This window comes from Eretmochelys imbricata, chromosome 10 (genome assembly GCF_965152235.1).
Source record: "Eretmochelys imbricata isolate rEreImb1 chromosome 10, rEreImb1.hap1, whole genome shotgun sequence".
NCBI lineage: Eukaryota > Metazoa > Chordata > Testudines > Cheloniidae > Eretmochelys > Eretmochelys imbricata.
The window spans coordinates 35,822,609-35,927,049 of record NC_135581.1 but is presented as its reverse complement, the minus strand read 5'-3'; the positions used below and the strand labels follow the sequence as shown (position 1 = coordinate 35,927,049).

The following is a 104,441-nucleotide window of genomic DNA, read 5'->3' as shown; positions in this document are numbered from 1 at the left end:
TTTGCTGTCCTGGGGACCGAGAGCTGGGTGCCAAGCCAATAGCCTCAGTTCTTCCCCTCCACTCCACCACAGCCTGGCCCACAAGAGGAGGGGGTGACAGGGCCAAGCCTTGCACACTCCATGAGAGCACCAGGGCAGGTGAGCAATTGCCTGAGTCTGGGGCCTCTTAAATGAAACGTCTGCTCCTGCCAGGGGCTGCTGGCAGGTGAACACCGCCTCCTGGCAGACGGAACCGTAGGCAGCTGGTGGGGCTCCCAGGATCAGCCCAGCCTCCTGCTGCGCTCAGCTCCTGGGAACAGCTAACCAAGCCAGGGCAGGCTCTAGCACATGCACAGGCTGTGAAAGACGGCCCAGACCTCCCAGCTCACCTCCCCCTGCCCAGCGACACCTTAAAGGCCTGCTTCCTGGAGCAGCTACTCCTGGAATCCACAAGAGAAGAGGCAATTCTTGATTTAGTCCTAAGTGCAGCACAGGATCAAGTCCAAGAGGTGAATAGAGCTGGACCCCTTGGTAATAGTGACCATAATATCATTACATTTAACATCCCTGTGGCAGGGAAAACTCCACAGCAGCCCACCACTCTAGCATTTCATTTAAGTAAGGGGGACTACACAAAAATGAGGTGGTTAGTGAAACAAAAATGAAAAGGTACACAATCAAAAGTAAAATCCCTGCAAACTGCATGGAAACTTTTTAAAGACACCGTAATAGAGGCTCACCTTAAATGTATACCCCAAATTCAAAACCACAGTAAGAGAACCAAAAAAGAGCCATTGTGGATAAACAACAAAGTAAAAGAAGCAGTGAAAGGCAAAAGGGCATCCTTTAAAAAGTGGAAGTTAAATCCTAGTGAGTAAGATAGAAAGGAGCATAAACTCTGGCAAATGAAGTGTAAAAATATAATTAGGAAGGAAGGCCAAAAAAGAATTTGAAGAACAGCTAGCCAAAGACTCAAAAAGTAATAGCAAAAATTTTAAGTACATCAGAAGCAGGAAGCCTGCTAAACAACCAGTGGGGCCACTGGATGGATGATCGAGGTGCTAAAGGAGCACTCAAGGGGGATAAGGCCATTGTGGAGAAACTAAATGAATTCTTTGCATCGGTCTTCATGGTTGAGGATGTGAAGGAGATTCACAAACCTGAGCCATTCTTTTAAGGTGACAAATCTGAGGAACTGTCCCAGAGTGAGGTGTCATGAGAGGAGGATTTGGAACAAATTGATAAACTAAATAGTAATAAGTCATCACGTACAGATGGTATTCACCCAAGAGTTCTGAAGGAACTCAAATGTGAAATTGCAGGACTACTAACTGTAGTCTGTAACCTATCATTTAAATCAGCTTCTGTACCACATGACTGGAGGATAGCTAATGTGACGCCAGTTTTTAAAAAGGGCTCCAGAGGTGACCCCAGCAATTACAGGCCTGACTTCAGTACCTGGCAAAATGGTTCAAACTATAGTAAAGAACAAAATTGTCAAACACATAGATGAACATAAATTGTTGGAGGGGAAGAGTCAACATGTGTTTTGTAAAGGGAAATCATGCCTTGCCAATCTGCCAGAATTCTTTGAGGGGGTCAACAAGCATGTGAACAAGGGGGAATCCAATGGATATAGTGTATTTAGATTTTCAGAAAGCCTTTGACAAGGTCCCTCACCAAAGGCTCTTAAGCAAAGTAAACTGTCATGGGATAAGAGGGAAGGTTCTCTCATGGATTGGTAACTGGTTAAAAGATAAGAAACAAAAGGTAGGAATAAATGGTCAGTTTTCAGAATGGAGAGAGGTGAATAGTGGTGTCCCCCTTGGGTCAGTACTGGGCCCAGTCCTATTTAACATATTCATAAATGATCTGGAAAAAGGGGTAAACAGTGAGGTGGCAAAATTTGCAGATGATACAAAACTACTCTAGTTAAGTCTTAAACAGACTGCAAAGAGCTACAAAAGGATCTCTCAAAACTGGGTGACTGGGAAACAAAATGGCAGATGAAATTCAATGTTGATAAATGCAAAGTAATGCACATTGGACAACATAATCCCAACTATACATGTAAAATGATGGGGTCTAAATTAGCTGTTACAACTCAAGAAAAAGATCTTGAAGTCATTGTGGATAGTTCTCTGAAAACATCCACTCAATGTGCAGCAGCAGTCAAAAAAGCAAACAGAATGCTGGGAATCATTAAGAAAGAGATAGATAATAAGACAGAAAATATCCTATTGCCTCTATATAAATCCATGGTATACCCACATCTTGAATACTGTGTGCGGATGTGGTCGCCCCATCTCAAAAAAGATATATTGGAATTAGAAAAGGTTCAGAAAAGGGCAACAAAAATGATTAGGCGTATGGAACAGCTTCCATGTGAGGAGAGATTAATAAGACTGGGACTTTTCAGCTTGGAAAAGAGACAGCTAAGGGGAGATATGATTGAGGTCTATAAAATCATGACTGGTGTAGAGAAAGTACCTAAGGAAATGTTGTTTACTACTTCTCATAACATAGAACTACGGGTCACCAAATGAAATTAACAGGCAGCAGGTTTAAAACAAATAAAAGGAAGTATTTCTTCATACAATGCACAATCAGCCTGTGGAACTCCTTGCCAGAGGATGTTGTGAAGGCCAAGACCGTAACAGGGTTCAAAAAAGAACTAGATAAATTCATGGAGGATAGGTCCATCAATGGCTATTAGCCAGGATGGGCAGGAATGGTGTCCCTAGCCTCTGTTTGCCAGAAGCTGGGAAAGAACGACAGGGGATGGATCACTTGATGATTACCTGTTCTGTTCATTCCCTCTGGGGCATCTGGCATTGGCCACTGTCGGTAGACAGGATACTGGGCTAGATAGACCTTTGATCTGACTCAGTATGGCTGTTCTTATGAGGGCCAACGGGCTGAGAGGAGCTGGTGACCTGCGCTCCCACAGGCCGGTGTTCAGGCCCCCAGCAGTAGGCTATGTACTGTGCTGCCTCTCAGGCCCCATGCGCAGACTGCAGGCTCAGCTTCTCCTGGTGCGCCTCGGATTGCAGCGAGAGAGCCTCAACCCAAGGTGACATTGGCTGCCATGGAAGCAGAGACGCCCAGCCGCAGACACTCCGCTGTCAGTCTGAGCAGCCAGAGCCTGTGTTCCCAGATTTTCAGCCCTGAGGAGCTGCTCCATGGGCCAGAACTCACAGGTCTGCTAAAACTGTATTTACCAGCCACCAGCACGGCCGTGACACAGGATTTCCCCACTGTGGCCGGCCAGCCTCAAGGCGAGCTGCTCCTCATCAAAATGCCACAGGGCCCCAGGAGAAGGATGTTTAGGAACAAACAGCAACAGCTGAGGGCAAAAGCACCATTTTAGTGATGGTCATCATAGGCCCATGAATGGAGACACAAGATGTCCCATTTCAATCAGCAGAGCACCGTGTAGGACCATAGAACTTGCTAGTCCAGTATCCAGATGCCCACGGTTACCAGAACATTATTCCAGAGGAAGGTACAGGAAAGCCTGCAGTGGACAAGTTATCCAAGAATCTCTATATAGCCTCACAAGTGGATTCCTCCTGACCCCCCAATTAAGAGGTCATCTTGTGCCCTGAAGCATGAAGGTTTATATAGGACAGGCCAGAAACCATGGTACCCAAAGCTGTGTTAACACAGGAAATAACAGTTTGGGAAGAGCCAGACAGTGCTTAGAAACCAGGTCCCTGCTGGTCTCCAATATTTGATTGAACGTGGCCTAACTCCACTGGCCAGCCAATCTGGGTTTAATCTGGAATAATTCTTAGCACCTACACTGGGATTCCAGAGCATTTGACAGAAGGCTGGTAAGTCTCGTTGCTCCTGTTCCCAGATGGTGAAGCAGAGACACAGAGATAGGACATGACATGCTTCAGGTCACAGCGAGTCAGCGGCAGAGCTGGGAACTAGAACCCAGGAATCCTGATGCTCAGTCCCCTGCTCTGGCCACAGGACAATGCTCCTTCCCGAGTTTAAGCAGAGAGGCCCGAGTCCATTTATACTTGGTTTGTGTAACAAGGTTCCCATCCCAGGACAGACAGGGCAAGGCCCAGATAACCTTTCCAGTCCGGCGGGCCACAGACTTTGTTAGCCAGGTTGTGGGCACCTCGGAAAAGGGGCTGCATGGCTCACCGGTCCCCATCCAATCAAGTCTCTGTACTTTTCCCCTCCAAAGCTGCTGCCTCGTCCTCCAGAGAGCTAGGGGGACGAGCTTACAGCAGTTCGATTCAGCCCACCCTCATCCCCAGCAGCAGGGCCAACAAAACATATGGGGGGGGATGGGTCTTTCCAAGAGTTCTGGATGCAGAGGCCAGTGAGTTATTTGTTTCCAGTTCCTCCTGCCTCACCCAGTCTCCATCACCCGCTCCTGAGCTTTCCTCTTGCCCCAGGCTCACTGGGCAGGAGAGCCAGGATCATCTGGTCCCCAGCCCTGATGGCTCTGATGTGGTAAAGACATTGATCAGTCGAATACGCTGGATCACCTAGTGCCCTCTGCATGCAGCTGGGGGTGCTACACAATGACAAGTTACACACTGGAGGGACTCTTTTGCCCACCGCTGAAATGCAGCCGCTTCTAGAATATGGCAGCTGCTCAACAACCATGCAGCAGTTGAGGCCAGGCTAGTGGGAGGAGAACATTACCGGGGGAGGTTGATCCTGAATGCTCACAGAGAGGGGGCTGCATGGGGTGAACACGAGTATCACACAGCGGAAAATGCTCAGGTTTGGGGGGTAGGAAATACCTTGGGGACTTTGGGAAATATCCATGTCTGTTTTGGGTGGCATGTGCATGGCAGGGCACCCCATAGGACCTCTGTAGGAGAAGGCTTGCAAGGGGCAAGTCTTTCTCTAGGGGCAGTGACCCAGTGAGCCAGAGGAGAGAGCAGATGGACTGGCTCCCAGCCTGTCATATCGAACATGTCCCAGAGCTGAGCCTGGCAACCTCCTCCCCATATGTCCTTTGCCTTAGGATCTATCCCCTTCCCTTAGACCTGCAAAAGTGACCCAAGGGGGGGCGCTCAGGGCTCTGTCACACACTGGGGTCTCCCTCCTGTGTCTGATCAAGTAGCCAGGAGATGCAGGGAAATGTCAGATGCACGGGGCTGAGCTGGTTTTGCTTCAATAATCAGCAGCAGCCTCTTGCCATGAGCTACACCTGCCCGAGTCCCGCCAAGCTCCTGGCTTCCCCCCTCTCCTCTCCTGTCCCACAGCATCTCAGCTACACCCTATCCTTGATGTGCTGATGTGCCCAGGGGTGCAACATGGGCAGTGCAGCAAGTGACCAGGGTCTCCCTCCACAGGCAGCCCATGACACACCCAGATCACTGATAGAGCAGCTGCAGCCAAAGAGAAAGAAAGACCTCACCCTGTGTTTATAGAGGCCTGAAGGGGAACCCCAGCAGGAACCAGCAGAAACGCTGTGGCATAGGAATGCTGCCAGCAGCCATGTAACCCAGCTCATTTAACCTGGGAAAGCGTCACAGGTTGTGCTAGGCAGGGCTGGGTAGCTGAGATCCCTGCCCGTAGTCCATAGGGTTGCTCACTTTACTGATACCTTAAGCCCTGTCCCACACTTTAGGTCTGTTGCATCCACCCACTGCATCTTCTTTACCTGATTTGTATCTCAGCAGCGTCTGACCCTGGTTGCTGTCCCACTGTGCTGGGCCCTGCACCAAACACACAGGAGGAGACAGTTCCTGTCCCAGAGGGCTCACAATCTCTATAGACAAGAGGCACAGAGGGGAAAGTGACTTGCCCAAGGTCACAGGTCAGTAGCAGAACAGGGACTAGAACCCAGATCTCCCGGCTCCCAGTCAGATACTGGCATTGCTAGCCCACAGGCTACCTCCGGCCTAGGCTGGACCACTTCTGGCCTGTGAGTGCCATGTCCAGGTGCCACTGCTGGACTAACACCAATCCAGTGTGTGAGGGAGATGTGGCCTTGGCACCTCCATCCACACATCCATAGTAAGGACAGCCAACAAATCCCCCAGTCAGAGCGTGGGGCCGACAGCCCAGGTCTGCAAGCCACTTCTCTTGGGGGGCTGCAGAAGGGTGATAACGATACTTCCCGGGTGGGGGGGGGGGAGCTAAAACCAATTAGCATCTGCAGAGCGCTTTGCAAAGAGAAGCGCTAAGTGCAAAGAGTCCATCCTCAGTGAGGCCACTGCTCTTGCAGAGAGCCACCAAGCACAAGAGGGAGCAGGTGATGGGGCAGCGGGCACCACACTGGGGGCTGCAGCACACAGTCCCGGCTAGAGAGCAGTATAGCCACCTGGAGTACTTCTGAACGGGGAAAAAAGGCATCACCACCTGAGATCAGCTCCCCCATCTCTTGCTCGCTAGTAACAGCAAGGAAAGGAAGCTGGGAGTTTGCTGCAGAGACTGTTTCAGGCACGGGAGCACAGCCGTGGCTCTCAGCAGCGCAACTGGCTACATAGTGCAGCCCCAGCGCCCTGGCCAGGAGAGCCTCCCGAGGCAGCCCTGTTTCACATGCACTCTCAGGTCACAAAGATCAAAAGCAAAGGGAGGATAAAGGGCTGACAAGAACCTTTGTTTCCACATGCATCAGGCAAGCCCAGGAGAGGCCCCCAGACCCAGGAGCGATTTCCTCTCTTGTTTGATCTGAAAGCTCCAGTGACTTCTGGCATGACCTTTTGGTCCAGGAGACGGGAGCAGAGATGCCTGACCTCAGAGACAGAGCAACAAACTAACCCCCAGCCACTGGGAAGAGCAGCAGAGGCTAACACTCCAGGCCAGGGGAACACTTCCTCTGGGCTTGCAGCAGCTCCGACCAAGCCTGCAGCTCAGGGGCTCACATGCAGATTCAGCAAAGCAGATGCTTATGTCGTCAATGGGACTTTAAGGCCTTGATTCAGCAGCACAGTCAAGCACATACTAAACAGCAGAACGTGTGGCTCTACAGAGCCTAGCATGTTGATTTTGGTGGCATGCTGTGCACACCTGTGGCTATGTCACTAGCTCACTCCCTCTTGCTGTTGGTAATGTTACACCACTTACTCGCAGTGGCTGACAAACCAGCCCCCAGTGGGAAGCAGCATGGCTTCAGTGCCGGTCGCTTCCAGCCAGAGGTCAACACCCAAACACTCCCTTGCAAATCCTTAATACAGTGAAATGGGTTTAAAAGCCACACGGGTGAGAGCAGGGCTCTTACACCTTCACTATAGGTTACACCTGGTATTGGCCACACGCATGAGAGCCACAAATCAAAGCACTTAACCAAGGCAAGGACCAATAGAGAAGATGCTTGGAGTTAGGTCTGGGAGCTGTCCTTGAAAACCAAGGTCCTGCCTGCTCTGCATGGGCAATAAAATCCCCTGGCACTGCATGTAAGACCAGGAATTTGCTGATGTCCTTGGCCAAATCCCCTTCCCACTGTTATGCAGGGCGTTGTGCACTTGCTACTTCCCCACCCCAGAGGTGGCTGCATTTCTTTAGTGCTGCATATATAGAGGTTACAGAGCCCTGTGGGATGACTGATGTATCGCACAGCTCTTGACACAGGCACATCAGTATCATTGTCCCCATTTGAAAGATGGGCAGACTAAAGCTGGGGAAAGTGAGGCACTGGGAGAGGCTGTGTGTCTCTGGCAAGTCCCTTCAGTAGGTGGCAGAACGGGGAAGTGAGCCAAGGTCTCATTCCCAGCCTCTTTAAAGAAGGGTAATCTCTTAACTAACGTATCTCGGCTTTGTACTGGAGTCACTAGCAAGATAATTTGATTCCCATGTCAGGCTTATTGAACCTTCCATGCCCAAGTGCTTTGGAATGCAGGTAGAAGCTAGCATCTAGCTACTCCAGTGCTGGGCATGATAGGAAACCCTCAGCTACAGAGACAGGATTCCTAAGGGACCTGCCAAGCAAAAAATTGTGAGTTCTTTTTGCATTTTATAGTGTAGAGAGGAGGCCTGAAAAGTTCAACACTTACAAAATCCACGCTCCTAAAATACACGGGAGAAAAAAAAAATCACCATCTGTTTTCCTCCACGGAGGGAGGAGAAAACATGTACTCCCACTCTCTAGTTCTCTGAGGAGACCTCCAGAAACTCCCCTCCCGCCAAAAGTCAAGTCTGGGCTTTTCTGACATTTCTTCTGCAAAATAATCCTTAAAACAGGCCACCCACCCTACCCAATAGAACTTCAAAAATAAATTTTCAAGCCTTTGTACATCATAAAGAGCAAAGGCTGTTTTGTTTTTTAAAACATACACTTTTCCAAGTCACCAGTACAGAGCCTTCTCTTCACCACTGCACCATGAATTCTAAGACTCCCAGGAGTGTCAGAGCCTCTGGCTCTCTGTAACATGTCTGTGCACCTCTGGCCTGTGTAACCAAAAAAGCTGTTCTTGCTGTACCTGCTTAGAAATCACAGCTGACTTTGTGCCCTTATGACCTCATTTTCATAAGACGATTGGCTTACTCAGTAGGATCTTTTGCAGGGAGGGGGTGCTCAGCACCTTTAAAGAGCTGTTTATTAGTCACCTGACTTTCACAGGTCATGGAAGCTATTCTGCAGTTCTACCCCAGAGCTGGCTGCATCTCAGCAGTGATGAAAGCAGTAGTGCCAACCCACAGCATTCAAAACCCAGAGGAGCCGGGCACCCCCAGATTATGAGAGTTAAAGAAAACAACACAAAAACACAACTTCTTTTTTAGCCCAAGTAATATATTTTGGATTTTTTAAAAATTTTCTGGTTCTGAGCCTTTCAGCTGTACTCAGGTGTCATTGGCAAGCTTCTCTCTGCAACCACAAGGATAAGTTTGTTTAAATGAAAACCATTTCTTACCTAGTGACATGACTCCAGAAGCTGGGGCTTTCAGAAAACCACCAGCTATCACAAGAGTTGGGAAACTAGTAAAGTGATCCCAATGCAACGTGCTCCTTCTGCCTACTTCTCCGCGGCGAGTGAGGCTCAAGGAGCTGTTTGTGAGAGTCATTCGAACTCTGGCAGAAAGAAGCTAGTGGGGCACAGTGTTAATCAATTTGTCCTGGGCGGTTTTCTTGCCTTGTTCTTTCCGAACAAGGCCATCTGCATGAAAACAGAACCTGCTGCTGGAGAGTCACTGACTCCTGCTGATCCTTCCGCACCTGAAATCACACAAGTCCTTTGTTTAGGCTCCTGGGGTGAGACAGCACAGGGCACTCCGAGAACCCGCCTGAAAAACATGAGGCACGTTTGCTCACTCCTCCCTGACCAGGCTTTTACCCCATGATGGGGTTTTCCACGCTCAAGCCGATCTGATTTCCCTCCCCAAGCAAGCTCTAAACTGCTAAAACAAGCCTGACCAACCAGGTTCAGAATGGAGATATAATCCTACAGAAGTTGGGGAGAAGGAGAAGAGGCAGGTCTAAGGGAGGGCCAGTATCCCCCGCTCCCTTAGGGGATGAATGAGAAGAGGATTAGGCCAAGAGAAGCTGTCCCTCTCCCAAAAAGTGACTGCTTCTCTGGGATCTAAGATCCTCATCCCCAGTGATGACCATACAGGCCATTCTTCTAGCTGGGGGCCTTGGCATGCTCGGTGACCCCATCTCTCTGATTGCCCCTGTTCACTCTGGAGTGTAGTCACTGCAATATTTGCCATCGTTACACAAAAACAGAAAGTGAGGCAAACTATGAAGTCACAAGACAGCGCCTCCCCTTTGTCTATAGCTTGCTTTCAAAATTCACTTTGAAGCCATCTTTATACCAATTTCATTAGCAGCTTACTCCAATTTGGATAGTATAGGTCAAACCCTGCTCTCCGTTACAGCTGTCAGAGGAGTTACCCCAGATGTAACAAAGCAGAAGTAGGTCCCTACCTGGGACTGAAGCTCTGGTGGCTAGCAACTGATGTAGCTGCACAGGGTGAGTTTTACCCCACTTGTAACACGAGTCAGAGCTTATATGGGCTTGACGTGGAGTTTACACACCTGCGTTGCGAACGGTTGTGATTTTCTCACAAGTCTCAGGAGAGTCAATGTTTTTCTTTAAGCACTAGCTCCTGAAGTCACGTGATTATGGGAGAATTTCTGCTTCCATTAAAACCAACAAGTTTTGGAGACTAGACATTTGAAAAATGACCCTAAAGGTTCAAAACACCAAAAGACAAAGAATAGAACCAAATGTAAATTGAAATGTCATAATTTGTAAGCCAAATCTTGTGATTTTTTGAATGGCTGGGAAGGGCAATCCTGGGAACACTGGTATAAAGGCCCCCCCTTTGGCAAGTTCCAAATCAATCACCATGAGCCCTGCCACATCCCACCCCCACCCTTGAGCAACCCCAGAAAAACCCGCTTAAAGACCTGCTAAAACTGCAGCCCCACTTGAAACTGACATGATTACCAGGCAGGATGTGGACAGTTTAAAACAAAAGACTTTAATTTATATAAAACAAAACATGTATATCAATTGAACAACATTGACTGTACAAAGGAATAAAAGAGAGAATCCAAAATAACATTGGAATGGTCTGAGTGTCAGACAGCAGCTAAAGACTAGTGTTGATATCAGATGCCAGAACGGCTTTCTTTTCAAATGAAGAAAACAAGATGAGTTCAGTTTTGATCAGCAGACATTCCAAATCAAGGAATCTTTCCTTTGGACAGGATTTGCTGAGATTGTACAGGGGAAAATGTACAGTGGAGAAGAGACGGGAGAGGGTTTATTTGTAGGGCATAAACCATCCACAGGTAGTTGGAAGAGTTTCTAGACATGCATCCATCTCCTCCACATCCCAGCTGCGTTACCAGATATTAGATACGGAAGAGGCAACATAGGTGAGTTACAGGCTGCTGAGGCGCTCCAACAACTAACTGTTTAACGGAAACCAAATTCAAAGAGGGTTTTACACTGACGGATAGGGGTGTGTTCTGCCTGCCGTCACCTGTTAGCCATATATCCCTAGGCTGCCTGGCTGCTTCTGTTCCCTGTTAAGTGACATGGAGCAGTGGGTGTAATACTGCTGACAGGTTCTAGAAATTCCCTGGCTTCCCCATGACGGCACTGAACTTGACTACAGCTTTAGTTTTTAGTCTGAATCACAGCCACAAAAGACACCCCCAGCCCTCGGTTTATTTTCTCCTTCTCCCTCATTTGAGCTTCGTTGGTGGCCCGGTTTATTGCCTAGCAGCTGGGCTATCTGTGAAATCTGTCCTCCGGGGTTTGAGAGAGTGCAGAGACTCCTTCGTCTCCAGGCCCTGTCAGGGAAGGAAGGGAAAAGCACAGCAGGGAGTGTTGCTGTGGGAAGGGGCTGTGCCATTTCCCTGCCACCCGTCTTTTAGTTGCTGCTTGAACAGAGTGGGTGGTCAGCTGTGCAGGAAACGCAACAGCTTCATCCTGCCCATGTAACAAGCTGCTTTAGGGTGACAGACTAAGCCTGGCCTTGGGGAACTGCTACTAATGGGAGACAGGCTGTAACAGTAGAGCACCAGCATCCTACAGCAGACACGTGCCCGGTTTAGTTTCCTAATGAAGAGAGAGGTATAATGGAGGCAGAACAGAGCAACCAAAAGCAGTTCATACATTGAAAAACTACACGTCCTGATGGCCTACAAGAACCTACTACCATATCTTTGTCTCGCTCAGCTATGACTGAACCTCACACCGAACTGTAATCAGCCTCTCTAGCTTAACAAGGACTGGGCACTACTTCTGCTGGAAGCCCTAGTGGAAAGTTAGAAGTCCTATTGCTATGGGACTAAGTAAGTGAAGCTGCTGCTATTGTCCTAGATGGGATTTCTCTAACATCACATGCCTATCCCAAGCAAATTGCTAGTTAGAGAGATTGCTTGCTCTAGAAGCTGTGAAAACCTAGGTGATAATAAAAACAAGCCAATGCATTTGCCTTCACATTTTCCTGCCACTGAACAGCAATCATGGCTGTCTGAGGGTACAGCAAGATAGCTTTGCTTGGTCATCCAATGCAGGCAAACTCCAGACTAGCAAGGCTGCATTTTAACACCACTTAGAATGGTTACTAGTGTTCCAGTCTTGATCAGTTCTAATATGCCACACTCCAGTGTGAAGTGTGTTCTCCCTTCTCCTGCCCCCATCTAGAAGAGGAGCCATGGGCAATGCTTGAAGATTAGATGTTCCTTGGAAAGGTGAAGTGTGTATTTACAGGTGCAGGAAGGACTCTGGATTCAGGGCCTGCTCAAAGTCCTCATGCCTATGAGGGGGTTGACCTCATTGCCCAGAAGAGTAGGAGGGATAAATAGCAGTATTGGGGAAGATGGGGGAAGGAACAGTGACCCCAGAAGGGTAGCTTGTGATCAAGCTTTCTGTTTCTCTCCACGCAGGCCCAGCAGAAGTGTTTTACTTCTATGCCTGCAGCTCCTCAAGGCCAGCAATGATCAACAACCCTCACGTGAGAAGATGCTGCCTGTCATGGGAAAATAAACCTGGTACCAGCTGACTTTTGGTCTCTAATATTTGGTCTGACCAAATCTTTGTCTTCAGGCTCCTGCAGGCCATGGCAGCCTCACAGCTGCAACTCTATTTGGGTTTTGATTTAAGTGAGAGTACAATCAGCCTCCTCCTAGGCCCTCACCCTTGTTTCCAGGAATGTTCAGAAAAGGAAGGATCCGGCATGTAGCATACAAATCGCTCTCTCCTTTCACATAGATTGTATTTGAAACAAACAAACCCAGAGCAATCCTGTGAGGCTATTTGTACAATCCCCCAAAGTGTTTGTAGATATTCACCTCAAAAACCCCCTCTCCCTTTCTCCCCTTTAGCTGGTGCACTGCGAACAGAGGTCCCATGCTTCTATTTACATGGCTGTATAAACTTTCCCTGACTGCTTCTTTAAAAAAAAAAAAGTTAGAAAAAGTGAGAGCTCTCTATATAATTTTGATATAAATAAGTGAAAACAGCAAGCAGGACTGCTTCCTTCAGATTCCCAATCGGCCAACTCTTGCCTCTTTTTTGGCAATGGCAGGTTAAAGTCCAGGTAGAATTTGCCTTCATCTATTCCCTGTTTATTCTTAGAAGTCCACTGTTCGCTATCGCACCAGCAATCCATCTGTGAGTTCAAGAGTTACAGTTGCAGCACAGACTCTCCCTTGACCACCCCCTAAGCCTCTTGATCTTCCGCTAAATCCCTTCCTCTGCCAAGACTGGACGAGCTTGTCCCTCCCCCATGCCAGCAGCTGCCGAGTTTTCCACCCAGGCTGAGGAAAATCCCAAAGCATTCCTGAACGTTCACTTGGCACCGTCCCCTTTACCAGCGATGTGGGATCCAGTCGATATGATGGTCTGAACGTTAAGCTGAACTCGTTTCCCAAAGCTATGCTCGTCATCAAAAAAGTGACCCAGGAACGTTCAAAAGGATCCTATTGAAAAGGGTTACGTGTGCAAACATCTGTACATTGGTGGGTGGGTGTGTTTGGAGCTCACAGTGTTACAGTCTTGCTAAGAGATCTTGCAGTTGTTGCGTGAGCAGTTCTGTGGGGGGCTCTGCGGCGGGCGGATCGATTTGGATCTCTTCAAGCTGTTACCTTTGCTGCTGCTCCCGCCCCCACTGCTAGCCAAGGAGTATGACCGGCCGTGCATCATCACCGCGTTCATTCCATTGGCCATGGAGAAGGATTTCAAGTGGCTCTTGATGGTGACAGGCAGTGGCAGCTTGTCGATGAGGTGGACTGGTGTGCAGGAGACTATTGCACGGCAGCAGAGGTCCTGTAAGCTGAACACTGTCAGAACAGAAAGAATCAAGTACAGTCAGAGAGGCAAGTGACACCCAGGTTGTACCTCCAAGGGGAGAGCTTGCCCTGATGCACATCTCGCCTGCATTGTACATCACCAATTTCTTAGGGAGGGAGAAACTAGGGGTGGCAATACGGTGCCTCAGAAACTGTGGATCTGATGGTGAAAACAAGGAACTAGGAGACAGGACTCCCAAGTTCTCTGAGCTCTGCCTCCAGTCCTCGGTTTAACCATCAGCACAATAATTAATCCTTCCCCCATATATAGTGCTGGGAGGCCTCATTTACTCAGTATTTGCAAAGTGTTTGGCAGTTCAGTTGCACAGCCCCCTTCTCCCCACTCCAAGATACAAAGAGCAGACGTGGTCTGGAGGACGGCAACAGCCTTGCTGGAGCGAGGCAGAGCACATTCCTATTTGGGACCTGTACAAGTCTAGTGGCAGGATCTTCTGAACTCTGACCCCATCATCCAGCAGACCTGCCAGCCCTATACAGCTAGAGCAAGACTCAGCCTCTCCCTGAGAGGACCCTTACTGCCATGAATTCAGTGTAAAAACATGTGACACAGCTTTGTGAATGCCCCAGCTCATGCGGGATTTCCTTACAGCTGGCCACACGGGGGCACACTCCTATCTTCAGTCTACTCAAGGACTGAGCCTGCAAAGCCACGAAGCAGTGCTATGAATAGGACACAAGAAGCTGGCAAAGATTGTAGACCCTGCCCATGGAAGGCGTTTAGGATAGATTTGCAGCGCACAGAAGACTTCAGCTTTAAATCCTCACTGTTTTGCAGGACAACAGAGCGACCAGAATGGCTTGAACTTTAAATCAAGCCAGCTGTGTATGCTGGCTCTCAAAGCAGGGAAAGCTTTCACTGCAGACCAAGGTATCCCCCTGCAGAAACCGCAGCAGCATTGCCTTCCGCCTCAAGCAAGATTTGGGTTTGAATCCCCTCTAGTATCTCACTGACCCTCCATATGTATCAAACAGCAGTGTGCCAACAGGCCCAGCTGCAGGGAACTTGACCATTGCCTTGGAAGAGAGGGACACTCTCATCCCTTCTGGCTGAAGCAGCAGTGCTTCAGTGATGGCTAGTCGGTGCCCAGGACAGAGTGGGGAGGGTCTCAGATAATGGGACCTGGCCCACACTTGGATACCCAGGTTCATTCACCACCCCCCCATCTGCAGGAGGAAACGTGCCACCATTAAAGGGGAAGACAGCCTATTTCTTCCTCCCCAGGGCACTGTGTACCAACAATCCCTGCCACCTCCACTGCAGCCCCACTGCACTGCAGCTACGTGGGGAAGAGGGCGGAATGAGCCTTACCTGGAGTAGAGCCAGCAGCCAAGTGCTGCTTCTCCCCCAGTCTATCAAAGGTCTGAGCTCATGCACCACAGACCAACTGAGGTGCTGCTTCTTTTAAGCTCACCACACAGAGTATGTATATGGAGCAAAAGGCCTGTAGCGCTGGAAATTCAGGGGTGGATTACTCAAGCCTTCTCTGGCTTGAACTGGCACTATTAGGCTACCGCATCAGACAAAGTACGTTCAGCTAGTGAATCACCGCAGCTCGGAGCAGTCACACAGGTGTGCTCAAATACAGCAGCAGCATGGCCTAGTGGTTAGAGCTGGGGGGACTGAGTCCAGTCTCGTGGGTTCTAGTCCCAGCTTTGATAGCAACTGATTCTGTGACTGTGGACATACTACTTACCTTGTGTGCCTCAGTTTCCCTGCGTGAAGGAGGGCTACAGTGTTTACCAAGCTCACAGAGGTGTGTGGGGACTGAGGCACTTTGTGTTTGTGAAGCGCTTGGAGGTCCAGATGGTTATTAAATACTGCCTCCTCCGAGCAGGAAGGCAAACACCCACCCCTTCCACGTGGGCAGTTTCTTCTGCCCTCAGAGCACCTCATCAGCACAGCGAGAGCAGGTCTCCACTCACCTCTGTTAGGTCTCCAGATCTTCTCCATGCCATGCCTCATTAGCACAATGCGCGACAGCTCCGTAAAGGACTCGGTCACGTTGAAGTTGCACAGCGGGCTGACCTCAAAGAACGTCATGCAGTTCTTCTCAGCGTAGGAACGGGCCTGCTCCGTGGGCACCTGCCGCTTGAAAGCTAAGTGAAGCCTGTTTCCAACCAAAATCCGGGGGACACCTGGAGCATGCTTTAAAAGAACATAGTCCATCTTTAGAACAGAGCATCAAAAACTCACTGACACCAGTGAACACGGACCATACCTAGTGGGTTGCTCAGCTTACAGTATTGAAGCAACTGTAAGGAAGGGAAATTGCCTCTGCTAGGACTGGCTACTGTGATATAAACGCTGGTGTCTAAGCAGGGACTCCTCATACAGATTACTCCATTTCAGATGCTTCCACTCATGATTTTACAGAGCGTTGCCCGGAATGCCTTGGTTAACAGGCTCACAACTCAGCTGTATGGATATCCTGCTCCCCATTGCCTGCACAGTTTTAGCCTGGTAGAAATGGATAGCAAGATAGAGGCTTTTCTTTTCTTCTCCAACTAGGGAATTGCAAGTACTTCCTCTGCACAGGGTAGTCCTTCTTTCCCCCCAAAGGTCTCCTGGACACAGCAGAGATTTTGACTCCTCTGCATCAGACCTTGGTTTTGTGGCTCATTACAACACAGTTTGTAACACACCCTACTGCCTGCTAACCCTCAATTGCCCACTTCATTTTAAGTGGCCTCCTACAGCATACATGAACCCTTTATGCTGAACGTCTGCCCCAACCTGTAGTTAGCCCAGGCCTGGTCTATCCTAGGAAATTAGGTCACTAGAACTACAGTGCTCAGGGGTGCGAAAAATCCACACCCCTGAGCAATACAGTTAAACCGACCTAACCCCCAGTGTAGACAGCATTAGGTCGATGGGAGAATTCTCACGTCGACCTAGCTACCGCTTCTTGGAATCCAAGGCTGGATTACCTACGCCAAAGCCAGAACCCCTCCCATCTGTATAGGTACCATCTTTACTGAAGCACTGCAGCGTTTTCAGTGTAGACAAGCCCACAGATACTCTGGTTGCCTTTCCTGGAACCGAAGAAGAGCTTTGTGAAGCTTGAAAGCTTGTCCCTTCCACCAACAGAAGTTGGTCCAACCTCACCTACCTTGTCTCTTTTGATTATATTTTTAATCTCTGCTTTCCAACAAGTGCCATCTGTGGGGCTCAGTAAAATCAGAGGTGTCAGCATCAACAGGCTATTCAGCATCCAAGGAGACCTGCCACTTTTACGGCACAATGATATTTCTGTGCTGGCACCAGAAGCTGCAGTGTTTATATTACTGTAGTCACACCAGGTCCTATTGTGATAGACGCTACACGAACACATTCTAAACCAGCTGTAGTGTCACACTTACCTCGTCTATTTCTTTTATCCAGCGGTCTATCCCATCGAAGGACCAGCGGTTAGTGATGTCATACACCAAGAGAATTCCCTGTACGGAAATGAATGTGAACCTGGTGAATTTCATGCTATGCAAACTGAAAGGGAGATGCAGCTGGAAAGACCCCTCTCCCCTGAATTTTTCAACTGAAAGAAACTGACACTCAGCACGAGACGCTAAAGACTGTTTACCTTGGTCCTCTGAGTTTAAAGTATGGGGATACTGTAAATTGCCCTGGGGAAGACAGCCAGTGCTATTCTGACTTCCGACATGAGCAAGGATGAGCACAGTGGGACTGACACACCAGTCCAGAAGGCACGTTTACAAGACTAGTAGTTTGCGGTGGGGGTGGGGGGAGGAGTTGCCAAGTAGCATGTTTAAATGGAATATCTGAAGCAGAAACCAAGTCATTTTTGCACAGAACAACTTCACTTGAAGATATGTTGGTGACAAAGTTAAACCAGTACAGCACATCTAGTGCACTACCTGCACTTATTTTGCCAAAAATGGTTTCACACTTTGTCCAGCCTTTCTTTTGGTGGAGAAAACTTTACATTTGAGCGAATTCACCAATTAGAAAAGCAAGGGACTAGACTAAACAAGACATGGTACCATGGAAGCTCCCAAACAACTGTCACTTGTGCATGGTGTGCAGGACAGATCACTATTCTGAATGCATCCACGTGGGACAAATCAGGCATCGGACATTCCCTAGGTCACTCTTTCGAGTTTTATGAATGGGCTCCCTGTCTTGATCTTTTGGTTGCTGATGGCACTTAGCTACAATGATAACGAGGGTACTATAAATGCCCATGACAGACAGGCCTGGCTTTGTAAGACTTTGCTGTACTAGAGAGCATTAAATAAGTCATGCTACGTAAGTTAATACAAGTTCAGAGAATGCTCTTTATACTGTGCTAGTGTCTTAGCTTTGGCCCTGGGGCTGGTGCATACACTATCTTCTCTAGAAATGTTTTACAGCTCAGTTTCATTTTTGATAGTTCACAATAAAACTTCCTCAGTCCTGCAGTCAGAGAGAGCAGCCTTCATTTAGTGGACCTTTGGTGTCCAACAGAAAGACAATTTTTAAGCTCATGCCTTCTTCCTGAGGCTGTGACAAAAGAAAGCAAATAAGGTGGTAGATATAAATGTGACTGCGTGTGATGGGAGAGGAGGTGACTTTGTTGACAATCCCTTTGGATATTTACACTGAGTAAGCTCTAGCTATTTCTGAAGATTCAAAGGACCAGGCCACACATCTGGGCCGAAGGGAGTACACTTTGCAGGACATCCTGTTTAGGTTTAGGTTGCGATAAGCCGTCTTGATGTTGGGAGACAGCAATTGTGAAAAGAAGCCAGCCTTGGAAGATGCATCATCAAAAGGTAAAAGCATTAGAGTCAAAACAGAGAATATAAAGCTTACGAGGAAGACTAAAGGTGGCCCAGAGGGAAGAATCTCAGGTTAACCGCAGGTACCGTAGCATTTAAAAGCATCCCAGTCACCAGCTGATGAGAACATACATCCCAAAGAAATCTATCCCCTCTTTCAAAAATAAAAATAAAAGCATGAACTATTTAATCAGAGGAAAGGGCAGAATTACTGTTTTCATGTACTGCAACAGCCTGCTGCTTGCAATGGATTGGCAAGACAGCTACACAATGCTGCTTTTAGCTCCAGGTAGTCCACTGAAGTTACAACTATCACTGTCAAAAAGCTGCCAGTTGCTAACAGTTACTACCTAGTAGGTAAAATATCACATTTCCCTCCCTGTACTTTCATCTGGAAGCAATAATGGTTGCTATGTGGTATCTGTTGGGAAAATCTTGCCTTTTTAATGGCAGCTACTACAGGAGGAGTCCATAGCAATACAGTGGAACATATCAGAGAAAACTCAGATTAGCATTTCTTACTGAATTAGTCCAGTTCCAGGCTTTCCTGTACTCCCAGCACCAGGTGATGTGTGTCTAACCCTACAAGCACACATTTTACCACCTCTGGTTTCAAAGCATTTACCAGAAAGTGAGCAGACATGTAAATGATGCAGAGATTCTTCTTAAAGGGCAGCTAAGGCCTGACTAGCGCTTTCAAACGTGTCTACTTTATTTGTTCTCTCTCTCCCCCCTTTCACACCAAGGGTATTTGAATGAAAACAGGAAGTTCAAGATAATCTACTCCTACAGCTCCACTGCTACTGTTATTGTAACTGGGTTGCATAGGAAGAGTCACAGTGGAAGATACTGATTGGAACTAGAGTAGGAACAGATGAACCAACATTATTATGACACAGAGGCTCAGCTGGAAATAACTACATCATAAGGAAAAAAACCCAGCACTGATACAAATGGTCAGAGGCCAATGTAAGTGCAAAACAAATAGGTCCAGGCTACAAAATCCAGGTCTTGCAGCAGGCACAGTGTATATAGCCAGGCTTCTAAGCAAATGCAGCCTGATGTCCCCAAAGGACAGTCAGCTCTGGGGTTAGAGTTAAAGGGTGTGCCCCAAATCAAAACAACTCGACCCTTAGTGAGAAAAGAGAGTCTTGCCTCACCCTCCACCCAGCATCTGTAAGCAGTGCAGTGAAGTTTTGAAGACTGCACTGACATTTCAGTGTAGGGGCATTGCCAGCAGATCGAGGGATGTGATCGTTCCCCTCTATTTGACATTGGTGAGGCCTCATCTGGAGTACTGTGTCCAGTTTTGGGCCCCACACTACAAGAAGGATGTGAAAAAATTGGAAAGCATCCAGCAGAGGGCAACAAAAATGATTAGGGGACTGGAACACATGACTTATGAGGAGAGGCTGAAGGAACTGGGATTGTTTAGTCTGCAGAAGAGAAGAATGAGGGGGGATTTGATAGCGGCTTTCAACTACCTGAAAGGGGGTTCCAAAGAGGATGGCTCTAGACTGTTCTCAGTGGTAGCAGATGACAGAACAAGGAGTAATGGTCTCAAGTTGCAGTGGGGGGAGGTTTAGGTTGGATATTAGGAAAAAACTTTTTCACTAGGGGGGTGGTGAAATACTGGAATGCATTACCTAGGGAGGTGGTGGAATCTCCTTTCTTAGAGGTTTTTAAGGTTGACAAAGCCCTGGCTGGGATGATTTAGTTGGGGATTGGTCCTGCAGGGGGTTGGACTAGATGACCTCCTGAGGTCCCTTCCAGCGCTGAGATTCGGTGATTGTACGTACCAACTGGTAGAAGTCAACTAATCTACAGGATATTCCAACATACCAGGGGGGTTACTGGTGCTACTGCACAAAATCACTGCTTCATTCAGTTAGAAGCACAGGATTTATTGTACCAGATCATACCGCTACTCCACCTAGTCTTCCAGTATTTTTGTTCTGTGTCCAATACTTTAAACAAAATCCCACAATGCACCAGGTCAACTGTACAAAGCTATATAGGGAGGGGGGTGGGACTTTCCTTCCTGTTCTCCCAGGGCAGGAGCAGAGTGTGTGGTTTGGATTACACTGGAGTGATGCCTGCTGGGACATTTTAGCTATGTCAGTACTTGTAACATGTACCACTGTTATTGTCTAGTTTAGTCAAAATTTGCCAGCCGTTTTATTAAGCAGTTACAATATTTACCTCCCTTCTGTAGTAATGGATAGCACAAGGCAAACATATGCTGGGTGCAGCAGAACACATGTTTTCACAATGGACTTCCCTTTAAATAGGTGTCTCCTTGATTATGGAGAGAGTTTTGGAGGTGGGGTTGGGGAAGGGCCAGGGCCTGGCCAGTTTTTACTATATTCTTCAAAGCAACTCTAAATTCCTCTTTCTATACAGTCCAATAGCCCTGATCCATAGTATCTTTTGTCCTCTACAAAGTCTGCCTACTCCTCATCATTAGTCTCCACTATTGGGGAATTTCTGTTGCCTGCAGAACATCTATCCAAGGCCCAGTGTGCCAAAGGTTAAGGTCATGAGAAAGTTGTTAAAAATCACCACCATCTGCATTATTTACATCACCTGAATGGGAAAAAGTTAACATTTTAAAAATCGAAAGTTTTGCCTAAGGCACCTGATTGATAATTGTTTTCACAGTTATATATAGTAGGCAATGAGATCAAGAAAGTGTATGTATGTAGGGGGAGAGGGAGGAGGGGGTAGAAAAGAAAATGCAAAAGTTCCTTTGCAAAGTTCCTACCAAGTAAGGATTAAAAAAAAATTAAAATTTAAAAAATCACTCCAGTTCTGTGGCCTTCTATGGAGTCATCCACTAAAACAGAGAAGACAAAAATTAAGGTGCTCCCAAAGTAAACATGCAGGGTTTGGGGTTGTTTATTTAGGGATGGGAGGGAAATGGGGGAAATAAATCAAAGCAGCCAAAAGAGAAAACAACTTTTCCTTTATGAAGCAGAAAGTGGGATTTCTTTTTCAAAAAAAGATTAAACTGCAAACCAATTAGATAGAAGACATTATGCAGCGGTCTTGTTTACTTGTGGACAAAATTGCCTTAGCCAGTAGAAACAATCATGAGGCCTAATTTGTCAAGAGAGCGTTTCTGCTGGACACATGCTGTAGGATAGCATATTTAAGCACTCTAAGGAGATCTTGGACCACAGCTCCCAAAGAGGAATATCAATGCAATACATCACCAGGAAGATGGTGCCCAACTATCTGTGGTTGAGTGAAAGATCAAGGCTATACTTGCTTTGACTTCAAGAAAGTAAGTAAGTATTCCTCCACTGTCAACATAGATACTTTATAATTCCATGCACAAGTGGACTGAGTTTAGGTTGCCAAGTGAAACACACACAGAGAATCATAGAATATCAGGGTTGGAAGGGACCTCAGGAGGTCATCTAGTCCAACCCCCTGCTCAAAGCTGGACCGATCCCTGACTAAATCATACCAGCCAGGGCTTTGTCAAGCCTGACCTTAAAAACTTCTAGTGAAGGAGATTCCACCACTTCCCTAGGTAAAGCATTCCAGTGTTTCCCCACCCTCCTAGTGAAAAAGTTTTTCCTAATATCCAACCTAAATCTCCCACACTGCAACTTGAGACCATTACTCCTCGTTCTGTCATCTGCTACCACTGAAAACAGTCTAGAGCCATCCTCTTTGGAACCCCCTTTCAGGTAGTTGAAAGCAGCTATCAAATCCCCCCTCATTCTTCTCTTCTGAAGACTAAATATCCCCAGTTCCCTCAGCCTCTCCTCATAAGTCATGTGTTCCAGTCCCCTAATCATTTTTGTTGTCCTCCGCTGGACGTTTTCCAATTTTTCCACATCCTTCTTGTAGTGTGGGGCCCCAAACTGGACACAGTACTCCTGATGAGGCCTCACCAATGTTGAATAGAGAGGAATGATCACGTCCCTCGATCTGCTGGCAATGCCCCTACTTATACATCCCAAAATGACATTGGCCTTCTTGGCAACAAGGGCACACTGTTGACTCATATCCAACTTCTCGTCCACTGTAACCCCTAGGTCCTTTTCTGCAGAACTGCTGCCGAGCCATTCGGTCCCTAGTCTGTAGCAGTGCATTGGATTCTTCCGTCCTAACTGCAGGACTCTGCACTTGTCCTTGTTGAACCTCATCAGATTTCTTTTGGCCCAATCCTCCAATTTGTCTAGGTCCCTCTGTATCCTATCCCTACCCTCCAGCGTATCTACCACTCCTCCCAGTTTAGTGTCATCTGCAAAACTTGCTGAGGGTGCAATCCACACCATCCTCCAGATCATTTATGAAGATATTGAACAAAACCGGCCCCAGGACCGACCCCCGTGGCACTCCACTTGATACCGGCTGCCAACTAGACATGGAGCCATTGATCACTACCCGTTGAGCCCGACAATCTAGCCAGCTTTCTATCCACCTTATAGTCCATTCATCCAGCCCATATTTCTTTAACTTGCTGGCAAGAATACTGTGGGAGACCGTGTCAAAAGCTTTCCTAAAGTCAAGGAACAACACGTCCACTGCTTTCCCTTCATCCACAGAGCCAGTTATGTCGTCATAGAAGGCAATTAGATTAGTCAGGCATGACTTGCCCTTGGTGAATCCATGCTGACTGTCCCTGATCACTTTCCTCTCCTCTAAGTGCTTCAGAATTGATTCCTTGAGGACCTGCTCCATGATTTTTCCAGGGACTGAAGTGAGGCTGACTGGCCTGTAGTTCCCAGAATCCTCCTCCTTCCCTTTTTTAAAGATGGGCACTACATTAGCCTTTTTCCAGTCATCTGGGACCTCCCCCGATCGCCATGACTTTTGAAAGATAATGGCCAATGGCTCTGCAATCACATCCGCCAACTCCTTTAGCACTCTCGGATGCAACGCATCCGGCCCCATGGACTTGTGCTCATCTAGCTTTTCTAAATAGTCCCGAACCACTTCTTTCTCCAGAGGGCTGGTCACCTCCTCCCCATGCTGTGCTGTCCAGTGCAGTAGTCTGGGAGCTGACCTTGTTCGTGAAGACAGAGGCAAAAAAAGCATTGAGTACCTTAGCTTTTTCCACATCCTCTGTCACGAGGTTGCCTCCCTCATTCAGTAAGGGGCCCACACTTTCCTTGACTTTCTTCTTGTTGTTAACATACCTGAAGAAACCCTTCTTGTTACTCTTAACATCTCTTGCTAGCTGCAACTCCAGGTGTGATTTGGCCTTCCTGATTTCACTCCTGCAAGCCCGAGCAATATTTTTATACTCATCCCTGGTCATTTGCCCAATCTTCCACTTCCTGTAAGCTTCTTTTTTGTATTTAAGAGCAGCAAGGATTTCACTGTTAAGCCAAGCTGGTCACCATATTTACTATTCTTTCTACACATCGGGATGGTTTGTCCCTGTAACCTCAATAAGGATTCTTTAAAATACAGCCAGCTCTCCTGGACTCCTTTCCCCCTCATGTTATTCTCCCAGGGGATCTTGCCCATCAGTTCCCTGAGGGAGTCAAAGTCTGCTTTTCTGAAGTCCAGGGTCTGTATTCTGCTGCTCTCCTTCCTTGAGAAATCAAGAAATACCAAAGTTAAGGTTGTCTGTGACCCTTAACTCTGCCACCACTCCCCCAACATGTGCATTAGGATAGAATAAGCACATACTCTTTTTTTCCTGCACAGGATGGATGGTACTGTCTGCATGAGGCACCTGTTTCCTTTTGAAAAATCCTGTCTTTTGTCCTGCCCGACACCTGACACCCTACAGACCATGCAATGAGTTTGGCAGGCGTGCTTTGGAAATGAGCTTTGTTTATTACACAATCCTGCTTCACTCACTGTTAATTTGGAACAAAAAGTAGTGACAGAGCCATATTATTATGCACACACATGCAAACGGAGCCTGGGATAGAGCCACACAGGCAACCCTAACTTAGACATTGCTTCACTGATTGCCTCTCTTTTCCAATTTACAACCGCACTAAATAATGTTCTGTATGGCATTTCTTAGGTTACTGTAAAGAACAGAAGAATGCCATAATGTGCAACTATTTGTACAGTCTGTCACTCTAGGTACTTATACAGTTATCATCATACACCTCACAGGGAGGAGATAGAGAGAAAAAAAAAAGGGTATGTAACCTCATAGTGCTCCTGAGAGGTAAAAGATTGTTATTAACCCCATTTTGCAGATGAGCAAATTGAGGCACAGGGAGATTAAGTGACTTGTCCAAGGTCACACAGGAAGTGGTAGGAACTGAATCCTGATCTCCTCACTCCCAAGGCAATACATTAGCCACTGGATCATCCTTCCTACCTGTCCTGCACAATCCATTCACTCACCTTCATCTCAGATGAAAGGAGGCTGATGCATTCCTAAGCCTGCCTCATTCCACATTTTCTGATGCATTTTGAAAACGAAGTTCTGCTCGGCTTTTTGGCATGTGTACGTAACACCAATACAGCACAGAGAAAGAGTGAATGTGTGCTTGTCTCCGCCCCTCTCTATTAAGTGGAAGTGTCCATGTCATGTATATGTGCACACACATGCAATGAAAAAGGAATGGTCATTTGTTATTGTATAAGAAAGCAGTGTGCTTACACATTTATTTTTAAAGCATTTTAACTGTGCTAAAGTTAAAGCTGATTTTCACTCGACCACCAAAAGGCATTTCTGCATAACCAAGAGGAAGCATCAGAAAAGTCCTGTAATGGCAGGGGAAATCAGAGTCCCAGGGAGAGCTGCTGCTACTGCATTAGCTAGAGAGGACTAGATTGGGCCTACTGAAGAGTAAGGATCTATGAAGTCTTGACAGGGTGTTTGTTCTGACTACCAATGCAATGCACGTTATTTCTGCTATGGCGTTTTGAATATTTAATGAGTGAGCAAATTGTGGCTTGGAAAACAAGCTTTTGAGACTGTGAGAGAGAAGCATACAAGAGAACAAAGAGAAAAACAAGGCACTAGGAAATTACGTGATTGCAAAAGGACTCCGCTTAACCCAGGTGCATGCTATTTAATAGTATGATTGTCTGGAGTTTGATATTCATTAGCAACCCTGTCCCTAGAAGGCTGCTGGGAAGGACGGCTTGGAAGAGCACCTATCCTTCTCTCTGGTTCAGAGGAAGCCGCATGTAAGCTGGGTAGAAAAATCCTCTGAACTGGAGGACTGAAGGCATTTACTGCAACCAGAGCGGTTACATTTTGTCCTTTGCCCCCTCCTCTCACCTTGGCTTGAGTTGAATGATTGACACAACCCATGTATCTGCTGTGATCTAACCAGCTGGAAGGCAGAGCCCAGCCAGCATCTGAGAAACAGCAAAAGGTGCCAAAAATTCCAGTATCCCACCAAATACTGCTAAACCATCAACTGGGTAAACAGGCAACCCATCAGAAATGTTGTTACTAGGCAGAGCTCAGCAATATTTTTATTGTGTTATGGCTGCAGCTTGGAGACTCCGATCCAGGCTGCCCATGGAATAATCTTAGAATGCATATTAAAAATGAACTGCAGACAGCTGTCTGGAACAATTTATGTAGCACATTCTTTGAACCTCTGTGTATTACAGCCATGTGAAGGGTGGCTGGTCGAGTCTCCACAGCGTCTGCGGAAACAAGTTTAGTTATTGGCATGCGCAAGGGTGCTGAAAAGAATAGCTCCTCTTCAGACTAGAAACTATCCAATACTCGAAAAAGCCACATGATTGCTGCAATGTTATTTACTCCCATAACAAGCTTAGGAGCACTAGTTGTGAGCATCAGACTAGAACGATTTACAATAGAGAAGGGTAAAAGTCTAGAAGCCAAAATGGCATATAGATTTCTGTACCATCTTAAACACGGTTAAATATGCTATGTGTACTGTATGTGACACTGCAAAGGTTTAACAACATTAACAACTATTTTGTTACATCCCCCTGAATGTTGGGCATTATTTTTAATACATACCCATGCAAATAAAACAACTTCAAAATCAAGATTTGCATTTCTAAAGGACTGGTGATTTCCTAACAGGATGCAATTTCTGCTCATTAGTGTAAGCGGAATCTGATCTTCACAGGTATCAGAGGGTCTCAAGTGAGAGTGTCGCCCAAGCTGTGCCATGAACAAGAAGGCAGTTTAGAGTGCCAATCCCCTGGTTGCAGAAGGGAGGGGAAGACTGGCGCTCTACTGATTGTCATTAGACCACAGCTAATCAGAATTCTGAAAATTCAGCTAATGAAGCTGATTTGTTCTTCGTGCTTAGTGCCCAGTTATGTGCCACAAGTTACTGCTGTCAAAATGCTTCCCAGGTCACTCTGATCTGGCAGACTAGATTGTATTTGCACCACTGTCAGAGATGTGAAAGTGTATAATGATAGCAGGCCCTTGCTCAAGTTGTTTGCTTTTAAGCCCTGAGAAATGCTATTACACACACTAGGCTGCAGACAAATTTAAAAGTCAAACAGTAATCTGCTGGCCCCTATGGAATCCGCTACAATTACAACTGCAATGTGCACACTGCCACATATCCTACAATTATTCAAATATGGTGAAACCATGGCGGTGCTTGCTAACTGCACCATGGCAGGCTTAACATGGATCAGTTCAGAGGCAGTCAGATGCTTCAAGGTATGCTACTACTGGCTATTTCTCTTCTGGGCAAAGTCTATTTTCTTTAGTATGTGGTCTAACAGATGGAGTACAGGACTAGGTAGCCTGATCCCTAGATTCTGTTCTTGACTTTGCGACATTTTGCTGGTCACCTTGATCCAGTCACAGTTCCGCTGCCTCAATTTACCCATCTATAAGATGGAACTAAATGTCCACCTTGTTGGGGGTAGAAACAAGGTGTTTGACGCTTGACTGATGTTTATATAGAAAAATGCTTTGAGATCCTTGAATAAGAGGTGCTACTGAACACCAAGCCAAAAATTCCAGAACTGATACCTTGGTTAAGAACAAAAAGTCAGATTAACCTGGCAGAGTGAGAGATCCTAATTCACACACTTAACCCTTTAATGTCAGGAACATCTTAGCGTGAGGTACAAATGCCAGCTAGCAAGAGCCCTAATAGTGACAGTTATAGGTCTACTGAGGGTTTTTGCTAGCTCAGAGCCAGGCAAACTATGGCCTGTGGGACCATCCTGCCCGGCCCCCGAGCTCTTGGCCTGGCAGGCTCACCCCCGGCTCCTCTCCCGCTGTTCCCCCTCCCACAAAGCCACGCCGCTGCGCGGGCAGTGGGGCTGCAAGATCCTGCTGCTCTGAGTAGTATAGTAAGGGGGTGGTGCGCGGCAGTGGGGGGGTGGGGGGGGAGGTTGGGTAGCGGGTCCCGGGGTGGGGGGGGAGCAGTCAGGGGACAGGGGGCAGTTGGATGGGGCAGAGGTTCTGGGGAAGTCAGGGGTCGGGGAATGGGGGGGTTGGATAGGGCGTGGGAGTCCTGGGGGGGTTGTCAGGGGACGGGGGTGTGGATAGGTGGTGGGATCCCAGGGGGGGCAGTTTGGGGCTGGGGGTCCCAGGAGGGGGCAGTCAGGGGACGGGAAGTGGGAGGGGACGAATAGGGGATGGGGGTCAGGCTGTTTTGGGGGCACAGCCTTCCCTACCTGGCCCTCCATACAGTTTCGCACCCTGTCATAAATATAAAGGGAAGGGTAAACACCTTTAAATTCCTCCTGGCCAGAGGAAAAACCCTTTCATCTGTAAAGCGTTAAGAAGCTAAGACAACCTTGCTGGCACCTGACCAAAATGACCAATGAGGAGACAAGATAATTTAAAAGCTGGAGGGGGGGAAACAAAGGGTTCTCTCTGTCAGTGTTGTCTTTTGCCAGGACCAGAGAAGGAATGCAGGTCAGAACTCCTGTAAAGAGTTAATAAGCAATCTAGTTAGATATGCGTTAGATTCTGTTTTGTTTAAATGGCTGATAAAATAAGTTGTGCTGGATGGAATGTATATTCCTGTTTTTGTGTCTTTTTGTAACTTAAGGTTTTGCCTAGAGGGAGTCTCTATATTTTGAATCAGATTACCCTGTAAGGTATTTACTATCCTGATTTTACGAGGTGATTCTTTTACTTTTTCTTTAATTAAAATTCTTCTTTTAAGAACCTGACTGCTTTTTCATTGTTCTTAAGATCCAAGGGTTTGGGTCTGTGTTCACCTATGCAAATTGGTGAGGATTTTTATCAAGCCTTCCCCAGGAAAGGGGATGTAGGGCTTGAGGGTATTGGGGGGGAGGGGCGGGGGGGGGGGGGGAACGTTTCCAAGTAGGCTCTTTCCCAGTTATATTTGTTAGATGCTTGGTGGTGGCAGCAATAAAGTCCAGGGACAAAAGGAAAAATAGTTTGTACCCTGGGGAAGTTTTAACCTAAGCTGGTAAAAATAAAGCTTAGGGGGTTTTTCATGCAGGTCCCCACATCTGTACCCTAGAGTTCAGAGTGGGGAAGGGACCTTGACACACCCTGATGTGGCCCTCGGGCCAAAAAGTTTGCCCAGCCCGTGCTAGCTGCTCACACTTCTGATTAGAATACAACCTTGTAGGATATTGAACATCTATGTACAGTCCAAACTCACTAGTCCCAAGGTGTTAAATCAGTATGGTGGGTCTAAGTAGCTGAGGGCCTGTCATACTTATGGCTAAACTGGCACTGCTGCGATTGATGCAGCAGTCTGGTGAAGACCCACTAAGTCAGCGGAAGAGCATCTCCCGTTGACACAGCATGGTGTAGACACCGCTGTAAGTTGATCTAAGTAACATCGACTTCAGTTACATAACGTACATAGCTCACACAGCTTAGTGTAGATCAGCCCTTAGTTACATGAGTGGCAGATGAAATTGTAAAAAGACATGAGAAAAAAAAGGTAAAATAGGAACTGGAACAGCAAGCTGTCAAGCATGAGGAGCAAAAGCCCTCACCACCCTCCGATTTCAAATCAGAAAGAGCATGCAAGGGTAGGGTGGGGAAAAAGCAAGCCAGCCCCAGAAGGTAGAGATCAGTTTGCTTTTCCAGACATCTTAGCCTGTCAGTTAGGAGCACTCCTCTGACATGACAGCAACTGAGTTAGCCATCACCACCACTTCTTTCCTATTTATTTTCTCTGCCTGAATTCCTGAAGCCTGAGCTGCACTGACAGTATCTGCCGGGAAGCTGCTCACACAGGTTTCAGTGATGCTTCCCCATTCTTCTTAGCCTCTGATCTCACTACATGAATTTAAATTCTTGAGGCAGGGAACACTGAGGTATTACAGAATAGCTTCCATGAAGACCTTTCTGCAGTAGAAGCAGAAACTGAAGCTGGAGAGAGGTCAGAAAGATTAGAGCGCTATACCCTCAAGTGGACAATTATTCCAGGTGGTGAGCTACCTGGCCCAGTTACGACATGAATGGCAGCCCCAACTACACAGATGCACAGCCCCAGGCTGTGATTTACATGTTTTGGATCTTCCCCATCCCAAATATGGGAAGGGGCAATAGGGGGCTGTTCAAGTTAGGACACTATCAATCACACATTCTATCTGAACAGTTTGTAACTATTATTTGTACCATCCAAGGTCACTATTACCAGAAAAGATTAGAGACAAAAGTATTTCCAGTTAGGTTATTGAGAGTATGTTTAGCAGAGCTTTGGGTAAAGTTTACAAGAGTACCTAAATCTCCCTGACTTTCACAGTGCTCAAATCACTTTGAAAATGGGACTTATATGCTCTTGAAAATGTTGCCATTTGTGACTACTCTGCTTTTCTGTTTCGTTGTAGTCAGTTTCCCCTGTCTGTATGCACCTTTCATCCACAACGAAGAGGAAAAATGACATTCTACCACTACAAAAACTGGCAGGAGCCTCAGGGATAGGTATAGGGCTACTTAAAAAGAGGCTGTTAAAGTATGGGATGGGGGGTGGGGAGAGCTCACAGCAACCCTATGAGGATTTCACAGATGAGAAAATGGAGGCACAGATAGGTTGGAGTGCCTTGTAGATCTCTCACATTCAGGAGCAGAATTAGGACCAGAATGCAAATGTCCCGAGAGTCACCTGTTCCAGCCACTAGGCAACATTGCCTGCAACAGGCTACTGCTAATTCTTAACTAAAGAACACTAACAGACAAAGGCAGCATGTCAGACCACAGCCTAAAGAATTTAGCCTAATGGTCTACTGGCCTACATCACTGTTACTGCATTTTAAAGTACTTTTGGCTACACTCTTAAACCTGCAACTTGGTACTGCTTTCCTTCAAGCCTAGACAAATCTTTTACCTTTTTAAAGCAGTAGGTAACAAAGTGAGTTAGATCACCTATTCCTTGTCAAAGGAGATGGTGTGGCTTTGTCACCTGCCCTACTGTACTCCAATCATTTGTCCATGGCTCCAAGCACCACTTAGTCAGGTGGGCTTGTTTGCTTAGGCTGAAAAGGGGACTATTAATTGCCCAATATCTGAAATTGGTTAATTTTGGACAATGAGGTTTGTCCAATCCTGATACTTCCAATGACTGACTTTTTCCAGAAGAACAATGCATGTGCCCAATTGAGGTGACCCATAAAAGTATGTAACATTGTTTACCAAGTCCAGTAACCCAGACACGCTGATAGTGCGCAATCTGCAGATACTGCAAAGTGTTCAAGACACATGCCTCCTTGTTAATGCGGACTAATCTCCTCTCACAGTCCAGAGCTTGGGCTGAATGAGAAGATGTACAGTATGGGAAAGGGAATCGTCAAGGCAGATTCTCTTCCCATTCTGAGATTGCTTCCCAGTCCATGGTAATTAGGGCCAAATTTCTTAAGGAAACTTCCACAGAAGTTTTGCTCTCCCCACTCCATTCATTCTCTGCACCAGAGTCAGGTGCAACCTCCCTGAAGAGGAGATGCTTCTCAGACCAAGCAGCTGCTTGGCTTTTATAGCTAGGAGCCTGAAACTCAGCTCTTGGTGAATGGTAGCTTTCAAACAGAGAAAAGGGCAAAGATGACAGTCTAGTGCCAAGTCTGTAGGAGCCTTTTCAAGAGCCAGAAGGTGGTGCTAAGAAATTAATGCACCAAAGCCCATCCTTGCAGAAAATTCTACCTTCTGGTGCAACCAGTCCCTTCCCTTTGCTTGGCTACTTAAAGAGCAGTTTAAACTAGGATGGCCCTTTTCCTGAAACATGTGGCCAGCTTCATGAGAAAGAGCGAGCATGATTTATTTAAAGGGACCTCATTCTGCAATGTTTTAGTCTCGATACAAAGACACCCTGAGATCTGCACAAATATTTCAGCGAAAGCTCAGGCTACACAGTTCATTCTACCATGAAGGACAGTAGGCACCAAACTCAAGACAGCCGTTAAAATTTAGAATTAGTGATCAGCCTATGTTAATCTATTCCTCTACAGAGTAGGATTTCAAGAACATCATGCTGTGTGTCGCTTTGAATCCTAGAATGGCTGTTGAATCAATGTGAACTGATGGAAACAGCTACAACCACAGTTAACAGCTATTTTTGTTTAGAATATGACCAGGTGCAATCACAGGGATTTGCCGTCTGAAACTGCCTAATTAAAAAAAAAAAAAAAAAGCTGAGAATTTAGAAAACACATGACTTTACAAATTACAGCATGGGCTTTCAGCTACTAGTATTGAATGAAGGGTTATTACAAACCACACAGTGGAAGGATCCCTGGGCTTCCTGTCCTTAGCCTCCAAAAAGTGCCCAAGTTTCACATACAAACGCTTGTCTCATGAGAACAATGCTATAAGGTTGCAGTGGAAATTGCATTCACATGCTGCAGAGAGGTTTTCATTTCGTATCCTTTTGCTTTTTAATAGGTCAACTCACTCACTATTTACACTCAACCTTTAGGATCACTTAACAAGCAAAAGAGGTGCACCTGTGGAAAGGGAAGTTACAAGCTACGCAGAATCCGGAAGTTTTGAGGAAGACAGAAGTTGTACCTTGCTACATAAGCCCCCTGCTGACTGGCAGCTCTATCTACATCCCTGCACACAGTCCTTTGTCTATACTAAAATGACCCCTGCCACCCAGATCAGCTGTAAGGTCTGGGCTAAAAAAATTTTTTAAAAAATCAAATCACATCCCTCACAGACTGCTCCCTGGTGGCAAGGTATGCAGGGAAGGTAAGTGAGGCATACTTTCCATATAAATAAACACTTTCAAACTTTTGTTGGTCACTGTGGGGTGCTGGTGCAGGCATTGTTGGATGTGTGCAAACACCAGCAGTTCCAGACTCTGCCATTCAAAGGAAACACCCAACACTCTTGTATAGGGGAGGGAGGGAAGCTACTGCCTAAGAAAATGCTCCATTTGAGACTAAAAGTCAGCTCTCCCAATTCAGTTTCAATAAGAGGCTGCACCTCTGTGGCACCTTATCACACCACAAGTCACTCCAACAGACAGCAGTGCTGAGGACAGGCCTAGTTACAGGAATTAAGTGGTTATCCAATGCAGCCATCTTGTATTATATATTTTGATTTCTAGTGGTATAACTAGAGTGATCATATTTCCCAAAGGGAAAAACAGGACACCACACGGGCCTGAGCTGCTCACCCAAGTCCTGTATCCCCTGGTCCCCCCCATCATTGTTCGCTCGAGCCCTGCCTGCCCCTTGCATGGGGCTGGGGATGGCGTTGCTGCACACTCAAGTCCTGCCTGCCCCTTATGCGGGGCTGGGATCGCCGCTCACTCAAGCCCTGCCTTCCCCTCCCAGAGGCTGGCACTGCTGTTCGCCCCCGCACATTCTTCCACACCCTACTTTTTTGACAAGAGTGGGCATTTGTCCCGTTTGCTGGTGCCAGCTGATCACCAGTTAGTAAGAGCAAATGGGACAAATGCCCACTTTTGCCAAAAAAGTCAGGATGGCTGGGACAAGGCTTAAAAAAGGGACTGTCTTGGTCAAAATGGGACATACGGTCACCCTAGGTATAACTCCATTCCAGTTCTGACATGGTAACAGGTTGCTACACACTGCAAGGCTGCTTCTTTAGCCTTTTGTTTCTCCTTCATTTTTGTACTTGTATTGTAGTAGCACCTAGAGGCCCCAGTCATGGATCAGGACCCCCTTGCACTAGACACTGTACACTGACCTAGAGATGTCCCTGCTCCAAAAAACTTTGATTGTAAGTTAGAAAGCTTCTAACAGCAATAGTTTGGAGAGCAGCTTGTATCTTTGAATCCTGCAGAGTGAGGTAGGAGCTGTCAGTTGGTGTTTCCTGTCAGGATGATGAGGAAATCTAGAGGGACTCATCGTCTAGTTCTAACCCTGGTTTGTAATCAGCCATCTCTGTCTGTCAAGAGTTTGGTTTGTGCATTTGACTCCAATAAGGTTTCAGGAACAGGAAAAGATTGGTTTTGGTCAAATTTCATTTGATCATCAAAATACCACATGGTATCAGAAGTTGGATGGGACAAAGACCTGTCCTGACTACACATGTTTTACCAGGAGTGGAGTTCTTCTAGAGCCCTCTGGAATGCAACTTTGGGGCAGAACTTGCTCAGGGGCAGGAAGGGGAGTTACTCTTAAAGTTCCTGTATTATATTAGGTGTGCATGTACAGGAACTCTGTGCTCCCCCATTCCACACACACACAAATCATAGCATGAAGTGCTGCTGCTCCTCATTGAGAGAGCCATAGAGTTAGCAGCAGCAGCCAGACACCCCACAGAACCATCCACAACACTAGAGGTTTGTACATAAAAGAACTAAATGTGACACTTGGAGGAGACCACGCATGGTATGCAGTCTCGTGCTCGCATGTCTAGATCTCAAGTACATTTGTAGGAAGTCTTAAGGAAAGAAGGCATGATGGCCTTCCCAGCTGGAGAAGTAGCTTAACAGCTCTGGGTAGTGAAATCCAAAGAGCAAAAACAGTGAGAGATTAAGTTGAAGTGGCAGAAATTCAGAGGCTAAGGCCGTAGGTAATTGCTGGATGTACTGGTCCAGTCAGTGAGCCTTTAGACAACAACTGGTTCTTGAAAAGGCGTCAGAGGGATATTTTCCAGAGCCCCTCTGGGCCAGAGAAATGAGCAGCCTAAGTTTATTTGGCTTAAGGGGACTTTATTCCATGGAGCATATCATTCTACCAGAGAGATTTAGTTAGTGATGCCATACTGCTGTGGTAACTAGGGACAACTATTCAGAGAACTGGGCAGGGTCTGAGTCATGAGATCTTAGACGTCAATGAGAGATGTTGGCTTAGACTGAGTCTCTACTCTGGAGCCGGGCCCAAAGCAGAGGTTCACATTCTACACTTGGGGGAATTCTGTGCCACTGAGGAATGCAGAATTTTGAAGAATTCCCTGTTTCCCCCGCAGAATTTCTGGCCTCCATTAGGGGCCACTAGACTCTGCAGAGCTCAGCTTCCAATGAGCAGAACGCCCAGCCTGGCAGGGCTGGAGGCTGCACGTTCTTGGATCATCATTCTCCCAGGAAGGAGAGGGCCTGAGGGACCCAGCCAGCTGTGACAAAGGGTGAGGAAAGGCAGGGCTGCACCACACCACGTCCCCTGGTGGGACAGTAAAGAAGTTGGGGGGAGTAAAGGCTCTGGGGATACTGGTGTCTGGGCTGGGGGTTGCACTGCAGCTGGGCTCTTGGGGGAGGGGGAATGTGGGTGTGTGGGCTGGGAGATGCCCAGTGGCTCGGCTCTGGGGGGGATGGGAGATGCGGCTGTCTGGGCTAGGGGGCCCTCACACAGTCCCCTCAAGCACCCCAAATGAAACTGGATTGTTGTAGGGGTTTCATTAACTCTCTACTCCTGAGGGAATCTTTTTTGCTGTTATCTGTACTGTTGAGATACTTGTTGACAGTTATTTTGAAATCAATTACCAAAATAATTGAAACTGAAATTATTATATTGTGTTATTCTGACAAATAAAATATACAGAATTTTAAAATATTGTGTGTAAACTTCCCCCAGCAGTAACATTCTAAGCCTTCACCCCCACATTTTAAGGGCTGAGATACCACATCTAAACCAGCCCTTCTGGTTTAAGGCCCAGGTCAAGTACATAAACTGAAGAGGCTCATTTTCTGGAACTGGAACAGACTAGGTAAAGCTGGTCTCATGAGTTTCCTGTCATTTGAGGCTTACCAAGTCAGCTTTCAGCCAAAATCCTGAACTCCAACCTAACCCTAACGCAGATCCAGTGCAAAGACTGCCCTACATGATCTATACTAGTAACCATACCTCCTCAGACCACCTACAGTGTGCTATCTAGTAGAGTGGAGCACTGTTTGTATTCCACTGCAATAGTATAAGTCAACCCCCTGGAGAAAGTCTCCCCATTTGTGCATATGCTGATCAGAAGGGCAGGGCCAGGACATCAGAAGGGAAACATGAGATGCTGGATGGTGCTGTTGGGCATTAACTTGTTTCCCATTCGCCTGGAGAACTTTGATGGTGAGCAGGCCTAGTCCAGGGCAGCAATGCTGGTAGTGCTTACCTGAGCACCTCTGGAGTAGGATCTGAAAATGGTGCAGAATCTCCCCTGGCCAGATGTGTCCCTGAAACAGAAAATCCAACAAATTGAGAAGAGTTAGACAGACGAGTCTCTCGTCAGTAGGGGGTTCTCCAGACTTAAGTATGAACCAACCCATCAGATAGTCACACCTGATCTCTTTGTATGTGCATAGTACCTGGCAGCTGGAGGGAATGCGTGCTGCTCTGCAAGATGCTTTTACGTGATTTTGGAAAGTTTTTCCTCCCCAATAGGTGACCACCTTTATGATATACCAGGAAGTCCCCTGCTGCAGTCATCATCCTTCCTGTGGAGCAGTACTCTATTTGCACCTTCTCAGCACTACTCCATGATTAGGGCTGCCAATTTATCACAGCATTTTTAAATAAAAAGTTATAAAGCAGTCATGGTAAATTTAGTAAAAATCATGGATTTTGAGATTTTTAATAGAAAATGTTGTGATTGATGAGGAGGGGGTCGCAACAATGGGGCTGAAGAGCAAGCCCATCCTGCACTCACCCTGCAGCGGCGGCTCCCCACCCTGAGCATGGTGACCTGGCACACAGGGTGACAGCACCACTCAGGTTTGGACTGGCTGCCCCCTTGTCATGATGGGTGGGCCAAACAGGAGCGGTGCTGTGATCCTGCACACCAGGTCACCATACCCAGAATAAGAAGCCGGAGCCAGGCCCAGTCCCACAGGACAGGAGCTGTCGCTGCAGGGTGAGTCACCGAGACAAAGACAAGTCAAGGACAAAACAGGAAAATCAACATATCCATAACAAACCTGCAGCCCTCTCCATGACGAACCAAGAGGCAAACCGAGTCACTATTCAAAAGGGCAGGGCATCTTCTCTTTAATTTCGCTCAGCTCCAAGTGAGATTGGCCTAGGAATCCCTTCTTTGGCAATGGTGCAGACCTAGCCTATGCTCTTAACATTTGTATTTAAACTTTTTTTTTTTTTTTTGAAGTGGCAATGAGAAAGTCCTCCTTGAGCTCATCCATTCTGAAGCCCTTTTGAAAGGAAGCTGTATCAGTGACCCTTTCTGGCTATAGGAGAGACCTTTACACCCAGTCCTCCTTGGGTGTAAATCCACCATGTGTGCAGATACTTCACAACACACACCACTGGGAACAGCACACAGCAATACAACGTATTCTGCAGCACACAGGCACGACAGGGTGCGTTACAGACACTAAACACCTCAACTCTTTATTTGTAGGTATAAGTCATTCCTTGAAGTTTATTTAAAACTTGACATTAACACAGAATTTCAATGAGCACTTGTGGACATCTGGGAGATTATGCTGGAGCACAGCATAGTGATCTAAGCAATGTCTACTGAAGTACAATCCGAGGTCAGGCTAACCAGACAGTGCACTGGGAGATCTTCTGGGCCTGTTGTGTCCATTCGATACTGATCTGGGAGGTGCACGTCAACAAGCAATGGGAATTCTGATCACCCTGGATCAAGTTTCCCAGAGACTCAATTTCAGACTCATCAGCTGCCTGATAGACTCAGATGTGCTTTAAGTTTCAACACAGCACTGCACTCAAATTAAGCTTTGAAATGTCACATTATGGAACCTGGGCATCACTGTGATAGCTCAATGTAGACTTCTGCTTAATGTGCAGCTGTGGTCAAAAAAAGCACACAAAATATTAGATTGCAAAAGGAATAAGACGGTGATTAATACTGAGATTATAATAATGCTGTTATATAAATGAAAAGGTGTGGCCTCATCTGCATAGTGCATGCAGTACTGCTCACTGCATCTCCAAAAAGATATTTCAGGATTAGAGGGGTTCAGATAAGGACAATGAAAAAGACAAAAGGCCTAGGAAAATTCTCCTCTGAAGAATTACTGAAAAGACTAGGACTGCTACCTTTGAAAGATGGCGAGTAAGAGGGGACATGATACATCGGGATTGCTATCTATATAAGCAGCAAAGGAAGACTGGGAACTTCTGTTCTCCCTGTCACATAACAGTGGGACAGTCAATCAAATGAAAAGGGGAATTCAAAGCTAGTAGAAGGAAACATCTTTTCACACATGTAATTGAACTATAGAACTCAGTGCAACAGAACACAGAGTCCAAGAACTTAACAGGATTCAAAAAGAGATGAACATTTACAGGAACAACAAATATCCAGTGTTTTCATAATGGTACACAATTTGTGGAAAGGATATTAAAACCTCATGCTTCAGGGCTTAAGTCAATCTCTATTAGATCAGGGTGAGACCTATGTGCTTCAGGGTTCTTAGATGTTTCTCTGAAGCACCTGGTGCAGGCCCCTGATGCAAGATACTAGACTAGATGGACCACAAGTCTGATCCAGTCTTGCAATTCCTACTTGCCCACCAAGGACTCTTCATGCAAATATCACTCTCCATTCTCACTGTTCTCTGCTACAGAGTCATGTTATTGAAGTAAGCCCTGTTCAAAAAACTGAATGCAGTCTATGCCCTTTTAGTTTTGGGGTCTGTTCCCTTCTCATCATAGGGTTCCCCCTCACTCCAACTCTTAACCTAAAGGGTGGAAGCCAGGGCCCAACAAAATCCAGGGCCAGCTCTCTGGAAACAGACGTGGAGCCCCACAACTAGGTTCCTTTCCTTCTTTCCCTGTGTGATCTGGGAAGCTAGGCATTGTAGCCGAAAAAGGATTTTTTTTTTTTTTTTTTTAAGCGCGGGAAGGTTGTGTGGGAATCGGGTGACATGCTGGAGGAGGATGAAATGAGACCACACTGGGAATAGAGGATGGTGGTCTGGTTGCTGGGACTGGATGTGCAGATGGTGTGGGCTGACTATAGTTTTAGAGTGTGGGAATCCAGCTAACAAAAAAATTTGGTTATGTATCCCAAATACTAGACTAGATGCAAGATACTAGACTAGATGAGCCACACACTTTTCATGAGCCACACACTGAAAAGAGGATCTGTATTAATGCTACAATGTGAGTTATATGATGAAGAGGGACACTAATTGCACCAAAGCAGCTTAGGTAAACTGTCTTGTCATATCAAGTCTTGTAAATGTCAGAGGTAAATGTCAGGGACTGGCAGTGGCTGATGCAACTAGGAATTGTGTTTCTTTTTCATTTGCTTAAACTGATGAAGTCTTTAAATGATATCCATTTAAAAAAGAACCTCTTCTGTTCAAAGACTCCTTACAATGGGGAGCTCAATTCAGTTATGCTTTCCCAGATTTCTGTAGAAGAGTGTTTTCCAGGCTATTCATGCATGACTCAGGTTGCAAAACCATTTCCCCTTGCCTGCTCCTTGTTTAAAAGTTTCAAGAACTCACCATTAGGAGGTGTTTGCAATACCTAGACTCAGACTACAACACAAATGTTGTTTAAACTCTTCATAAATCTGTTAGTCTTTAAGGTGCCACCGGACTCCTTGTTTTTGTGGATACAGACTAACAGGGCTACTCCTCTGATTCTAATGAAAAGGGGAACGAGCAGTAGGCTAGCATTTCTTACAGCATTACAAGTGAATTGAAGCATGCTTTCAAAAGCAATCTATATTCCCTCTTCAGTCACGCAGAGACGTCACCATGTTCGGAGACACTGGGCCTGCTGCCAAGATAGCTTAGAAACGTAAACTCACCAGAGTTCCAACTTGACCCTTCTGCCATCCAGCAAGATAGTGGTGGTCTTGTAGTCAATTCCTGCAAAGAAACGAATAAAAGCTGAACAAACACTGAGCAGGTCTTTAGAGACACAAACATGCAGTCAAAACTTTCCCCAGCTGCTGACAGTTCTATGGTTCAAAGGTTTGCAGAAGATAGAGTATCGGAGATGAAGCAGCATCAAGTACATATGGAGTGCTTGGAAGTAGAAGAGTGATCAGTAAAGTAGCTCCACTGGAAAGCACTTTGCTTTGATGCAAGAATTACCCTTCCCCCAACCATGTTTAACCCTTTTCATCGTATCCAGGTCTTCCAGTCTTCGAGAAAAAACTGAAGATCCTGGTTACATGGAATTTATAGACTTGTACCACTACCCTGAATGACAGTGCTGAGTATTAAGTTCAAGCTTTTATGCTGATTAACTGGAGCGTTGGCAACTTTACATCAGAGGAGCTTTTAATTTATTTAGCCTGAGAACCAACAGTCTTCCTTTCAGCGAAAGGACATCACCTCCCGCAACTTTCACTAAGTGTAACTATGATCTAAAATTGATGCTGAGAGGTTCACCATGGAGACTGATTCTATGTTGAAAAAGATGAGACTGGAACATGCAACAGAATTGAATACTCTTAGAGAAACTACTATTGCAAATGTACTTCCAGGAAAAATGAGTTCTTATCTCACTAAAAAGTCAGACTTAGTGACAAAGGCACTCGCTCAAATTTCACTGTATTAGAAGAACAGTTACCGCCTCCCTTATCACCTACATCAGAGGTGGGCAAACTACAGCCCGCAGGACCATCCTGCCTGGCCCCTGAGCTCCCAGCCTGGTAGGCTAGCCCCTGGCCCCTCCCCTACTGTCCCCCCTCCCCCACAGCCTCACCTCACCGTGCCGCCAGCGCTCTGGCCCGCTGCTCCTCCCGGGCAGCGCAGTGACATGGCTGGCTCCAGCCGGGCGACGGGGCTGCGAGCTCCTACCACTCTGAGCGGCATGGTAAGGGGGCGGGGAGGTTGAATAAGGGGCAGGAGATCCTGGGGGGCAGTCAGGGGACAGGAAGGGTTGGATGGGGAGGAGGTTCAGGGGGTGGTGGTCAGGGGATGGAGAACGGGGCGGGGGGGGGGGGGAGGTTGGATAGGCGTGGGAGGCCCGGGGTGGGGGGGGGAGGGCTGTCAGGGGACAGGGAGAGAGACGGGGTTGGATAGGCGTGGCAGTCCCAGGGGGCCTGTCAGGGGACTGGGAGCAGGGGGGTTGGATAGGGGGTGGGATCCCGGGAGGGGGTAGTCAGGGGACAAGGAGCAGAGGGGGTTGAATGGGTAGGGGGTTCTGAGCGGGGCAGTCAGGAATGGGAGGGGGCGGGGGCCAGGCTGTTTGGGGGGGCACAGCCTTCACTACCCGGCCCTCCATACAGTTTTGCAAATCGCAATGTGGCACTCGGGCCAAAACGTTTGCCCACCCTGACCTACATTCATGTCACGATAAGGAGACTGCAACACACACTACAGGATCGCACAGCATTACATCAAAATGAGTTTGAGAACCATGCTCCAAACCACAAGGGGCGAGTCCAAAAACTCCTACGGCTAAATCTGCTGAGAAGTCAGAAATGTATTGCAGCACCTCACGGCTTCTTTGTTTCTGCAGAAAGGATCATTGTAGGAGAGTCATCTCAAGTCTTGTAAATGTCAGGGACTGGTGGTGGCTGATGCAACTAGGAATTGTGTTTCTTTTCCATTTGCTTAAACTGATGAAGTCTTAAAATGATATCCATTTAAAAAGGAACCTCTTCTGTTCCAAGACTCCTTACAATGGGGAGCTGAATTCAAAGTTACGGTTTCCCAGATTTCTGTGGAAGTGTGTTTTTCCAGGCTATTCATGCATTGCTCAGGTTGCAATACCATTTCACCTTGCCTGCTCCTTGTTTAAGTTTTAAGAACTCACCAGTAGGAGGTGTTCACAATACCTAGACTTAGGGCATGGCCACACTTGCAGACGTAGAGCGCTTTGAGTTAAACCCGCCTTCGGAGAGCACAGTAGGGAAAGCGCTGCAGTCTGTCCACACTGACAGGAACAAGTCCACTGGTGTGGCCACATTTGTGGCACTTGCAGCGGCACTGGAATTAGTGCATTATGGGCAGCTATCCCACAGAGCACCTCTTCCCATTCTGGCGCTGTGGCTTGTGGGAAGGGGGCGGGTCATTCTGGGTCCTGTCCCAATGCCCCGTGATGCATCGCTTCGCATCCCAGCAATCCCTGTGCTTCCATCCACATTTGGCACCATCTTTCAAAGTTTTTTGTACTGCAAGCGCTGTCTTCCCTTTCGGTCCGCGAGAATGGAGCCTGAACTGCTGAGGAGTATGCTGATGAGTCTTGCCAGCACGTCACATTTGTCAGTCGAGTTATTCCTTATGATCCAAAGTGACAATGAGGGCTCCGACGATATCAACTCGAGTAACGCATATGACACGAGTTTGCTTGTGGCATTCACAGACATGCTCATCACCGTGGAACACTGCTTTTGGGCTTGGGAAACAAGCAATGAATGGTGGGATCACATCGTCATGCAAGTCTGGGATGATGAGCAGTGGCTGCAGAACTTTCGGATGAGAAAAGCCACTTTCATGGGACTGTGTGAGGAGCTTGCCCGCACCCTGCAACACAAGGACACGAGTTTGAGAGCTGCCATGATGGTGGAGAAACGGGTGGCTACTGCAATCTGGAAGCTGGCAACTCCAGACAGCTACCGATTTGTCGCTAACCAGTTTGGAGTGGGAAAGTCGACCGTTGGAATTATGTTGCAGGACCATTAATCACATCCTGCTCAGAAGAACCGTGACTCTGGGAAACGTGCATGACATTGTGGACAGCTTTGCACAAATGGGTTTCCCTAACTGCGGAGGGGAAATAGATGGCACGCATATTCCAATTCTGACACCAGCCCACCTAGCCTCCGAGTATGTTAATCAGAAGGGGTATTTCTCCAAGTGCTTGTGGACCACCGTGGGCGTTTCACTGACATTAACACAGGCTTGCCTGGAAAGGTGCATGACGCACGCATCTTTCGGAACACTGGCCTGTTCAAGAAGCTGCAAGCTGGGACTTTTTTCCCCAGACCAGAGGATCACCATAGGGGAAGTCGAAATGCCCATTGTGATCCTTGGAAACCCAGCTTACCCTTTAATGCCGTGGCTCATGAAACCCTACACAAGGAGCCTTGAGAGCAGCAAGGAGCAGTTCAACAACAGGCTGAGCCGGTGCAGAATGACTGTGGAGTGTGTGCTTTTGGCCATTTAAGGGCTGCTGGACCTGGCCGATGACAGCATCCCCACGGTTATATCCGCGTGCTGTACCCTCCATAATATTTGTGAAGGGAAGGGCAAACAATTCACTCAGGCATGGAACTCTGAGGTTTAACACCTGGAGGCTGAATTTGAACAGCCAGAGAGCAGGGCTATTAGAGGGGCCCAGCGCGGGGCTGCAAGGATTAGGGATGCCTTGAGGGAGCAATTTGAGCCTGAAAGCCACCAGTAATGTCTGGTGCCCTGCACAGGAGTGAAGTGCAGTGGTTCCAATATTAGTAGGAATCTGTGTTTGCTATGCTGACTTGCAATGCCTGTTTCTTTCCTGGGCTAAGGTATCCTTTACTTTATGTAATAATAAAGAATGTTTTCAAAGCCAACAAAGAATCCATTTATTGAAAAGAAAATCCATTTATTGAAAATAAAAAACTGCTTGGGAAACAGAAAGGGCAAGGGGATGGAGTGGGTAACGGTACAATCACAAGTTTCTGTATGTCCTGTTCTCATACTCAGACTTTCTGTCTGGAGTGCTGTGCAATGAGTGCTACACTTCAGGATGTTATACTGCATGGTGATGGGGGTTGAGTGCAGTGGGTAACGGTCATAGTTTTCAAGGCTGGGTGGTGAAGCTACAGGTGTTGGAGGCAGTTGGTGGCAGTAAGAACCCGGATGCTGGGGAAAGTGGGTAGGAGGCGACATGGGTGCACAAGGGAAAGAGTTTTGGGACAAGGGCTGTGGGTGGGGGGGAGGGGTAGTGCTCAGCCTGCATGGCTCCGAGCGCTGGGATAGAGTCCGCTTGGCGCTCCATTATGCTTATCAGCTGATCCATGCTTTGCTGCCGAAGTACCGCGCTTTTGTGCCGGTGCTCCTCATTCTGCTGGCAGATCCGCCTTTCACTGTCCCGCCACTCCTGCACTTTTCGATTTTCATTACCTGAATGCTGCATTACTCCATGCAACATGTCTTCCTTGCTTCTACGTGGCCTCTTTCTGGAGTCTTTTGAGTCTTTCGGCCGGTGATAACATGGATGGATGAGATCTCAAGGTTGCATCTGTAAAGGCAAAATGTAACACTTAACAGAGGCAGCATTCTTCACACCAGACAGAGCAATGATTCCTTGTACTTAAGGGCAAGCACAGTCTACACAATAGCATAATTTGCCCGTTCCAAAGCGAGCACACAACTCACAAAATGGTGAGTAAGCACAGGGTCAAGCGTGACTGGTGCTGGTGATTGTTTCACGGCTGTACTGTCCTCTGGGTTTCTGTGCCTTGGGGAGAGCCAACAACGGCAGGGGGCCCCTATACTGAACACTGTCCCCACATTTTCCACAGGAGTTTGTCCTGGAAGATATCTTGCTGCTGAGGGTGACCTGGGAAGCAAGGGAGGGTCTTCTACTGCAGTGTGGCTTCCGCCCTGGCCCAGATGCAGCTTGCCTGTGTGCAGTAATTGTCCCCCCACCACTCATGGCACAGTGGTGTAGACAAGTTGTCCCAGTAAGGCTAAGGACCACAGTCGCTCTCCCGAGAAACCTGCGCAAGTGCATTTCCCAAGTTCTGGATGAGACCTTTGAAGAGATCACTGAGGCCGATTACCGCGATGTGAGAGAGCACATCAACACCCTATTTTGCATCTAGGCATGCATGCAGCCCAAACCCTCCTCGCCCCAAGAGCCCGCACCGAATAACTTCCTTCCCAAAATAAAAGCTGCTTACCGGGAACCTCCTCTGGTGTTTGTCCTTCCACAAGCACCGGCCACCATGACTGGCTACCTTCCTCCGGGCTTGAGAACAGCTGCTGGCTGCATGCATCTAGGGATTCCGGGGTGTCTTCCTCCATCTCAGCACCCTCGCTCCCGCTTTGCTGCTCCTCCTCCTCCCCCTCCCTTGTTGCACTGGACTCTGAAGTGTCGATGGTGGTCCTCGGAGTGGAGGTGGGGTCACCCCCATGTATCGCATCCAGCTCTTTGTAGAAATGGCAGGTCGAAGGGGCAGCACTGGAGCAGCTGTTTGCCTCACGGTAGGCATTCCGCAGCTCCTTCACTTTAATCCTGCACTGTAGTGCGTCCCGGTCATGGCCCCTTTCCATCTTGTCCCTTGATATCTGACCGAAGGTATCATAATTCCTATGGCTGGAGCGCAGCTGGGACTGGACAGCTTCCTCCCCCCAAACACTGATGAGGTCCAGCAGCTCACCATTGCTCCATACTGGGGATCGCCTGGTGAGTGGAGGCATGGTCACCGGGTAAGATTCGCTGAGAGCACTCCAAGCCTGGCTGAGCAAACAGGAAGGGAATTTTCAAAATTCCCAGAGAATTTAAAGGGCAAGTCTGATGGTTGGTCACCTGAGGGCAGGGCAGTAGAATTCAAAGTGATGACCAGAGTGGCTAGAACACGCATTGTGGGACACTTATGGAGGCCGATCAGAGCACACTAACAGACCAGGGTGTCCACACTGGTGCCGCGGTGCTTCAGTGGGGGCGCACCAAATGTTATTCCACTCACCGAGGTGGAGTACCAGGAGCGCTTCAGCTGCAGAGTTAGAGCACTCTACATGCCTTGCCAGTGTGGACGGGTAGTGAGCTAGTGCGCTTGGTAAATGCACTCCTTTAATGCACTCTAACTTGCAAGTGTAGCCAAGCCCTTAGACTACAACACATTGTTTAAACTCTTCATAGTTTAGCCACTTGGCAGTGAAAGTTGTTAGTCTAAGATGAACCATGCCACTCGTATGCTACTTGGGTCAAGCAGGGCAATGAGCACTCTTCCTCTAGAAATGCTTGGAAAAGGATCAGTCTGAAGTAGGACATAGTTTATAAATGTTGCTAAAAATCTGAACCAGAATTCTATTGAGCCATAGGCTCAACAGCATAGAAATACCCAAAAAGTTCCTGACATAGACCATGTTTAACAGTTAAGTCCCATTTACGTGAAGACGTTTGAAAACTTTTGGATAAACAAGGATTTTTGTTAAAGATCAGGGAGTCAGTCTGCTTGCCGTGTCCCTCAGTTTTAGAGGAAGCTGAATCTCCTTCCAAAGTATTTGAATGGAAAAGGCTACAACATTCCCAGTAAGCACACCCCTCCCCTTTAAAACTAGCCAACATGCTGTTCATCACACCACAGGTATGTGGGGAACAGAGTGCATCCCACAAAGCCAGCTGGTTTCAGGTGTGGAGGGAGCCAACTTGCTGCTCTTCAGTGCTCTGGATTTAGGGAGCCTGGAGGGTAGTGAAGTTTACATTCCCAGTGGCAGCACTGTAAAGAGAGCTTAGGCTACAGTCCAACCCTGTTTAACCAAGCAGAGTGCCATCTTCATAGACAGAACCTACCATGTTAGGGCTCAGCCTTTCTTCCCCTCCAGCTAGATTTCTCAAGTCTGGAATTAAAAAACAGCCAGCTGTCACGTTACCAAGTGCATTTCCTCTCTCCTGGAACAAAAGTCCTTCCCTAATAACCTATTAATAGCCATAAGTTTGGTCAATAAAGCATTTCCCCCCCCCCCCACGCCATCAGACTTCTGCTGATGAAAAGTTAGATTTGAGCTCTGATTGGGGGGCTATAAAAAGCCATAAAGATAATTATCTTGAATTCCAACTATTTCCAGTACTTAACCACACAGTACATACAGTTTATATTTTAGCTTCACCTGGAGACAAGCTACTGATCTGGATTTACTTCCATAGATAAAGATCTCTCGAGTCCCAATCCACACGCTACTTGAGAACTGTCAGTCCAGTCCCACTGCATTAATGCTGGTGAAAGCTTGCTCCCGCCCACAAAGGACAGACACTGTAAGAAAACATCCTACCAAATATCCCTTAATGGAACACTGACCACCCCAGACACAGCATTACTCTGAGGGGGTTCTGTTGGGGGACAGAACTAATTAAGAATGCTGCCTTGTTTCAGCTGTAATGCCCCTGGAGGCTCTGCTCCATACAGAGGTGCCCTGCTGTTTTTCATGCGCCACAGCTCTTTGCATGAGGAAAGCACTCAGACGGAAAGCCCTCTGTGCCAGCATTCAATTGCATTAATGGAACACTTGTAAAAGTGCTAAACCAAGCTGACTACAGGGAATAGCAGCATACTCTTATGGGTGCAAAGGCCATGTGTTTCCAAAATACCTTTGCCAGGGTGAAACTAATCACTTGGCTATTGTTTCTTTTAAAAGCTAGCAGTGCTTGATTGGTTCAGGGAGGGTGGAATACGCAGGCTCGAATACAAACAGCAAAAATACAAGCCCATTAAAGGAAGAAAAAGCGCTATATGTAGCCTCCACTTTCATTAGGCGCCTACTCTGTACATGAAAAAAAAAATTCCTAGTACATCCTGAACAGGCAGCAATTACCATGTTGTGAATTTATGCTGGTTAGTCATAGCACCAGCACTTGCTGCAGTTCTATGTAAAAACAGTCTGTGTACTTTAAAGAATCAAAACAGACTAAGAGAAGGTCTTTGGGCCTGAGCACATTTACAGTAAAAGCATTAAGCAATGGGCAAACATCTCTATCAGGAGGTTACCTAGCAGCCTCTTGCACTCCTACTTCAGACATAGGTGTGTTAGATGCCTAGATAGAGGCAGAGGGTTAAAGCAGCAGCCCTTCATCTCAAAACCTTTGTTCAAATGAGTGAGTTTGGGGGTTTCACTTTAGCCTACCCCTCTCCCCCCCAGCAGGCCTCTTACCACATGACTAAATCAGACACTGCTAAGACACAGCTGGCAGTCTGGGAGCTGGGCCTCACTCAAGCAGACAATAGAAAGAGTGGGCCATGATAGAGGTACATTGGCAAAGCTGTGTAGCAGAAGCTAAGAGCACCTGCTCCCACTAAGCCTGACTCTAGGCAAATGACAGTCTCAGTCATTAAAACAAGTAAAATAAAAAAATTAAGTGTGTAACAGAGATCTGGCTGGTGAAAAATGTGATAGCATTCTCCTAAGACTGTACTAAAATAGAATCAGACCAGACATCTGAACGTTTCCTCTCTTTTTAGGTGATGGAGTCCCATTTCCTGCCAACTGAGGAAGGGTCCCTAGAGTATTTCTAGTGCTTTGCTCAGTTAAATTTTAAATGTCTTATGCAATGGTACACAGCAAGGAAAGTATCAAGTCTGCCTCCAACTCTGCACTTAAAGGTTCAGGCAGCTGCCCATAATTTCTGTTTACAACAGTTTAGTTAACTCCTAAAGGCAGCCCATATATTTTTCTGTGGTGCTTATTCCTTGGTATTTAAGTGCTGGAAAGGGAAATTGCATTTAGTGTTGCATACCAGCCACACCCATTGACCACTATCACAGCACCCTGCAAGTTTGAGAAGCCAGGAATTTGTATTAGACCAAGTCAAAATCAAGACACTTCTATATCTGCTAGACTTTTCTATTAAAATATATTGGTGTCTAAATACTAACTGGTAACTTGAGTCTTAGTAAACTGAACCACCACTACAGCTTGCATAGTTTCAAGTGCTCTTGCTGACCTTATCACTAATCATGACTGGCAGTCACAAAATTTCCGCATCCTGTATCAACACCAATCTAAAGGTACCTGATCATTGTTGGTGGGGGTGGAGGAATATATATGTTACATGCAATTGCAACATTTCAGAGGTGTCATTTGGAAAAACATGTACATCTGCACAGAGCTGTACAGGTCTGGCCTATAGGACTAAATAAGATTCCTTCAAGAGCGTTAGCCTGCAAGATTGTGCCTTTCATGCCCTTGTTGTAGGTAGCTCAGTCTGTTCGAGCAGTATGCTGCATATGTCTGCAGCTTCCTGCTGGGCTGGCGGGAGGCTAATGCTCACACGACCGTGCAGGAACACTGGCAGCCCCATCAAATCCATGGGTATCCCTTACTGCTCCTGGGAGTTACAGTCATGGCAGAGGCACCCGAAGTCCTATCTTGCAACACTGCCACAGCCAGGTGCAGGACCCACCCATCTGTACTTTATTATTTGTTTTTAGAGAAACCATCAACCAGAGGCAGCAGATGGGTCATACAGCTGAATAACTGACAGAGTCCACATGTGAGCCATTGCAGGAAAGGGGAATTGCTAGACTGGTACTGACACAGCCTTGCAGCAGTAATCTAAAGTCTCACTAGTGCACAACAGAGCAGAACACTCCTTTAAGGTTTTGGAATCTGCAGCCCTGTTCCATACACGTACCTGTATGTACTACCGCATTCCCGTCTGAAACCGAGACACACATCACGCTCACTCAACTCAACAGTTACCATTTTAATTTTTAAAAGATTATACACGTTTTAATCCTATTAGAGCAGAGGTGTTCCCTTAGGCAGTATGTGTCTAACTACAGCTACCAGGCGTTTGCTCCCCATTGAAAGCATCAGGCTAGACCAGACAAGTGAGCCAGGTGGAGTCATGCTTGATTCGCTGCACATTTGCTACAACAGATCCACAGTTCAAGTGTGCAGGGTTATGCTTTTCTTTTTGTCCCATTGATTTTGCAACTGAGAGATGAGTCAGGACACAGTATTTTCATGTTCATCTGCCACTAGATGCCACTGTCGCACAGAAAGTTTTGGCAATGCAACAACCTACTGCTCAGCCATGCCAACGGGTCTAGAGGAGGGCTGATCTTAATTGGTCAGCTTCTAAAGAAAGTTTGAAATTGATTTCGGAGAGAGTTAAACTGTGGTTACAGAGTTTCCCCCCCTTTGAACGTACAGTCTATCAGTAGCACACTACAGCTCATTTTGAAATAGGTGTCTCATAGGTTAGCCAGAACTAGTTTTGATTCCATGCCGAACATATCTACTAACAAGCCCCATACTTGCTACTATTGTGGCATATGCAATATCTATGAAACAGTCCGATAGCTGTGGCTGCTAGGTAGCCTTTTCCTACCCTCAGGGTGCACAATACCAAGAAAAATATATTCTGATGTAAGGCTTATGTCTTTTTATTGGTTGAGGATAAGATCACTTAATATCTTGTTGGAAATATTTTGGACATGTTGCAATGGATGAAGCCTGAAAAACCAGTGTGAGCTGTTGTCTCTAGGCCAGAGTGCATGCTAGCTCTTCTGCTATCTTTCTAAGTCAACTACAGCCCGTTAGACACTTGAAATTTTGTAAGTAACTAAAACTATTTGGCATAAGATGCTGTAACTGAACGTGAAAGACCACCATATCAGACACATTCCTCCTATGGTTGCCAGGCATCTGGTTTTCGACCGGAATGTCTGGTCGAAAAGGGACCCTGGTGGTTCTGGTGAGCACTGCTGACTGGGCCGTTAAAAGTCCAGTTGGTGGTACAGCGGGGCTAAGGCAGGTTGCCTGCCTGCCCCGGCTCCACATGGGTCCCAGAAGCAGCCGGCATGTCCCTGTGGCCCCTAAGCGCAGAGGTGATCAGGGAAGCTTTGTGCACTGGCTCTGCCCCAAGCGCCAGCTCCGCAACTCCCATTGTCCGGGAACTGCAGCCAATAGGAGCTGCACGGGTGGTGCCTGCTGGCACAGGCAGCTCACACCATACACTGCACAGAGCTGCCTAGCCGCCCCAGTGCCTAGGAGCTGGACATGTCAGCTGCTTCTGGGAGCCACGTGGAGCCAGGAAGCCTGCCTTAGCCCTGCTGCACCGCCGACCGGGAGCCATCTAAGTAAGCACTGCCCGACTGCAGCCCGCACCCTGAACCCCCTCCTGCACCAATGCCCTGCCCCAGCCCTGAGCCCGCTCCTGCGGTCCAAACCCCTTGGCTCCAGGCCAGAGCCCCCTCCCGCATCCTGAACCCCTCATTTCTGGACCCACCCCAGAGCCTACCCGCTCCCTCACCCCACCCCCCTGCCCCAGCCGGAGCCCTCACCCCCTCCCACACCCCAGCCCCGTGAAAGTGACTGAGGGAGTGGGGATGGAATGGGGGGGGGGGTGGGGAGGAGGGGACTCAGAGAAGGGGCAGGGCAGGGCAAGGCAAAGGTGTTCAGTTCTGTGCAATTAGAAAGTTGGCAACCCTAATTCCTCCCCTTTGACTAGTAAATTTTGAATCCCTGATGCACTTTTAGGTGGACCAGGGATTACCAGTATTATGGAAGCTTTCAGACCCTGCTCCTAAAGGATTCCAAACCCATGTGATTTCTTTTGGTTTGTCTGTGATAAGAACAGCCATTAGCTATAAGGAAAGTTAAAGCCAGCATTTTTCATGGGAAAATGCAGCCACCTTCAGGAGAGCGGGATCAGTCATACATTGCAGGAGTCTCTGACCAACATACCAAAACTGAACACAGGACCCTTGATGGTAAAAGGGACATCAACTTCTGAAGAATTACACTTCCAGAATAAAATTGTGTACCTGCCAGTGTTAACTTCAAGACTTAAAATGCCATGCATTTGGCAACACTTAATAAGCATCTCTGGTTTTGATTGCCAGTTACATCTCCACAGCTGTGCATGCTAATGGACGAGCTCATCTATGTACTTTTACCAGGCCCTTCAAGAGAGTTTGGTTTGGCTTGCTGCTGCAGCCAACAGGCCGCAGGCACGTATGTGCACAGAGCAGGATGGTGGTGGTGGAGACAGAGAGGGTGATGCTCCCGGGCCCATCCTCTCTCCCTTGTTCAAAATATCCTTAAATAGATCAGTAGGGAAGCGTGCGTGCACGCACACCTGTCCCTTAAAAAAGAAAAATCAACTCCAGCCAGAATACTGAATAGGTGCACTATCAAATCAGATTCTTTTACTCAGTTAAAAAATATTTTAGTTGATGGTCCCTGTAAATACTCGCTGCTCTCAGCCCAGTATTTGCTCAGAAGAACAGAAGGTCTTGTTTTTGTTTTTAAAACTTTGGATGCTTTAAAAGGTGAACTGCAAACGTTTTTTGTTGTTGTTGAATTGAAGTTGCGCCTTTTACTGGTTCTCATGACAGGGACCTGGCAAGGATCCTCTTCCCTTTAAAAGAAATCAGATTAAACTTTTAGGACTGAAAAGGTTTTTGTCCAAGTCTATGGCCAGAGCAGTAGAAATGAGTGCATGCCCTTTTTCTCCTTTGCACATCATACGGGAAGCCCTATTCACAATGGAAAAAGAATGACCCTATATCCCTGTTTAAAGATGACTGTTACTAGCACCATGATAGTGCTTTTTTTGGATCAATGTGAACAGATTGTTCTTCCCTCCCTCAAGGGCTGTGCTAAGCCAGCCCCTAAAGGCTAATAGCCCTAGGTAATACTTCCCGCTTATATCTACACAGCATGTTTACAGAGGAGGGCAAATATAATTTTGCCGATGGGGAAACATGCACAGAGGTAAAGTGACTTAGACAAGCTCAGAGTAAACATAATCCCCAACCAGTCCCTTGTCGCCAACCCCACAATTTGCCCGCCTGGTTTTGACCTGCCCCATCGCCAATGGTCCCTGTTGAGCAGGTTTTGGACCAGGCAAGGTCTCCGTGCAGCCAACCAGTATCGCTGGGGCTTTCGTGACAGCCCTTTGGGCAGTTGTGGTGCAGTACAGGCGATGACGCACAGTGTCGATGAATGCCTGACGACTAGGGTCCGCGGTGGCCTAGAAGAACTGCATCACGCCACTGAAGATGCCATCGCTTAGCTAGACGATGAACAGTGGTCTCCATGCTTTATCTACAGGACCACACTGCCTATAAGCAGTCTACAAAACACTGTAATAAACAGTTCTAGCACAGTTGTTTGAATGCTGCCATAGCCTGAAATTTCTTTGAGCAAAATGGAAAAAGCTTTATAGCTTATCTATCCATAAGCCTGGGCCTGGAGAGACTCTTAGCCATTGTGATGTTCTGGACCAAAGAAAATAATCCCCAAAACCCCACCCCAAAGACACAAACCAACCCTCCTTGTATTGGGTTATTTATAGCTTTAACATATGCTTGCTTTCTTCCCAGAAATTCTTAAGTCATTTGTTGCTGGGGAATGTATATTTGTTGCATGAATTGTACGTTGATCTGAAATGCTTTGTTACATATGTTCACTTACATGCTTTTTACCACTCAGGGGCTGGTGAATCTGGTCTTCATAGTAGTTTAATTTAATAAAATTTTTGCACTAGCAAAAAAGCCAAAACCAAAACATCTCCGCTAAAATTCATTAAAAATAAAAAGCCTAGCTCTTACATATCAATTTTCAACAGTAGATTTCAAAATGTTATACAAAGACACAATCTGCAAAATAAGAATTGTTCAACTTCATAAATAACCTATTATTCATTTTGGCTCAGTTAGAAATCAAGAAGGAGAAAAAAGTTAATTGGCTCATTTGACTTTATCCTATATAGATCAACATTTTAAAGCTTCATTGTTCTACCCTCCTTAGAAGAGCAAAGGACGACCCCTTTTAGTGCATCAGTAAGCAGATGGGAAATAAGGTAAGCTAAGTAGAATTCTGTAACCTAGTCTCGCTCATATGGCTCTCTAGAACTAGCAGATTGCTGTTTAAACAGCAGACATAATTAGAGCAGAAGGTGCACGACTCCAGGACTCTAGAGACAGCTACTGGAATGGATTTGGACTCTCAGCTGGCAAATCCTAATGAACAACATGTGGCAAGCCCACTGAGCCTCTGGAGAAGGAATCAGATGCACTAGGATGTATTATCCTTGCCTCACAATCCATCTAGTAGTCTCAGTCACAAGAGGAAACAAGAGATGCTGTGACAGTGCTCTGCTGCAAAAGGAGGAAGAGACACTGGGTAAGAAGAATATAGATATCCTGGGAGCCAAGGTCAGTTATTAGAGACAAGGTGGGTGAGGTAATATCTTTTATTGGACCAACTTCTGTTGGGGAGAGCTCTTTGAGAAGTTGGTCCAATAAAAGATATTACCTCACCCACCTTGTCTCTCTGAACTTTGCTTAGACAGGATAGTTATGTTATTAATATTTACAATGCCAATGAGCTACTATACTGCAGGTCAGAGTATGGGGAAATTCTCAGGAAGGTATGAAAATAAAAGTGACTGTGGGTCCTTGGTACAGACCATTAGCACTGGAAGAAGAATGGTTACTGGAGAGTTTGGTCCAGAAATCCTTAGTTATGTTTTATTTCCTCTGTTTTGTTTTAAACCTACTCAGATACCCAACCATGTTAACATACAATCAAACATGTAAAGAGCTAAATGACACAGAACTTTGGGATTCCATATTTTCTGGATCACAAAGGATAAGCGATCCTGGATCTATTTCTTTCTTACAAGGAAGAACTGATTCAGAGTCGCATGGAAAATTGCTACCAGTGACCACAAGCTATCTGAATTCATCACTACAAGGAATATATTCACAGAATACATCTGTATAAGGGTAAACTCTTTGAGGTACACACCATACAATGAAACAAATGGGAAAGTCTCTGAACTTCTAGTCAATGGAATTGTGATCAGTAAGGACAGGTGTATAATCAGTAAGCCTTGACAGTTCTCCCATTACCATCACCGGACCTGAACAACAGAATTAGAGGTTAAAAGGAACATTATATAGATTTGATAGTGTTACAAAAATTTCTTTATGGAGTCAAAACTTGCAGTACAACTGTAAAAAAGTAGCGATGTATCAAGTTGGGGGAAGTGCTAAGTGGGGCACAAACAGGGATTTGAGTTAGATCTCTACTGAAGTTTTCATGAATATCTGAAATGTTACTAAAATTCACATCCTTAACTGGGAGATACTGTCAGTCTCAGGGAGGACACATACAAGAGGGCAGCTAGGGAAATATGAACAGAAAGTAGATGAGTCACATTTTTGGAAGAGATACTTTCCATGTCTCGTGGCTTGCAATTTCAAAGATTCTATGGGAGAGAAAAACCTAATTTCTAGCCCTAGAGTCCAAAAAACAAGGAAGAACAACAGCGAGCATGTTAGACGTGGGACAGCAAGAAAGAAGCCAATGCAATTTTGGGCCCCATTGGAATGTCATGAAGCAGGGAGTTAAGACAGAGTTTCCTAAACTGTGGACAACTGGTAATCCATGGGAAACTGGCTGGCCACATGGTAAAAAAATCTCCTGGTTTCCAATACAGATAGAGCACACCTGGGAGATTATAGAAGGGACACTTTAGTGCACTAAAGCAGCCACACATATACTTTCTTGATGTAACTTTTCCCTGTAAGTAGTTTTTGTAGTTGTCACAAATGTTATGATTTGACAGTGAACAGGAAAAGCGGCAGGCCATTTGATTGCAAATGGGAGTGGAAGCAGCCATAAGACCAGATGACACTATATGGTCCATGAAAGGGTTTGACAAATCCTGCTTCTACCACATATGGCTCTGGAGCAAGAGCATTTGGAATACTGCATTCAGTTCTATGTACTACATTACCAAAAAGGCTGACAAATTTAAGGGAATTCAGAAAAGAACAAAAAAGTCAGGAGACGGGGCTGATGAATGAGACTAGATTAGAAGAGCTAATGATACACACTTTGGTTCCTGGTCAATTTGGGAGTTGGAGGAGTGAGGAAGAAGAGATTGACATTGAACTCCAACTATTTGAATCATGTAAACATTGAGAAGAGGAAAATGAGGTGATCCAATGGGAATTAACTAGGAATAATTGGATGAAATTAAGAAACATGAATTTAGGTTAGGAAGTTTTTACAGCTATCCAACAGTGAAATTGATTAGACTGTACTTAAGGTCAGGAGTGGAAGACCAGTCTCTTGAGACATTTAAACAATGGACTGGAGAATATATTAGTAAGTGTACAGGAGGGAACAATTTTACATTTTCAGAGAGTTACAACCTAGATCTTTTCCTTCAGATTTCTGAAAATATTGTCACTGATTGGGAATAAATCACTTGAGCAAGGAATCTGTGTGCAGCTCAAGCAATTGATGGAATGAACAAAAGGCATATTTGCTCGCATTTGAGAGGTGTACTATGCCTCGGCAGAATCCTTCGGGAAATGTATGTTTACTGTATGCACTAGATTCAAGCAGCTGAAAATTCCCTCCCCTCCTTTCCCACAGGAGTACTTATTAAAAAACAAACACTTCATCTAAACTAGCTCCTCCTGCATATCTAAAAGGCTACAGCACTGTAGCAGTCACTTGTTCTCAGTTTTAAATTTCTGCTTTAATGTAGGCTATATTTAACTATTTTCTGTCCAATGCAAATTATAGAGCAACCAGGGATAAACTCTCCACAAATTCATCTCTGCCTTTTATTCAGATTCCAAGAACTAGAGGTTACAAAGTATTAGCCTTAGAATTACTGTGTGGTGCTTGGAGGCTACCTTGTTTTGTATTGTCGTGCCAGTGTCAAGCAGAGCATAATCAAGATGAGGATCAGAAAAGGAAGGCTGTGTGATTCTCTCTCGATGAGCTGTGAAAGAGGTGACCTTTGAGAAAGCAAGTTTCAGAGTAGCAGCCGTGTTAGTCTGTATCCGCAAAAAGAAAAGGAGTACTTGTGGCACAAATACATTTGTTAATCTCTAAGGTGCTACATATCCTCCTTTTCTTTTTTGAGAAAGCAACTGATTTTTCAATATAGAGCATGTTGAGTGTTTCTTGCAGGTGCAGCACCATTGTGAAGGTCTGTTAACAGAATGTATCAAATGCAGGAGATGCCTTCTGTTCAGAGCTTGCAATGTTAGGAATGTTCAGTCAAGCAAGCTGGCAATCTGGTAGGTAAATATTCCAAAGTGCTTTACAATCTATTGCTTTTCAGATGTTAAGGACAGAGTTTCACTAGTGTGTGTAAGAGCAGCAAGGTTATTTGAAGGTCAGACTTGTAGCAAAGGTGATGTTCTGGATGGGCTTTCATAAAGCCAACGACTTTGCCTTATTAACAAACTGATGGTATCTTCACTCCAAGCCAGTCTTGTTCATAGGCCTTGCAACTGAGTGACAAGTTCCAAAAGCAAATTTAAATACTTGATCCTCAATAGGAGCACTTTACTGGCTGCTCAGGACTAATTCATATTAAGTAGTCTGGTCACAGACTTCTCTAATTCATAGCTGATGGCAGAGGGACAGAGTGGATATAATAGGTGACATTTACACACCTGGGTTCAGAAGGCTCTTTCTAACATGAAAGGGTAATTTAATTCGCAGCTTACAGAATTTGAGTGAGTTTTATATGTAATGCCGTAAAATGGCTCTGTTTAGGGACACAGAAAATGCTATAGTGGATCAGACCAATGGGCTGTCTAGTCCAGTACCCTACAAGCGGCCAATATTAGACATGTCAGAGAGAAGAGCAAGAAACCCAAAAAGGAATATTCGCACACAAGGAAAGGTGTTACTTCATCTCTCCACTTAACTAGCTTATGCTCTGAAGCATGAGTGTTTATATCCCTTATTTTTAATTCTCATGCAACAGCAGAGGTTCTCATTATCCACAAAGTGTCTAACCCATTATGTGGAACTGTGCTGAAATATTGGACTATCTTATGGCTGTCAGTTCCACCAGCTAATTATGCTTTTCACACAGTGGCAGACTCCTTATGCCACATGTTGACCCATGTTCTGGATGACAGAGCAAAATTCAGAGACTGTTCATCCAAAACTTTAAGTTAGGTGAGTGACCTTCAGCAGTAGTCCCTCCCCCTGCTGTTCCCCCTCCCCTGCAGCTACGCCATGAGGGCAGCACTCTGGGTGGGGGAGCTGCGTGCTCCTGCCAGGGAGAGTGGCAGCGTGTCTAGCTCTGGCCAGATGGCACGGCTGCCAGACATGCTGCTCTGATCGGCCTTGTAAGGGAGCCGGGGGGCGGTTGGATGGGGCGGAGGTCCTGGCGGTGGTAGCGGGGGGGTTGGATAAGCATGGGAGTCCTGGGGGGCCTGTTAAGGGGTGGAGGTGTGGATAGGGTTCAGGGGATGGGGAACAGGGGGGTTGGATAAGCATGGGGCCCCAGGGGGCCTGTCAGGGGGTGGGGCCTTGGGGGGCGGTTAGGGGCGGGAGGTCCCAAGAGAGGGCAGTTAAGGGACAAGGAGTGGGGGGGTTGGATGGGTTGGGGATTCTGAGGGGGGCAGTCAGGGGGCAGGAAGTGGTAGGGGGTGGATAGGGTCGGGGGCCAGGCTGTTTGGGGAGGCACAGCATTCCCTACGCGGTCCTCTATATATAGTTTTGCGACACCACTGTGGCCCTCGGGCCAAAAAGTTTGCCCATCCCTGTGGTAGCAATAATTCCAAACACCCAGGAACTGAGATGCTCAAAGCAGAGCTGGTCTACAAAAAGCCATAGACTGGCTGATCCCGAAGCAGCAGTCCTGGCCCCAGCTTCTCTATCATGTCCAGCATTAAAGATGCTCCAATAAGTATGTATTAAGTGGGGTGGGGAAGAAGAGGTGCAAGATTATACATGCAACAAAAATGAGAGCAATCAATCAGTATTTCACATGTCATCTATATGGAATGATCACATTCCCCACAAATCCTTTAATTTGATACTCTACAGCAGGCAGAAGCCACCTGGGAACCATTTTCCTGCATAATGACTGTATTCCACAAGGAAGTGGAAGCTGTAACAGAGGGCTGCTTTGAAAAGATGGCTGTTCCCCATGGTGTCAGAGAGGCATGCAGTGAACAACAGGAAGCGATGTCTGCTGTTATGGGGACTTTCTGCACTGGCAGCAGGAAAGATTCACTACCTTCTCCGCCAAAGGTCCACAGAGGCTTCAAAGTTCCTTGTAATTATTATTTCCTTGGCACTGTTTTAGGAAAGTCTTCCTTTGCACCACTACAGATAGACACACTGTGGTAGCATAGCCCTCAGGGACTATAAAATAAAGCATGAAGTCACATTCTAAAAATGGCCACTCATCTGCCGTTCTTCTGCATTTAAATTCTCACTCAGAGGAACAGTTTCAGTGTGCATTACCTGGCACACAATATGGCCCATTTTCCAGGTTTGTACATTTTCATCTGAGCTTTGTTTGCTTGTTTACAGATCTGTAGCCAGAAAGGTCCATGGTAAGATTCACTCTGAAGTAAAACAGATGCATTAGATCAAACAAAACAGAAGGTGAACCCTAAAAGATCAGGAAGATAGAGTTAATGCTCAAAATCCTGACTGATCTTCCACTCCTAACTGCTCCCTTCTTGTCTTCACAAGAAAGTGAGTGAAGGAGGGAGTTATCAGTCTTGGTTGTGAGACTGAGCTTTGAATGGTTTCTTGCTTGTTTGCATAAGTTAACAAAACATTAACAGTTTGTCATTCTATTTCTCTAACAAAACTGTCAGAGGAGTCCATATGGCCCTCCTCACTCTTGCACACTGACAATGAAGCTTACCTGCTATCAGTTTAAAAGGGTATTTTACACTATGGTATGCAATGGGTGCTAGTTATACATTCAGAACTTTCTATCGGCTATGAAAACAGCTGATGGGAATGGTATAGATGCCCCATCTGCAGACAGGATGCAGGTATTTAAGTTACTCCCTGATAATGGAGTAACAATGCTATTACTTAGAAAATATTGCATGGCATAAATGCACAGCAAAAGAAAATGCAGTTAACTTTGAGGAGCTACTTTCCAACTATAGATCATAAACTGTGAGTGACCCTAAGTCTTCCAGAAAAATGCATTACAAATAGATAAACGTGTTGAGTTAAAAAGGTGAAGCTTTATGTTAAAATAATGGATAAACACTGAAGACATCTGAACCTAGATTTACCAGTGGTAAGGAATTTCTCAGCTCGGAATTATAAGCCATGGAAAGATGGGGTTTCCAATGGATTTACAGAGTGACAGAAGCTTTATTACAGCCAGAATCATGTTCATATTCATCCAATTTGTGTACTCAAATATATTTAGTAGATATAGAAATACTCATCTTCACTGCCAAGTAACAGGGTTCTCCACAGGTCTGTCTTTTAAATGCAGTGTAGTTGTAGCCATGTCGGTCTCAGAATATTAGAGACACAAGGTGGGTGAGGTAATACCTGAAGAAGAGCTCTGTGTGGCTCAAAAAACTTGCCTCTCTGACCAAAACAAGTTGGTCCAATAAAAGATATTACCTCTCCCACCTTGTGTCTTTTAAACAGGTTAACAACCACAACCAGTCAACTCAGGCCTGTGCTTTCTATGGTCAAAATAAATACAACCAAGGTTATATTTTCTTTTTAAAAGATACAGTAAAGTTCCCAGGTAGGATAATATCAGAATAATCCCGGATAGCGCATGAAGTGCTAGGACTGAAATAGCAGTCAGATTAGAAGGAGTGGAAACTATTTACTGATAATGTCACTACACTGGAAACAGTTCATGAAGCCTCTTTAATTTGATAGCAGCAAGGGAAGGTCTCAGTCTACACCAAGCATTCTGGAAGAACCACAGTGACTATGACAATTATGCTCTCTTACCGTGCAGCATGTTGGTTTCGGTCTCTTGCCTGGTCTATCCTGTAGCCATTTGCTCTAAAGCCTGTGGCACTTCCTGCTTACCAGAACATCAAATGCAAGATCTATTCTTGCTGCAGGTCATGATGGGCTGCAGCTGCAAGGAGCTTTGAGTCTTAATTCTTCACTCTTAAATTCTTTTGTTACTACAGGTGCCCATTAGGAATTACGACTCTTCCTCTTTTGAGTCTAGGAATTTATCCCTAGAAGTGGTCAAGTGGCAACATACCCATGTTTTGGAAGGATCTGCAGAAGCCTCATATTAGCTGCCTCCAACTAAAGTATGAATGGCTTGGACTGCAATGCAGAAAGTGGGCTTGGGTCTGGGAAACTGGGGCACCCATAACAAACTGACAAGAGGCTTAGCATCAGGGGCATCAGAAGATCCTGGAAATGAGGGATAGCAACTTACTTGCTGAATTGGAGTTACTACAGTTATGAAAGATTTTAAACAAAACATGCTCTGAACTCTCCCCGTCTGTATCCAACAATTTTTTTCATCTTCCTCTTAAAAATCTAAACTCTGGGGGCATGGACTGTCTTTGTTTTATGAGAGTACAGCACCGAGCACAATGGAGTTGTGGCTCATGGCAGGGGTTCCCAGGTACTGTACAATACAAATAAGTATTGCAAATTGGGTTTTGTACATGGACAGCAGCAGAATGCATGTTCTGACACACCAGGTAAAGAGTCCAGATTTGTAGAATTCCTCATTCTTTAGTTTCTCTCTCTGCAATCCAGCGGAGAGAACTTAAGCAGCTACAGTTTCCATTCACAGTAGAACTTTGTTCAAGGCCTCATTTAAAGATGGCAACTGCATCTGAAAATTGTGTTCTGAGCCAGAAGCAAATCTGTTCCTAAAGCTCCAAACAATTTCAGTGAACACCCAGGAAGCCAGAGAAACAGTTAAGACTCATTCTAGAATTGGGAATGGTTAGTGGATTTGGTCTTTAAAAAAAAAAAAAAAAAGACTGATTTTATGCACAGAAGCAACACACAGGTTTTTTTCAGGATTTACAGTTCAGTTCGCCATAAAATTATACAGCTGCATTTGGTAACAGACTGAGTGAAATCAGAAAGCATCATAACAATCTGCATTGTTAGATTACAATACAGATGCAATTATAGATCTGTTCTTAGACAAATATTCAGTATAGTCAAAATAATTTCGGGGAACACAAATATTGGTGTTTTGGGGAAAAGCTATGTTCCAAAGCCTGAAACTTTAGAGATAAAGTTTGTGTTTCTTAAAAAAACAAAAAACAACAAAACAACCTGAATGCTGGACAGCATGTAGTACTTTGGAAGTGTGGAGCACAGGCACCATGCAGAATTCATAGATGTACGCTTCAAAACCTGTGTATGGCATCAATGCCTAGTTTGGGCAACGCAGCTGATGCAAGTTTCCTGGGGAATTTCAGGTAAATTGGTTAGGTCTGGAAAAGTATCAAAAACATCAGGTTTACAATGGCGTAATCATAATTATGGAGAGACCAGTGTGTTCATAATGAATACAGGAAGAGATTGGGACCCTTACTCTTGGCTGCAGTTTTCCTTATAGCACCCTCTAGTGGCTCCCACAGTTGGAGGACTGTGACCTCTACATTTGGCTTACGGGAACAGGGGTGTGAATGCAGAAGTTTCACACATCAGTTTGCATTTCCAATTGCTGACATAGGCTACAACACTGCATACACCACTTCAAGGTATTTGACCCCCCCAACTTGCTCTAAAATTAGAGGTACACTCCTTTGTATTCTCCTTTATGAATTCTGCAGTGTTCCAGCAATATTGCTTCATATCTGAATAGGAGAGACTTGGTTTCCAAGCAAGCTACTCTCAAGCAGAGACTACACAGTTAATTAAGACCTCCATGAGCCCTCCTTTTGATCTATAGTCAGGGCACAGCTCTGGCCTGTGAAGAGTTCAGTTCAGTTTTCTTTGGTTAAAAGAAAGAATAAAAGTGCAAGGTCTCTTTAGGGATGCAGTAGTGTCAAGGAAGAGAAAGAATGGAGAGAATTAAGATGCATGGGGGCAGGCAAAGAGAAAAAGAGCCACTCATACTTGCAATCATAGAAGTACTTCCCTAACTACTTCCCTCATTTGAGAGGCTAAACATTTGTTTGGCTGTAAGTCTAGATGATTCCAGTGTTTTAAGTTTTAAAGGAACATTGTATATTTTAAAATTGTACTATGAGTTTTTAACCTAACGTTAAAAGCAACACCTAAGAGGACAGAGGCTATGGCTTCACTGCCAAAAAAGGTGTGTTTTTACAGTAAGATAATTAACATGTAAGCTATCTCACTGTAAAATCCTTGTGGAAACAAGGCTCTAATTTTTACCATGATGAAGCTATGCGAGCTCATCTGCATATGGGAGTGCTGACCTCACCCAGCTACATCACTGTAAAAACTACCTGCGCATTGTTTCCACTGGACTTTCCAGCAAGGTAACTAATGCATATTAGTTCTCTCTAAAAAAAACCCACCTCTTTTTGGCAGTGGAAACAGTCTAAGATGAAACAAACTTGAAAGAGAGGAAACAAAGTGCATTGCTGTTAAATAAGTCTTTGTATTTAGTCAGTTTCCCCAAGCTCCTTGGGATGCAGACTGCATATCGCTGTTTGTTCTAGACTCTTGACTAAAGGGGTCCTGATGCCAACTGGAGTCTCTGGACTCTTCTGTAAATCAAAACCTTTGTAGCTTCTCCTGTGTGTCGATCTCAAACAGCAGAAGGGAGAAAAAAATAAAATCAACATTTTAAAAGACAGTAAAGTGGGATTGTAAAACCGCAAGTGCTGGGAGGTGATTCAAGGGCTAGTGTTAGGGTGACCAGATAGCAAATGTGAAAAATCGGGACAGGGGGTGGTTGGTAATAGGTGCCTATATAAGAAAAAGCCCCAAATATCGGGACTCTCTCTATAAAATCAGGACATCTGGTCACTCTAGCTAGTGTAGAACCTGGAAGTATTTAACTCTTAAACTAGATTCAATTGAAGTCCCTTTAGGAATACACAGAAGTCTGAAGGGTTTGACAGAGTAACTAAGCATGAACCCAGAATTGCATTGCTGCTTTCCATTTAAACATTGTCACTTGTTTAATGTATCTTTTTCAATTCTTATTTTAGTGTGCCTCCCTCCCTAAAATGGCCCAACAGCAAATATATTGTGTCAATCTTAACAAAATCCTATCACAATAAATACCAGGTCTTATGTTGAGATGACCACCACATCACATAGTATGGATGACAAACAAATCACTTCATGATACATCTTAATGCGAACATCAGCTCCCAACATTGTAAAAAGGGTACAAGTTTAATGTCAAAATAGATCAAAATATTAGACATGGCAATAGATGCCTGTTCAGAAGTGTAAACGAAGAAATAAAGGATCTTTAAGAATCACGTATGTTTTAGCATTATATTTTAATACCTTAATTAATGGGGGGGATGATATCTGCAAAAAAGAAAAGCCTCCCACAAAACAGAACTTCGCCCCAAATGCAATCACCAGACTTCAGGCACAGACCACCATTCTCTAAGGAAATTCCTTTTAGTGTATGGGGTTTCAGGTGCCCCCCGACACACGCCAGAATATTTATAGGAAGGGAAGGGACACCAGTTCCAACGCTTTCCAAGTTAGACAGCTTCTTCCTACTCACCCAAAGCCTGGAATAGGCTAGAAGCCCAGGTGACGTAATGCTGCTGCTAAGAAAACAGATAACATACAGAAAGTTTCTGAGAAATAAGTCTGGAGGGCAGTGGAAGGTAGAAGAGAAAGAGAGAGGCACAGACTGACTTATCAGGGGAAGGAAATGCAGAAGTGAGCTGAAGGGAAGTCTGAGAGCCACACTTATTGCTACCCACAAATGTATTTCAAACTTTCTGCATGGCTACTGCAAGTACCATTACAGATGCAACAGGAAGATGCCTTCCCCCTCCCTCTGCAAAGAGTAGAACTTGAGGAAAGAGTGTCGGGAATTGCTTGGTAACAGAAGCTGACTGAGAAGGAAGACAAAGATTTTCCATAGCAAAGTGCATGTAACTTTTGTATTGAGCTTGCAGCCCTTCCACAAAGAACTGGGCAATGCTGTGTCAAGACAAAGGTTTAGCTTTTTCATCAAACAAGCACTGCTTGGTTAATAGGGATGTAGTAAGAGCAAGATAGCAAAAAACAAAACACAAAAGAACACCACTTTTCCTTTTAATTATTAAATATACACCTCTAACTTCAGCTATATAAGCTATAAATCCATAGTGATATGATGTAGGGGTCTTAATCACAGATAAACAGACATATAAAAGGAGGTGAGTTATAATCTGTGATTCATTGTATTAGCATTTCCAAGCATCCATAGAGCACTTCCCCCATCCACTGCATTATAAATCTGTTCCATAACTCTAAAACCTACCTCCAACCAGTCCCTTCCAAAGAGGTAACCTCAGCCCAGTCCTATAATGTGCAGAGCACCCTCAAAAATCCTCAATGAGAGTTGAAGACGTTCAGGATCTTAGAAGATGTTCAGCACCTTGCATGGTTACACTCCTAATAACTTAAGTGGGAACAGGATTGCCTATAACCTCTGTTTAGAATTAGCCCCACCCAACTCACATCAAGCAGAAAATAGATCTTACAAGGAGTGCAAAATCTGAGGAACGTTTGCTCACACAAAAGAACTAAAAAAAGGAGACAAGGAAAAACTAGAGGTGCTGGAAATGGTTGGATTCAATGCTCGCTCTGATTAGATTAGAGCTCTGTTCCCCTACTGTAGTGGAGATAAACATTTCCTTGAAGGGAACAGGAGTGAGTGCTATCAGCTCAGCTATCAGGAAGGGATTACTGTAACAATCGCTCTCCACTTGTCCTGTACTTCAAGTGATTGCAAGAGAAGGAGATTCCTAGAAGCATGGCCAATGCAGCCGCACGAAGAGTTCCCTGCCTATTAAATCTGCAGCCACTGGCCTGTTAGTGGGCCAGCCCAAACTGACAGCTGATGTCTATATCGATATGGAAAATACTGTTCTGTCAAGACACCATGAAACACATCCAACCGCATTCAGCCAGGAAAAAAAGATGGGGAAGCAGCAGAGAACAGGTGTCAAGACAGCTGTTCCTTCCCACTTCCCCGACATGCTGCTGATGGGTCCTTGATGCATCACTGCAATATCGTAAAGAAAAATCCACTTGGGTCCAGATTTCCAAAGGTACTTAGTTGCCCAAATTCCACTGAAAAAATCAATCAGAATTAGGCACCTAAATACCTTTTAAAAATCTGGGCCTTGGACGTACAAGTCTGCCCAAGCAATGCAACAGCATCTACGCCTAGAGAACTGGTGCTGGTCAGAGAAGAGGGCACTATATCTTGACTGCCCCATTCCAAGATTTTAGTAAACACTGGGTGTAAGTCAGACAGATGCTTCCTGTGCACCCCAAAAGAAAAAAAGGAGACAAAGGCCTTCTTCTGAAAGAGTTAGCAGTCCACGCAGAAATCTTAAACAATTTAACTTGTCTGCTAATATTTCTCAAGTCAAACAGTGGCAGAGCAGCACTTCCACTCACTGTAGGACTCTGCTCCAGGAAGACCTCATGGGAGTGGGGTGGGGGGGCAACACATACAATGGGAGGAGAAGGATGCTGCCTCTCTCTCGTGGATCTCAGAAGCTTGGCAGGAATAGGCGTGTGGAGAAGAGGATGAAGCTCTTCGGTCCTTACTGTAAGGAGACAATCTTTCCCTCCTTTCCACTCCTGCATGCACTGATTGCAAGAAGGATATGTCTTTTGGCTAGGGACCTATAGGATAACTTGAGGATTGCTACATAAACCATCAAAATATGCAGCTAATGCACTGAGTGATGACAAGGTGGAAGGATACTGGGGTACTGTAGGTTAGATTATGTTTGTTTAGAGGATATTTTAAAGGAGGATTTGAAGCAGAGGGTGATAGCCCATACGACTTAGTAAAGAGGGTAGTTCCAAGAGTAGGGAATTACATGGAGACGGGTCAGAGAAGGGGACAAAGGGAGCACTGAGGGATAGCTCAGTGGTTTGAGCATTGGCCTGTTAAACCCAGGGTTGAGAGTTCAATCCTTGAGGGGGCCATTTAGGGTTCTGGGGCAGAAATTGTGGATTGGACTAGATGACCTCCTGAGGTCCCTTCCAACCCTGATATTCTGCGATTCTATGTGACTTGGGCAGAAGACAAGATCTGCTCTGGAGAACAACCTGAATGGATTACTGCTGATTAAATGAGAGGAAACTTTAATTGAAGAACGTATGGGGTTAAAGATAGTGTGGTGGAATCTGCAGGTATTGGGGGAAACCTCATATCACAGTGAAGTGCCCTACCCCCTCCTGGGGATTCACCAGCACATCCATCTATTCTCCATAGCAACAGTTCTCAACCAGGGGTCCAGGGCCCCCTGGGGGGCCACAAGCAGGTTTCAGTGGATCTGCCAAGCAGAGCCCATGTTAGACTCATTGGGGCCCACAGCAGAAAGCCAAAGCCCTACTGCATGGGACTGAAGCCCAGGGCCCCAAGCCCCACCACTCAGGATTGAAGCCAAAGCCTGAGTTGCTCTGCCTGCCACCCCGTAAGGCCAGCCCTGGCTTCCATATGCAGAAAAAGAGTCGTTATGGCACAGCTGGGCCGTGGAGTTTTTAATAGCATTGGGGGGGAGAAGAGGCTCAGAAAGAAAAAGAACCCCTGCTCTACAGCATTACTACTTGCCTGCCCTCTTACCCAGAGAAAGCACATTAGAGTAACACTGACCTAGATTCTTGCACCTAGTGAAGTCAAAGTTCCAGCCAGTAGCATCCGTGTCCACCCTGTGCTGAGTTTTATTATTTCTGTAATTGGCAAGTCCGCCGCTATATCCTGCTTCTCTTCGTACCCTGAAGTCCAGGGAGTCCTGGCCAGCAGCGTACAGAGTTGTATAGAACTATGACCAGACCCTACATTGGATACCTCAAAAAGAGTGGAGAACATAGCATGAAATGGAAACAGGGAAATCTCATTTTAAGTCCCCTTAACTTGTTTAGCTGAGTTTTACTAGAAAATTACTGAAACTGGAAAGCCCGCAGAGAGAAGGAAAGAGAAGAGGGGTATCAAAAATAGCACACCCCCTAAGCTCAATTAAATCTCTCTTTTTTATTAAGTCTAATCATTTAGGACTGAACAGTTTCTCAGAGCAATGGAGCCCGTGAACAACTATATTGTGGAAGGTCAGAATCTGACTCTAGTTTATTTTAGTTTTTTCCACATACCCCTACCTTTGGCCATTTTATAACGAAGACCCTGCTGGAAAGCTCACTACAGCCCTCTGAATAAACGTGAGATGCCATATGGGGTTCTAGAGCACGTAGAAACGGTGCTTCTCTCTGTACTGTAAGGGTTATTATATCTAGCAGACACCTCTTTCCCGAAACCTGCTCAAACTGATGCTCAACACTCTGATCCAGTAGGAAAAGAAAGCTTCTTATCCCATTCCAGTCCAAACCCATCTGTGTAGGAAAGGATAAGTCAGGTACAGAGTAGAACAGGTTCCCTATGGGGGCTAGCAGCAGGGACAAGAAGGACCCTTTTCCACGGGAGCGTGCAAAATGTTTTGAAGCACGTGCCCACCAGGAAAGCATGCTGCAGGCAGGTCCTCACCAGTGTTAAGACAAACTATTTCCTGTGGATGCTGATCACCTGCTCACATGGCAGCACTGTCACTTGTGCACACTATCAAGTAATCCAAAGAGAAATTAACAAGACTCATCTGGTTGTGACACAGCACATAACAGATCAGTCTTCTCAGCCAAAGGAACAGGCTGGACAAGATTATTTAAGTGCAAGCACATGAGCAGCTTGAATTTCAGTAAGAGGTTTGATTTGTGACACAGCATTATCTAAATGACATGCATTCCTGCAAGGAACAAGCATCTTCCCAGCTGAACAGATCTGCCTTTCACACCCTGGCTCAGGGCTATACACACACACTGCATCCACTTGCCCAGACGCCTGACAGCTCTGAACAGCCAAGAAATGCAATCGGGGCATTTCTGCTGTGCTTTAGTACTCCTGGCTACTGCAACATTTGTGGGGAGGACAAGGACAAGACAACTATGTGATTCGAGTAATGCAAACAACTTAATTAGTTTTAAGAGGGGGCTGGACAAATTTATAAATGCACTGTATGACAAGTTGCTTGTGATGATAGGGGCAGGACTCAACAGCCATGGGACTCATTTCCAGTTAGTTTTATGTTCCTAAACCAGTGGTCCTCAAACTGTGGGGCATGCCACCTTAGGGAGGCACGGAGGAACGTTCAGTGGGGTGTACAGCAGGGCCCAGGGCAGCCCCCATGGGGAGCAGGAAGGGAATGCCATCCAGCCCAGCTCTGGCCCTGGCCCAGCTTTGTCCTCATTCCCTTTCCACCCCCAGACCAGCTTTGCCTTTAGCCCCAGCTCTTCCCCCATCTTCAGCCCTGCCTTCAGCCCGAGCTCCTCTGCTGAGCCAACTGTGCAGGAATGGAGGGGGACGTGAACAGATTCCATTACTGGTAAGGGGGATACAACAGGAAAAGTTTGGGCTCCACTGTCCTAAATACTCTGCCTCAGGGTGGCAGCCAGTCATCTGCAGGGGTCAGGAAGGGATCTTCCCCCACCAATGTCTTCTAGGTTTTTGTTTAATCTCTTGACTCAGAAGCATCAGGGATGATCATAGCAGAAGATGGGACATTGGACAGTGAGGGTCAGGACTCAGAGAATATGCTCAGCACCACCTCAATCTGTCAGGATCTAACTGATCACCATATGTGGTGTCAGGAAGGAATTTGCCCTCAGGTCAGACTGGCAGGGACGATGGCCTTCCTCTGCAGCGTGTGGGTATGGGTCGCTTGCCAGGATCATCTGGGTATATCTCACTTATTCATTTCCCTGCCACTATAGGGGCTTCAGGCATTGGTGCACCCCGGTTCCTCCTGTTCTCTTCCTGTGGTACAGAACAGTCTAGTCTCCTGTGGGCTGTAATACTTTGGTCTCATTGTGGCTGTTGGCTTTCATGTGCGGCAACTGGGATCCTGTGCTATACAGGAGGTCAGACTAGATGATCTCATGGCCCCTTCTGACCTCAAACTCTATGAACTGACAGATGTTCAGGGCACACATCGGTCACGCAGGACAAGGCACACGGCTTTGCTTTTAGTCTAGCTAGTCTATCTCCAACACAGGCTGCTAAGCAGGGCTCAGAGTGCAGGTGCCATGCTAGCCTCTCTCTGCCCAAGGTAGCAGGAGCAGAAGGCACAGAGGAAAAAGCATGTGTAGCCTCGAGGGAAAGGGTAGGCTTTGTACCCCTCTTCGCAGGTCCCTCTAGCTGAAAGGAAACAGGTAGGCTCCCAGGGCGTCCTGCTTCTGCAATAGGAGGAAGGCAGCCTGTAATCGTGGGGTGGGGTGGGGTATAAATCAGGGAGAACAGGAGGAAAGACCACACACTCCCTCCATACCTCCCAGCATTTCAAGTGGCTAAAGTGGGACTGCCCACAGGGGGTGAGAGACCCGGGGAGAGGGTGGAACAGAGTTGCGGAGTAAGCCCACCTTGCACTGGCAACTCCTGTCCTGTGAGGCTAGCTGGGCTCAGTTTCCCACTCCATAACCTCACCCTAGGGGGTCAGGCGAAACTGGAGTGGCACTGTGTCCCCACGCACCAGGTCGCAAAGCCAGAGGCAGGGAGTTGAGCCGAGCCAGCCCCTCAGGACAGGAGCCACTTCAACTGGGATAATGAGTTGGGGGGGGGGGGTAGGGTGTAAAAACAGTTCAGCCCCTTGAAACCTGGGACTGTTTAGACGTATGCCCTCCCCAGTCTGCATTGGGCTTTCTTTGCCCAAACATTCCAGGGAGGTAATTGCTTCAGAACCTTTGTATCCAAACGGCCCATCCTGGAAGGAAAGCCTTTCAGTTTGGACCAGACCAAGCAGCCTGTCAGAATGCAGTCCACACCCACAGAAGAGGAGCTCTATGAACTCATCCTCACTTAAAGGATTTCCTTTCTGAAATCAGCCCTCGTGACAGACGCCAGTAAATACACCCAAGGAGCAGGCCAGGGCCCTAGGAATGTAACTGCCCCACAGGAAGCAGGGGGTGCTGCAAACATCAGGGACACCATCAGCCTTTACATTCTTGGTGGCTGACGTCAATTATTAACTGAAGATGAACGGCATAGGGAACACCAGGGGAAGCTTCCACATCACCGTGCCTCAGCCCTGATCTCAAGCTGCCACCTTCTAGGCCGGCAAGGCTGTTCAGTAGCCCTGGCTCCTGCAGTCGTAGACTGCTCAAGGGTGTGTGTCAGTGCCAATGCACAGCAGTAACCTGCCATGGGGCCACCTGTCCAGAGCTAGAGTCAGATCCACCAATTCATTTCACAGAGGCCAGCCTCCAGAGTTTAACAACTATGTCACTGGATACATGCTTCCAGGAAGGATGCAGTCCATTCTACATATCAAAGGCCCTTTAGCTGCTGCACATAAGCAGGAATTGCAGCTTCTGAGGTTCTCTCTCTCTTATGGTCTGCATAGTCAACTGCAATGAAAGCAGACTCTGCCCCCCCCCCGCTCAGCTGGGCCCCATGTCAAGTCACTCCTATAGACTGCCAAGAACTCTCCTGGTGCAGGCCTTTGCTCAAGTCAGATAGGGTAAGGGCAAGGACAAACCAAAGCTCAGCTGCATAGAAGGCCCTGGTCCTAGGCCACAAAAAGGAATGATCAGCTCTAGAATTTTTTTTTTTTTTTTTTTTTAAGTTCTAAAAGTTTCTCTCTCAATATTTGAGTGTCTTCCCCACCTTCCTCCCCACAGGTTTTCCCATCCCACCTCAGAGTCCTGCATCATGGTAGCCATCCTTGGCAAAGGATGTGGAACTGCCTGTTGCTCCTTGCTCAGGAACAGTAGCCACCAGGAAGGCCACTCCCCACCAGAGGTTAAGCACATGGGCACTGCAGAACTCCCCACAGGACCCAGCCGGGGCTAGGAGAAATGAGTTGTTGCGCTAACCACAAGGCCAGCCCATCAAAGCTTATTCCTTTTTCTCAGATAATGGTAAGTTCTGTTTTCTGGACAATTAAAATGAGAAACGGATGGCACAATATGAACATCTGCTTATAGGAAAAAGAGCATGTGTACAGAAATTGCTAGGTTTTACACAAGAGCCTCTGCATAATGTTTCAGTTTGGTGGGTTTTGGACAGTATTAGAAATGTGTCTCGAGTTTATGACAGATGGTTTGAGGGGCTGGTAATGGAATATGCAGTGTTTCACCTGCAGATCATTGGTTTGAATCTGGACCAGTACTGGCCAAACTGGATTGCTCTTCAGGGGGCATATATGGAGTATTTAGTGATCTCAGCCAAGTTCTCAGTGGACAAGCACTAACACCACAAACATACAAAATTAACCTTAGCTGCCAGTTTCAGGAGAGAAGCCCTGAACGCATATGGAAGCTTAACTTCCTTTACAGCTAGAGATGGTCCCTGCCTGGTCACAGTTGAGGCATGTTGGCAGGGTTTTGTGGGTGCACCCTAGCTGCTATGGAGCCAGAGGAATTTGATTGCCAGGACTGTTAAGATTGTTTAGGAGTGAAATTCACTCAAATTGCAAGGCTATCCAATCCTATTAGTCACAGGGTATGTAATTTACCAAGATGAACCATTAAGCAGTGTAAATACCAAAAATGCAATAGCATTGAGTAAGACTCAAAATATGACAGTAAAATTAGCTTCATAATAATGGGTTCAAGAGCACACAGAAAGCAGCCATGGGAAATTTTAAAGCTATTAGAGGTATTTTGAGTTTTCTTTAAATAAAGAGAGTTGTAGTATTTTCTGGGGTACGCAGTTCAGAGTGCAGGAGGCACAGCCCATATTGATAGATTCCCGATATATTGGTTTCTTTCATACATTTACTGTAATGGTTATAATGTAAAAATCAGGCCAAGTTACTAAGTCACTAGTTCTTTTCCTACATTACTGGCTTCCAACTGATTTGAATTGCCTTATCAAATAAAAGATTTTTAATTACATTTTTCAGACCTTAGAAGCACCTGTTGAAATTATTCCTGCTGTATTTTTCATTTGTTTCTTGTCAGTCAACATTAGGTGCAAAGTACACCAGTTCTCGATGACACAGCACTCTCACTTAAAGCTGGGTGTGGAGCCCTTTTTGCAGGTACCTAGTACCTCACAGAAGCAACCCTTAATATACGAATGCTAGCGCTCATGTCAAGTCTTGTCTACAGCCTCTTAATTTGCTACTATAAGTCTAGATCTCACAGCTATCCTGCCCTCTCCAAGCCATCTATCTGCTGCACAGGTTTTGCATGTATTCGTACAGCAACTCTTATAAAGACTATGCATAAACTGTCAGGAGTCAAGCTGTACTGCTCCTCCAAATTCTGAATTCAATCTGTCTCACCCCAAATGTTAACAAGCACCTGATTCTCTCAGACTCCTGTCTGCAGATTAAACTGCAAGTGCCAACTACTACAGCCCCCAGGCTGGTCCTGGAGAAGATACAGAGTTCCGGGATCTGAATTAGATTGCTTCTGTCAAGGCTTGGAGCCACTATTTTCACTGAAAATGGCGAGAACTATGACAGATTGCAAGTCACCACAGGACCTACACCCTGCCAGGCAGCATTACATTATACCTACTGCGAGGGGATGCAGGAGAGAGAGCAGCACCACTCCTTGGCTCTTAATTATAGTCTTGTGACACTATAGTTAATGGTCTGTCAGGATTTCCATTATAAACCTTGATTTTGCAGGAGGTAGAGAGAGTAAACTTAGGCTCCTGAGTGCCCAAGTAGCAACTCACCAAAAGCTTTAGATATGAGCTAATCTCATAGTTCTTTTGGTACAAGTGCCTGAGTACTAACTGTGAGTATAGTTCAGTGCCTGTACTAACCCTCCAACAATGCCCCAAAATAAAACTTTTTTTTTTATTAAAAGGATGTACAAGAAGTGCCATGTTTGTGAACAGTCCTTCTTGCACATCTAACGAATGTGTCAGATAACAGGACACATGTTTCTGATCATTTCTCCATTATGACACTGGGAGGCAGATTTTTATGATTTTAAGGAACAAAGTCACAACACCTTTGCATTAGCACCAAAGAAAGTCCCATGAAGCTGAACTGATAAGCCACCAAGCCAAACTGTAGCAAAGTACAACGCAAAACATGAGACACATCCATTGAGCATCATGTACTGTACAATTCCTTTCCTCAATAAGTCAATTTGTAAGAAAAACTCAACAACAATTAGAAAAAAAGGTTTATCAATAGCTTCTTTATAATTATGGCTGCCGTTTTACCGGGTACAGCATCCTCCCACCACCCCCTTCCAAAATCCTTACCATTGCTATAGGCGTAAGGGGATTCAGATGCTCCATCTTGAAGGCTCTCCAGGATTTCTCCTTTCCCAACATCACTGTCTCCTACCAACAGGAACTTGAGCAGATAATCATAGCTCTTCACAGGGCTTCCCTGGGTTCCCATTCTCCCTCTCATTAGTGAAGAGGCACAATCCGCATACTAAACATGTAGCCAGACTGAAAAGAGCACTAATGCCAGCTTCCTCACTTTTAGAGAGGCTTTTAGGAGCACAGGTTTTTGTCTCCCCCTTCAAAGGGGGGCAGGAAGGCTAAGGAAGAATGAGTCAACCTCAGAATGAACCTTTCATCCTTTCCACCTTATGTCTGGTCTTCTGTACCAAGATATGCTGGGAGCCTGAAAGAAAAGAAAAGGAGGGTCCTCATTTCTTTGCTTGCCTTTAGCACCTTTTCAATATCCAGACACAAATTATGGTTAAATTCTCAAAGCTGCCAACAAAGAACCCACACTTTTTTTTTTTTTTTTGGAAAGGCAGCTAATTTAGAATGCCAGGTTCTAGCATAAAGGTTGTTTTCCCTTCAGACTGCTACAGCCCTTTGGGACAAGGTGCAATTATTGGTAAAAATGCTCACACAAGAAGCTAATACTGCTCAAAGCCTCTGAGTCAGAGGTTTACCTATTCTGAAAAGGCATAAATCCTCTGATACAAACAAAACAGTCAGGCATGTGGGGAGCAAGTGTGGCCGCTCCCTAGCGTGGAAAGAAACCATTCCTGGACCACTGGGGCTAAGCTTCACCAGAAAAATAAAACGGCAATTTGCATAGGTAGAAATAGACAAGCAGATGGCTAACTTCTTAAGCTTTTCCCATCTCTCCCCCACCCCCTCCATACTACCTCCTTCTCCAGCCTACACCCACCTTTAGAAAACCTGCTGTGGTTGTTTTTAAATGCTGAGGGAAATCAGATCTGTTAAGATTTAACTGCCCAGATCAATCAAGTGGCTAATTTAAATTCATGCCCATCTCCCAGCAGCTGTGCTATCCTCACCTCATTGTTCTCTTCCCTCCCACAATTAAAGGTGCCTAATCCCCCACTCCAAAACAGAGGGTCCCCTCTACACACATCAATCTGAGCCAGGAGACCGGAGGCCAGGCACTCAGGAAGCTGAAATGAAGTGGCAGAGTTTTCACAACTCCCCTTCAGGTAGATGTGACGGGGGCACAGCCATACCTGGGACAAAAATGAGGACACCAAAAGACAAGCCCCAAGGGGAGTCAGCCACTGCAGACACCAGCTGAGGGTGCCAGGCCCAGCTAGCGCAGTGGGGCTGAGGATGCCAGGGACAGCTCAGTTGGGGGCAATGCCAGGCCCCACAGAGATGGGTGGAGACGAGGGGCACCCAGCCCCTGGGGTAGCAAGACACAGGGTGAAAACGATATTTGGCATGCAGCCCCCAAGGACAGAGGGATGGGGAGTGCCAACCCCAGGGGATGGGGGAATGGAGGAAAGTATAACAAGAGGGGTGCTCCCAGGGCTTGGGAGGGGGGTCTTTACTCTGGAGCAGGGAGCCAGGCCCAGTGGTGCCAGGCCCTAGGGCGGAGAGGGTCTGGGCAAGCTGGGGATTGGGGTGCCAGGCCTGAGACTGATCTAGACAGGATGGGAGGGTCCTGGGGACCAGGCCTCAGGGCAGCGGGAGGGGGAGCTGATGGGGGCATGGCCGGATGCCGTTGTGGGGCCGCTGGGTGCCAGGTCCCAGGGCTGGCTGGAAAGGGGGTGGTCAGTGAGGCAATGCCAGGCCCGAGATCAGGCTGGGCTGGGGGGACAGGACCTAGACAGAGGAGACGTCCGAGGAGGTAGCGGAGGGCCAAGCCCAACGGGGAGGGGCAAAAGGAGGTGGGGGGCGCGAGTCCGGGGAGGGGGAGGTGGGGGGCAGTTCCGGGCCGGCAGGAGGGGTACAGGAAGGCGGGGGGCAGGCCCCGAGGGTACGGGCGGAGGAGGGGTAGAGGGAGGTGGGGGGCAGGCCCCGGGAAGTCGGGGGAGGGGAAGGCGCCGAGGGGTACAGGGAGAGGCTGGGGGCAAGCCGTGCTGGAGGGTCCCCACCCCGAGCCGACATGGGCCAGGGGGTTCCCGCCGAGACTCACCGTCCAGCCGGGCCCACCGCGCTGACACGAGCCGGGGGAGGCGGCTGTTAGCTCCAACACAAGCTCCGCCAGCCCCGGCGCTCCTCCTCACCGCCGCTTCGCAGCGCCCGCCCACTGCCTCAAGCCCATAGGCCAACGCCCCGCCAATCAACAGCACACCCGCCCTATCCGCGCCCCTTCCCAAACTTCCCCGCCCTCTTCCGGCATCATCCTCTCAGGAACCAGAGGACACTACCTCATTTGCAGGAAATTGAGCCCATCGAGAGCGTAGGGCATGACTACAGACCCCGGCATGCAACGCAGCACCCTGCTCCAGGTCATAGGGTCGGGCTGAGCGCAGCATGCGGGGATTTGTAGTTTCAGCTGAGCCATCAAACAGGATTAATAGCTGTGTACCACTGTGGGTCCACACAGCTGCCTGCGGCCAGGGTGTCAGCTATGCTGGGCTGCAAGGCTGCCGCCGCGCAGGGCGAGTCGCCGCCACCGCAGTGCGACAGGGGTGCCTTCAAGCCGGGAAAGGGAAGTTTTATGAACCTCATTTTACAGATGGAGAAGGAAGGCTCTGAGACTGCAAAGCTGCCCACAGGCCGGGCTGGGAGCCGTACGGCTCTGCACGTGACTGGGAACCAGTGCTGTGCAGCCGTGAGACTCAGATGTGTTTGTCCCCAGTGGAAAATTTCAGGAGATGGCAAATTTCCATCACTGAAGTCTGAATTCTAAGCCCAGTCCATCTGGCTTGAAAAGCATCATAAAGCAAATGTTTGTAAATTCACAAAAAGAGGGGAATAGTGAATCTCCCTCTGGAAGCTGGGAAGTTAAAATCTGGGGATGATTTAGGAGCCCACCAGAAACCAACTCTCAGGCCTGGTCTACACTACTGGGTAGATTGAATTTAGCTGCGTTAGGTCGATTTAAAAATGACTGCGTCCACACAACCAACCCTATTCCGTTGACCTAAAGGGCTCTTAAAATTGACTTCTGTACTCCTCCCCAACGAGGGGAGTAGCGCTAAAATCAACCTTGTTGGGTTGAATTTGGGGTAGTGTGGATGCAAATTGACAGTATTGGCCTCCAGGAGCTATCCCAGAGTGCTCCATTTTGCCCGCTCTGGACAGAACTTTGGACTCTGATGCACTAGCTAGGTTCACAGGAAAAGCCCTGTGTACTTTTGAATTTCATTTCCTGTTTGGTCAGCATGGCAAACTCAGCAGCACTCAGCAGCACAGTTGGCCATGCAGTCCCCCCAGAATCGTAGAGTGTAGAATGTTTCTATGCTCCCCCATTATCTCCGTCCCTGAGGTTATCACAGATTATAAGATGAAAAAACCGCACTTGCGATGACATGTTTTCCAGGCTCATGCAGTCCTCCCACACTGATAGGGCACAGCTTAATGCATGGAGGCATTCAGTGGCAGAGGCCAGGAAAGAATTAAGTGAGCTTGAAGAGCGGCGGCAGGACGTGATGCTGAGGTTAATGGGGGAGCAAATGGACATGATGAAGCGTCTGTTGGAGCTGCAGGGTAGCCAACAAGAGCACAGACCCCCACTGCATCCACTGTACAACCACCTACCCTCCTCCCCATGTTCCATAGCCTCCTCACCGAGACGACCAAGATCGCCAGGGGGAGGCTCTGGGCACCCAACCTCTCCACTCCAGAGGATGGCCCAAGCAACAGAAGGCTGTCATTCAAACAGTTTGATTTTTAGTGTGGCTACAATAAGCAATGTGGCCTTGTCCTTCCCTCCTCCCCCACCCCACCTGGGCTACCTTGTCCATTATCTCATTTTTTTTAATTAATAAAGAAATAAAGCATGGTTTCAAAACAATAGTTACTTTATTTTGAAGGGGGGAGGGTGGTTGGCTTACAGGGAATTAAAATCAACAAAGGGGGCAGGTTTGCAGCCAGGAGAAACACACACAACTGTCACACCGAAGCCTGTCCAGTCATGAAACTGGTTTTCAAAGCCTCTCTGATGTGCAGCGTGCCTTGCTGTGTTCTTCTAATCGCCCTGGTGTCTGGCTGCTCAAAATCGGATGCAGGCGATTTGCCTCAACCTCCCAGCCTGCCATAAATATCTCCCCCTTACTCTCACAGATATTATGGAGCACACAGCAAGCAGGAATAACAATGGGAATGTTGGTTGCGCTTAGGTCTGACCTAGTCAGCAAACAGCACCAGCGAACTTTTAAACGTCCAAAGGCACATTCTACCACCATTCTGCACTTGCTCAGCCTATAGTTGAACTGCTCCTTAGTACTGTCCAGGCTTCATGAGCCATGAGAGCAAGGGGTAGGCTGGGGTAGGTGTGACCGTGCGGTGCTGCCGGCTGGGAGAGCAGCCTGAGGCAGAAGCCTCCAGCTCGCATGGTATTCCAGGCGGGACTGAATCTCCATGAGATTAAACTTAAAGAAGAGAATGACCTGGAGTCTCTGGCTCCCATTTGGTGCTCTAAGAGGAGAATAGCCATGTCTGTACAGGCACCCCTGATGGACCTCACCGAGGTCCGCCAGGAGCACCCAAGAGACGTACAACGGCTAACCGTCCTACTGCACCATCTGCCACAAAGGCAAGGAGCTGCTGCTGTTTAGCAATGCAGTACCGCATCTGCCAGCAGCACCCAGGAGATGTACGGTGACGGTGAGCTGAGCGGGCTCTATGCTTGCCGTGGTATGGCATCTGCACGGGTAACCCAGGAAAAAAGGCACAAAACGATTGTCTGACATTACTTTCACGGAGGGAGGGGGGCCTGATGACATATACCCAGAACCACCCACGACAATGTTTTTGTCCCATCAGGCATTGGGAGCTTAATCCAGAATTCCAATGGGCAGCGGAGACTGTGGGAACTGTGGGATAGCTACCACAGTGCACCGCTCTGTAGATCGATGCTGGCCATGGTAGTGAGGACACACTTCACTGACTTAATGCGCTTAGTGTGGACATACGCAATCGACTGTATAAAATCGGTTTGTAAAAATCAACTTCCAAAAAATCAACCTAATTTCGTAGTGTAGACATACTCTCAGTGAGTACAGTTAAAGGAGAACTGTCTGGTCCTTTAGACCCAAATTGTGCATACATGTTAGTTAGGATTTTTTTAAATGTCAAGTAAAAGAGTTTCATAATTAATTTGATTTAAACATATGGACATATTTGCTGTTCAAGATTGCATCAGTGTCCTACTGCATGGGAATCAGAAAAGGGACGGCCCAGACCCTGAAAGGTATTTTGGCTCCTAACTCCCATTGATTTCAATAGGAGTTGAGTTAGGCACCTAAATACCTTTAAGATCTGGGCCCATATGTTATTCTATTGCTCCCCACAGTCATTCAATCACAGCACCACAATCCTGCTGATGTGGTGGTGGGAAGGGGAAGGACATAGACAGGAAATGGAAATTGTTCCAGATTAAAAGCTGTAATTTTATTCCTGTTTATGAATGCAATTACACATCGTATAAGGTATTATTAAATGATGATTAATTATTATTATTGAAGCAGAGGAATGCAGCTAGTGCATTATATCTATGGGGTGTAAACATGGGTAATGTGGCTGAACCTAACAGTGTTGCCAACATATATGATGTTTGTCTTAAAGTACCAGCTTCTGGAGTCTAGTGATTATATGAGAATTTAAGCTTTTGTTAAAAATATACGTTTCTAGCCCTGACGGTTTCAGAGAAAAGCTTGAAAATGTGACCTGAATGTATCCTAAATTCAAGGGATAAATAAAAATGACTACACTTTTTTTTTAAAAAAAGAAAAGGAGTACTTGTGGCATCTTAGAGACTAACCAATTTATTTGAGCATAAGCTTTCGTGAGCTACAGCTCACTTCATTGGATGCATACTGTGGAAAGTATGCATCCGATGAAGTGAGCTGTAGCTCACGAAAGCTTATGCTCAAATAAATTGGTTAGTCTCTAAGGCGCCACAAGTACTCCTTTTCTTTCTGTGAATACAGACTAACACGGCTGTTACTCTGAAATCTTTTTTTTTAAAGTCTCATGATTTTAAAGGTTTCAGAGTAGCAGCCGTGTTAGTCTGTATCCGCAAAAAGAAAAGGAGGACTTGTGGCACCTTAGAGACCAACAAATTTAATTGAGCATAAGCTTTTGTGAGCTACAGTTCACTTCATTGGATGCATACAGTGGAAAATACAGTGGGGAGATTTATATACACAGAGAACATGAAACAATGGGTGTTACCATACACACTGTAACAAGAGTGATCAGGTAAGGTGAGCTATTACCAGCAGGAAAGTGCGGGGGGGAATGGGGGTGAACCTTTTGTAGTGATAGTCAACTGCTGGAAATGGCCCACCTTGATTATCACAACAAAAGGTCCCCCCCCCCACCCCAACTCTCGTGCTGGTAATAGCTCACCTTACCTGATCACTCTCAGTACAGTGTGTATGGTAACAAACCCATTGTTTCATGTTCTCTGTGTATATAAAATCTCCCCACTGTATTTTCCACTGCATGCATCCGATGAAGTAAGCTGTAGCTCACGAAAGCTTATGCTCAAATAAATTTGTTAGTCTCTAAGGTGCCACAAGTCCTCCTTTTCTTTTCATGATTTTAAAGATAATTTCATGATTGTTAGGGGCCTGACTCATGAGTTTTGGGCTGGCAATATTGGGTAAAAAAAAACAAAAAAGGCATCTATCCAGGACAAAGAACTGAGAACTTACAGAATGACATTAAGAAATCACAATCAAGCAAATAAGGAAAGCATGGAAGAATACAGATGTAGTTATATAAATACCAGGTATTGTAATGGATCAAATGCCACAGCTCCCATTAATGTAACTGCAGTATTTTCTGTCACAATTCCTTCAGTGAGAAAGGTACTAGCTGCCTATCAATCATATTCTAGTCTATTCAGTGCGCAAGGATTAAGAAATCAAGGAAGTTGACAATCAACTTGATTGATTAATTTCCAACCTGAGGTGGAAATTATTGACAGAAGAGACAGATAGGGTTAAAAAACAAAAACAAATGAATTCTGTGTGTTGGGCTGGATTCAGGACTTTAGGAGATGTTTAAAGTGAAATGCAGGCGAATGTGCTTTGCTGATTCAGGACCCTAGTTTGCACAAAAGAGGGAGGAGGAAGAGGAGGGAAGGAAAGATGTGAAACAGACACGTATTTTGTATAGCAAAACCAAGGGATATTGGTGGACAATGAGATTATACCAGAGAAGGTGATCTAGGGCCTGATCCAAAGCCATTAAAGTCTGTCCACTGATTACAACAGTCTTTGTTTGATTCAGGCACTTAAAACTCAGCTCTGTTGTGAAAAGTGATTCTGTAAAAATGGTATTGATCGCGGGGTTTCGTGTTCATTGTGTCTCAATGTCTCCAGGTTAAACTTACATAATTTACAAGTAAACAGCTGTTTCTTCTACCTGTTGGCTCTGCACACTCCCATCTGGTCTCTGACTGAGAATCAAGCTATGTGCTTTCCATCTAATGCATCATCACCAATGATGTAAGATATGCAAGGCCTGACTCTGCTCTCAGTGAAACTGTGCAACCCTATGCCTTCAGTTGCATTGCACAAGCGTAAGCCATTGGCCACACAACTGGAATGTAGTAAACAACGCTGTTATTGAGGCACAAGCTGGAATAGACTCCAGGCCAGATCTGTGAGGCTGAAACACAGTGAAAAACATATTTATGCCACTAATGTACCTGGATCTGCCCCTCACTATACACAGAAGGAGCAGAACTCTTACATTTTTACACAGTCCTTTTAAAGAATGGAACAGCACTAAGTGATTAAGGCTGGTAAACTGGTAAAACCTCAGGGCTGAGAAAATTGGGTGGCATAAGAGATAGGTCCCTATACTCTCTAGCAACAGGGGGGGGACTGGTGTTGTGAAGAGAGGCCACACCTGAATTTAAGATGGGATCGTAAGGGAGATCAAAGCAACTAGATGCCAGTCAGCAGCGGGGAAGACCCAGAGAATGCTGATTAGGCAGAGGGCATGGGAACACCTAGGAATCTGTGAACTAATACAGGATAGTCAGTACGGACTCATACAAAGGTAGGTCAGGCTGAATCATGTCAAGTTTTCGGAGGTGACAGAAGGTGCAGTGGTGAGAAATGCTGATGAGGTAATTTACCTGGTCTCTAAGGATCCGCCCACAGGTGGAGAAGGTGGAACTATACAGAGATGTGAAATGTAAGTCACTCAGAGAAGGCATTTGGCTAAAATCATCCCCTGTGAGATTTCTGTTCTTTAGATTCAAGCAGGGGAAACATACAACAAGGAGCCTGGAGAGAGCACAGGAGTATGAGTGAGGTCCTGGGGGCTGGCTTAGATATTGAAGACAGTGTAATATAATTGCTAATATGACCCTCACTGATCCCTGCTGGATGGAAATCAGACACATTCAAGAGTGTGTCATTGGTCCCCTACTGCTAGTGCTAGTAGGTGATTCTCTTCCAGCTCCAGTGGCTGGGGCCCTTGGAGCAGGAGAATGTGAGGTCTTTCCCCATGTACAACTGAAATGGTGGTTGGCCACCGTGTGAAAACCAAAGTGACTATAACCATCTTGAGGGGCGTGGGTGGAAGAAGTTTGGGGTGGAGGCAGGTGACTAACAATATTCTTCACTTTATAGAACAGTAAACTGCCTGGGAGAGCTGGAAGGAAGGAAATGAAGTTTGCTATTGCTACTCCTATTATAATTACTTATTTGCATTGTGGAAACACCGTCTTAAGCCCCAATCACTGCATAAGACCCCATGGTGCAAGGCATGGCATGACACAGACACAGAACAAAGAGACAGTCCGTGCCCCAAAGAACTTACAGGCCAAGTACTCAGGCCATCTGTATGGGAAAGGGGGTAGGGAACACTTTATCTGCAAAAAGAAAAGGAGGACTTGTGGCACCTTAGAGACTAACAAATTTATTTGAGCATAAGCTTTCGTGAGCTACAGCTCACTTCATCGGATCCAGCCTAATTAGTGCAGCTCCTAGCTGGACCTGATTCTCCTCTCACCAGTGTGACTCAGGAGTGCCTCCAATGAAATGGCAATGGCATGAACTGGCAGGAGAGTGTACCCTGCATGTTGCCAGAGGCTCTAAGGGTCATGGTTTGTGAGCAGCAGCTGAGCAGTAGATGAGCTGTATAGAAGCCTGCCCCTGTCTGGCTCTGCAGAGAATGCTATGCTTGTCTCTTAGCTGGACGTCACTGTTAAATTCTCAATTGCAGCATACACTAGACACACAGATTCATTAGGGTAACCAGATGTCCTGATTTTATAGGGACAGTCCTGATTTTTGGGTCTTTTTCTTATATAGGCTCCTATTACCACCCCGTTATGATTTTTCACACTTGCTGTCTGGTCACCCTAAGATTCATACATATGAAGGCCAGAAGGGACCATTATGATCATCTAGGCCAGTGAAACTCAGACCTCAGTGGTTCAGGAGTCAAATTAGCAATCAGCATTATCCAAAAGGCTACAGGAGTGAGAATTCATTGGTTTATTTACTATTATATCTATCTCTCTATTTTTTTCTCCTCGCATCAAAATGGCTGGCCAAGTATTCTACAGTCGGTTAATAACATAGAAAAAGCATCCTGATTGGTTAATAACTCAGACTGGTTAATAATTAAATCACGCAGTGTTTTAGTATTCTGTGCTGCAACGAGCCGCAGAAGACACATTCAAGAGCCACTGGTGGCTACGGAGCCTCAGTCTGAGTCTCACTGCTCTAGTCTGATCCGCTGCGTGACACAGGCCAGAGAACCTCACCTAGTAATTTCTACATCAAGCCCATAACTTCTGTTTGAGCTACAGAAAGACACCTAGCCGTGATGTAAAGGCTGCAAGCGATGGAGAATCCATCAAAGTATGAGAATGAAACCAACTATATACAGCAGGCTAATGCACTGGACATTAGTGCAATACTGTTATTACCGTAAGCCAATATGAGATAAAGGCTAATTGGAGGGGAATCATTGGCATTCATTTTACCAGGCAATATCCAAGGCCAAGTGTCTTATTATGGCAAGGACGGAATTGGATTATTACTGAGGGAAATGGAGGGAGGAAACTAGCCATGATCATCATTCCACTGACATCCCCAGCTACTCCGTAGCAAGTACCACCTCAGTTCTGAGGCAAGCCCCACTCCTGCATCACTCCACGCTGGAGAGTCGGACACAGCTCCAGAAAAATTGAACGCTGATTTTTAAAAATCAAATTCAATATGGAAATGAATCATTTGATTAGTGTAGCTTGATGTTAATTCGTTTCCTATTGCAATGAATCTATTTGGTGCAGTCCTATATTTTCCATGTGCAGTGTGCCGCAGGGATTTGAACTGAGAGTGCAGAGTTACCTTATTAAAGTTGTTAGGGGGGAAGGTGGACATTGGGGCAGCTGGATAGGAGGTGCTTGGGGCTTCATGGCATCTGAGGATTCATGGGACTTTGGGATTGTGCGCTAAGTATATTAACTGTATGGTTCTGCTAATATGATCTGCAATGAAATAGCTGACAATGCAGACATTCCAAATGTCATCCTTATATTTCAGAGTTAACAACGAAGTGAGATAAATAGGGCAGTTCATAACACTATTGTTTCAGGCTGTCTGCAGACTCTGGCAGATGTTGCTGCATTGCTGCACTCAGTTCACATTTCAGAGGTTTATTTTGCACTGATGAGGGCTGGAGCTTTAGTTTTACAAAACAAGGAAAGGCTTCCATTCTGGAGCTAGATTCTGCAGCAAGGCTGGAGTTTGTGATGGATTCCCTGGCCTCAGAATTGCAGGTTATCTGGGGCCTGGGTTAGACTGCAAGTTTAAGCACAGGCATTATATTGAGCAAAAAGAACCCCCTCCACCCTTCCAGCTGAGTTGGAATGTTTCCTCCCCTGTTTAAAACCCCAGCTGTATCCCATAGTCTCTGCCTTTCCCTTTCCCTTGGTGAGCTCATTTGCATTTCAATGCTCAGAATGCTCTTCTGACTCCCAGTTATTTCACAGCGAGGTTGTTGTCTGGGCTCTGGGAATGCAGAGAAAGGGCCTGTCCATTGCTTCTGAGCTGTATTCTGTGTACTTTGCAAGCAGAGTCCTGGGAGGCTGAGAACTGGCTTGTTTTCTCCCTTGTGGGGGCTTGATATCCCGCCCTAGGGCTGCCATAATTCCCATGGACTGGGTGGCCCCTGGGGAAGGGGCAGACAGGAATAGGGCTAGTCTGTAGAGTAGTGTTGTCCCCATCTGTTTTTTTGTGGGATTATTCTGATTACAGCTGGGTGCCCAGGGCATCCAGCCAGCACCTCACAACAGAGACAACTCATGCCCCTGAGAGGTGGCAGTGGAAATGCCACAGGCGACAGCTACACGTGTGACAGAGCATTCCCCGTAATGGCATCATGCCCCCTCGTATGGCTCGAGCCCTCTTGTGGAGACATCGTGTCTCCACTCAAAGCCAACGGGAGCTGCGGGTGCTCGGCCCTTTCTAAAAATCAGGCCCAACGTGTCTCAAGTTGGGCAGCCAAAAATCAAGGTACCCGGAATCAGTGGGCATGTGTGGCCTGGATCACAGGGCAGGGCCAGGAGGCTGGTCCCTGATTCAGTCCCCAGCCTTATCTTCTGAATGACTGTGCCTCTTCCCCACAGGCCAACCCCTCCAGCTCCTGCCACTGCTCAGAACAGAACTCTTCCACAGTGACTTCAGTGGGAGCTTTGCCCCTGGTCGTCAGGGGAGCAGGAGAAGGCCCCCGGGTAGCAGTAACCCCTTCCCGAAGGAGCAGTCCCACAGCGGTGGACCTGTGTACTCAAGGCCTCATCTCCCAGGAGTGTCAGTGACAAATCTCACAACAAACAATGGATTTGAGCTAATCCTTTTATAGCTCGCAAAACCGGCTAATTCCACTCCACCACCAGGCTGCCCCGCCATGCATAATGATTACTGCCATCTAGAAAACTCCCCCTGGCCGGGAGACAACTGAGCTGCGAACCCTGATGGCGATAGTTGCCTCATCAGCATTCCCATCAAGGTCACTTTATTTGTCATTTCAGGCCCTGGCTTGGAGCATTAACAGGCTGTTTCGTTGCATTTGCAGAGGCTGAAAGTGGCTGGTGATTTCCCGTAAAGCTGCTGCATTAACTCAAAATAACATTAGGGGTCAGCCCTATAGATTTACTGTGGCAGGAGGGGGAGTTTAGGAAACTCACTGCGGTAACGTTGGGAAAAGGAGGACTTGTGGCACCTTAGAGACAAACAAATTTATTTGAGCATAAGCTTTCGTGAGCTACAGCTCTGAAACCTGTCATTGGGACTGCAGTTGGCTTGTAACATTGGCTGGCTACATGCACTGCAGGCTCCGGGCAGTGGCACAATGTTGCAGCATCTGAAGGGCTCAGTCCCCCACCGAGAAAGAGGTTTCTCCTCCCTCTTCTGCTGAAAGCAGCATTAGCACTTTTGGTGAGCGCTGGCCTGTTGGAGCTCAGTTGCGGCGGTAGATGTCTTGGGAGGGCATGCCCAAGGAAGGGAAATTCACCACGCTCCCCCAAAAGGGAGGGACTAAAAGGAAACTGGGGTCAAGAGATTGTGGGGGAACAATTGTATTGCCAATCCCAAATCATGAGTTGGGCCCCCCGCCAAAATCATGAGGTTGTTAAAATTAACACATACAGGTTTTTTTTCTCTGCTTCCTGGGTTTTAGAGCTGTTACAGGTCACACTTTCAAGCTTTTCTCTGCCAGGAATGTTCTGTTTTTGTTCATGAAAACAGAGGTGATCACAAAATAACATGACTCCAGTAGCAGGGTCTTTAAGTCAAATCTCAGATGTCAAGAGACTCATGAAAAAGCAACAAGGGTCAGCAACACTGGGCGTGCAGGGAGAGGGTTGAGTCAGAGGACGGCAGGGGAGAGCACCTCAGACAACGTCTGCAGAGGAGAGCTGTAGGGATCCCGGATGTGTGATGGCAGGGCATATCACCCCCAGTCACAAGGGTCAAGCAGGGCAAGTTGCCCCTACCCTATCTAGCTCTGTACTGCTCCAGCTCCTGCCCTCTGAGCCCTTCCCTACCATCAGCGCGGTTATCCCCACGCACACCCTGCAAGGCAGGGATCCATTGTCCCTGTTTTACAGCTGGGAACCGCAGGGCTGAGCTATGCAATGTTCTGCATGCTTTGGTATGCACTTACTCACACTGGTAGGGCCGGCCAAGTTCAAAGGGACTGCTCATGTGAGTCACAGCTGCACAATGTGGTCCAGTGAGATGAAGGGATTGCCTAATGTCACACCTGGAGCCTGTGGCAAAGCCAGGAAGCTAACGCAGGCATTGGGAGTCCCCAAGCAGCCCCTTACTATGAGGCCATCGTTCCTTCACTGTGCCAACGTGCCGCATCCCTGACCTGGAGGGGCCCCAGCTATGATGGGGGCCTGGGAGGTGGATACAGCTTCCCTTGGCAGTGGAGCACGCACGCTCAGTTAATTTCACAGATCATCAAACCGCTGCTGGTAGATCCTGTTTTTCTGGGGGAGGAAACATTGGCCTGAAGCATTGGATGATCCCCAGTGAGTGATCTAGCCAGTTATGCCTGGCTGGGTGAGGGGCACTGGGGCTCCTTTGGGCAGGCTGGGCGGGTCCTGCCCCCTGTTCTGTCACGTTTATTACCTGCTGCTTGGAACTGGCTTGGAGCAGCACCTTTCCGTGTCAGCTTCACCTCCCCGCTTTCACACATTGCTGGGTTTGGCTGGCCCGGTGGGGGATATGCCCCATTTTTCCCCTCAGCCCAGGATGGTACAGCCTGGTCTGGAAATGTTACTTCAGGGATGGAAAAGAAACCCAGAAAGGTCTAAGGAGGGAGTGGAACCTGCTGCCAAACCAAGCACTTTCCTCTCATTTACCACTTGTGATCGGTGTAATTGTTTCCATCTATCAATATCCATATGTTCCAGGGGTCAGGTGTCTGGGCTCCCGGTCACATGATATTTCACTGGCTCACCAGGGGGCCTGGGTTTGCTCTTTAAAGTTTAAATTAAAGCTGTGAATGCCAAGCAGCAGGGATTTTCAAAGCACATCTCCGACCGGGAGCCCTGCAGGCTGAGATCCTGTTTTCATTCCCAGAACAGGCCCAGCTGGGGGAGCAGCAGCATGGTGGGCATTCCCACTTCTGACACCAATGTGCCTCAGCAGTGATCCGCACAGCCCACCTGGAGGGAGAAGAGGGAAGTTCTGAAGCAATGGCCTGTTTAAACCTTGATCTTTCTGCCAACAAAGTTGCTAATAGGTGACAATTGTGGTGCTTTTTGGGTGGGGAGATCTGTGCGCAAGAACTGCACTGAGCCCCTCCCCAAACTCATTCTACACAGGACACCACGCAGGTGTTGGATAATAATTATCACCAGTCACTAACAAACCTGGCTGGATTAGAACCAGTGACTTAGGCACCTAGATGCAACTATGATCAGTATGGCATAAATGCACAGCTACCACGGAACAGACAGTTGGCTATCTATCTAGCTTTGTCTAGGAGAAGGCTAGACAGATAGGTGAGGCTGTAAAAGGATTTATATCTCATTCCTATTTATATATTGTATAAAAATCTTCCTTAGTACATTAAAATACAGTTACTTGCTTCACCCTTGTCTCAATTCATTCACTGTCTGGGAGTCTGGCGGTTGGGCAGGGGGAGCTGAACATGACAGACAAATATAACTAACGCTGCTACGGGGAAGGGAAATGAAAGATGCTCATCCTCAGCTGAAAGGGGTGATGTGCTGCAAGTGCAAAATGATGTTGTAGGTGACCAGAAAGAAGGGCACTTAAAGACTTCAGTGTGATTACTCGTAAGCTTAAAGTTAGGCTCATGCTTCAGTACCCTCCTGAATGAGGCCAGAGTGCCTTTCATCCCCAAGGGCTGGAGGGCAGCCCAGTCTGAGGTGGAATGTGACAGCTGATTGCTAGCTCATGGCAGCACTTTCGAACAGGAAGTGAAGAAGATCCTGGGCCAGAATCCCAGCTGGTGCAAAGCGGCAGAATGCCATTGAAGTTGGTGGAGCTGAATCAATTTGCACCAGCTGAAGAGCTGGCCTGCTGCCTCAAACTGAAACTGCCAGGGGAATTTAGGGAGGAGCAATGTAACAAATCCAACTGGAATTCAACCAGGAGGCACATCAGGTTTCATGCCCTGGGCCTGACTCTCCTCTCCCACTAGGTTTACACCGGTGCAGCCCCTCTGATGTCAGTAACATCACTCCTAATTTACACGGGCGTGAGATCAGAATCAACCTCCCAATCCCCAATGCTGGTGCTTAATGGTACCCGAAATTGGGCCAGCTAGTAAGCTTAGGGAGGACTAATGACCCACCAGAGTTTGGCAGAAAGCAGCACGTTTATTATATTGATAGCTAAGCTCAAAAGAAGGTGGGTGGGGCAGGGGGTTGTCACACACACTCACATACTCACGCTCCCAGGACAGGCACAGCACTGGAGATGTCAGGATCCTTCAAGCTAAGTGTCCCACAGTGCAGCGATGGACTGTGCAATGAAGGTAAGTCTTCCTGAGGCACAATGAAATGCAATACGCTGAACCACTGGCCAGGCAGTCCAGGTGAAGGGCCCTCACGGGAGGTACAATCTTGTGAGTGCACTGCCAAGCACATGACCCCTTCCCCTTTTAAGGACCTGCTCCTCATGGCCTGTGACTAGAGATGACTTGGCCGCCTCTGGTTGGTCACACTCCCCTCGGGCAGTGTCCATGCATTAAGCATGTGATCCCTGCCTAATCAGAGTCCCAGACATCTTGTCTACCTGGGAGCTCTTCTGATCTTCAAGCTGCTCAAGCTGCTCATTCATCCCACAAGCATTTCAGGAGGGAGGGGGAAAACCACTTCACAGGTATTCAAAGAGGGAGAGGAGACAAAAAAAGAAAGTGGGGGAACGTGTAACAGACCTTTTGAATCTACAGGTTATACAGAGAATAGTCATACAGAGCATACAGATCACTGCTGCTCCTACAACACAAAGTACTCTGGGATCTTTAGTGACCATGAAAGATCAGCACCTTGGAGTCACAGCTCGGCATCCCCACCGAAGGAATGCAACCCTAGCTCCTGCCTCTCTCCCCCGCAACCCAAGTTCCATCCTTGTGAGAGGATCCCGCCACCTTGGCATCGTATCTGGTGGGTAACACCCTCCTTTTGAGAACGAGTTCATGGTGGCTCACTTAGATTGGGCGCTGTGCAGGAATTTTCCATTTCTGCTTCTGAAACAATCGTTTAAAAGACCTTCCTCTGTGTGTGCGCACATGGGTGCATGCGTGTAGGCAGCAACTCCTCACAATATGACTTTTATCCTGCATCTTAAGCTGCTGCGAGAGCAAATTGTTGACTTATAATGCAGTATCCTTTTTTCCCTGTCTCAATAAATAATTTAATCCTCCAGGGGCAGAGGCTACCAAGGAAAGCCGCTGGTAAAGGGGCCTTTACAAGGCCTAGGAGCCTTCTCACTGCATCTGGAATTACTAAGGTAAATGCTGCCAAACAGGCTGCACAGCCAAGTTCCTTTATAATGGGACCGCAGAAACGAATCGGGAGTCTGAGCAGGAAATTAAGGCTGCATTCATCTGCTTGCTGGCACTTCTGGTTGCCTCTGTGCTCAAAGGATGGAGCAGGGCCACATGCAGGTGTTGGGATAGGCCATGGGCCTGTACCTGTACCTGCCCTACACCTCAGGAACGGTGTGATCCTGGAACAGCAGCCTCTATTGCCCATGGCAAGGAGCCAGTCAACGGCAGCCCATTGATAGAAATCAGTGATGGCTCATGGCTAGCAGCTTCCAGTCCCCTGCCCTGACTGCTGGGACTGACTGCCTGTGGTTAGAAAGCAGCCAAGGCCCCTCCTCACTGACATCTCACTGCCCCTTGTGCATGGACCGGACACCCTCTCTATATCAATTGCCACAGCCATGTTGTCCTCTTCCAAATCCCTTCTTGCGATCTCCCTCTGCCACGACACCCATGGCAACTTGCCTCTGCCTGGCAGCCAGTGGCCTGGTGTTAGTTCATTACTGTTCTTTCTCCATGTTAGAAAATGCTCCATGTTAGAAAATGCTGCCCTGCTAGTTTTGAAATGTGTCTTTCTCTGCAAATCCCCTTTGCCAGACAGCACCAGGCTTGCAGCCTAAATAGCATGTGTTTGGATTACAATAGTAGCCAACAAGCCCTGGCAAGAGTGGGTCCCATTCCACTGGGCTTTGTGACAGAAAACAGTCCCTTCCCCAAACAGCTTACAGTCTAAACAGGGACAAGACGCATGGGGTGGGGGGAGTGGGCAGTAAGGGAGGACAGGGCCGTGCTAGGGACACAAGGCTGTATATTAGCTGAGGGTATGTCTCCAGTGCAAGTTTAGCCCAGGCTCCTACTCAGGTGTTGCTCCTAACCTGGCTCCCACACACAGGCCTCTCAGCCGAGTTGAGTGATGCTTTCACCCCTAGCTGCTGGCCAGGCTGGGGGCTGGATTAGAACTTGGGTTCTGCTTTCCCTCAGGCTGGTAGCCCACCTGCTTTGCAGTGAGGACACAGGCTAAATCATTCGAGTGTGGCTAATCCTCCGATGCCTTCCCACAATTCCCCCCATGTACCCAGAAGGACAGACAGGTTCCCCACAATTCACTAGGAAAGCCTTAAGAGTGGCTTAGCCAGCTGCAGCACAAAGGACCGCAGAAGTCCTAGCGATGCACAGAGAGCGCAGCACCAGTGAGGACCCAGTGACTTGGGCTGGGCTTTGCCATGTGGCTGCTCGTACCTGAGCTAGGCTTCTCTGGGAGCTGATAGTGAAGACACACTCTGGAATCACTGAAGTGATTGGGTTTGGAGATCTGAGCAAGGGCCCCATCCCTCTGACTCACTGGGGCCTGGAGCTGCAGCAGCAGCAGCATTAAAACTGCCAAAAATGTTTTCTACATGAATCACAGAATCATAGAATATCAGGGTTGGAAGGGACCTCAGGAGGTCATCTAGTCCAACCCCCTGCTCACAGCAGGACCAGTCCCCAACTAAATCATCCCAGCCAGGGCTTTCTCAAGCCTGACCTTAAAAAACTCTAAGGAAGGAGATTCTACCACATCCCTAGGTAAAGCATTCCAGTGTTTCACCACCCTCCTAGTGAAATAGCGTTCCTAATATCCAACCTAAACCTCCCCCATGACAACTTGAGACCATTACTCCTGGTTCTATCATCTGGTACCACTGAGAACAGTTTAGATCCATCCTCTTTGGAACCCCCTTTCAGGTAGTTGAAAGCAGCTATCAAATCCCTCCTCATTCTTCTCTTCTGCAGACTAAATAATCTCAGTTCCCTCAGCCTCTCCTCATAAATCATGTGCTCCAGCCCCCTAATCATTTTTGTTGCCCTTCATTGGACTATTTCCAATTTTTCCACATCCTTCTTGTAGTATGGGGCCCAAAACTGGACAGAGTACTCCAGATGAGGCCTCACCAATGCTGAATAGAGGGGAATGATCACATCCCTCAATCTGCTGGCAATGCTCCTACTTATACAGCCCACAATGCCCTTAGCCTTTTTGGCAACAAGGGCACACTGTTGACTCATATCCAGCTTCTCGTCCACTGTAACCCCTAGATCCTTTTCTGAAGAACTGCTGCCGAGCCATTCGGTCCCTAGTCTGTAGCGGTGCATTGGATTCTTCCATCCTAAGTGCAGGACTCTGCACTTGTCCTTGTTGAACCTCATCAGATTTCTTTTGGCCCAATCCTCTAACTTGTCTAGGTCCCTCTGTATCCTATCCTTACCCTCCAATGTATCTATCACTCCTTCCAGTTTAGTGTAATCTGAAAATGATTCTATGATTCTATACACATTTCAAAACCAACAGAGCAGCATTTTTTAATGCTGGAACATGAGGGGCTGTACCGAATCCTGTGAAACCTCTGGCTTATTTTGAATGGCTGTGGGTATGTTTGTCTGTACCAAAGCCAAAAGACCAAAAAGTCATGGCTTCATGAACTGAGCTGAGCAGAGGTTCCATGGCTTAAGGAATGCTAGCTCAAAGCTCTCCAGAGTTTGCATAGGATGACCCATATTTTCCTTGGAGTGGGTTAGCAAGTGCCAATTTATTGAGTCTTCTTTATGTCTGTCTTGTGCCACTGTATGTTCAAGAACTCCTATGGGATTTGAATGTGTATCGCAGAAAGGTGTGTTGAAATGAGGTGAGATTGGAGGGCTAGGGTAGCATATACATTAGAGCGGGGGAGTTGCCGGTTGATTGGTCTTTTGGCCCAGATCTTCTAAGCTATTTAAGCTGATTTCAGTGGAAGTTAGAAGCCTACATTCCTTTGAGGAGCCAGGCCTTAATACATGTTTTCTGTATCTCCTCCTGTGCTCAGTGTTTGATCCAGGGACCAGCATCTAGCCTCTCACAACATACTGGGCTCTAATCATCCCTCCACTTACATTGGCTATGGGAATCAGAAAAACAGGGAGTAGGATAGGGAGGTACTTCTGTGTTGTCACTTCCCCTTCTGTGACCATGCGGAACCTCCTCCATTGCTCTCCAGACTCCAGGTGGGTCAGCCATTCTTGCTGTGGGCATGGGGCCAAGGCACCGTGACCATTTGGGATTGTGCATGAGTTTATGGAATTGTGTCAGGAAGTTACTAGAGTATGGAAAGTATATATGGATGTGGATTCTCTGTGAGTTGGCAGGTTGTGTCATGTCTCTGCCAGGCCAGAGCCAATGATGGAGGGTGTATCTACACTCCAAAGAAATACCCATGGCACCAAGTCTCAGAGCCTGGGGCAACTGACTCAGTTGCAGGGCTAAAAATAGCAGTATGGATGTTTTGGCTGGAGCCCCCTCCCCAGGTTTCACAAGCTGGGCTCCAGCCCCAGCTTGAACAGCTACCCTGCTATTTTAGCCCCACAGCCTGTGCCTGAGTCAACTGAGCTGAGCTGTGGGACTTGGGACAGTTGGCTTTTGGCTGCAGCATAGACATACCCAGAGTGATCAGCATGCCAGGATGTCCTCGGCAGAGTCAAACACCTTGGGCAGATGGCTGCTCCAGCCGGGAGAAGACACTTCCTCCTCTGGCCTGAAGGAAGGGGGCTGGGAGTACTGGGAAGTTACCAGAAGGTAGAACAAAGCAGCAGGTTGACCCCAGTTAGGTCTATAAAAGCACTTGGGTTGGGGTAGAGACTGCGAAAGGAGCCATTTTGCACCAGCTTGAGAGGGAGGCTGCTGCAGGGCTAAGGCAGGTAAGTGGTGAGAGGCCCCTGCCTGCCTGATGGAACACGGCTGATCCCCCAACGCATGGGGGAACAGTGAGGGCTGTTGCACTTACACTAGTGGTGTGACACTACACCCCATATTCTTCACAGTGATATTATTATAATACGATTATGGCATAATTATGATGCATTTTGTACAAGATAAGTCATGTAATTGGAAAAGTTATGATTTGCTGAATATGATCATCCTATTTCTATGCATGTATCATTTTTGTATCTGAAGTTATGAATATTCACTATGTATCTGTATTTCAAATGTAGTTAAACCTGGGTGATGCCCACTAGACAAAATGCTTTTAGTCTAGATAGTGGGTAGGGAAGGGCCTATTCAGGGCAATGGGCCATTAGGGAGAACAATAGGCCTTTGGAGAAGCTTATCTCCCACCTGGTGAGCCTTCCTGTGAACACTCCAAACAGCCTGTAAATAATGGCTGCTATGACTCTACAAGGACATGTGACCAGGCCACATGATGCTGGATCCATCTTGAGATGTCAGTATTTTTCCACAAACTGGCCTGGAAACCGAGCTTTGGAACAAAGGGTTCCCGCCATATGCAAAAGTTATATAAGGCAGGGAGTGACATCATCAGTTGTTCTTCACTCCCCACCCAAGAAGACTCCTGGAAACACCCAAGGAGCAAAGATGGAACTGGGGGAAGTGCTGGACCCAGGCTTAAGGGATTTCTAGCCTGTGAATGAAACACCTGGGGACTCCAAGATGTAAAGCAAGTGTAGCTTGCCCCTTAAGAACTTGCAGTATCATCTCTTAGGGTAAGAATCTGCTAATTCATATCCAATCTATCTAGTATATTAAGCTTAGTTTGCATTTTTATTCATTTGCTAGGTAATCTGCTTTGATCTGTTTGCTATCACTTATAATCACTTAAAATCTATCTTGTAGTTAATAAACTTGGTTTTGCTTTATTTAAACCAATGAGTCAGAGTGAAGTGTGTGGGAATCATAGCTCAGGGGTCAAAGGCTGTTGCATATTCCTCTCAACACTGAGGGAGGAGGTGAACTTTATGATCTTATGCTATACAGTTTCCTGTGCAGGACAAGACAGTATAATTTTGGGTTTATACTCCAGAAGGGGTGCGTGCTTATGGAGCTGGAAGTTGCCTTGGCTGTAGCCTTCCTAAGCAGGGGCTGAGAGCCTGCAGGTAATGGCAGCGGGGTGTGTCCCTACCTGTATGAATGCTGGTGAAAATGCAGGCTGGAGGGCTTTGCAGCTTGTCACAGCAGTACAGTGTGAGAGGGAGCCCAGGCTGGTGGGTCAGGGGTCTCACTGGTACCCCAGTTCCAGGTGGCAACCCAGGGAGAACCCATCACAGATGGTTCCCTGTGATCTGTCCTGGCCTGTGCTTTCCACAATGAACTGTAAAGAGCAGCATACACTGGTGAGCTTGTCCAAAGTGCTTGTGTTGGCTGCTTCACAACTGCTGTGCGCGCCCCTGCATTAAACACCCCTTGGGGTGTGGTTCATGCCCTGGGGAGTCTAAAAGGTGGTTACAGGGGTGCCTGAGGGGCCAGGTGGCTAGACAGCGGGTCCCAACCCATACGGGGGGGGTGGTACTGGATGGAAGGTCTGTGCCCTCAGAATGTGCCTAGAGACCTTGAGACAGGCGCAGTGGCTGGGCTTTGTTCAGGTTCCAGGAGCTTGAAACAGGTCGGGGATTCAGAGCACAGAGGATGGGGCCCCTCACAGCAGCCTTAGTGGGTGGCCAGGAAGGGGCGCCTGCTAGGGTCTGCAACAAGCAGGATCCAATGATCTTCCATTTCAGCCCATGGATTTTGTGTGGGGAAGTTGCTGGGAGCCTGGTCAGCACTAACTCACCCTCCTCTGCCTCCCACGGAGCCGCCTGCTGGGGCTGAGGGGCACCCAGGGGCAGTGGTTGGCTGAAGAATCATGTTTCTTGGGACCTGGAGAGCGCTGAGGGGTGCAGATGGACCTGTGCCTTTGTGCATTCCCCTAATAGCCACATGCCAGGATCAGCCCCACAAACTGTTCCACTACCAGGGTGGTTTTAAACCAGTGCCCCCTGAAGAGTGATCTGGTGGAAACTTCCTGAGGGGCCTCTCCCTGAGTTCTCCGAGGCCCCAGGGGAACAGCCCACAATATGGATCAGCCAAAATTCATCATACAAATGATTTGCATTACAGTAGCACTGAGGGGGCCCAATCCAGATCAGGCCTGTATGTTGCAAGGCATGGTACTGACACACAGCAAGGGACAGTCTGCCCAGAAGAGCTTACAATCCAAAAAGGCAAAGGGCAGGAAGGGAAACTGAGGCACCCAGAGATGAGGCACTGAGCAGAGAGGCATCTTGCCCAAGATCAGTGGCAGAGTCAGCGTTAGAATCCAGGTCTTCAAGCCCAGTCCAGCCCAATGGCTAGAGCCCTACCAAATTCACAGCCATGAAAAACGTGGCATGGATCGTGACTTCTAGTCTCCCCCCATGAAATTTGGTCTTTTGTGTGCTTTTACCCTACATTATACAGATTTCATGGGGGAGACCAATGTTTCTCGAATGGGGGTCCTTGACCCAAAAAGGAGTTGCAGGAGGATCACAAGGTTATTTTAGGGGGGTTGTGGTATTGCCACCCTTACTTCTGCACTGCCTTCAGAGCTGGGTGGCCAGAGAGAGGCGGCTGTTGGCCAGGCGCCCAGCTCTAAAGGCAGCACCCTGCCAGCAGCAGCGCAGAAGTAAGGGTGGCAATACCATACCAGGCCAGCCTTACTTCTGCGCTGCTGCTGGCAGCGGCTCTGCCTTGAGAGTTGGGCTCCCAGCCAGCAGCCGCCCCGCTCCAGCTGCCCAGCTCCGAAGGCAGCACCACCACCAGCTGCAGCACAAAAGTAAGGGTAGAAGTACCACAGTACTTCCCCTACAGTAACCTTGTGACCCCCCACAACTCCTTTATGGGTCAGGACCCCTACAATTACAACACCATGAAATAGCTGAAATCATGAAATTTACAATTTTTAAAATCCAATGGTTGTGAAATTGATTAAAACGGATAGTGATTTTGATAGGGCCCTACCAATGGCCCATGCTGCCCCTCTGGCTCTGTAAGCTTGTCACCCTGGTGTGTGAAGGATGTCTAAATGCATGTGGTTGTTCGGGGTTGGGCAGGAAGGCCTGCATTTCCTTCCAGCCTCTCTGTGGCAAATGCAGGAATATGTCACTTACAAGAGTTCCTCCGGCTACAGAAATCCTTCTGAGAGACTCCGGGCAGGCTCCTGGCGCAGCACTGAGGTCTGGGAGGGCTGAGAAGATGGTGCCTGAAGAGCTGCGCTCTCTGCAGAGGCTGGATCCTTGGCCATGGAGCGATTCACTTCCCCGCCCCCAAGTTCCACATTTTAAAACCAAATCAGCAGAGAGAAGCAAGCAGGAATTGGGGGGGGGGCGGCGGGGGGGAGGAAGAGAGGGGTGGAGCGGGCAGGAGGAGTGCGAGATACGGAGGCGGGGGGGAGGTCTTCTGCATTTTATCATTTCGACACTGATTAGGAGTCAAAGGCAAGGGGCATCTGCCAGAGTGTTGTGACAGTGAATAATTCATAACCTACTTGGGAAGTGACCTGGCAATTCATTAAATACTTATAATCCACAGCACTGAAAAACCAGAGAGAGCTTTCCACAGCCGTGTGGGTGGGTAGGGGGGAAGAGGATGTGTTGTGTGGGACAGGGGCACCTCAGCTACCCCAGCCTTCTGCGTCCCACACTTACTGCCTCTTGCTCATTCAGCGAGCTCAAGGTGCATGAGCCACCCAGCGTTGCTATGATCCTGCCCCAGTAGTGCAGTCTCCATCCTGCCCCTCGCAGCTGTCAGAATGCCACATGCCGCCCATGACAAGGGGGCTGTTTCCAGTTCTCCCTTTAAGTGCCACATGCCGAGAATGCTGTCTCCAAACTACGAATGCCCAGAGGCCCCTTTATCCCTCAGGACAATGGGGCCTAGCTGCTGATCTCAAAGCCCATCTTCCCTGTGGTCTGAAGAAGCAGCAGGCAGTCTCTTCCCAGTTCCCTCTGCCTCCTCCTGTGAGTGCTCTCGCCGTACTACTGCATCCACTAAGGGCCTGACCCTCAGCTCTCCTTCCACGGGAGTTCAGCACCTCTGTGGGACATGGTCAGCCCTCAAAAGCCTGACCAATGGTAGACCATAATTGCTGGCAGGTGGGATGATGGCCTGGAAATCTTCCTGCCTGTAATCCTTGCCTTGGCCAGTGGGATGGAAACCCTAAACTGTCAGGCTGCAGAGCTCAATCCAGCCCCCGCTTCCCTTGTGGTGGTGAGTCAGCCACTCAGCTCTGCTTCCCACCAGCTTCTCTCATTGTACTCATTTCTCTCTCTGCCTGCATGCCTGAAGTTGCTGCAGCAGCAGCAAGATTTTTTACCTATATGAAATATTAATTACAACTAATACAATTGCTACCTAAAGCAGCCTTTACCGCATGGGATGATTCACCTTCCTCCTCCAGGGAGCTCTCTGTGCCAGGCAGAAAAACACCAAGATTCCAAACCACAGGACTTGGGAGGCTGAATGGAGAGGCCCTTCACCAGCCCCAGGACTACCTCAGCACTTGGGGTAGCGCATGTTTCAGCAAAGCCAATTCAAGCCAGCTTCCAAAAGCCACTCGGTCAGCACTCTGAGCACAGGGAGGGGAGAGTCTGCTGCAGCACATGGCATCCCGGGAGATCGCTTCCACCACCAGATGGGGACCGTGGCTTCAGTCCTGTGCTTCCATGGATGCTGCAGGGACACGCGGACTGCCTGACTCTGCACTGGAGGGAGTTACCAAACAGCATCCTGCAGAGAGGCCAGATGTGACAGTGACACTGATACTGCGATGTAAGATGAACCAGACGAACTGCCCCATCCAATTACATAGGCGCCAGCACTCCCATTGCGAGACCCATGCGACAACCATCAATACTGAACCAGCAGGCTAGTCCATGGCTATAGCATCTTGTGGCAGTTGCTTGCCTTGCCTAAATGAGTGTGGGAATTCAGTCCTGATAAAAGATGCCAGAGCAACCAGCCCTAGCACCTCAAGTCCTCTGTTTAGCCACAGAGCAGGTACAGCATGGGCAGCTCCTGCTCCCTGCACATTGTCACCTGCCAGGTTCCTGCAGCTGGGCTCGGAGTGGTTGTGAAAAGCAACCAGAGGCACCCTCGTGCCTTGGGGGGGGGTGGGGGGCGTGTGGGTGCGTATGTGGCCTGTTGCAAGGAGACTGCTGATGGGGTGCCAGTTAACACCAGCTAGAACGGTGTCTTCTGAGGCATTGGCACCTGGAACTGGACTGGAACCACAATGTAATTTTAATGGTCACCTCTGTGGTGTCTGGCTTCTTGGGTGCCCAAATTTAGCAACACAGCACCGCTGACAATCACGCCCTAGGTGACTAGATTTGGGCAATCAGATATAGAAGGACCCAAACTCAGAGCCACTTTTGAACATTTCAGCTGCAGTGACTTGCCCAAGATCACCCTTCAAATCGATGGCAGAGGCAGGCCTGGAGGTCCCGATTGTCTGTTGCCCCATCCAAGATGACTCAGGCCACTAGAGTCATTGTTGTTTCCCAGTAGGCTCTGTCTGAAAGGAAGTGGCTGAGATTCAAACCACATCAGAAGTTGGTGCTGGGAATGTCAGCATGGGGGCTGAGCAAAGCATCTGTCTGTTTCAACGTGAGCCTATCGTCTTCCTGAGGCGGTGCGGCCAGCTAGCTCATCTTGGGAGAGTGCAGTGCCACAGTGTTGTATTTCCAGTGCCAGATGGCTAACCTGCTGTTACAGAGGGGCCCTTCATGATGTTATTGCTCCCACCGTGATGAGCAGCCGAAGCTCCTAAACAGGAAGAGCAAAACGTGCCATGTGAAAGACGAGAGGCAGAAACATTCGTAACAGCTTGAATAAACACTAGCCGTGGCTAAAAAGCTGGACAAGAGCACCTGAGTTGCATGATTAACGAGAGGCAGTGTATCCCAGATACTGCCCTGCTCCCCAGAAGAGATCAATGGATGTTTAAGGAGGAGTGGACATTTCAGCATAATACGCGGCACCTGACTCGGGCCAAGGCTATTTCTATCCTATACCAAGAGCCTGCTGGGACTGGAACTCTGAGCAACAAAATACCAGGAATCAATGCACGAATGCACACAGCATTTGCAAAGCCACCGCCTGTGCACTGCACCTTCCTGACACTTGAAAGGCGCATCAAAGTTTCAGGCTAATGATGGAGCACAGATTGGTCAGGCGACTGCACCCCTTGCTTTTTTGCAAAGCAGACACTGGAGGGACAGAGGAGAAGAGAGAGTTCCTGCTGCTGCGAAACAACAGCCAGTGACTCAGCCAGTTTCGTTCAGCTCTCTGCCCCGGGAAAGAAAGTGGGTTAAAGGAGGGTTTTGCACAGCAGAGAACTTTCTGCTTTCACTTTATTGTTGGTACCTCCAGAGGAGATGCAGACTAATGCATTTAGTTAAAAATAAATCCCGGGAAGAGAGAGCAGTGGGATGACATGGTCTGTCCACTGAAGGTCTAGAGACACAGGGATGCGTGCTGCAGAGATGTTAAATCTAGAACAAGCAGGTACTCTAATAAGACTTGGCACTTTACAGAGTGCTTTTCCTCTACAGATTTCAAATCAGCGACAAGCCAGGGGGAGTGCCATTCTCCCCATTTTACAAGCATAGGGAAGCAAAATGACTTGTCCTAAATGACATAGCGTGACAGTGGCAAAGCCAGGAACAGAGTCCAGGGCTCCAGCCTCCTACTCCAGTATCCAACTCATTAGGTCACACTCCCTCCCCAGCAAGTAATCCCTCAACTCAGACCGACTGCCTCACATCACTTAACTGAGGAATATTTAAAGTCTCCACCTCTAATGAAGAGGGACTGTATTTCAACAAGACATTTAAATCCCACAGATTCCGATTGCCATATGGTAGCTTGAAAGCAGTTACCCCTTTCCCATTGCTAGCACTCGTGGGAAGTGAGTGCAGCAAAGGATTAAACAAGAGTAAGCCTGCAGATATGTGGCGCCCTCCCTGTCTTTGTTCAGGGTGCAGTAAGTCTGGGGTTGAGCAGGGTCTCTGTTGCAGGGGGAACAGGGAGGCAGGAAGACCAGATGGACTGGAAATGGCCTCTGGTGAGATCAGAAGTGGATTCCTCAATGCTAGAATTGACCTTTCTTCAAGGCACGAACACTTGCCACACCCTATAAAATGGCAGAACACTGGAGTGGGAAGGGAGAGCAGGCAACAGACTCCTGCCCACTTATCAGGGCAAACCAGCCAGCCGCACATCCCAAACACTGATGTCATCAAACACACACAGTTTGCCGAGTACCCTTGCACCAGCCAGAGTGACCAGGGTTGAGGGCATCAAGTCCAGGCACCACGTAATGACGTTCACAAATCTGGCTCAATCCTGTGTATCCACGAATCTTGGAGCCCCTGGGTGGAGCCAAGAAGGATCAAGGTATGTCCCCTTTCTTGCGTTGATGGAAAGTTTAGGAGTAAGGTGCGCTGGGGTGGTTTTTGTCCATCTTGGTGTCATTACTGAAGAGCTTGTACTGCCACTTTTGAATATGAGAGACTGAAGGCCAGATCTCTGCGAGACATTTCACACAGTCAAACCACTTTACGCTCAGGATTTGTCACTGACAGTGCATATGGAATGCCTCCAGCTGCTCCAAGTCTGCCTGTAAGAGCGTCCAGATTTCTGACCCATAAAGCAATACCGATAGCACATAGGTTTGCTAGATCCTAAACTTTGTCTCACTGCAAAGACGTTTTTGCGTCCACAAACAAGACATGGCCTTCATGCAGGAGGCAGCAAGACCTATTTGTTGAAGAATGTCCAGTTTGTGGCAACTGTTTGAACTCTGCTTGCAGCCTAGGTAGATGAACTCATCAATGCTCTCCTCGGTACTCAACCCACCTGCACTAGGGTTCTTGTGGCCCAGCTCCAAGGTTCTGGACCTTGGTCTTCTGCCATGAGACGTTCAACCACATAGTGCACGTAGTGTCTTGGAGACCTTGGAAGGCGGGCTGAAATTCCCTGATTTCTGCACACTCAGGAAAGCATCATTGGTGTAGTCTTGGTCGGTAAACTCTTTTTGACCAACCTTGATTCTGACATGTGGAGTGGCAAGTCCTAATATCCAATTGATAGCTCAATGGAATAGCGCTGGGGCAAGAATACATCCCTGATGCACACCTGAAGGTATGCAGAAATGCAACAAAAGCCACGAACCAATGCACATTCCAGCACTGGTGCTGGCGTGAAAGGGCACCAGATTTAGCAGAACATTTGGAACACCAACCCCTTTCACTGCAAGCCAAAGCACTGACCTGTCAAATGAACCAAAAGCTGCTTTGATTTTGATGTATGCCACATAGACTCATAGACTTTAAGGTCAGAAGGGACCATTATGATCATCTAGTCTGACCTCCTGCACAATGCAGGCCACAGAATCTCACTCACCCACTCCTGCAATAAACCTCTCATCTATGTCTGAGCTACTGAAGTCAAATCATGGTTTAAAGACTTCAAGGCAGTTAAATTCTCGGTGCAGCTCAACTGCTGATGTGCTCCATGGAAATTCTAGCCTTATGCTGGGCCTAATCTGGGAAAGGTTTTCACTCAGATCCTCAAAGGTTGATTTCAATGAGGGTTAGGTGCCTAAATACCTTTGAGGACCTGGGCAAATTCTGTTTAAATAAAATAAAATCTGCCTCCCTGGGAGAAGGTTATGTCAGTGAAAACTAAACCTGGCTCTATGAAGAGATTCAAATAGAAGAGACCAGCTTTGGCAGATGGCCTCATCCAGCATTTCATGTACAAGGAGATGGTCAATCTAGCCAGCCACCCATCCATCCTTTTCCAATCCTTCCGCAGAAGGCAGTGTTTTGGTGCTGGTTCCATGGCTCACAGTTAATACTGCTTCTTTTCTTCTGCTATCTGAATAGTAGCAGCCAAAAATGTCCATCTTCCACTCGTACTTCCTGAACGTCAACAGCTCATCACAACATGTACAAAAGAAAAATTAAATAGCAGCTGTCCTGCTGAGTTTACTCAGCACTGTTCACTCTGACTTTTATGCCTCATTTTTCCCCCCTCCCACTGTTGCCAATAACATTCTCCAGGGACCTGTGGGATTGTAGATTAAAGACTGTATATAAAACTCTTGCTGAAACATGAGGGGTGGGGAAGGCAGGAGAGGGACTGAAGTGAAATCCGAGAGCATGCAGGCACACGTGTCAGAATTTCAGTGGAGAAAAGAAAGGACCACCACCCGCCTCCTCCTCTTCGGAGCAGTGGTCGTGGAACCCCCATCCCTAGGACAGTGCATCTTATGCCTTCCAATCAGCGGAGTCTCCTTCTGTTCCCTTCCCTCAGATGTATCATCTAGTCCACTCTCTGCATTACTACCTGTGGAAAGAACACGAAAATGGTTGCTTACCTGTATCTCCACTGCTGGTACATGGACGCTCCCCTTTCTTCTTCTGGAGGTCACATGCTGCCAAATTACTTCACCGTCCTCCTGTCCCCGCTGCGCAGCCTGCTCTGAATCTTCAGAGCATTGTGCCTGTAGAAGCATAACCTGACGTCTGTCCAGGAAATCTTCAGTTTCTCTTACGCAACGCAGCGTCGATACTTGTTTCTCCAGACCTTGAACCTTCTCTTCCAATATGGAGACCAGCTTGCACTTTGTGCAGACAAAGTCGCTTCTGTCCTGTGGAAGAAAGACAAACATGGCACATCCAGTGCAGGTCACAACAGCTGAATGCTCCCCATCCATATTACCTTCCTTCTACGAGCTTCTTCAGGAGTTGTAGTAACTACTCAGAGAAGCCGGCAAGATGTAAGCCTCAATGGGCTCTCCCCGGGCGAACTCCCAGGCAAACTCCCTCTGTTAGCCGCTCAGTTGGTTTGCAGCTGACTGGCTTTTTATAACAGTCAGGCCCACTCAAGGCTCACCTGGAACAAAGCACTCCCAAGTCACACTTTTCAAAAACCAATCAAGCACATGGTCAAACTGTCCCCACAACAGACACTCAGATACTCACCAACACAGCCTCCCTAATGCAGCCCTTAGCGTACCTCCTCTCAGACAGATCCCAGGCAAACTCCCTCTGTTAGCCTCTCTGCTGTTCGCCGCTCAAGAGAAGGCAGGACTGCTTTGGCATCATATAGCCACAAGGAGGCAAATCAGTGTTCGCAAGTGTCTCAGATTAGCAGGGAAACAAGAGTTCCAGTTTTTAAGAAGCTCTAACACCATGGGGAGAAAAAGCAGCATGACAAAGGCAACACGATCCTCTCTAGTAAGCACTGAGTTACCACTAGGAACAAGAGCACCCATTGAAAGGAATAAAGCATTTTAGAGTCTGATCCTGCTCTCATGGAAGTTGGTGAGGATTTTGCCATTGATTTCGGTGACAGCAAGTGCAGGGTTTAGGGAGTGAGTCAACTTTATGTGTCACATAAATCCTT

General features: G+C 47.1%; 1 protein-coding gene across 1 annotated transcript; it reads right to left on the bottom strand.

The window, feature by feature from the left end:
* Positions 1-10,365: 10,365 nt before the first annotated feature.
* Positions 10,366-75,774, bottom strand: RAB40C (RAB40C, member RAS oncogene family). The gene is made up of 7 exons (XM_077828564.1): positions 75,666-75,774; positions 73,547-73,919; positions 39,531-39,591; positions 35,901-35,961; positions 17,093-17,170; positions 15,656-15,878; positions 10,366-13,702 (listed from the first exon to the last, which is right to left on the bottom strand). Exons 2-7 carry the CDS (start codon positions 73,698-73,700, stop codon positions 13,422-13,424), a joined length of 858 nt encoding a protein of 285 aa, XP_077684690.1. The 5' UTR covers positions 73,701-73,919; positions 75,666-75,774; the 3' UTR covers positions 10,366-13,421.
* Positions 75,775-104,441: the final 28,667 nt, after the last annotated feature.

Bases quoted from the DNA above. Each gene is read 5' to 3' on its own strand.
- RAB40C (XM_077828564.1), bottom strand. From the start codon at position 73,700: ATGAGAGGGAGAATGGGAACCCAGGGAAGCCCTGTGAAGAGCTATGAT. The intron at 39,592-73,546 runs GTAAGGATTTTG...GTTTCTTTGCAG, and splicing joins CCCTTACGCCTATAGCAATG to GAATTGACTACAAGACCACC. The intron at 17,171-35,900 runs GTAAGCACTACC...ATTTCCGTACAG, and splicing joins CCTACTCCAGAGGTGCTCAG to GGAATTCTCTTGGTGTATGA.